The 144,179-nt window shown below is 39.3% G+C and overlaps 2 protein-coding genes across 11 annotated transcripts; one reads left to right on the forward strand and one right to left on the reverse strand.

The window, feature by feature from the left end:
- Positions 1-4,884: 4,884 nt before the first annotated feature.
- Positions 4,885-34,462, reverse strand: ACTR3 (actin related protein 3). Its single transcript, XM_032693536.1, has 12 exons — positions 34,294-34,462; positions 18,916-18,971; positions 14,565-14,689; positions 13,933-14,043; positions 12,874-12,969; positions 12,240-12,347; positions 9,974-10,117; positions 9,082-9,255; positions 8,613-8,705; positions 8,039-8,164; positions 6,201-6,284; positions 4,885-5,807 (listed from the first exon to the last, which is right to left on the reverse strand). Exons 1-12 carry the CDS (start codon positions 34,335-34,337, stop codon positions 5,712-5,714), a joined length of 1,257 nt encoding a protein of 418 aa, XP_032549427.1. The 5' UTR covers positions 34,338-34,462; the 3' UTR covers positions 4,885-5,711.
- A 13,428-nt stretch (positions 34,463-47,890) lies between these two features.
- SLC35F5 (solute carrier family 35 member F5) lies at positions 47,891-80,773 on the forward strand. 10 transcript variants are annotated; one of them, XM_032693038.1, is made up of 17 exons: positions 47,891-47,975; positions 51,064-51,134; positions 52,678-52,757; positions 55,165-55,306; positions 56,460-56,603; positions 58,851-58,913; positions 60,367-60,448; positions 61,778-61,968; positions 63,134-63,215; positions 63,865-63,952; positions 64,529-64,593; positions 64,948-65,052; positions 65,519-65,678; positions 67,160-67,250; positions 71,287-71,441; positions 71,889-71,977; positions 72,878-80,773. In XM_032693038.1, exons 4-16 carry the CDS (start codon positions 55,172-55,174, stop codon positions 71,968-71,970), a joined length of 1,443 nt encoding a protein of 480 aa, XP_032548929.1. In that variant the 5' UTR covers positions 47,891-47,975; positions 51,064-51,134; positions 52,678-52,757; positions 55,165-55,171; the 3' UTR covers positions 71,971-71,977; positions 72,878-80,773. The 10 variants fall into 10 exon arrangements, with proteins under 10 accessions (XP_032548929.1, XP_032548930.1, XP_032548931.1 ...); XM_032693037.1 differs by having other exon boundaries at positions 47,954-47,975; positions 51,067-51,134; XM_032693035.1 differs by having other exon boundaries at positions 47,956-48,068.
- The last annotated feature ends 63,406 nt before the right edge of the window (positions 80,774-144,179 follow it).

Raw genomic sequence — 144,179 nt, forward strand, 5'->3', positions numbered from 1 at the left:
TGTCCATTTAAATTTATTCAAAAATTGAAACAACTTCAACTAGATATTAAAAGAGATTTGTCCTGGATGCTCAAGAAGCAGGTTGACTTCTGGGCTTTGGAGAAGTGAAAATGCCTTCTCTGCTTTTGTCTGTCTTTGGAACAATACATCTTTTCTGATCTTTCTTTTAATTCATTAAAAGAAGAAGAAAAAAACACACTTGTCTCAGCCGTATCAGTGTTACACGTTCCATATCAAGCACTACACCTTCATCTACAAACTCATTGCTGTTGTATTCTCTGGGTCTCTCTCCAGTAGTAAATGCATTTACACTGAAAACACCACAACCTCGGGGAAAAAACCCTACAGCCACTCTGTGTGCTACTGTGAACCAGAGCAGACAAGGTAGCTTTCCAAACCACTGTGGTAAAACAGAAGTCTCAGAAAGCATCTTGAGTCTTCTTCCAAAACATGACTCACAAGTCTCCCTCTAGTCCAGCTTCAGGGAAGATGCAGAAGGGCATTTTCCAGCTGGAGTAACACCACTGATGAAACAGCTACGAGTAACATGCACTACAATTACCAGAAAACGTAGACAACCTATATAATATTAGAAAAAGCAGCTGGGGTAGTGAGAGCAAAATTCCAGAAACTGCCATCTATGTGCTGGTATGGGGATTCCAAGGGAGCAATACATCCAAACACACAGGGCATCGCTTCTCCTGGGGGTAAGGCACAGCTGCAGCTGACACAGGTCAGGCTGTGCCTTCCCTCTGGCAGCCAAGTTTTTGATAAAAATGTTAAGAGAGGAAAGAGACATCTGCAGTATCCACATGGGAGCTGGGATCTCTGCTGCTTAAAATAGGAAACTTCAAGGTTTATACTAGAACGGGGTGACTGGCACTTGGAGTTTATTAGTCCACCACTGCTTTTCTGAGGGAAATCAAAAAAGAAAAAAAAACAACCAAAACAAACAAACAAACAAAAAACCACAAAACAAAACAAAAACAAAACAAAAAAACAAACAAACCAAAACCAAACAAACAAACAACAACAAAAAAAAAACACCAAAGTGATGCTAACAACATATTTCTATTACTTTTACTGCCATGTAAGTTTGTCCTGCACAGAAAAGGCCATGGATCTCTTGCACAGACCTACCCCGCCAGCTGGCAGCAGGAGCACATTCAGCTCAGCCTGCCCAGCAGTTGCCTCCAGGCAGCTTTTCAAGTAATAACTCATTCATCCCAATAATACCTCAATGTTTGGTCACAATGTTTTCACAAAATGAAGAGATGAGCCTAAACCGACTTGGCTGCATGAAAATACAAGCTTTTAAGCACATTGAGCCAGTTAAACCTGGAGCCCTACATCAACTAGTGGAATAAAATCAAACTCCTGGAGAACAGTAAAGTGATCCAAGTTTGGGCAGGCCAGTCGGCCACTTTTTAGTGCTCCTTGCAATTTTCCATGCAAAAACAGCACTGTTCCAAGTCACTGGGCAGGCACAGGACAACAAAAGTGTAGGTCTCCTTTACAGAGTTATAGAATCATTTAGGCTGGAAAAGGCCTTTAAGATTACCTCATCTTTCAGCACATGGGGACAGCCTGCTTCTGCATCTAAGACTTCCTTCTCGAAGGATTTCCAGCCTTCCTGGACTCCTTTGCCCTTCAGGACTGTTTCCCAAGGGGCTCTGTCAACCAGTCTCATGAACAGGCCACAAAGCTGCTCTGTGACATCAGTCGCATTAAATCTTCCATTACACAATAAGCACAGTCACTTTGTGGAATATTTAATAGCAAAAAAACTATGTTGTTGTTTCTTATCTCAGATTTCTGCATGTCTATTTCATGTACTCCAAGCTTAATTTAAATTACAGGGGGGTAAGTCATAATTGCCTTCTTCATGTAACGTCCCCAATGACAAGCCTTCGGAGAAGAAAAATATAATTTCCCTTTTTATTTTTCCTTAAGTACCTGCCTTTGCAATTAACCTTTTGGGTGCTTTAAGCCCAACCCAGCACAGAACAACAATGGGAGGTGCAAGTTTCAGGAGAGCAGAGGGTTTTTCTGACATTACCTGTGCTTCATGTTGTACAGTGTGTGGTTTATATGATGCCTGGGATGACCTACCCACAGGCTGCTCAGCTCCTCCACCTCACCGGCAGCAGATCAGATTCAAACGTGGTGTTACAGGTGCAGAACACTCATGTGAACCATTTCCAGAGAGTTATTCCCAGTGTACAAGACCATAATTGAGTATTATGTCCGGTGTGTATAAGTATTAATGACTCTTCGTGCAGTCCAAGTTATTACTAGGAGCTGCTCATAGATTTTTTTAGCTCCTTAATGCACCAGAAGTCAGTTGTGGCTGTGTAACTTCTCTGAAATGATCTCTACAGTATAAAAAAAATAGAAAACATATTGCAAAACACTGCTACTTCATTCTATGAGAAAGTTCAGATGATTTTAGTTTACAGCTATAACAAATTAACTTCTGTGTAAGGGTATTTCTGCTTTCCCCTCCATTTTCTTCCACACAAATGACTAACAGAAGTTCAAAGCAACTTCCTTGGAGCCTCAGGAAGATGAACACATATTAGAACAAGTATAACAAAAGACTGAACTCCTACATCCCTGATTCATGTGCAGGTAGCTAGACAAAATTGCTCACCTGAGCAAGTCAGGCAACACGTGGGCTGCTCCTCAGCACTTGGGGAACCTCTTCCAAGAGCTGAGGTCCATCAGAGAGACAACACAGACACAGTTTCTCTCTGGAGCAGATTTCTAGTTCTGGGTACAGGATCAAGAGTTCGGTGCTAAAGGTGTCAAAAATCACACAGTTGTGGGCTGTTTCGTCATATTTATTAATTTATTTTTATTTTGGCAGCAAGGATCCCTTAACATAGGAAAAAACTCCGAGCCTTCCTCCTGAACATATGGCATTCATGATGAAAACCCCAGTAGTACCTGCACTGTTTGTACTTGAGTACAGCTGGAATGCAAAAACCATCTTATTTTACACTTGGCAGCAGGTCCTGCTCTCAGCCTGACACGTCAACTCTCCCTCCCATCATGGAGCTCACATGACCTGGCTCCATCCCTTGACATACCAGCCATTTGCTCATGCAGCTATGGCTGTGCCAGATGCACAGTCCAGCTCTGGAGGGCTCCTCAGCTCTAGGGAAGGCATTTCCGTAAAATCCCACCCTAACAGACCTGCGTCAGAAACTGCTCCCTCCTGGTGCAGACTGTCTTTCCCTATTCCTCCCCTATCCTGCAAGAGCCCAGCTGACACACAGCCCATGAGAACAGCCCACCTCCTCCTTACCCACCACAGCCAAATTCTGAATGTTTGGATGCCACCACTCTAATCCTGGCAGCTGTTCGCAAAGCACATTCACCCAGCACCCAAGCCCAGGGCATCTGGAATCCTTACAGCCTGTAAAGGTTCTGTAGAAAACCACATTTGCTTTAAGAGTCTCACCCAGAGCACCTCCCAGAGCCTCCCCAAGCCATCTGTGACCACTCAATCATCTGCACCACAACTCCCACCCCTGCACATCAACTCAGTTCTGCTGGAGCCTCTTCATCAACTGTCTCAGCTCATCCCATATACAGCAAGAGAGGCCCAAATATGACAGGAAAACCACACCTGATCTGTATTCCAAAAGATCCACAGAGCTGTGATTACATCTAGGGCTGCCTGCTTACAGCTTTCAGCTAATACACACTAGGCCCATCCTTCAGCTAAGAGTGTACTTATCTTCAGCTAAGATACACATTCTGTGCATCTTTGCACATAATCCTAGCAACCTACATACAGCTGGGTGTGACAGGAATAGGTATGCACTCTTTTTCTTTAAAATTCCTTACTCTTATGTATCTGCTTGTCAGGAACTTGAGCTTCTCAAGTGAACTTTTAAGGCTCTACTTTCTAGAGAGAGAAAAAAAAAATTGCCCTATCCTCAAGTCACTGTAGCATATCGAAAAACCCAGTCACTAGAGCATGATACAGTTGCAGACCCAGGACCGCTGGAAAAGCACAGCTTAAATTAACTTCTTTATTTTACACATATTTGACTATTGGTGTTTCTTACCACATGAATCAGTCAATAGTTATGATTCAAATAGTGAATTTTTAAAAAACTCTAAAAAACTGTAACACTGATAGAAAGATGTTAATCATAAAGTCTCATAATACAATTATTTAACAATTTCTTGTTTGGATCGTGTTCTGTTTGACTCCAGCATGTAAATTTTTACAGTGCTTTCTGTAAAAAACAATTTCCTATATTTATCCTTGTTTTGGAGTCACATTTACCAAGCTTTGAAGCGACCAGAAACTCTGGCAATTGATAAGCTTCCCTGAAAAAATCTGCGGCATCTTTGCAATTCAGAAGAAACCAGATCTCCCTCTTGTGGTCTTCTATGTAAATAGCCTTAACTACACCTGTGTGCTCAGAAGTGTCAAGAGTTTTCTTTCATGAAATATCAACAGAAATTCACTATATAAAGCGTTCTTCCTAGAAAGAATGAGAAGGAGATTGTTTTCACTTTATTTTTATCTACATGGTATTTTCTTGCAGAAAAACCACAGAGATTGAAAACGCAGTGCTGACTCCTGTATGCCACCACCTGAAAGAAAGTGGTGGGGAAAAAAAGTTACAGAACAAAGTAGATGAACAAACCTAACAGTGGAGGAGCCATTAGGTTTCTATAGGTAAGTGCTATCTAGCTGAACACACAAACTGCAGTTCTAAAATGCTCACACTTCAGTTACACAAAGCACATGACAATCTCTACCTCACAGACCAATCTTACTCCTCAAAAGCCACAGTGGATATGTAGGAACCCATGCTCAGAACTTCCCACTTTGTGAGATTAACAAGTCTGACACCAACATAAAAAGAAATTTTGTGCCTTTATTGGAATGGTGTTAGGCTTTAAATACACCAATTTTGATAACCTGATTATTTGGTTTAATTAGAAATGACACTACAGAACTGCAATACTGGTCCAACAGTCTTGTCTTTACTTTTTTTTTTCTTTTTTTAAAGCAAGAGATAGTATGAAAATGCACCAAGTAATCAGAAAGCACTAGCAGGCATCGGTTAATCCAAGATACTAGCTTCTTAGTTCCAAAAGCACTCGCATTGTATGGAACCCAGGATTTAGACTGGTCATGATTTGCAAGAGCTAGTTGCATGAGTCATGACTTTTTCCTCTTTTTTTTTCTTTTTTTAATTTACTTTCAAGTTGGTCACTGGTAAAATTTTTCCTCAAATATTACAGTTTCTTTAAGTCATATTTTTTTCCTCAAAGTATAAAAAAGTATGAAATATAAACAAGCTCCTGTATTGCACCCGTGAAAGGGTACAATGGAAGCATTAGAGAGCTGACTATCTACACACCATCAAATCCCATCAAATCTTGGATACTTCATTAATATACAAAATATCAGGGCACAGAAAGAACTAAAATCCACTTTTTTGTTTTGTTACGCACAGGTTCAAATAATCAATCTAAAGAAAAAAATGTGATCATTTTGGCTTTCCACTACATCCGCATGTTGATACACTTATTAAAATAATCCTGCTTAATTGTGTTTGGTCTTTTTCTTACTGTCAAGTCATGTTTGTTATCTTAATACCAGCCATCAGACAAACAAGTAATCAGAAAGACTCTTCCTCCTCCCCACTTCCCTATCCCTGACCCCTCCAGGGTCAGCTTTAAGACATGACTCCAAACACAGGGTTGTGACGACAGATGCTAGGACCAATCTCTTCATAATCTTTTTTGGTATGGCATACTTGGTAGAATTCAGGCTGCAAAAAGAAAGAAAAAAAGTTAGTCTATGATATATACACCTTGTTTGAACAATATTAACTTTTACGTAGCCATTGGAAAAAAAAGAAAATACAGATAGTATTAAGAAGTCCTGAAATCAATAAACATTATGCGTGGCTAAACACCAATGAAAACGTGTTCTGCCACAAAACTAAAATGTACTATTTAACAACTCATATAAAGCTGTACTTTGGCTTTAATCTGCTCTTTCAAACTCTAAAGTCTAACACAAAAACTTCAGAGAGTGTATTTGCTACCCGAGGCCTATCAGAAATCCCCCAACTGCATTTAATATGAAATGCAGGGGAGATGAGAACTCCAAAAGCTTAGTCAGAATGGCTCGAACATGCTCAGCTTTACAGGTAACTTACTGTGGAAGCCAGCATTGATCCTCCAAACCAAACTGCATATCTCTGCATATGGTGTGTGATGACTTGCACATCAATGGGCTTAGGCTACAGAAAGTAAGAGAGGAGAAAAGAAAGATTAAAAGTCACTTTTGCTGGTAAAAACTAGATCTATTTTTAAAGAAGTGTATCTACCAAGCTTACTTTCCACAAATTAGTATTTTCTTAAATGCTGTCTGTGTAAATTTACAATTATAGCATCAAATTTTCTCCTGTACAACCCAGATTAAGAAGCAGCTGTTGCTTACAGATCACCAGTTACCTCTTTTATCAGACATAAAGAGATACTTGCACTCACATCAATTTTTTTTCACACTCTATTTTCTGCTGAATTTCTTGATGGATATTTATGTAGTTGTAAGCATATATCCATATTACCAAGCCCATTCAAAAAAACACACCTCAGAAAGATAGTTTTTAAGTTTCACATTATTATTCTAACAAAGCATCAGTTGCAGACTGGAAGTTTACCTAGGACCAGCGCAGTGGTAGTCACACTTTTCTAAACTAAAACACTCATTCCAGTCAGCCATTCTCTTTCCCTCCATATTCACATAAACCTTCATTCCTTACTTGTGTTTATCAAAAATGGCAGTGAATGTAACAGTTTCAGAATTTGTTTCAGAACAACCTGCTGGAATTTGAAACCATATCTAAAAATGGCCTGCAACACATTTGCAAAATTCAAGGCAGTGAGTAACTGCTTGCCATGCCTGGCACTCTGAAGAATAATGACATCAGATTTCCTTATTCATGCCCTACTTTCTTACTGAGTGGCACAAGTCTAGTAAGGAGAACCGAGAATAAACAAGGTTACTTGGACTAGACAACCATGTGTAACTGAAATTTCAGAGTTGTCTACATGGCATATTAAGAAGCTTAGTGGGGGTTTAAGGGATTGTTTGAGTTCATCTAGCCAGATTACTACTAAAAAATAAGTCAGGAAATCACTTCAATTTTGCTTTAAAAGCACAATTTTTTTTTCTCTCCTGGTATACAGAATCAACAGAAAAATGTAAAAATTAGATCAGAGGTCTGAAGGGAAAAGAACACGAATTAAGGATTATGCAGTTTAGTGAAAACATGAAGTCACGGGATCATAAGATAACTTAGGTGGGAAGGGACCTCAGAATGTCTCTAGTTTGTCCTCCTGCTCAAAGGAGGGTCAACTACAAGGTCAGAGGAAGGTATTCACAGTTTTATCCAGCTGAACCTCAAAAACCTCCAAGGATGGAGACTGCACAACCTCTCTGGGAAGGCTGTTCCAGTGTCCAATTTCCCCGCAATGGAAAAGTTTTTCCTTTTATCTGGGTAGAATATCTTGTTTCTATTCATCTGTTGCCTCTCATACACCCACCACTCAGCATTGTCAAGGACCTGGTCCCACTTGATCAATAATCTTCCCACATGTACCGAGGTGCTGCTAATTAGGAGTCCCAAAGCCTTCGTTTCTCTAAACAAGGCTCCCTCAGCCTTTCCTCATAGGACAAGGGCTCCTGACTACCCTGGTGGCTCAACAATGAGCTTGTTTCATCTCCCTTATGTTTAAGTTCGAAAGACTGAGGATGATTTGTAACTAATCATCTTACTTCGTGCAGTAAGCACAAAGAAAGCTGGGGAGTGATCAACTGCCAATATGTAACAGGTGTAATACACAAATCTCTGAAGAGGTTCTGTAAGAACTTCATTTGAAGATAAAGACATTTCAAAGAACATCATCACTGCAATATGTCATCTGCATGTTTTCCAGGTAACAGGGGACCGACAGATGCTTGTTAAATGCATTGGCTGCACCAACTAACCTTCAGTCTGCCACCACTAAGTTCTTCACTAAGTTTCAGTCTGGCATCAACAGTCCTTTTCAAGTCTCGCTGTAAACGGCGACCGAAGTCCCTGAACATGGTTGAGCCTCCAGAGAGGACAATATTCTGTTTTGAGTAACAAAAATTGTTAATCACTTCTGAAAATGTGAGTCTCCAATTTTATCCAGTTGCTGAATTCTAAACATCTAAATATATTTTTTAAAGCTCCAGTTAGGAGGTATGCTTTTACTGTAAGATTTAAATTATTTACCACTTAAGTATGACAGAATACGAATTCACAAAGAGTTTGTCACATTAAAACTAGCTGTGCTTTAAAATCCATTTATGTCTTTTTACATCTCACCACTTTTGCTCATATTTGTGTTTCCCTAATGAAACACCACATTCTGAAAAAATGTAAGTGAACAACTTACTGAACTGCATATTGGATTACTTTCTACAGAAATGGTTAATTCTATTGTTTGGTGTGTGTCAGAGTTTCAAATACGTATTTCTATATAAAGCACAATTAATCTAAAACAAGCATTAAAAAAAATGCATTATAGCTACTGACCTTATATAGAGGACGTCTAACATCAATGGGACAATTTTGAATAACTTCATCTACTACTTCTGAGATTGGTTGTGTAAAGTCGGGATTAGCAAACTACAAACAAGAATAAAATTAAGGCACATCAATGTGGAGGACCACATATTGCAAAAGAAAGGAAAAGAAAAAAAGAGAAGAAAAGAATCATACTTTCATACTAGATGTCATGAAAACTAACAATGGAAATAGTTATGTTACATATTTTTGCTGCCATTTTTAAGTGTTTTATGTATCAACCTAAAGTAGTATAAAGATGAGTAGCAATCAAGAATCAAAGTCATGCTGACTTATAATAAATATATTTCTTCTTATTTGTAAATTTATTTCTATAAGCCAGGACAACAACTTCTTTACAAAGCTGCAAATAGAATTTATATGCTATCATCCAAAATGCACTTAAAACAGAAAGTGTAGACAATTCAAACAGACTTACCTCAGGATGAAAGAAAATCTCTGGCCCCAGGAATCTCTCATAGCCAACATCAATGGTAAACTCTTTCTTTGAGATAGCATTAATTCCAGTATACTGTTTAATCCACTTTGTACCATCTGTGTCATACTTGTTAAATTCTTTTACTAAGTCAGGGCAAACGTAACTAAAGCGCTCCTGAAAAATGAATATGTACAGTTAGAAGTACCCAAAGTATAGCAGAGAACCTGCTGTGAAATTTTTAGAAGCGTAGCAATTCAAACTTTTAAGAATAAGTATTAAATTGGCAGATAAAGAACAGGCCTCAAAACAGCTGGACTGACATTTCCTGTACACAGGTAGATAATGGTTCTGCTAGTACAGATCACTTCTGTGCAGCACTGAAAGCTCTTGCTGAGCTAAATTACTTTTCTTCTGCTTTTCCTCTGAACTTCTACGACTGTGAGAAATTAATTCTCAAGTACTTTGAAGAACTGCTATAGAAACAAAGTTTAAGTGTACTTTAAGCTGCATGTCTTTCAGAAGAGCTTTGTACTACAAAAAGAACATATCAAAGTTCAGAAAAACAGTAATTAGTTCTTTGCATTACACATCCCACCAAGAGCAATTGCTATGGAATATCACAATAACAACAGTAACAAGAATAATAACAACAGTAATAATGATAATGGAGGGGAGGAGAAAGGGGAGACTACAAGCCAAGAGTGAAATTCTAGGCCTAACTAAGTATAACCCAACTACATACCTTAAGTTTAAGCTATTTCATGTTATTACATTTAGACATTTTTATATCATTTAAAAACAGAAAGATAATAATTGAGATTATATTGCATTTTCAAAACAGATATCAGGCTCTGATCTAAAATAACCTTAATGTCTGCAATGTTTATATTACCTTCACTGCTTTAGCTGTTTCCAAGGATTGTTCAGGAGGAATTCCTACTTCTCGCTCCCTCAGCAGCTGCTGAATGAAGTATGTTATATCTCGCCCTGCAATTGGAATGTGTTTGATACAGCTGCCAATCACGTATCCTTCAGCCTGTGAATAAAATTAATGGGAGAAACACACTGATAAGAACTCCTGTCAATAAAGCTAAGGAGGGAGAGAGAAAGACATGGAGTCTAAACTCCCATTCACTACCTGTGATTGTGAGGCTGAAGCCCTTTAAGACTGGCTCATTTAATTACCACAAGACCAATTCTTCACAATATAGCCTTATTTTACTTTGCATTGCATTGGTTCACAATTCTTACAAGGTTAGGAGGAACAGAAAGGTCACTACAGTACATAAGGCAGACAAATGGCTATACTCACTATTCCTTGGCCTTTATTTCCTCTTCAAAATGAGGTTACTCTTACCAAAAAGGTCAAGGAACCTTTTTCATGAAATATTATTTTAGAATAAATGATGTGGCCCTGCAGTCACAGCCACTGATGTAAGGCGTTACAATCCACATGAACCAAAATTAATTTTCTGAAAGCAGGGAGAAAATGCATCATTTCAGCACAGCAATTGAGACTGCTTAGAACATCAGACTGGCCCATACTCATCCATCAGCCTACCCTTGCAAGTCACACTTGTCCTGAGGACCAGTATCAAGGCATTAAAATTATCTGTTCTAAACATAGAAACCAAGTCTTAAAGACTGACCTTCAATCTTACCAGACCTGCTATATCCAAACAGATGAATCAAGGTATCATACTGATATTAAATGCTTAAGTTTTCCTACATACACACCCCTTACATTCATATAAAAAATTCTTACTAACCTAAAAAATAATAAAGTCATAAAAACATGTACCACTATTGTTAGCTTCAGTACAGAGAAGTATTTGCTAATTCCTCTTTATCTATTTATGATAAAAGTGATAGACCACTGTTGACAATTTGTTCAACATGCTTAAAAATTCCAGAAATCATCAAGCAAATGGCATTCTGCAAAGGAGCTTAATGCTTCCAAGGGAGATGGAATACCTACTCTTATTTTAATTGGAAAAAAAAAACCCTAAACTCAAAAATCAAGAAAAGTTCAACTCTTTTAAGCAGAAATTTAAAATATAATTTTAAAAGTTTACCTGTAGAAGGTCTGAAGTGTCAGTTGACTCCTAAGTCTTATTAAAAATATGCCATCTTGGATGAACAGTCTGACCAAAGATTTAGTCACTATATTCCCCCAAAATTAATAAGAAATTGCTACGACAGCATACGTTTGATCACCACCAGTGCTACTATTTGTTATAACAAAGAATTTTTAAAAATTGATGTTACTGTGGCATGATAAAGCTTTGTATAGATTTTTGTCTTAAAAACTACAACCTAACCTCATTTTGAAAATACAAATGAATTTGGTATGTAGGCATGAATTTACTTCCCAAGTAAAGATGGGCAGAAATCTATAACCAGCCACTTGAAACAAAGCTCACTATTAAATATTCCAATTATAAAATTTCAAATATGTAGCTTTGTAAAAGGAAATCCATACCTGCAGTAAAAGCAGTAATTTGACAGTGAAGAAACTGCAGCTGTAAGTGTTCAATATTTAATAAAACATTACACAGTTGTATAAGTTTTTGCTTTTAGCAAACTTTATGTATTGGAACAGATATTTAACATTAATTAACCTTGAGGGTTGCTTTTTTTCAGTCAGGCAGGAACTTTTTTTTTGCTGATGTATCACAGCATATGACAAAACACTGGGCAGCAGATGGAGAAAAACTGTAAACAATACTACATCTACCCTCAAATACTTCCCCTTATTTCTATTTTATAAAAAATCGACTGAGTCAAATGAAAAAAAAAGTTTCCAAATCTTTGGAACTGACTGTTGTAAAGAGCATATGCACTCTCACCAGCAAAGCAAACTGGAGATGTGCTAAAGCAATATAATTTCATCCATCACTTGGCACGGCCTTGGCAAATCACCTTTTTTAAGGTAAGCCACTGAAAGACAATATGCCTTGACAAATTGAGGGTGTTCTTCAAGAGTTTCTGCACTACAAAATAAACCAAAACTCACACCCACAACCCTGGAAATTATCCCCTGTATATTATTGAAGATTCCTAGCTATACTTTAGTCTGTGTAGGTGTATACTTCCGAGATCTTACAGGACAAACTGTTCTCCAGTTAATTGTTTCTGTAGTTTTGAAGCACACTTACCACAGGAATAACGTGAGTGACACCATCCCCACTGTCTATAACTGTGCCAGTCAGCGTTCGTTCTCCTACTTGTCTTGACGTCCAAGATGCAGCTAAGGCAAGGACAGCCTGGGAAAAAACACACACCAAAGCCAAATCTTAGTAAAACCACTGTATTGCAGATCCCACTTTACATCACCTCTCCCAAGAACATCCAGACTAACACCCCCATGGTAATTCACAGCATGGAAACTGATTTAATAATATTATATATGTTTACACAATAGCTTAGAAAAAAGAGGCTGCAGAAATGTAGCTTTTGAATCCTGTCTGATGCTACGTTAGCCATGCTCAAACATCTTCTTTTGTTACTTTATATAGAGAGGGATTAAAGTCTTGGATTAATACAATTATTATGATGTAGTTTGGTTTTTTATTTATTTATGATGCAACAGATATTATACTCCACTGCTTAGAAGCCTTATAGAAGTAACAGAAGAACAGTACCCAGCTAACTGACCAGAGAATCAATGCATATCAAACATGCAGTGGTGGAACTGCTAACCAGAAAAACATAAAATTATTCCAAACAGGAAATTAATTTTAGCCCAAGGAGAAATACTGTAGCTCTAACTTTCAACAGTCCTGCCCTTACCTGAACAGCAATATATAGCCCTGGAACGTTGAAAGACTCAAACATGATTTCAGCAGTATATTCTCTATTTTCTGGAGTATTTAATGGAGGCTCAGTCTGTGAGACAAAAAAATACCCCAAGTTTTTACTTACATTCAAACCAAACACTTGACTTTGAAAAAAAACAACCATCAAATCGTAAGTTTTGAAAGATGAGTCATTCAACAACAATAGAATGTAAAAATAGTAATGTGCAGAGCGTGCTTAAGAATTTATGCAAATTGCATTAAAATAAAGAAACACAGAAGTGCAATAAAAACATTACTGTAATTATTGCTTAAGAATTTATATAGCAGGCCCCCTTTGTGAGTTGCTTAGCTCATTACAACTTTTGATTTCATTTGAAAGAATCAAGGACTATCAATCAAACTATGTCAAAAGATGCAGTTTACCACATTTTAAAAATGACAATTTTTAAACTTTCTCAGTGAAAAGCGCTATTTTCCTTCGGAAGGCAATCACTATAAAGCAAGTTGATATGCTCAGCTGTAGAAAAGTACTCAAGTGAGAGAAGCTGGCAACAACATACAAATATGCCATGAAGATTTGAACATTGACCTTAATTTAGATCAAATCTGCCCAAGTATGACAGTCATTCCAATTTCACGGAAAAAAAATCCCAAAATTCACTCTCTAGATATGTCATCCAAATGGCAGCACTGTAAAAACAAAGTAATTGCAGCTGTGTAAAGTCTAAACAGACAATTTTTTTTTTTTTTTGCCTCAAAAATGTAGACTTGAGATCATTGAACTCAGTGTAGAAGTAAAAGAAAAAAACTGGTGAATCAGACACAATTTGGAGGGAAACAAAGAGAACAGAAAAATGTTTGCAGTTCAGACACACTGACTTTTTTAGAAAAATTAAAGAACCTGGATGGGATAAGCCAGGTCAAGAAAGTTCCAGGTAATTGATTTACTTCACTTTTCACAGTATGCATATTTATATTTAAGAATTTACAGAAGTCAGCGCATTCTTATTAGTCATATACCATGTCTTATGTAGGACATAATTTTACTTACCAAAAGAAAATAATGATCCTCGGGTTCTGCCCTTAGATATTTAAAGATTACTTGCTCCATAAACCTCTCCATCAAGTCCCAGTCTTCAACTATACCATGGCGGATAGGCCACTGTTGCAGAAAAATATCAAATTATAATTGAAATCATTTATCAACAGTTTTCAACTGCAGTATGATCTACACATGCAAGAAACCTTGCTTTAAGTTCTCCCTAATGTGACACCAATGAAAAATTCTGATTCCAACCATGAACAGCAGAGACAACACATTGCATTTTTCTCAGTACAACAGAATGGTGGCACAGGATAAACCAAAGGTTCCGCCCAGCCCAGCATCGCAACTCTGATGCTGCTGACAGAAGTTGTTAAGGAATATGAAAGAATGAAGTATTTCTGCTTAACATCCTCCCAGCCTCCCTTCACTTCAAAAGAAATATATATTCACATACTGTCTTGCAAATTCCCACAGGCTTCTGAAGGTCACCAAAACTAATACCATTTAATTACCATTTAAACAGAGTTGATAAAAAAGTATTTAAGTTACCAAAAAAGTATTCTCAAGATGATGTTTACTGTTACAGGCAATGATTTCCAAATGTGTTAGAAAGTGGTTTTAAACATTTCTCTTAATACCTTGGTTGCATAAGTTGGTTTTTCTATTGCTTCGTCCCCAATAAAGAAGTCTAAATCATCAACACCTTTCAAAACCCTCCTTTGTGCTTGATCGACCACTTTTGCCGACTCTTTGATAGCAATACCTTTAACAGAGAACACAGACAGTATTGCAGATCATAAATCTTGAACTAAAGAAAGAAAACCAGCATTGAAACATAGACATACTAATTGCATTTATCCTTTGTTTCAAATATAAGCACAGAAAAGCTAAATAAAACACAAATAACTTGAATTCCAAACACAGATGAACATAATTTATAAAGATAACATAATTCAGATCTAAATGCAAATTGTTAGACACCAACATGCAATCAGGGAATAAAATAAAATATAAAAAGAATCTCTAAAATATGGTATCCCTACAGATCTCATTTTAATCAACAAGTTGTGGGAGCGTGCAGAAAATTAGCACACAATTATTATTATTATTATTATTGTCATTGTTATTCTTTAAAAAGGAATGCTGTTACAGAAGCTGCATAAAAAAAAAAGAAAACCTATTGCCTTATATAAATGAATGTTTTATTTCACTTGCACCAATTTGATTTCTGGATGTACTATGAAAGTGAGATATGGCACGAGAAAGGGACCGAATGGGAACTAAACCAAAAAAACATACAAAGAATGCAGGAAGGAAGAAGCAGGAGAAAATGTAAGGCATACAGAAAAATAAAATTGGACAGAAATAAAAGCGGCATTTTTAAAAGGACAGAAATTTGTATGACCACATAATGCATCTTTAGATGCTTTAAAACAAATTTTCACTAAGTCTGTGTAAAATGTCTCCCTTTAAATCCTACTCTTATCTTATTTTTAAGAATGAGATGGAAAATTTCACTTAAGAAAGACTATAAATCTCTCTGTCACTTTAAGGAACAACTGGCAAAAGTTAAGAGCTTCTTTCTTGACAATTCATTCCTTCTAGGATAACAAATATAGTTTTTATGGCTAAGGCTAAATACAGTATCCTGGAACAAGGGATCAGTGATTAGATATCACAGGAACACAGATGTTCCTCTCCTTCACCTTTCGCATCACCTCGCCCCCAGCTACCAGGTTTGCAGAACCAGCAATATCTGCTGTATTTTTTTAAATCTTACTAATTGCCTTTAAACACAATCCTTTACACAAATCAGGAAATTCATATATACATATATACACACACACATATATATACATATGAGAAGCATTAATATCAGCCTCAACTAGTCAAAGGCTGTGCTCCAAGCTCCAAGCCCTTTCAATGGTAGAAGCATTTTTCTAATTCTCACCTTTGGTAAGAAGGTATGTTTACTCTCAATAAAAATCTCAAGTTATGAAATCAGCTGCTGCAGCCTCCAGCCCACCAGACAGGGCAGCACAGCTACATCAGCCTGCTAGGATCCAAAGCACCCTGACTTCACTGATGCTCCCCATCCTCCTCCCTTCTCTTCCCAGAGAGAGCAACACAAGCTGAGCTGTGCAGCCAGAGAAACTAAGAAGTGGAACGTTGTGAAAGATTGAACAGGATGAAACAGAAGTCATTATTTTGGGCTCTTCAGGAAGAAAACTGAATCATACTGCAACTTCTGTAGCTGCTTACAGGAGAGCAGAGAGGAAGCAGAAGGCTGGAGGAAGCCAAACAACATGGGGGGACAGATAGGAAGCAGAAGCTAAAAACTGGGGGAAGATGTTGCAAGGCCAGGGCTTGCTGCAAGTGAAAAAACAACCTTGACAAATACTTTTCAGTTCATCATTACAGATTTCACACATCTGGGGAAATTTTTCTCTCCAGATGTGTGCTATCTTCAAGAATTTTCAAGTTAAATCTACCACTTGCCACAGGATTATATTCACTCTCAAGTCCAAGTGGTTTCACTCTGTTAACAAGCCTAACATGAGAGGTCTCAATATTTTGCTGCCCTTGAGCTCAGCCTGTTCACCCTGAGTCTGAAAGGCAGAAGTTTCAAGCAAACAACCTGAATCAAGAATCATATCCTGAAAATACAAACAGGAAAATAAACCTTGCTGACACCAGAGCTGGGGTTACTGCAGTGTCTAAGACCAGGTAGCACTCCAGGGGTACCCAGAGCCATTGCTTTTGGTTTGCTTGGCATAAGAATTAAGAGCTTTTAGGAAAAAAAAAAAAAGAGAACATACTTGCGTCAAATCAATTTTTGTGCTGAAACACTACTCAAGCCAGTTTTTCCTTTTAAAGGTAAAGAAAAGGCCATCAACTATCACAGATAAACTAAAACAGATGACAAATCAAGGGAACTACTTGGTAATGGAAAGATGCTGACTCCTATTTTAACATACAGCAGGAAAAACCTGATTAACTGAATAAAAATCAAGTAAAATCAATGATATAAGATCCAAAAATCAGCCAGGGAAGAAAGCAGTGAACCCAAGTCTCTTTTAAAAAATCAGCCCAATATATCCTCGTTTACTTCACTTTCCATGCAAGCACTTATCATCTCTACAGAAGCATATTCAGATTTAAATAAAGAACACAGCATAAGGAGATAAAAATTTTTTAAGAGCAGGAGTAAATAAGATAAGCTGCAAGGAAACAAAGCAGAAGGAATGCTGCTCCAACCTGTTTAACAGCAAACATTAATTTTAGAGAATCAAAGTGATAAAAAGCAACCGCCACTGCTGGAAGCCGAAGGAGAAACCAAACCATTTTTCCACTGGGGATAATATTAAGGAAATTAAAGACACCAATGTGCTTTGAAGAGATCCACAATATTTGGAACATTTCACTTTGAAACTAGGAACTGCTGTACTCTATTTTCATTTCTCTAATGTGGATTACACCAGTGCTCTTCTATTTCGTTCGAGGCAGAGGATTAACACAAACTCACGCAGTCAGTGTAATTATCTAACTTGGGTTGCAGTACACATGAGAAAAAGGCCTTTTTTACTAACAGAATTACAGTCAAGGACCATTTCAGCTCTAGGAGCATCTAAACTGAGCATCCTTTTTTAAATACACCACACTAGATCAAAAAAAAAAACCCTCTCATTTCCCCCCTTTCTCTTCTACTTTTAACAGCATTACTGTTGTATAAATTTCTCTGCTTAACGATCTGACAGGTCATTTCATTCCCAAATTTGTTTAAAATGTCATGATATTTCTTCTCCATTTTTGGAACAAGAAAGTGATATTAAAATTAAATAAGCCAAATCTGAAGATGCAGAAAAAGTATGAAAACTCTATTTATCTCAAATTAAATAATCATTTTGCCATTTACAACTTAATGACTGCTAAGAAGTTTAAAGAGCAATATAAGAGGGTTTCAGTAAACTTTTTAATCTAATGTTAGAATTTTTGTGTGAAGACCAAAACTGTAGCATGTTTTATACATCACTGAGATAAACCAAATGAAGTTAATGTAGAAAACCAAAACAAACTAAGAACTACATATTAAAAGCCAAAGCAGAAGACATTTAAAAGATTCTGTTAATGCATTCTCCTGTTCTCATACAAGTACATGAATTAGCCTTAGCTTTCCATGAAAATTGCTTTTTGAAGTATGTTTCCTAGAAAAATTAACACAGAGCCAGAACTACCAAGTTCTATTTTACAGTGGCTGTGCTAAAGTAGTATTAGTCCCAGGTCTCTTCCTGTTGTATTTACAAGGAAACTGGGTGTGCTAATTATTCCTTTTTTACCAGGATGTAATACGTGATTACTTTGGCACGATGAACAATGACTAACTGCCAAGTGGTGTAGGGGGTCAAAAGGTGAAGCATTTCTAAAGGAGGCTGAGTGAGCTCCACTCTCTAGAGTAGAACTGTATCACTTCAAGTGGGAGAAACAGTTTAGAAAATAGGGAGTGAATAAATAAGCTGTTCCACATGGGGAAAAAATGGAAACGTTTTCTTGTTCTATTTGCAAAACACAGTAAATTAACATCACTGTAATACTGACAAACACCTGGAAGTATAACATTTTAAACCCTAAAAATATTAAACCATATAATTTTGAATTTTTTCTATATTTACAATCAGCTGAAGTTTTACCAGATAAATCACTAACAGGGGAAGATCCTTCTAAAAAGTAAATATAGCCATGCTACTGGACTTTAACATGACTTCAATTTCCAACAAGTTACATTCACTAAAAAAGGATACTAACACATGAAGTTATCTTTCTAAACTGAGTATCCATAACAAAACAGAACAGAGCCACACTATTACTCTGTGTCATCTCTCAGATGTCTTCTCAAGTTGCTTGTTTTTATGTTTTGGGTTTTTTTACATAGCATGTTATAGAAACTCCAAGAGTAACTTCAACATTCATACACAAGTAACAAATACTTACATGAAGGAATAATGAACTGGGGTTCAGTATTACCCGCATATCCAAGCTTTGTATACCTGTTGAGGCAAAAAAAGGATTAGGTTATAATATTCAATAACACAAACACCAAGGATACTTCCCTTTTTAATGAAGAGACCCCTCTTCCCTTATCAGAAAGACCCACCGATTCTCCTTTAAAAACAAACAAACAAAAAAACCCCAGGCAAAATAATAACTCTTTTTTTTTTTTAAGTGTAAAACAATGTTCCCTACCACAGATCAAGCATCGCTGCCAAATTCTACTGTAGTAAAATTTTACTAAAGAATACAAAGTATGTAATTCAATTTATCACTGCTTAGGAGTATAACTTTGTCAGAGCAGTTCCTTGCTGCTCAGCAGTTAGCATTTCTATGGAAATATTTTCATACTATAAATATTAGTGGTAGAAGTGTTTTTTAACTGCTAACTATGGGGGAAAAAAGCTCCTCTGTCCATGGACTGCCAGCTGGGCATGTGGCAGGGCTGGCCATCATCATCACATCACATGCATTTCCCAAGATGTGCTACTGTAGGTGGCAAGTACTGACAGCTGAAAATGACAAGTAGTAGCAAAAGACATTCCATTTAACAAATGAGAAAGTGTTAAAATGTGTTTAATAAGTTAAGAAAACAAGAGGAAAATAACTATATGCCTTCATCCACCCAATCTCCAGAACGAGCTATGGATATATACATCATCTTCCTTGTCATGATATAAGAAAACTGAAGAAATTAACAAAGTATTCATGAAAGTAACTACAAAACTCAGGGTACTAAACAATCCAGCTGCTAAAATTTTTCCAAAGAGTTACCAATAGCATAAGCAAACTCTAAAACATGCAGACCAAATTGCACTGCTTTAACTTCAGAGTTAGAGTCTACCCACATGTTTTTAACCAACACAGACATGACAAGTTCTCATTTTCTGTGTACAGTCAGACAGCTGCACTAACTAAATTAGCACCATCAGCAAAAGCACAGAGCACTGTAGTAGCACCTCTACAGTTTTCAGCACTCTGACATAAAACTGGAATATGTTAGGAGGTGTAGGGCAGGACTAACTTTAACAAGCCATAAATTCCTGGCAATAACACAGCAAAATGCCTCCCAACAAATACAGCAAGAAGTTGGGTTTCCCAGGCTGGAAGAGGGGTGCTGCTGCAGAAGGTTCTGCTGTGATGCCACTCACGAAGTCGTGATCAACTTGTGCACGTGCCCACACACAACACCCACACAAATTTCTATCACTGACGCTAATGGCACTCATCAGTGCTGGGCCAAAAGACACATATCCTCAGCAGGAAGGTGTATTTCTTTCCAAATAGCAAAATGATTAACACAGGACCCCATCTGACACCAAAAATGCTTAGCAAGAGATGTATTTTTGAAACTGTGAACCTGATCTTGTGTGGAACACAAGATAACAGCTGGGAGTAACCATGCAAAAAACCTGACATTATCAACAGGAACATTTATTGGAAAAAAAAAAAAACCAATAAAAACTTCACAGGCAAAAGAAAATAAATAACAGGAAAGAAAAAAAAAAAACACCTAAGTACCAGAAAGAACTTCAGACCTCATGAAGTCATCAACATTAGGCACTGTATGTGCCTCAACTCAGGACACACAACTCAGATTTTGCACACAAGTTTGGTTTTAATTTTCTTCTTAAATATCTTGTTCCCCAAAGAAATGTCAAGAATTCCACCAACTGATGCATCAAACCTATAATGCAGAGTAAAACTGATCACTGTATCTAGAGCGTTTTAAGAGGTTTTTAGTGCCACAATTAAGAAAACCAGTAAATACTGACTCACTCCCTCTACCTTCTCCTGCAAACCAAAACTGTGGCATGTAGATTTTAAAGCTAAATCTACACAAGAACTTTGGAACCTGATGACTACATAAACCTACAACTAGATTAGAAGTGCCTTAACAAGCAAAAGAAGTTAAAACTGTTTGATCATTAAACTCACTATTTCAAAGAAAGCAAAAGCTAAACTGCTGCAGGTAACAGGCAGCTTAGTTGCTTGTGGGTAGCAATCTGCCCAGCACAAACACAGCCAGCAGACTGAAAAAAAAAAACAGTCACACGAAAGATGCATTTTACATAAAAAGACTATTCAGACATAAAATCAGCATATATAAAAATGCTATGGCCTACTCAGCAAGAAGTGTACTACTGACTCATGAAAAAAAAAAAAAAAGTAGTGCATTTTTAGACTTCCAAAAAAAAGAAAAAAGAGGGGAAAGTCTGCATGACTTCTGGTCTCTGAATATCAAAGCATTTTATCAGCAAGTCTCCACTGTAGTCTCCAACACAATGTTTCACACCCCCAGCGTGCCAAGACTTCCTTGCCACAACTCCCTTCCGCATCCCGAACGCCACCACTGCTTGCCCAGGGTCAGGGAAGGACCCACTGCTCCCTCAGACTCCTCAGGCCTGAGGGTACATCCAGTCTGCTGCCGTGCTCCCATGGAGACTGAGAACTCAGAGCTTTGGACAGTGGTACAATAAAGACTAAGCCTGATTTTCATAACTAAACATATACAGAGATACTCTTGAGTCAAAATGGAGTCTAAACATGTGATAGGTCAGACAAAAGGTAACTTAAAACTGATTAACAGCTGATAAAAACTTTCAGTTCTCCAAATGCACAATCTAGTAACAAGGGGTTCTTTACAAATTAACTTGCAAAGATGAGGCTTTATTCAGACTAATCAGATCAATTCTATCACTGGAAGTACATATCTAAATCACATGAAAAAAAATACCATAGGCAATCCAGATTCCACAAAGTACACAGTTTCCACAGACAGTTCATACATGGCAACGTGTGTCTGACTAAAGTATGATTCACAAGGGAACGAGGCACACCCTGTCTTCTTCAGAGCTGCAATCACTGCCAGTACAGAAAAAAATCCTGATATTTAAGATATGATAAGGCAGTGCCAATATTAGATCACAGTTTTCCAGTAAATCCTGGCTTCTCTTGCTTGCAGCATAGCACTGAAGAGTGGTAGGAGGGACTTCCATAGAGATAGGAAGGTACATTTCATTTAAGAAACCTCAGATTCAGCTTTCCCACACTGAATTTGGGGCACTCAGCAGTAAGTGTAAGGCATTGCACACGTGAGTATAAAGGTATAAGCAGATTTCTATTAAAATCTGTAACACAGAACTGATTTACAAAATCCCAGAGGTGAAAACCTGAATTTAACCTCAATTGTTCAGATGGTTTCCTTTATTTCTCCACTACCTGGAGTGTGTTTCTGTGGCCTATCAGCTCACTTAAAAAAAAAAAAAAAAGGAAGAAAAAACTCTTAAAAACAAATATGGCAAAAAATTTGTTGGATAATCGTGACCTTCAGATTTACTTCAGAAGATTGGCTACAGAGTATCCAAGAACATTCCACAAAGTCTCCATACATATGTGCCAGTATATAGAGCACCGTACACATACACACCCCTTCCATAGTATCTATTAATTTACACATACATGGCGCTAATATTGCCCAGTGACTTCCCTGCAACACCTTCTCCAAAAGGAAATGGGGTCTCACACACCACCCTCTGACCTACACAGATGTAATGATGTGACAAACAAAACATGATTTTTTGTAAGGGACATTCATAGCACAAACAGGTTGTGGGTAGCAACCAATGAAGGTTCTGAGTTAACTCCACTAACCCATATCTCAGCTGCCAGTGGAGAAACATCTCTAGTGTCACATCAAATTCACACCCCGAAACTGCACCTCAAGTCTGTGCTGATCTGCCTGGGAGCTCTCTGGAAGGACAGCCAAAGGGCTTTCCAACAATGTTCTCAACTGCACTAATGGGATTTCTTACATGTGCTCTCTCACCTAGAATAGATGTTTCCGAGGCCAGGACATGAAAGCAATGTCACTTGAAGGTTACTTACGTATTAGTCACAGACAATTTTAAAGCCAAAAGGAAATAGCACTGAGGGTAAGAACTTCTAATGAGGCTGTCATTAACAGAACCTCCTTCTGCAAACCACAAACTGACCATGTGCCTTTGCTCCATTTCTGTCCTGCCCACAACAGAGGTCATACACTCTCCCAAGTTATACGCCCTGGCTCTAGCACAACTGCAATGGTAACAAAGGAGAGGAACAGGGGGACAACTGTTTTGTGGGTAATTACTTTGTTCAGCTGCTCCGAGTACAATAGAAATGGGGGGCCCAACACGAGTTGTGTGTCATTTTACTGACAGCTTAACACAAAGACACCAATTAGCCAAGCACAAGCAGAGAAGAGCACCTGAGGACAAATGTCACCTGACCTTCAACTCCTGTAGAGCAAATCCAGGTTACAGCCTTCCCCTCAACTACTCCTAATGACCTAACTAAAAGCCATTTCATGCACAGGACACTCTTAGATGCACAAACACGAATAAGACACACTTTAAATGCTGGTCCCACTGGAAAGATGCAATGCAACTTGAAAAACAAAAAAACCCAAAAATGCTTTTCTGTGAGAAGGGAGGAGTAATGCAAGCGGGAGTAACAAACCCAAAACAGTCTGGAAGGAAAGTTAGGATTAGGCTAAAATCAAAATGATCTCCTTCTTGTTTACCTTCAAGGTGCATAAAGTTAGAAAAACAAGTATATATAAGGATATTGTTTTCAGAGGGCTTTTTTTTGTTCGCCAAATTGCTCTCTTCATGATGGCTCTGAATTACTGTCCACCATCTGAGCCACAACCCTTCTCTGCAAGCTCTAACTCAAAATGCAACATATCCTTTGATTGTATCTCAGCCTGCATGATGCAACAGCCTTCCCAAGCAGAGTAACCTGTACAGCACACATGTTGGCCTGCACGTGTAAGTTCTAAAATTCCACTCTGGTGTGTACCACAGCCTGCACATCAAGCGCAGCAAAGTTTTTTTAACTAAACACACCTCAAGTCCTGTGCACAACCTGTCCAGGGGGTCTTGCTCCAAGCAAGTTTAACATTCAGTGATGGGATTAGGCTTTACACAGAGTTAAATGCATTTACTCTTAAACATAAGCTGATACTGCCTTGTAAGGTGTCATTCTTGCTCAGGCAGCAGGAGATCTGTACTCCACATCCTCTTCCATGCAAATGGGTTTAGAGCCAATCTCCCATTTCCCATGACAGCCTCTTGCCATCCCCTTATGAACTCTCCTGAGGCAGGAGCGCTTTGCATTTCTTTCCTGAAAGTACGAGGAAAAGACACCCAGAAAGGAGGGCCAAGGACAGAAAGTGAGATGATTGCAACACGCATCATGCAACATACATTCATTGCTGGTTAAATTACTTTTAACTCTAAAAGAACTGTAATTAAGTAAGCAGGTTATAGAAGGCACTACAGAAAAGCTCAGAGTGGGGATAGTCTGAGGAGGACATACATGTGGTAAATATATTCAAAAAAGTATGAAATAAGTCATATGGCAAAAACTTGAAGTTTTAAACAGAATAGAAAGGGATTCTGCTTTTCAATACTAGCTCTTTACAGATGGTCTGTCCATCAAAGACTTCATCAAAAAGGGCTTAATATCCCTTCCTGTTTTAACTGAATAAATTCTACACAGACAATTATAAGTTAGATACTACGTTTATACTGTCTGATGTCTTCTGATAACAGCTGCTTTAAAAAAGAAGTGGAAAATTTCTCAAACATGGATGAATCCCTAGTCTCCATACACAGAGCCTCATGTGACTGAAAAGCCTGAACAAGACTTTATTTTTTATATTTGTTGCCTTTCTTTTATCACTCTTCTTGTACACCACATGAGACTGAAAAGCCTAGGAAGTATTTGCTTTTCAAATCCCTGCAAGGAGAAATAATGAGAAAATTACAGTGAAAGAGGAAAGCCACTTTGCCCCTTTAAAAAAAAGGTCCCAGCTCTGGTATCAGGTGTAAATTGGTTAAGCAGCAGATCAGAAGTCCCCGAAGAACTGATTATATTAGGAAAATGGGACTTGTATTAATAAATTAGTTTACTCTTTTCAAATGTCCTTGATAAAACACAAGACAGTTAAAGACTTTAAAGTGAGTCATGCTTTTTATATTTTATATCTTTACTTAATATATATTACCTTTTACACATTACTAGTTTACAATTTTAAATAACAACTGCTTTTTTAAAATATTTTTGATCAACAAGTGTTTCAAGTAATCAATAGTGAAAGCCAGAGAAATAGTTCTATAAATGAAAAAAGCACACAAGATTGGAAGTGCTCTCAGATGAAGAATCTTGTTAAACTGTAGCTGAGATGCATGAAGGGATGGTAAAAGGGAGTACAATATTTCAACAACACAGAAGACCCCACCTGGACAGCAGAGATGTTACAAATCTGGCAGTCTACAACCTTGGCCTTGGAATTAACTGCATTACTGCATGTCTGAAACTATTATTTTACAATATTTCCCCTGAAAAATATCAGCCCACTTGAGCAAGAACTGTCACCTTGACAAATACTACTTTGCCACACATCTAAAGTGTCACTGTAAAACAAACCATAAGTAGACTAAAGGAGTGTGCAACTTAGTAAATGAGTTCAAAATCAGCTTGAAAGCGAAGTGCTTCTAACACATTTATTTCCTAAATACAAAAAAATCATGCCTTTAAAAAAGGTTAACTTATCTTTAAAAGTATCTATATTTTTATATAGAAATTTATCCTGTGCTGCTTTTTATCAGCAGCTACATCTACAACTCAAAGCACAGACACGACTATAATGTTTGCTAGTAAAATCCAGCTGAAGTGGGCAGTGAAAACCACAAAGTCACAGCCACACACAGCCGAACTAGAGCCCTCCACGTTCAAGTCCAAGAGCAAAATGAGGCAAAAGCAGCCTGTGCTACACAGCATTCAGAACCAATTCACATGCAATGTAGTAAGAGGCTCCAGGTGACAGTTTTTATACCAGTCTGGAGAACAGAGGAAGCTACTGCATTGTGCTGCTTCTGGTTTTACTAACATCTGGATGGAGTATAAGAAAACAACTTTCCAATTTGCTCTATATTTACTTGCATCACAACTTAAAAAGAAAACTCAAAAAAAACCCCACACAACTAGGAAAGTTCTCTTCTCCTAAAAGTAAACAGGAAGATGTATTTATTACCAAAAGACCCTGGCTTACGACGGAGCCTTGAAACCAGCCAGTATTTAAGTGTTTTCAACTGAAAAAAATCCCAGTTCTGGCATTCTAATGTTTGTAGTCTTTGTCAATTTTATTTATATTTGTAAATCCCCTTTCTAGTATTTAAAGCTGGCACATACTAACACAGAAAACGTTTGCTTTCCTTTTCCTCAAAGTAAGAAGAGCAAACTGCTTTGGATACTATCTTTGTATAATGAGAGTAGAGTAGTTTGTGTTGGCAAAAGCAGAATGCTCTCTTTCTACTTACTGCTTCCTTTGAGACTTCTAGAGTAATTCATTTTAACAAGTGTCTTAACAGTGCCTCTGTGTTACACCACACCCACACAATACTCACCTATACTGGTAGGGTTTTTAATTAACTTATATGTCATTTTTTGCAAATCTTCTGAGCATTTTGCCCAGCCTGCCTACTCCATGCAATATTTCCAAATAATGAGGAAAGAATGTCCCAAAAGTTTGGAAGTCTGAATGACTAATTACTTAATAATATAAATTACTTATGAGGGAGAGATTTATTTGGCAACTTTCTACATCATTTACCCAAAATAAGCTGAACATCAGGAGTTGGATGATCCTTGTGGGTCCCTCCCAACCATATTCTATGATTGCACAGACATTTATCAGGAAATAAAAAACCAAGAGAATAAATTAATTATACACACTTTTCAACAGATACAGCAAGCAGGGATCAAGTGAATGGACAAATAACTTGAAAGTAAACAGAATTTTGCACTCAAAGAAATTAGACAGGTAAAATCTAAGTCATGACGCAGAAAGAGCCTCAGCTGATATAAACCTGACTTGGACGTTTTTCCAAGCAAATGCAATACAGTGGCTAAACCTTTCAAGTTATTCCACATTTAAAAAAAAAAAAAAAAAAAAAAGTTGAGCTTTTGTGCTTGCTATTTGTACAGTTTCAGCACTTGAGAGCTCCAGCTTTGAACCAGCAGTCACTTCTATCATCCCAATCACACCAATCTGAGCAGAGAGTAAGATGAAACCAATTGGATTGGGAGCGCAGGGACTGGAGAGCAGGAGAACCCAGTAAGCACTGCAGGACATTGGAAGTGTGTTGAGACAATCTTCTTTGGACACCAGTTACCACTTCAGCATTCCAGTAGGTAAGCAAATGTTTTCCATCAAGAACAGGCCTGCACTAAACCACCATATTACATATTTATCATGTTACACCACGCTTCTAATAAAAGGCGGCTTCCGATTAGAAACAGTTGGCTTGTAGAAAAAAATGCCCCACTAAGCTGTGGACAAAACCACACCACTGGATCTTGTTTAATATAAAAAGCAGGTCTTGTTTAACAGGATCACAGAGATTCTGAAGTCTGACTGTAAATATGCAAGCAGTCCTATTGTGAAAGCTCTTGCAGATGATAAACAGCATTCTACATCTAAGGCAAGTCACGACAAAATACTAATACTGAAAAACTGGATAAGAGACACTGCATCAAGTAAAGAATTAAAATTTGGATTCATTCACCAATAGCAGGGTACAATCAAAATAAAGTATCAACAGACAACCTCCTGTCTGCATCTTGCTCTCCACAAACTGAGCATGCCAAAACACATCCTGTGCACAGCTGCAAACATTTGCAATGACCACAAGAGAATAATAAAGAGAAAAAGGAAACCTCAGGAAAAATAAAAAACTTATATTTATCTAGAGTTTTTCCATCTACTCTTAAAAATGCAAACTCATGATCAGACCAAAAAGAAAAAAATATTCAATCATATTATACTCTAGATTAAGTCAGTGGATGGAGCAATGACTTTTTCAATTTTGTATATAATCCTCCTCGATAACTGAATAAACAAAACCCCAGCAATACATCACTTGTGCTTGGAAAGGAATGATACTTCATTTTGATGGTTAAAGTAATCCTGCTATGGACACTAACGAGTTTACAATCCAATTGGTTTTTTAAGCATCTACCCAAGGATGATTTTTGTTAGATTGGTACACCTAAATATATTTTAGTTCAGTGACCAAAACCAAAAATTAAAAATTATAGCAATAGAGATTCTTTTTCCTACACAGAGCACAAAAGAACTTGGAATTTCCTTGGGGAAAAAAATGAAGCATATCTTTAGTTATTTCACCTTTGAACTTAACATCATCTCCTTAAAGTCTTTTAATTTTGGACAAACATTCATTAAAGTTTTTTTAAAAAGTTTGTTTGAAATTGTCAAAGCCTTTTAGCACTTCCCAAAGAAAGTCTGCAATGATGAAACTAAATGTTGAAACATTATGTTGAAACTTTTCAATTGTATGAACCAAATGACCAACTGCAAAGTTTCTTATTTGTGTCTATGAAATAATACAGATTACTACTCAGGAACTTGTGCAGTATTTCTGAGCTGCTAAAAACTGTATTTTCAACTATTTTAGACAAGTAAATGTCCATAGGACTCAGGCAATCAACATACTTTCTGGGTAGAAAGTCCAAGCCAGGTACTAAACACACCAAGGAACAAGAACGGAACCTGCCCTGTCCCAGGCACACCTACAACCCTGCCCTCCCTCAAACCTTTCCCCCCAGCCAGGAGCTCTTTAACACAGAAGGAGGTTCATTTACAATTAACTTTACAGATCCAGCCCATGGATGCGAGTGGGTTTGTGCTCTACCCTGAAATGCCACCACCCATTTACTCTGTATCAAGCATTAAGTGGGACACATGAAAAGCAAAGCAGAAACAAGTCTGGAAAGTGCCATGCATCTTGAATGGCTTCTGAAATGCACTCAAATAAGATATAAACTGATTCCTGCAATGGCATTACAAAAGAAATATATATGTGTGTGTGTATAGGAATATATATATATTCCTAACTGAATTCCTATCATTCTTAACTATACTGCATACTCAGAACATCTAGTGTTGCAACATGAACTGTGATGTATTAGAATCATTTAAGAGAACACCATAAGTCATCATCAGTCTTTAGAATCTCTTTGCAAATTTTTTTCTAAATCACAATTCTTAATCTAGCACAGGTCCTTTTTGCACTTTAAGGATGAGGCATTTTCCCCTCCCTCCCTAACCACTTCAGCCACTGGCAAGCAAAAGATATCCTTAAAACCCTGGAAGAGTATTTTTTCCATATGCCATTAAGGAAATATTTTGTCCATGCTTTCCATGTTGAAAAATTACTTCTGGGATGACACAACACACAGAAAATTCATCACAAAAAAGAATGTTTTCATGAAGACTGGAACTCACAGAAAGTCATGACAAGATATACAGCTTAACTGCAAAAATATCACAGTGTTGAAACTTTATATTAAACAGAAGTTATGCTTTGAAAAACCTGTGGAAATAATCCATGTCTGGAACATTAGGAAAGAAAAATAATTTCAAGGTCCAGTGTAAGATACTAAAAAAGTTGGAAAGCACAAAAAATAAAGGCTGTAACTTCCCCCACCCTGCTTTTATAGTACTGGATTGCACCTCACAGATCTTTGCTGTCTATTGAAGATTATTGCCTTTCATGGGTCTTGTTCTCATTTGCACTATCAGGCAAAAACCAGACAAGAAACAGGAAGGCATAATCCTTTCATAACCTTTCACATCAGAAGACACTCAACCCATAAACAGTTTGCTCTACTCAAGAGTATGAACCTACAGAAGTGTTGCATGAAGATTAACTAGAGCAGTAGGGTTTGTAGGGAAATGCCCCAAAGCACAGCTCACTGCACTACACTCCACCTGAGCACCACTCAGCCTCCACTTCTAGGAGTTTCCATGTACCCAAAAGTTAATCCTTCCTTTATTCACAGCAAAACCAGTTATAGAGACTGAACAGCCAAGAAACTCTCAGATAAATGTGATTCATTCCAAAGAACAGCTTGCAACGTTACGTCAAGAAATCCTGGAAATCCTGAGAAGCCTCAATTTTCCTTGCTCTCACCTCAGAGGGAACCCAGACTGCCATGAGGTACCACGGGAACCTTGTGCTCCTGTCAAGAACAGGAAATCTTTCTCCAGTCAACCCCAAAACCTTTAATTCTTCCCTAGTATTCAAGACAGAAGTAGTTAAAAAACCACACCCATTTCTGTGACCTGCATATGGGAAGTGAAAACAGGGCCCTAGGCTAGCATAGTAGAGGAAGCAGAAGAAAGCAAGATCCACGACAACAGGTTGAGTTTTTTCCACACAATCACATAACCAACTGACTCAAGAGGATAACCAACACACACAACCCTCCCAACAAAAGACTCCTGGGTACACTGAAGAAGCTGGTCACCAGTGACACTCAAGTATCAAATGGATCCCCCAACAGCCACAGAAAAATTGCACACAAGCCTAGAGAAAATGGAAAGTTCAGGTATAGAAAATACAAGTAATTTCCTTCATATCCCTTTCATTGCTAAAATTAAGTTCTCATTTTGGAACTGCAGTAGTTACACAGCCACTTACTTCAGCTCAGCTGAAGAGCCATTAATTTGAACACTTGCAATTATCTGCCATCCCGAAAGAGCTAATTCAGTGTTATATAAGTTAGACTAAAGGAAAAAAGTGCATTCACACAGAAAGACACAGTTAAAATCTACTTGTCAACCTAATCAAGCTAAATTCTAAAGTGGCGTAGGAAGAGCTTTTAATCATGACTTGCAGGCAGTGCTGTGTTTGCCTGTACAACAGACAGCAAGAACTATTCAAATACCCAAAAGGCACAGAGTAAAAGACTGCAGCCTACTGTGATTAAAAATGAGTAAGAGCTTTTTTCCTTCTTTGGTATGTTGCTCATCTACTTTATGGAAATAACTTCATTTTATTTTTCTATTTCCTATTTTTTTACTTTAAAATGCATCTAATCCTTAGATACACCACAATATGAAGTAAGCCCATTCACAGCACACCTACTAACTTAGAGAAAATCATTAAAAATCTACTGTTTGAAGGATATGAAGAGAACACCACACAGGTGCTACTTCACAGCCCATGCTCAAGGACAGGGTGTTCATCTATTGTGCAAAGAAGGGAAAGAAAGGAGCTCTCAGCAGCCAAGTGAAGTCAAATTCAGTACTAACATGGACAAATACTTCCCGACAATAAGGTCCACAATGTTGTTCTATAGATTACCCAACAAAACTATAATATGTTTAGAACTAAATCAGACAAGGCTACTGATTATAGAAAGAATTAATACCGGTTTTAACAGTTATGTTAAACTAACTGGGCTCTTCAGATTTTTCATTTCATGTCTATAAGTTTACTGTATAATTAAGAGGACACTGCGGCAGACAAGCAGCTTTTTAAAACCACAGTTAAGTATTTACCTGCTCTTACTAGGTATCAATTACCTTATTTTCTAGGTATCAAGTTTGCTTAAGCAAAGAATGCAAATTTCAAGGTAACAAATGTAACACTGGAAGAACTTTTGCTGCACCCATAATCTGATTGCCATGTCTCTGACTTCGCCCAATTCCCAGCTCCAGCTGTATGACACTTACTTAGATGACTCCTAAAAAGTTTGACTAACCTGTTAAAACCTCAAGTGACAGGGATTGCATGATCTCCCCAACCTCTTCTGTGTTTTGGTCTCTTTATGCTTTGAAAGAGGTTCTTATCATTTGTATAATCTGCACAGGCCGATGCTGAAAAGCACAACTCTGTCACCTTCCTTATGCCTCTGTCTTAGGTGGCAAAAATGCACCTACACATAAAAAACCCCCAAACTAAACACTCAGATCAACAGGCACAAGATAGGAAGACACCCTTAATATCGCTTCTACATCTACCCTTTTGCTGAGTAAGGTAAATACTGCTTGGATTGTAAATTAATAATCAACCTCCACCTCTAAAAAAAGCCTACTTATTGGAAAACCGGTGAACATTTAACACCTTACTTGTTCTAAACAGGGTAGTTCCTTTCACCCTTTCTTCTTTGGTTGCATTTTCAAAACATCTTTTCCTATTTTCAGGGGCTATCTTTCATTTGTCTGCTTCCTTTCATTTTGACAGATGGGACAGTACCCTGGGTGAGACCTCAACTGATCTGCACTGAGCACACGGCTGATATAATTTACGTGTTGTGTTCTCACTCTCACTTATACACACAAAATGACATGGACAGGGAGGGCTGCAACAATTAAAAACTAAAAGCTAAGAGCATGATTATGCTATCACATCCTACTGCACTACTACCCACCTGTTTGCTCTTTACCTTAACTATTAGATCTTTCCTTTGTAAATTCACCACTTTATACCTCTGTCTACTGAACTCAATGAATTCAAACCACTCCAACACTCTGTAATGATTCCAATGCTACAAATCTTTGTCCCCACTGTACTGAAGAAGAACTTCAAGGCTGAACAACCTTGGTTTAGGAAATGCACCTGAAATGAATGGCCTAAATAAGCAGAATAAGTTAGGCTGTGTTAAAAAATACAAAATACTAGAGCACAATAAAACAGCATCTTAGAGCATTTTGTGAAGACTTGGAGGGAAATAAATAAAACAGAAGCAAGACTTGGTCAACATCATATTCAAGAAGATTAGAGTATGCCCTGTGCACTGAAGTCGATTAATGTTGTACTTACACACACATCCTCCCCAGGATCATTTTTTTTTAACACACGTGTCCCTCGGTACACCTCTCACATTTCTTACACAGCTCTATGCTTGCATGCTGCTCCTGTAGGGCACCACTGAAAGTTTTCAGTGAATCTCTACTCCAGTGGTCACAACCTGTACTTTGCAAATCTATAAAGACATGATTACTGACTTTAACGGGGCTACCTATGATACACATGCATGTGTGATGGGAAAAAACCTCTGGTGGCATGTGGTGGAGTGTGTTATAGAACTTTTGCTTTGAAAGATAAACAGCAATATACACGTTAAACTCGTATATACCTCCATTACACTCAGCTACACACACTCATTCCTGCTGTGCAAACTTTCCTTCATCCCACAAAATTCAAGGTTTTAGTTCTTTAACTACAGGTATGATTTCTGCATACAACGGTTAGACACACACATTAGAGACAGACACATGTGTACCTCCTCTTCTTAAAGACTAATTTATTAGTGTCCTACACCAAACAGATTCCCTTGAGGGGAAGATGAGCACGTGCTTTCAAAAACAAGTTTCAGAAGAACACGCCCTTTCAAATAAGTATTATAATTACCCGTACCTACACTACAGCGCATTCACAGAAAATTCTTTATTTTTGGCAAGATGGACAAGAAGTGAAACAAAACAAAAATTAGTTAAAGAAGCAGCATGCCATCAGTGGTAGCTAAACAGCCATGAAAATATACCAGTGCCTTCCTTTCCAATGAAAAACTGATGCACGATGGCTAAATCGCACCGCAGACGGGAGGTCACGGCGCGGTTTTCACTTCCCGAGTGCGCTCCTGGAAGCGGGACCGCGGAACCCGCCCAGGTCGGCTCCTGCAGACACCTCCAGCCCAAACCTCCGGGAGAAGGGAGCCCGAAACCCGAGGGCCTTCTCCCGAATCATTCCTTACGCTATATACCACTGGCACCGCGTTCTCTGCACAGCCTGGCAGCTGCTGAACGAAAAGAAGCGTTTCCAAAGCGGATTTGGTTCAGGTTTGACACTCAAAACTGCCTTATAAGGTATAAAAGCCTGAAAGCAGGAAGAGGCTTTGACAAAACTAAGGAAGTTCCTCTGCGCCTGCTCGATGGGAGGGGGAGGGGATTTTTTTCCCTTCCATAGAGAGAGAAGTATCACAGAATAAATGACATTATCCGCACGTTAAAAAAAAAAAATAAATAAATACACAAAAGCCCCCCCCCCCCCCGACGGTGCTGGGCAGAGCGGCCGCTCCCCTAAGCCAGCACATCCCGGGGCATCGCCGGAGCCTTGTCCCCGGTGGCCACCCCCAGCCCCGGCAGGCCCACAGGGACCCCAAACCTCGACCGAGGACCGAAGGGGGAAGCTCCGAGAGGCTTCGAGCGGCCCCGGAGAGCAAAGGGAAGGGACACCGATCCCGCCGGGCGGAGAGCGATGGGCGGGGAAGGGAAGGCAGTGAATGCTCCCCCCGGCCCAGCCCAGCCCGGCCCGGCTCAGCCTCCCCCCACCGCCGGCCCCGGGTGCGGTCGGTTCCCCGGCCCGGCAGCGCGACCCCCGCCGCCATCTGCAGCAGCAGCGGCGGCGGAACCCACCCGGCCCCGCCCCGGGCGGCCCCGAGCTGTCAGTGGCCGCGGCTCACCCCGTGCCGCAGTCTACCACGCAGGCCGGGAGCCGCCCTGCCATGCTGGTCGGTAGCGGCGGTGCTGGGGACGGCGGGCGGCCCTGGCGCTCCGGCGGGGCTCGGCGGGCAGCGCTCGGCGGCACCGAGGGACTTCCGCAGGGCGGGCGCTGCCTCCGCCCCCGCCCGCTGCTCGCCCGGCCAGCCCAAGATGGCTGACCCGCCCCGCCCGCCGTGACGCGCGGTGGCGCGGCCGCGCCCCGCTGGGGCGGAGCGGGCGGGAGGGTCCTCAGGGCGGGCGGGAGCGGGGGGTTTAGTGCTGAATCACAGAATATCACAGAGTCAATCGCGTTGGGAAAGACCGCTGGGGTCACTGCGTCCGACCCGTGGCCGAACACCACCATGTCAACCAGACTATGGCACTAAGTGCCACGTCCAGTCTTTCCTGTTACTCCACCACGTCCCTGGGCAGCCCATTCCAACCCAGAATCGTCAGAGTTCGAAGGAACCGCTGGAGATTATCCAACCCCGCGTGCCAAGGAAGGTCACCTGGGCTTGGTGGCACAGAAACGCGTCCAGGTGGGTTTGGAATGCCTCCAGAGAGGGACACTCCACAACCCCTCGGGCAGCTGTTCCAGGGCTCTTCCACCCTCAAAATAAAGTTCTTCCTCATGTTCAGGTGAAACTTCTTGTGCTTTAGTTTATGGCCGTTGCTCCTTGTCCTGTTGCTGGGTGCCACTGAAAAGACTCTGGCACTGTTCTCTTGGCACCCACCTTTGAGATACTTATACGCATTTATGAGATCCCCTCTCAGTCTTCTCTTCTCTAGACAAACCCAGCTCCTGCAGTCTCTGCTCACAAGAGAGATGCTCCAAACTCATCATCATCTTTGTGGCCCTCCACTTGATCATCTCCAGTAGCTCCTTGTCTTTCTCTTACTGAGGAGCCCAGAACTGGTCACAGTGTTCCAATGTTAAATCACCATTTCTGGATTTTTGGTCCCAAATCCACAATCCACTGTTCAGGTTTGGTGTTCAGGTGGACAAAATACAGTCTGTACTCTTCTTTTTCTCTCTCTTTCCACCTTCCCCAACTCTTTAGGCTTCGAAGGACAGGGTGCTGTGCCTACCACATCTGAACCAGTCCTTACCCCATGGTGTGCTGTAGCCACACGCTATTTTTTTGTTTGTTTTCAAAGTATATTTAATGTTTTAATGGGTCTGATATTGGGGTTTTGGGGTATTTTCAATTCTTTGCTTGCTGCTCCTGCCTTGGCAGTGTGAGGATGTGAGCTTCATGGCATAATCTGATGTCATGCTAGGGACAAATTTGATAGTCCATCAAAAGGAGTAATTGCCATTGACAGGGCTCACTGGGCACTAATGGACCTTAATGGCTCTAATCAGCCTTACCAGGAGCCTTCAGCCCACAATCCCTGTCTGAGAGGAGACCCATTTAAGCTCAGCCCTGGGCCCTCAGTTTTTGTCTGAGCTATGCTGTAGGTGTGTGCCGTTCTGACTTGCTTGCTGGCTTGTCCCTGTGGGCCTCCCTAGTCAACACCACTGGCCCCAGTCCTGGTCTGCTGACTGACATCCTGGCTTCACTTTGGACCTGTGTAGCTGAGGTGGCCCCATGTCCCGTAGGGAGCCACTGGCCCTCCAACTATCCTCACAGTGGTCTCACTCCCTTCTTCAAGCATTGGTTCTCCTCACTTAGTTTAAGTTATCTCTAATTAATAGGTTCTTTTCCTGAGTGGAGGGATAGATAAGTCAGTTCCAGAGCAAAGGAAGGACTAAGGACCTGCCCTTCAGGATGAGATAGGAGGGAACAAAACCATCCCTTTTTGTAGCAGCAGCCAGGCCGTTTGGTTGGGAAATTCACGTCACCATCTGGCTTCTGTGGGCTGCCAGATCTTCCTGAGGAACATAATCAAGGAAAGGAGACATTGAGAATATTAACATTTTTATTTTAATGTCAGAGCAAATTATGAATAGAACATTGTGAGGCATTTTACAGATAATGAAAAGGACTTCTGCCGGATATTGTGTAGCTTGTGAGCTATGCTGTGCTGGAATATTAAAGATGAATATCTCTAAAAGCTTTTCAGAGGAAGTGCAAATAGCCCTTTTTTATGTACACGTCTCTGTGTATAGGTGAATATTTATCTACAATAAATACAGTTAGTATATAAAGTAGAACGTGGACTTTTCACTTCCCTCTTGGTTTTATTACCTGGTAGTCAGGGTTATACATGCAGCAGGTTCAGCTGCTGCGTCTGGCAGATGGAGCCCTGGAATGAGAGAGCAGCTTAGGGCTCCAGCTGCAGGAGTTCAAGTATCCCCCTGGAGGAGCATGAGCCAAGGGCCAAAAACCTGAGGCAGGCAGAAAGGATGGAGCTGACAGGTCCTGCCCTGGCTATACAGCTCATGGAGCCAGCACAGAGGGGATCAGCACCACCGAGGTAGTTTGCCCAGCTGCAGTGAGATTTAAACAGAGCAGTCATTAGTGTCCCATAGCTGACTGGTCTGTGTTACCTAATATTTCCAAATAATGCTCCTGATTAGTCTAGCTAAGCCTCAATAGCAAAGCCAAAAGACAGATACTAGAACTATTGGCTATAAAAGTATGCTGATGACTTTTTGCTAACAGAAGCATCATTTCACTATAAAACATTAAATCACACCCAAACACACTTAATGTAATGCACTCTGCAGAAAATATCCCATGGTTGTATGTATTTTTTTGTCCTTGTGAGTACAGGTTTTTTTCTGTGAAATAGTAGGACACTGAGCAGAAAAAAAAATACTACAGTTCATATGGAAAGTGAAACAACTCTGTTAAGCAATTCCATTGCAATCTTTTGCTATCAGTTTCTGTTCTTCCTGAGTCTGCACGAAATAAAACAGCAGTGCTGGTCCTTTTTGTTTTACTGAATTACAGTGGAATTTACATTTGAGGACCAAAAAGCATAGGATTTCTCTCAATATCAAGGTGCCAAGTCAATCACAGTTTTACAAGGGAAGGAGTTGAAAGGCTCAACTCCCTGGCCATGAGAGCTCATGTTTCATTTTATTAGTCTTGCCAGATGCAGTTCTTCAGGTGGCTGTGGACTCAGGCGCCAGTCCAATAAAATAAAGGGGCAAGATTTCTCTTTAAGCAATATTATCTCACATTGTTGAACCATAAACACAAGTTTGGCATATTACTCATCAAAATTCAAATAGATCAATCTAAATTTCAGTATTGCCTCCTGTATAGACCCTTTGTAGTTTTGTACATTGGCATCTAGAATGTCTTGGTGATATTTTTAGCATAGAAGTCTTGTCCTTAAATTACAAAACTGAGCTTATAAAGCTAAAGTTCAACTAGATCCAGCAGGATTGCAGTGCTGACTGGTATATTTCAAAACTTTCTTGCATGGAAATGTTTTCCAACCCTTACTTATTTCTTTAGTACAGGAGCAGTAGTAGCCTACAGTCTGTTTTCATAATGTAATTATCTGAATCTTTTCATCCTTATTTGGCCAGAAGTCAGTTCCAAACTTATGCAAAGCTTTTCACCATTTCAGGGTGTACCAGAAATCAAATTTTTAATGTCTGAGTATGTTCTCAATCTTACCAATGGAATGGGAGTGAATAAAACCCTGAATTGCCTTTACCTGGTACCATCCCTGGAAGTGTTCAAAAGGCATGTGGCTGTGGCACTTGGGGGATATGGTTTAGTGGTAGCACGGTGGTGCTGGACTAACAGTTGAACTCGATGATCTCAGAGGTCTTTTCCAACCTGAATGATTCTGTGAAATCCCATACAGCACACATAAACCAGCAATAGCATCAGTCTGTGATACATCAAGTCCAGCTTTTATAAGCAGGATTGGGTTGCAGGTGATCTTTTCCTACATATCCATGATAACAGAAGTAATTACCATTGCAGAGCTCTGTTGCCATATGCCTCCAGGCAGTTTACCTCCTAAACACGAAACAAGGGAGTGCAGATGAATACAAATGAGTAAGGAATGAGAGGATAAAAGTCAGAAAGGAAGTATTTGTATTAGTCAACAGGTAAACACAGAAGCAGTCTAACAATTTGATTCAGATGGAGGGAATTTGCAGATAATTTTACTCAGTTTTTATACAAAATCTTGGACCTCCAAAGTTTCCCAAGGTGCAGGTATGATTTACTAGCTCTGGCAATACTAACTATTAAAATTTAACAAGTCCTTTAGCCTGATGAAGTGAGTACCTAGACAAAAGCATTTCAAATCCCTTGCTAAGCTACGTGGGAAGCTTTTCAGCATCCTGCTCATTCTGGATCGTTTTCATGCAGTTAATGGCCTGCCCTTGAGCATGCAGAAAGAACAACGCTGTGAATCCATATATAGATCTAGGCCTGGGAAGCACAGTAAAGTGCAAGGAACAAGAGAGAAAAAGAAAAGAAAAAACAAACAAACAAAACCAAAAGGAAGTAAAAGTTGCAGGGGCGGGCGAAAGGATTTTGGAAATGCTCAGGAGGGCTTAGAATCTGATCTTGCCCAGGACAGCACATTGCCATTTAGATTGGTATAAACTGAATTTCAAAGGCATGTTAATATCCAGTACATCACACTGAACAGCCCTTGAGCCCAGGTAAAGCTGACAATAAAAGCCAGAGAAACGGCCAAGGAAAATTAGATCTAGCTTATCCATTACACAATATTTCTTTACTGTAAGTTTTTATTATAAAGTACATTGCTTAATCACTTAGCCATCGTCTTCTGAGTATTTTAATATAAAAAAGTTTTCCAATTGTTGGTAGGATACTACAGAGGCCTAAACAAAAAAACACGCTTTATCTACCCAGATATAAGATGTGTGTAGATTTCTTCTAGGAAGGGCCACAAGCAAAATTACAGTGTTAGTGGTTGATTTTGGCATAGCTATAGCAACAGCCATATGGGAGGCATGTAATTTCATGGAGCTGCACATGGTGAAGTCATGGCAAATTACCAGGAACTCATTTGATGTGGCTGCTCTCCAAGAGTTCTGACTTAGATCAACTAAAACCATTAACCTTCAAAATATAATTAGTCCAACCATAATTTTTTTCTACATAACGGATGGGAAATAAAACCAACTATGATTCTTTGTACACTGAAACAAGGTGTTCAAGGAGAGAGAAACTTATAAACTGGGTCTTGTTTATATCCTTGGACTATTATACGATAACACCACTATAGCCTGTTATAATTGATGGGAATAACAGCAAAACATGTCAAAAGATAAACCTAGAAAAAGACTTTGACTGAAAATATGATGGCTTAAATAGTAACTTGATATTCTGGGCTGAGACAAAATCTGCAAAAGTCCTGCAGTCGAGTGAAACTCTGGATTCCTATTTACAGTTTGCTTTTCCATTCAAAATTGGTTATCTTTATGCTGCTGTTCTGTGCTTTCTCATAACCAATACATCTTATTCCTTTAAAAAGCTTCTGTAAGGGAATTAGCAGAACAACGGCAGCAGGATTCCTACAACAGCAAAGCAGGATACAAACCTCTGCCCTGGAGTTGTATCTGTACTGCACAAGCTCCACACAGTCATACCTGGTATCCAAGTAATAGTAGTACACAGCTTGACCATGGTTGGAAAATGCTTTTGCACATAATAGAAATATTATTATATGTTCTCAGTTTTATCTATTTACTTTCTTGGCTGGAACAAATGTCTATTGCTACCATTTTCATATGACTTACACATTTCAACAGAACTGAGAACCTAAATCAGTAACAGCTGTAAGTACCTGACCTGCCTTAGTGGTTGTACTTCAGGCATCAATGTGCATGTTCACCATGTCATGAACCATTAACTTGAGTAAACCCCATGAAAACTTGCAAATTTATGTAAATCCACCGTTTTTAATTTAGTGATTTTTATTTTTTATTCAAAGATGTCATTCATGTGCTAAATCAAACCTGTATGTTGCTAGTTTGCAGTTTAGCAGCTGTTGCATTTATCTGTAACCAATGAGTTTTCCAGCAGAGCACAGAAGCTCACCGGGGTAAAGCCAAGCCTCAAAACAGTGGCAAGTATAAGAGCAAGAAAAGCACCTGATCTTCGATACTTGGAAGAGAGGATCCAGATAATCCAAGAGGGTCATTTCACAAAAGAAGTACCGTGAAGAGTCACAGAACTTTCAATGGCATCATGGTTTATTTTAGCTATCCAACCATTTGAAACTGCAAGCAATTGAATGTGTGACAGGTAAACAAATGAGTTTCTCTTCTGAGACACTTGTTCAGGCTTTAACAGATGTTTACCAATTTTTGAGAGGGTTTGGCTGTTAATGTTGGACTTCTCATGCTAAACTGCTTTTCATAAGAGGATTGTTTAGAAACACTAGTATTATGCGTATTTGGGTTTCTCCTCAGCTGTGACTTTGGAAAAAAATATATTCTCTTCAGTTGATCCAAACTTTGACTGCTCAGATTAACTTTTGGAAGACAACAGATGATATAAAGTTATTATATCACAGCTGTGGTCACTGTGCCGTGTTGTTCTTAAGATAATGCAGGGAGGAGAGAAGAACTAGGAGGAGAATTTGGAACTCACCTAGACAACTCTCCTTCTCTGGAGGCAGCAGAGTGCTGCTTGAAAATGGTACCAACCTTTCCAGTCAGCTGGATATTACAGCACCAACAGTTCCATTGCAGAAGCACAAATAAGCACTCCCTAATTGTCTCTAGACAAAATGAGACATAATTAAAAATATCCCCTCTGATGGGTTAAATAATTTGGCTGCCTTCTTTCTATCAGGATGGGGAATGTTCTCTCTCACAGAATAAGGAATGTTCTCTCTGGCAGAGCTGTGGGAAGGCGATGAACAGCTCGTGCAGTATCTTTTTCAATTATCACAGCTATCTGGAGTCCAAGTTTCTTATTAAGATGCATGATTTATTTAGAAACAATGAACAATACTAGTCAAGTTAGTCAGTGGAACACTTTAAAATGCTGCTTTCTTTGATAAATAAATAACTCTATCTATTTCTAGTGACAATGCTGCATGCATAAAAAATGGAAACAATTTCAAAGCACTATTTCTGAGTGCTGGGTAGCTTCACACTGGGCTTATTCAACCTGTTTGGTAATATACAGAGAAAGAAACCATTAACTCATTTCTGTAAAGCTGGGGTTTCTTGCTGTCCTGATGAAAGACTGTAGGAAATTGTCCTGAAATAATACTTCTAATGGATCACCAAAAAGTGTAAAAGCTGATTTGCAGCTCTACAGTGCTGTGTCAGCCACTATAAAGATTGCATGGATGTCTTTGAAGAAGATCACATTTAATGATGTGGTCTTCACATGTGCAATATCAAAAATATATCAAAACTAACATAAACATTGTATCCAAGTGTTTAGCTCACTCTACTGCTTTGAAAAACAATACTAAAAGCAAACACTGTGGTAAATTATGCTGATGAATATGTAAGTTGGGCAAATTGGCAGATTACATGAACTAATTTACTGTAAGAATAGGGGCATTAAAATCCCTATTTGGAGCACTGCGCACCTTTTCAAGTTGTTGTACCATCCTAACAAGCCAATCAACTTGACCTTTTAGGATGATATATTTTGAAACCCTTCTATCTAAAAATAATGCACTGGCAAAGCCCCAAATCAGTAGCTCTGTCTGTGCAATTTCTCATCTGATAAAATTTCATTTTCGGTGCATTTTAAGAGTACCTGCACTGAAAAGGCCAGAGGGACATATTAAAATTATAAGATGTGAAAAACAAAACTTTCCCTCCTGTATTTCCCTACAGAATGGCTTCCAGGTTAATCCATTTGAGTGCTCTCTATACAGAACCTGTATATACACAGTTAGTCTCCCTTGCTAATGCTGTAAGAATTAATATGGGACATTCATTCCTTTGCTTTGGGCCCTCCTTAGGAGAATACCTGCCTTATCTGGAACATTATGCATGCCCAGCAAGGGATCAGTTAACTATTACCATATTGGGCAATACTTCAATTCCCTTTGAATAGCACCTTATGTTGCAATGAGCCCCAGTGAATCATTGTGATTATTCACCGAGGAATGTGCAAAAGCACAAATACGAAAAACTGTTCTGTGTTCTGAACATACAGGGTCAAATTACAGGCAATTCCAGCTGATTAACCTTGTGCTGGGAAAACTGCCTGACTCGACCTTTAGAAAAGTTGCTTTAATGGGGATATTTGATGTGAGTAAAAATCACACTTGACTTTGATAAGGCCTGTTTGTTTTTTGGATCACATCTCCAGGCAGCACAGGTATTCATGCTCTTCATGCATTTCAGCTCTGGTCTTCAAATGACTTCCTAATTTTCAACCCACATGAAGGTTACACATGCAGTCCCCTCTTGTGTATGATTTTTCTCAATGGCATGGTAATTTTCTCATTCAGAACAATTCTGAAAGGTTTACTTTCCATTTACTTTTTGGCTTGCTTGAATAGGCTTCCAAATGGTTTTTGAAATTGTCTTTTTTTTTTTTTTAACAAATTATGATCACAACTCATCTACTGAAAATAATTGAGTGATAGCAATTCAGTAATTTTCAGTCTGGGAAATCCCATTGCCAATTAAGCTTCCTGTTTTCTTTCGTATTATAAATCAGCAGAGTAAAGAGACTGAAATAAGTGATGACAAGTTCCCCAAACGAGTTGTTTTACTAGTATGTAATTTTATTACTAGCTAATATTTGCAAGGAATGTTCAATAGGAAGCAGAAAAAGCTCTCAATTTCCATTAATTTTCAACAGGTATTAAAAGTAACAGTTGATAAAAAGCACATTACAAAAATATTTGTGGTTTTTGCTTCTATTACATTTGCAGTGTAACATTTTTCCAGTTAAGTACTGGTAGTTTTCATAGTAATCACCATAAATTTTATTCAAAATAAAACATTTTTAAGCTCTGAGGTTTCTTAGAGCCTTGTCATCAGATAAAACAGTTAAGAAAACAGCCATGTAATAGGCTCAGCAAGGGTCAAAAATACAAAATGTTGTAAATACATCAAAAAAAGGACTGAAAACAAAATCAAAATTGTAACTGTAACAGTCTAACTATATTTCATATATTCATATGAACATTTTCATTTCAGCATCTCAAGAATTGGACTGGGAGGAGGGGAAGGGAGCAATAGAATCATTCCCTTGGTCACAAGTGGCCTCATGCAGAGAAGGACATAGGATGTGAGGACATCTCAAGGGCAGTAGAGGACAAATATAAGACATGTTAAAACTCAAATAATGCAAATAAGGTGAAATGGAACACGGATTATGAGTTATGTGACAAGATTATTAACCAGTGGCCTAAACCCAATGAAACAAAACACTTTCTTTTACACCACAAGACTCTACCTAAATAAATCCTTAAGAGCTCATGTTTTATGGTATAACTGGGTTCACAGAAGGGATTGGCCAAAACCATAGGTCCATCAAGAGCTATTAAATACAGTGGCTGAATTACAGACTTCCAGATAAGGATGCTGTTAACCATTTATTTCTAAAAACTAGAAGGGTGTGCCATGGAAATAACTATTCCCCTGTTTCTAACACCATTTTTCCCACGCATCCATTATGAGTCATGTGGAGACACGATGATTCTCAGCTAAATGCACTTTTGATCTAACCCAACAGAACAGGGGAAAACTCTGCTGTCATACATCCTACACCAAGTCTAGTCCTCAACACTCAGACTACATCCTTTCCCTAAGGAGAACAGAAGTTGATGAAAACTGACTTTGTCAGTTTAAATTTTATTACAGTTTCTTCTGCTGCTTTGCCTTGTTCATCAACATGAATATCTTGTTCATCAAAGATCTGTTCCAAATCCTTTTGAAGGAAGCATTTCTCTAAAGTAAGTAGATTCAATTCATTTGTGGAGACCTATTAAGAGACCTACAGAGTATTAAATTTGCTTCTGGGGATCACATCTATTTTATCCAAATCAGCTGTTATGTTCTTTTAAGTAGAACATATATGAGCAGAAACTAAATTCAAATACTCTTGATAAGTGCAATTTATCAGGTCTGTAAAAAATAGCAGATGTTTTATCTCATGAAAATATTACAGTGCTCCTGGGAAGTAAATGTAATTTTGCTTTGCCTATAAGAAGTGCTATTTATGTAACTAAAATATGCACAGCAAGAAAAATAAATATGCAGTATGCGTATATTTGCAAGATACATATAGTTTTATGACGTGTATTTACCGAAATCTAATTCCTAAAAAAGGAACAGTAAAAAAAAAAAAAAGGAAATCATTCTTATAATAGTTTCTTTCAGAGAAGACACAAGATCATCATGTGAACTTTTACAATAGGAAGAAAATTACTTAATCAAGAGCTAAAAATACAGAAGTCCTGTAATATTTCTAAGTGCAATAAGTACAAATTTCTGGGCTTCTGACAATGTTGACCTGTTTTTCTTCAAATGCTTCAGGAACCACAGCATAAGTGCCTCATCCTGTGATGAACAGAATCTTGGCACTCCACTTTAAGGACTGCAGTTCTCTCCTGTTTGCCTGCCCCAGTCAAAATGTTTAAAATCAAAACATTGACAAGGTAGATTTAACTGTGTTGCAATGTTGAGATGCAAACTGTGTAGCCTCCTAAAGAAGAAAACTCACATACAGGAGAGGACACATGGAGTTACACCCAGAAAGCTTGTTTTAATTCAGTTGGGATTTCATGTGCTTTCCACTGTCAAAGGAGACTAAAGGAAGAAAAGACAGAAAATGTGCATATCAGTTATTTTGCTATCCCTAGCACCAGCTACTGCCACTCACTGTGGGACAACACTTTCCAGGGGCAGCAAACCAAGCCAAGTTCTATTATGCTTGTTCTTAAAGATGAATTCCCCTTTTCCAGATCTTTTCTATCAACACCATTAACAAGTAAGACAGAGAATCTCAACTGTCCCTGTTGCCTTATTTATCTCCCTGTTCACAAGAACAAACACAGCATTTTTCTTTTTTTTCTAATACAAAACATTCACCCTATTTTAATATAAATTATGCATAATATTCTTCAATATATTATTTAGTAAAAGCACTATTAGCTATAAAGAAGTCTTACGTGTAGTTTTTCTGTCAGTACTGTAGTCATAACTCTTTGGTTGTCTTCTCAGGTTTCGCCGCTTAATAACTGGCTGACCTTGGATAAGCCATGTAAGTTTACTGAGTCTCACTATAAATACTTAAAGCAAAGATCTGCGAGACCCAACAAAATTAGATGCTGTCAGATGCACACACATTTTTGCAATTGCATTTTGTGTAATTTTCAGCTCCTCCAAATCCCACAGAATTCACTACTTCAAGAGCAGTGTTTTTCCTGCAGCTTTGTCTAAGAAATTCATTTTTCCCAAAATCTCTTTCTGAAGCTGTAAAGTCAAAATTTCGTATAAAAGCACCATACTGCACATTTTGGCAATATTGGCTTAAAGGTAGAAGTTAGTGAGGACAGAAGTGCAACAAATCAATACACTATCATTTATAATGTATACACTCGAGAGTACATCAAAAAAGGACAGTTTGAACCAAAAGCGTAATTCACGATATTTCCTTGTGTCATTTATGGTATAAATGCTTCAGGGTAGGGATTGTATCTTACTACTTTTAACAACCAGTTTTATGAGGCATCAAGCTTGTTAGAAGTCTCTTAGGGATATTATATGCAAATTAAAATACAGCTATATTAAGAAATTAAGTCTCACATAAAAAGCCTAAAGCAGTTTGAGACTAAGAGTGCTTAAAAGTTTTTTCTTTTCTTCTTAAGAAGTAACTTTTGTTTATATATAGGAAACAATTCAAGCCCAACAGTAATACCCAGACAGATGATGATAAGACATAACATTTTTATATGAGAGATAATGGATTTTTTCAATCACTAACTTGTAGGAAGGGTGAAATATCATGTTTGACTTCAACACTTAAGTATGAATAGCACTTAATAAGTTCACAACTATACAATATGTATCACATAATTACAATTTAACATCATTTACCTTTCTACTCATATGTATACATTGCTTACTATTATTTCCTAGCAGTTTTTACTGTAAAATTCCCAAAATATGTAGTAGTTACATTTAAAAAAAAAAGCTTTATTTCTGTTAGCAGGTGAATACCGAATAATCTGGAACACATGACGTGCACCATTGGTTATCTTTAGGTTGATATTATGAGCTCAGTTCCTAAATACGAATCAGCACTGACTACGAGGAGGTAACATGGACTACAAACCCAACAGAAACAAGACCAGAACCTGATTTTGCAATTTCACCTAAGCCTATGATAGTTCTTTTTATTCACTATTTTTGGTGCATTTTGTCTAGTATTTCCTTTTACAGCTTGTTAGTCACTACCTTACACATCTCAAATTTAAGGGAAGTCTGCTTTAATATAGCTTATACATCTACACAATTTCACTTTTTTATACTATTAAAAGTGTGTTATGAAGCAGACATTTTGAGAATTTAATAAGTTGACACTATTTCCCAGTCCCATGAGATTTTGTACCACAGAGTGTAAAGATTATGGTAACTATGAAATAAAGGTTCCACCATTTCACTGCATTGTAGGACATTTCTCAAGGGTCTTGCACGTTGGATTTTCTTTCTTCCCTTTTTTTTTTGACAGACTAGTTTCAAGCTGCATCCCACTTCTCCATCTCTAGTTCTTCAGTCCGTGCTCTCTTCCTCTGCCTTCTCTATTCCTTCATATTTTAGTTTCTTTTCCTTTTTTTTTTTTTTTGACCTGCTTATCTCAGTGCTTTGGGAAAGCCCGTATAAATACTAGATAACTGCCCCTCTATAGAGGGAGTTCTCCTCTATCAGAGCAGTTCTACCCATTCCCATGGGTTCATCTCGACAGAACAGCCAGTTCTGCTCCCAGGAGCCGAGGAAGAGCTGCCCAGGAGCCGCAGGGGATGTCCCACGCCTGGTGGAACCAGAATAAATCCGGATTTACCACCCGCTGTGGCTCTTCCCGCTATCCCCCAGCTCCCGCCGGGCCAGAGAGGACTCCGGGAGAGGAGCCGGAGCCCAGCGCGGCATTCCCCGCAGCGGAGCGGGGTTTCCAAGCGGGACATGGAGCGAAGCTGCTCCCGCCCGCCCCCGGCCACGCCCGGGGACACCGCGGTGCGGGCACCGGGACCTCAGCCTTTGGCACAGCACCAAAGGACAGAGAGAATGGGAACGGGGATAGGGATGGAGCTGGGGTTGGTCACGGGGATGAGGGTGGGGACGGGCATGGGCATGGGGAGGAGGACGGGGATGGGACTGGGATGCGGATGACGAAGGGTTTGGGGACGGGGATACAGATGGGGAAGGGGATGAGGACTACGATGGAACGGGGATAAGGACGACGAAGGGGATAGGGACGGAGACAGAGATGGGGATGGGAACGGCGATGGGAATGGGGACAGGGATAGGGATGGAGACGGGGATGGGGATGCGACCGGAGTGCGGCCGGGGATGGGAACACAACCGGCTCCATCCCCGCCCATCTCCTCCCGCAGCCAGGGCAGGGGCGGCGAGCTGCCAGCCGAGCGGCTCGATGGGGCCGTCCCGAGGGCGGGGAGGGGCGGTCGCTCGCGGTCTCGGCGATGGATTGGGGGTGTCCGGCGCGGGCGGGCGGTGCCGCCGCCGGACGGAGCGCGGGGTGTGCCGGGCCCGGCGCGGCCTCAGGTACCGTCGGGAGGGACCGGCCGAGGGGAGAGAGAAGCCGGGGGGCTGCGGGCAGCGAGGCCGGGAGGGAGCTCTGCTCTCCGCCTGGGCCGGGTGTGTGCGTGTGGGTGTGTGGGGGTGTGTGTGTGACTCGGTGCCGCCGCCCCTCGGCCCCGTCCGCCCGTGACAGCGGCGCGGGGAAGGCGCTCTGCGCTCCCTTCCCGGGGCAGCCCCTGCCCGGGATAGAGGGGGTGCGTACGGAGGGGTCCCACTCAGCCCAGAGCCAGCGTGTGGCAGGAATAGTGTGGCAGGAGCAGGGAAGTGATTCCGCCCTGAACTCGGCACTGGAGAGGCCGCACCTCGAGTGCTGTGCCCAGCCCCGTCACCTCTCACTGCAGGAAAGGCACTGAGGAGCTGGAGAGAGTCCAGAGAAAGGCAACGGAGCTGGTGAAGGGTCTGGAGCACAAGTCCTGTGAGGAGCAGCTGAGGGAGCTGAGCGGAGGATCAGCCTGGATAAGAGGAGGCTCAGGGGCGACCTTATTGCTCCCTGCAATTCCCTGTCGGGAGGTTTTAGCCGGCTGGGGGTCGGGCTCTTCTAGGCAGCCAATGACAGGACGAGAGAACACAGTCTTAAGTTGTGCCATGGGAGGTTTAAGTTGGACATTTGGAAGAAATTCTTCACAGAAAGGATGATTAAACACTGGAATGGGCTGCCCAGGGAGGTGGTGGAGTCACCGTCCCTGGAAGTGTTTAAGGAAAGATTGGATGTGGCGCTCAGAGCCATGTTCTGGTTGACACGGTGGTGTTTGATCATAGGTTGGATTGGATGATCTCAGAGGTGTTTTCCAGCCTGATGGATTCATTGATTCTGAGCTGGCACCGCTGTCCTGCCTCTCCTGGGGTGTGTGTGTGGGGGGGCATCTATGCACCCCCTGCTTGGGCTGCAGCTCCTTTTGCTCCACTGGTCTCTAGTATTTTAGCTGCAAGTGCAGGATACTTATCTTTACTCTTCCAAGATCCCAAGGGCTTGATCCACATTTCTTTCTCCTCAGGCATCCACTTTTCTCTGAGTGCATTAAGGAGACTTACTCATTTCCTTCCCTCCTTCCAGCTACTTTCCCCCAAAGATACCAGTGACAGGAAGGAAGGAGGAGACCCCCCCCTTAACTCTGAGTGTGGTGATTGTGCCGATTTCTTCTGTGCCTGGAGGGCTCAGCTTTCAGCTGCCAGTGTCCCATTGAAAGCTGCCCTGCTGGTCCTTATCAGGGATACGTGGCTGTATATCCTGTGACAAAGCAGATATGTTTAGTCCTTGCCCTAGACAAGATTAGATCTGCAGCATGTGAAAGGGATGTCATATGTAATCCTCAGCTGATGTTAAATATATAGCTACTGGTGGCTCGAGATTGCCTTGTACGTGGTAACACCTTGGCAGCTTGACATGGGGTTTTTTCTTCTGATGTTCCTGGACAAGCAGGAGAAGGAGGTCAGTGTCAGTTCCATTGTCAGCTTTCACTCTGCAGACCTGAAACTTGGGTGTTTCTAACTCAGTGCGGTCCGAGTTGTTCGTGTCCAGCAGGGTCACAGCCTTGCTGGGGTGACATGAGAACGAACTGAGAACTGTGTGCTTGGCTACTCTGGTAGCTGGTAAAGACTCTGAAGTATGCAATAGGTTAATTGTGTTACTAGTTCTATGTAAGAAACGTTGTTTCATGAATTTTGGGTAAGTGCTGGATAGGAAGCTTGAATTTCAGGTGTTCTTTTTATTCCTTAGATACCGGGATCCAGCTGTGCCATGACAGTTTGACAGTATAACTGTTACATTGTGTAGTGCCAGATTCCTAAAATGTCTCTTTATGTTAAGCTAAATTCTCTTATTTTGGTAGTACAGCTAACGTCCTTTCTGTTCAAACTTTGGTGTTGTATAACTTTTTATTTAGCTAGGAACAGTGATCTCTTGTTGCAGTACTCAATACTGGCATGGAAAACTTGGCTTCTTGTTTTCTGGATCTTTTGGTTCACTATATTTTAAAGATCCTACAGGAAACTTTCTTTGAGTACAAATGACAGTGAATGTAATAGTCTTGTTGCATAAGGCTCAGCTTTCCACCTCTCCTGGAGATTCTTGCCTTTTTTCTCATCTCGTGACACCCTTTTTAGTGGAGGTCAGGGCTGTGTTAGATTAACATTGATTTAACGTACATTTCCTATAGGTGTAAAATGAGTTTACTTTCAGATTTTTTCTAGTTAGAGTGAAAGCAGTGTCTCTGTTTATCTTATCTCAAAAGTAATCAAATGTGAAACAAGAGTCACCTGATGACAGCACATGTCAAAGGGTGGAGGAGGTTGTATCCTAGAACTGGTATTATTGGAGCAGCCGGTATAACTGGAAAAACTAAACCCATTTCTTCTGTGTGCAAGCCTTATCTTGGTATGTTGTCTTTCAAATTGTATATGAAATAATCTTGAGTAAATACAAGGAAGAATTTCAAGTTGACTTGCTTGCACCATGGTTTGTGACTGAGCTGCTGTTCTCGGTCTGTTTTCATTCTTGTTATGTACTCTTTGATTTTTCTTTTTTTCTTTTGGGGCAGGAGGGGCTGTATTTTCCTCATAGAACAGCCAGATGCAATACTTCTGTTTTGCAATTATTTAACAGTTCTCTGGCTTATAATGTTCTCTTCCCTAACTGTCAATGCAATAGAAGTGATTTCATAGTTTGCGAGTTTCATGTGATTTTTCTTTTTTTTTGGGTGGAACTTTTAATGTGTAAAAGTGATAATCTGCACAAAGAAATATTTAATGCTCTTAATATAAGATTACACATGAAGTGTCAATGATGCAGTTATTCATTCTGCCCTCAGAGGTTGCTTGTTGCATGTTTGGAACAGCAGAGTTTGACAGGCTGCTGAGCCTGGTGGCTTTAGTGCAATCATCTATGTGAACATACATTGTACACTACATAGTGAGACCATCTTTGTGTTTTTTTTGGTATCATAAATTAAAGCAGTGACTCTGCTTACATGATCTAAAATACTGCAACATTTTAAAACCGAAGTAGTGTATCATGACAAGAAATGTTAAGTATATTTTTAATTTTTTTTTTCAGAAGATCTTCATGTAACTGGCTTAAAAATGGTTCCACAAGATGACAGCACCAAATCTAAGACTGTGGAGATGGTAAATAAATGAATAAAAAAAACCACTTTACAAGATCTCTGTGCTATTTGCTGAAAATGATAACGATATTAAGAAATGCCTTTTAAATGAATATTCTTTTAAATGTCAAATTTTGAGTGGTATATTTAAAGTTACACCATGTGGAAAGCATATTTATTTCCTAATAATGGAAACAAAAGGTGAACATGCTGAAGTTTCTGCTGTATTTAATACTTTTAAACCGTCATTTCTATTTCAGCCTATGTGTCTTCTGGTGGCTTAAATTTATCATAACTTGTGCACCTTTGTAAGGGTAAAGCCATGTTCTTAGGGAGAAATGTCTTGAACAGTTCTTGGTTTAGGTGTCAGATGTTATGTCAATATGCTAAACCTTTGTCCTTATCCTGAAATGGGCTAGTTATTGGTAATAAACGGTGAACAGGGTTCTGTGTGATCAGCTCCAGTGAGAACAGCCCACAGTAGATTGTGCATGCTGATAAAGGGTCGGGTATGTGTCTGGCATAACAACTGAATTTAGGTGCAAGTTCTGCACCTGGTCACTTGAATGTAACTAAAACATGGATTAAGTAGGGGCGAGAAGTAAGCAACTGAATGGTATCTTTCTCTTAGTGATCTTTGTGTTAGTGTACGTGGAGGGAAGAATTTCTTTTGTTTTTGTTATTGTTATATTTGGTTCTTTTGGGTGCCTAAATTGGGCATGTTCAAACTGTTTGAGCTTTGTATGAATAAAAGTCTTCTGGTTTAAGTCTTGGTTATCTGAGATACCGATCTTAATCTCTAATTGGGTTGGTAGTGTAAGAAGAAAAACATGACTAGCAGCTACTCTTTGTATGTGAGGGCACTGAACTAAACAGGTGTTCAGGATCTACAGTGAGCTTAGGCTTTGTGGAATAGGAGATGGATAATCAGATGCTTGTGTCTTGTGCAAAATACATCTTCCAGTTTGTTTATTGGTTTTTGTTGGCTTTTTTTTTTTTTTTAATCAGCTATAGTGATTTGGTAAACTGTGTGGAAAAGGTTTGAACTTGGTGGTTGTTGAGCAGTGTGTAAATGTTGAGTTCAGTGGGTTTCCACAAAACATAACATGGAGATGCCTTACGTTTCTAGAGTATATTAAGGGCAAAAAGCCTATACACTCTTCCACTACCTTCCTAACTCTAACGTTTAGATTCTTTGCTTAGGAATGTGGGCTTAACAATAGGGCCTTTCTCTGCATAGCTTAAAAAAAATCAGAATTTAACGTCATCAGACTCTTGTTTCTCATGTGAACCTCTTTAATTAATAAGGAAGGGATCATGTTCTTTGAAATATCAAAAGTAGTAAAGTTAAAAAAGCTGTTTTCTTGTGATTCAGTACTGTCCTAGCATTTTTTATGAAGGTCAGTTCTTAAGGTTGTAGACCTGTCTGTCCTCAACACTTAGGACTTGAGCTGCAACAGAACTTATGGAACTCAACATTTTAGAAAATGTTTTGCGAAGAGACGTGCAATATACACATCTACACAATGGTTTAAACTTTGCTTTTTTTTTTTTTTTCATTTTAGGAGACTGTCTTCACTTTGACATGATGTGTGAAGCTTTTTAGTCAGCAATTTTTCTTTCTCTTTTACTGTTATTGTGAAAGGTATGTATGAGAAAAGTAAATCTTATTCATTTTTGTCAGACCATATTGCCCTCAATGTACAGAAGCCAAACATAAAGAAATGTGTGGAGATGTATGTCATTGCAAGTTCATCAGTACTGGTACTTTGTTAATTGGTAGGACAATGTATCTGTCTAAAACATCTCAAAATAGTAGTTTCTATCTGTCTGTGCATTTTGTGTGATGTTTTACAGGGTTTTAATCCTGTCCTAAAACTTAGTGTATCAGTTTCCGTAGGGTTCTCTTTTTCTACTGAGCATTATGGGTGTTTTAAGTATTGCCTATAGCTTGAAGGTGCTTCATGCTGCACAATGAGGACTTTGTACTCACCCTTTCTCCACAAGCTTTTTGCCTTGTTATGGAAGAATCAAGCAAAGGGCTATATTAGGCACACAGAAATGTTAAACAGACCCTTTGTAGTCAGATGAGAAAGTAATAGCTGTTCTTACTGTAACATACAAAAAATTTCGACTTCAAGACATAATTATGGGCTCTTTATTTAGAATTTTAGAATCTACTTATCGTGAGTACAAAATAAATGGTGCAGTATGTAGTTAGACTGTGAATAACTTTATATGTAACTTCTTCTCTAAGAAGTAGTGGATATTCTATCATTCTTTATTTCCTTCCTGCTGAGGGACCTTAGAGCAAGGGATTTGTACAAGCCTGATGTAGACAAGCTGAGTACAATACTGAGCAACTACAGACTGTGCACAATATCTTTGCATGGTCTCTGTTCACAGTGTTTATGTGCTATATCCTTTGAAGTAGTTTGTGGTGAGAACAGAAAAGCTGCAGATGTGAGCATCTGATGTAGAGACATCCAGTTTATCAGGCTACTGCTGCTCCTTCCTGTCTCCAGCTGTATCTCCCCCTCCTTCCTGCAGCACGTAACTGGTGGGAGACAGGAGTGGGTTCCGTTTCTAGTACACCTTAATAGTGTTCATGAATTGTGCTGTAGCCTGACATGGTATGAGATTTCTTCCTTCCAGCTCATTTGAACCCTTTCATGCCCACCTTCCATTTTTGCTTCCTATTATGCAACCACATGAGCAATTTTTTAGGCTGTATATAACTTAATATAATGGTTCATAGGCTATTAGTCATAATAAAATGAAGGCAAAGTTTGTAGAGTATAATATGTAGCATCTATTAGATCAATTCATAGAACCTGAAAAAACCTTTATAAGCTTTCAAGCATGAAAACCTTTCTGTTAGTTTGCTCGAGTTTAATACACCGATTTATTCTCTCTTTGAGAACAAATGTTTCTCCTTTATTCCTTATCAAGTAAAAACTGTAATTCCTTGCTGAGCCTTTCATAACTTTGCCCCTCCCTACTTACAGACTTCTGCTTTCTTTTGTCAATCCTGCCATTCTGTCAGGAAAGGAGAGTAATTACCCAGAACTGATGCCCACACATAGAATATATCAGCATAGATCTAGTGGTATAATTACACTTCAGGAACTCTGCCTGTTCATTTTTCTTTGGAAAGAAGCCCTTTGAGAAATGAAGGAAAAAGTGTCAAGATTTGAACGTGGCAGAAACTATATTGTAAAGGAGAGGCATGAGTCAAACCAGGAAACAAAGCCATTATCTCCAATATACTTGTGCATATCTGGGCATTTGAATCATTAATCTGAGGAACAGGCTACTCTGGAAAAAAGAAATGGAACTTCCTTACTGAAGACATTGTGACACTGTCTTTTTCATAAATAATTTTTAAATAATGAAGAGATAGGAAGTATTTGTAAGTTGACACGTGGAAAAAACAACGTTTAATTTAAATTCATCAAACTGTGTTAGCAAAGTAGATCACCTCTTTTTACTGGGAAAATCAGGAGCTGCTCTGTAAAGGTGACTTTTTTAAGTTTACAATCAATTTTTCTTCTTTTTTTTTAAACTCTTCATGGTTTGAGGGATCATAATTTGCCCAAATGTCCTGCTATGACTTTGGAAATGTTTGTTGAATCCTTAAGTTTAAACATGTTTCTGACTACCGTTAGCAGAATTATATTTGACCCAAGACATCAAACTTATTTGTACTGTCAGGTATCTGAATTTACCAAAATATAGTAGTTTCAAATTTAGCAGAACTTGTAACCTAGAAATTACAAAAAGGCATTGTATGTGTTACCTACTTGTGCTGACTTTCAGTGCTAGAGCAGTTGATCAATTCTCTAAAAGTCAAGATTTACTTTCTGATTGCCCCAATGAAAATTTCATGCCATATCTGTCAAAGATCTGCTTTTTAGCAAGCACAAGCATATGCATCCTTACATATGGGCCCAGTTCACGTATGTGAAACACTTGTCCTGCTGTTTATTGGGGTTTTTTTGTGTCACTGTTTGTAATCTTTTGGTGTTTGTTTCTTTGTTGACCTTAACCAGGTTACAAATGGTGTGGGTTTTTATCATGAACCGAATGAGCTCCCAGAGCAGTTCATCCACTCAGCGTCGGCGACTGGCTCTGGGAATCGTCATCCTCCTCCTCGTTGATGTGATATGGGTTGCCTCTTCAGAACTCACTTCTGTAAGTACTGCTCCACACATCTTAAAGGGAATATAGAAGCCTGTTGAAGAGAAAGATGCAGCACAAACATAGTCACTCAAACACTCAGTGGGTGGTGTTATGTAATGTTTAACCTTTTCAGTAAGGGGAAGGTGATACCCTTTGCGTTAGTGAACCAGCCTGTATCCACTAAAAGTTACAAGTAAGATCAACTCAGTGACTGCTGCTTTTGAGACAGAAGGTGTTACTGATGACTTTAAAATAGAACAGCATAAGCTCATAACTACGTACTGTAAATAGGGAGTTTGTTTTGTTTATTACCATAATGATTAAAATAATGCCCATATGTTTCCCAAAAAGTAGTAAACATGGCAGGCTGGTGGTGGATTGTAGATCAGGGCATATATAAGTCCAGGATGAAAGGACTCAGGTCATGGAGTTTAAGCCTTGTAATTGCATCTAGTTCAGATGTTCACCATATTGAAACTGTTGTGGTATTTACTTCCTGTTAAGTTTTAGGACTTAAAATAGAGCTTTAGCAATGGAAATTGAGTTTTTAATAAATTCTGATCAAATTCAGGTTTCTGAACTGTCTTTAAGTTGTTATGTTTTATATCAGTCTTGAAATTAAACATATACAAATGTTTGTGCTTAACATGTTGTATTATTAATAAAACATTTTTTCCAATGAACCAATGGAATCGCTGTTGATACTGAAATGTTACTTAATCAAAGTAATCTTCTCTAATTTTTGATTACTATATTATTGCTTACAAAAGGAGTCTTTAATTTAGGAAATATTTTTATATAAATGTGTTTTCAGGCCTATTTGAGTTCAGTGGCATGTAAATATATTACTCGGTTAGATACAAGTAATAAATAATTTTTTTCTGGTGGCATTATGTTCTACAAAATGGCTCAGTGCCTTCTTGTTGGCAGTAGAAATAGCTTGGAAGGGGGTACCCCCAGAACAAGTAGGGCATGTGGTTGTTTTGGTCATCCCTGCCAATGTTCATAGTGCTGTCTTTTTGGGAAGCAAAATATGTATATATATATATTTGTATTATCTAACAAATATACCGTTCTGGAGTATATTCTCACACCTGTTCATTCATTTTTGTGAATTCTCACCTATTTGGTAATTTTGGATACTACAATTATTTTCTTTCCACAGTATGTTTTTACAAAGTACAACAAACCTTTTTTCAGTACGTTTGCAAAAACATCCATGTTTGTTCTATACCTCTTGGGATTTATTGTTTGGAAACCATGGAGGCAACAGTGTACTCGTGGGTTTCGTGGAAGGCATGCAGCCTTTGTAAGTATCATAACTCTGTAAATGTTGTGGTATTTGTTTAAGTTTGTATGGAAAAAAGCTTAAAATAGGGACTAGAGATGAACAAAGTTTACATATTTATGAAATAGTACTTTCGGAAAAGTAATTATAAACTGAATCCTAGCACAGGAGGACATGGCAGTCATAGTTGTCTTGTGAAAGAATGAAAGGAAAGGAAAAAGCAATATGAGATGTGCCAGGAGTCATAAGAAATGCTTTACTGGGCCAGACCATTGGCCTGTCTAACCTGGTATTTAATTGTGGACAGTTGCAGAATATAATTCCTTTTAAGAAGAGCTAATGAGCCTCACCACTGCTGGCTGTTGCTTCTCTTTTATTTCCCCTACAACTGTAACCAATGGAATCAGAATTTGGACTCTGTACTTGATTTTTAGTACTGACTCTTTTTGTCTCTGGCACAACTATGAACTTTTTGCTAAGAAGTTTTGAGGGTTTTGAAGTTATATTTAGTAAGGGTGATAGAATTATGCTTTTGTTGTTGTTAATACTGGTTTTTTATAGCCTTTATGCATGAGTGACCTTCCTTTACCCATTCTAGAGCTAGGCATACTTTGTGCTAGAGTCTAAAATTATTGTTATATGACAGAAATATTTTTTTTTTTTTTTTGCAAGGAAATTAAGAGATGCTGGGAAGGGCACTTGTTCTGTGCCAGTGTTTCAGAATGCTGAACAGCAGGACTCAGGAAGCAGTGAGGCATTTGGCCTGATATTAATCTTGCATTAAAAGAACAGAAAATGTGATCCAAGAACATGCTGTTAATCAACATGTTGTTATAGAAATGAGCTTATATGAAAGGAACAGACTTCAGATCTTCTGGATATATTAAACTTCACTGATAGTGACACTATCATAATTAAATATAAGTGTTACATGACTTTTAGCCAAATTATTTTTATTTAAAAAACCCCAGACCATAAAGAACAAAAATAGCCCCAGAAAAATAAACATTTTGGTTTTTTTGTTTCAAATTTTGAGTTAAACACAAAGAACATTTTACAGATGGCTGATATCTTGACATAATCTTTGCTAGATCAATGCCAAGTGTCTGTGCATAGTATGGCACATGTTAGACTTGACATTGTTCAGGATCTTCATAAGATAATCAGGACATAAACAGAGCTTACAGTTTCTTTATTGGCAGTAATGTCAAATTAGGGTGATGTGCAGAACAATTATACTGACCAAATTTATTAATCTGAGCACATAAGTAGAATAATAAGATGCTGCCTAGTGTGAGTTGTAGTGGTTACATTGACCAGCTGAATCTTGTGCACTGCTCTCTCTAAGAGAGATAGTATGATCTCATGAACTGGACAGCTATGAGTAAGAGTACTCAGTCTGTCACGTGTGTGGCACTCATGGCACTGGTACTGAAATCCCACTATTTTTCCTTTCTAATCCTATAAAAAAATAATATTAAAATAATTTGTAGGAAATAGCCATTACTTTGATGTTAGTCTATTTCAAAAGAACAGTGCAGACAGGACTGTAGTGTGAAGTTAGACTCCCTCCCTCCCAAGGAGTGTAGTTAAATATTCAACTGTATAATCATTATAAGTGCCTTTAAAATGCCTTGTGTTTATTAATCTGGAACAAAAATACATTTATAGGGTTTTGTTTCAATAGTGATTGCTTGGGTAAACACTCACACCTTACATTTAAGTCCTCTTCCACATTAGAGGCTTTGTTTAATAGATTGCTACCTTTGTTTAATAGATAATGGTAGAACAGCAACCTGCAGGTCAGGAAACAGGGGTTGGTATGGTGCAGAAAGAAAGGGAGAAAGTGGTACTTGACCTCATGGTAATTTAAGTGTTGTTAAAACTGAGGCAGAGTCCCACATTTTTATGCAAAGGAACTCTGTCTCAGTAAAATGAAGAAAGAAGCAGCTTGTTGTTAATTCCTGCACATGTGAAGCATGTCTTGCTAAGACTAAACTTAACAGGTTTTGGCTTTCTTAACAGCCTCATCCTGCATTCATACCTGAGTAGTTGAATTCAGTGGGGATCTCCAAGAGATACAAGGAAATACCAAAATTATTTACTGAACTTGTAAGCCCTCTTGGTATTGGGGAGGAGGGCTGAGGGGAGAGAGGGAATTGTGACAGAAATATGGAAAAAGTAATTAAAAAACTTATTCTGAAAACAATTCAGTTGTTAATAACGCTACCTTTATAGTTTTTATTACATTTAAAGTTCTGTAATTAGTTTGCAGATGCTGAAGGTTATTTTGCTGCTTGTACAACAGATAACACTGTAAACAGTTCTCTGGTAAGTGCCTGAATTTGTGAAGATCAATGCTTTACAATAACATGGCACCACTAACCTGAATTACTGATTTTAAAATATGGTAGTCTTAAACGTTAAAGTTTTTGGCAAAGGGGATTGGTAACTTATATGTTACTAATAAGTGCTGCAAATGATGACATGGCTTATTATAAGAAATACAGGTTTCTCAGCTCAATAAAACACTTCTGAATGTTTCTATAGCAGTTTGTCAAAGAAATACTATGTCATACAAAGGAAACCTTTAAATATTCAGCTCAGTACCTGCCAAAACCACATATGTAGAGCTGGTGGTAAAGCCAAACAGTTTTCAAGTCTAAAATATACAACAGAATCATTCAATCAATGGAGTATTTTGTACACTGTGATCCTGCATTGCATTTTGAGAGAGAATCAGACTCAGTTTCAGAGTCAGTTCTGAGAAACTGCACTGCCAGGCAGTATTTTTGGGGTGATTTTCATCATCCAAAGATGACAGTTTGTTATGCCCCTGTTGATTGCAGATTACTGCTTAATCAGTGTACCTGAATCAGAGGACCACATGCAGAAATGTATCCAAACCACAAAACTTTTAAAGTTTGCACCATCTCTGTAACAGAGTAGGGGGATGCAATTGAGTTGAAGAATTATTTTCAGACGTATTCTTCGTTTAATTTTTGGTTGGGTTTTTTTTCCCAACTTTATCTATCTACATTTAAGAATAAAATCTTAGTCTGCCCAATTTGTTCAGATCACCACACTCTAGAATCTTGGACAATTTTGCATTAAACATCCACAAAAATTCTGGTCCTTAACAAGGAGCCTAATGAATATGCAACTATCAGATCTTTTTCATTACTTCACTCTTTGTGATGGTTTGAACAGCACGACTCTTACAGTTTATTAATTCAATCTAAACAAGCAGTTTAAAACTTGTCTTGTTAGCAGAAGTTTTAATTGCTTAAAATACTTCTAAGTATCTTATATGTTGGAGTTCCTTTCCCGAAGTTTTTTGACGTTTAGTTCTAGTTTGTGAGAAAATGAGAACATAGTAATTTTTGTATATTCTGTATTTTCTAGTTTGTGTTTCTAATTTAAAATTTGGACAGAAACTGTAGTTCTAATAAACATCTGTGATATTGATCAGTTATTTTGTCATATTAAATCAGTAGGTTTGAATTTGCTGGTCATAATTTTTGTGTTCATGACAATATACAGAGAAGTGCACTGTTCTCTCTGAATACTGCATTTTACCAACATGTGCAAATACATTATATACATTATGCATGCACATTTTTGACAAGTCTATGCACTGTGTTCAAACCCACTTTTTGTGGGTTTCTGTTACTATTCACCAAGCTTTTCTTTATTTAGTTTTCAAATTCGCTAGATTAGTTCTATTGCTTATAATTTAAATATCCCTCTTAACTGTATTTTTACTTATACTGATTCATTGCAGAGTGAACCTTTATATGTTCCTGTAAAGTTTCATGACTTGCCAACTGAAAAAAATGGCAGTAATAATAGTGATGCAGAGAAAAGTGAGTAAAGACTTTTGGAATGCTGAAATGTTAGTTCTTTGGTGAAGGAAGTACTTTCCTCTTTAGTATAACTGCTGTCATGTTGCAGGTCTCACCTCCCCCTTTCCCTTCCCTCCCCCCTTTTTTTTTTTCCCCCTTTCCTTAAATCTCTTATTGCATGAATTGCAGTCTTATATATTTACTTTCAGGTAGAGAAAACATAGGCCTGTCGTTCAGTTTACCTTTCTTGGTCACTACAGATCCAGCCTATGTTTATCTCAAGGGACCAACTGGGTTCAATACTTGTGATTCTTTCCTTCTGGGCTTGTATGACCAGCAGCAGTGAGTCAGCCTCTGGAAAAACAAGCTATTGTCCTTTTTAGAGCAGGAGCAAAGCAGTCAAAGTAAGAATTTTAACAGTCTATGTGCATTCTGATTTTATTTAAGCCTCACTATCATCTTGTGATAGTATCTGAAACAGGCCTAATTGTCCCAGACAGTTGTAGAAAAGTTAACTGTCAAAGAAGGCAATTATCTGATCCTCAGCAAAAGAGTCCCTGCTTATAAAAGGCAAACCCTCTTCTTTAATTTCTAGATGTTAAGAACCACTTTGGTAGCCCCTGCTGTCCTGTGACAAGGTGCTCCAATCACTTTAGAGTTGTTTAAGCCATAGCTTTTTCCTTCACATTTTTTAGGAAATAAGGTATTTTTTCATATTGAACTAGGATAACATTTACATGTAGTGTGTAGTGTAATGTTTTCTTTACACAGAAAACTATTGATACTTACAATACACTTATGAATAAGAGCTGATCCTGGTTAGCAAGATTAGTTAGAGGGTGGTTTTCAAAAGGGCAAGTGACTTTATGATCTCTGCTAAGCTTTGAGGTCTCTTGGGCTCTCATCTTCTGAATGAAACATTATCCTTACAGTTAGGTGTAGTTGTGTGCAAGTTTGGGCTGTTTTGCTACTAAACAATTAAAGAAAATCTTATGTGTAATATTTTATCAATATGGAATAATTCCTGTCTAAAAATTTGTTGTTACCTTATGTTGGGTTTTTTGACAGGGAGCAGAGATGATGCTTTTCAGTGAGGTTTTCGTGGGTGGACAACTGTACTGATTGCAAACAGTAATTGTACTTTGTCTTATTAGTAGCTTCTTGAATAGCAAAATACTAGCATTTAGTAAAAAATAATGGCATGTCTTCTATTTGGATAAGAACCTGTTGTTTGTGTAACATTGTAATCAATGCTGTGTTGGAACATGATGGTTTTGTTTGCATGTTGTGTCTGCTCAAGAAGTTTAATGATAATATGAAGCTTTTTTCTTTCTTTTTTTCCTTCTCCAGCTCCCAAAAAGCCTCGTGTAAGGTTCAGTAATATTATGGAGATCCGACAGCTCCCATCAAGCCATGCATTGGAAGCCAAGTTGTCTCGCATGTCATATCCAACAGTTAAGGAGCAGGAATCAATATTAAAAACTGTAGGAAAGCTCACTGCAACTCAAGTAGCAAAAATTAGCTTTTTCTTTTGCTTTGTGGTATGTTCTCCATTCTTTCAGAAACTTACACATAAATATAATGAAAACTTGTATAATATTAGTGAAAAAGTATTGAGGTGACTTGTATTCTTAAAGCCTTGTTTCATAAATGTAGTATAGGAAGTAACACTTTCCTGGTACTGGACATGAAGGTGCAAGATTTCCTTATGAATCTGTTGGTTGCTGATGTTTCTGCATCATGCCTCAGTTCTGGGGGGAGAGAGAGGTAACAGTGGCATGATTTTTGAGACAGTAAAAATGTAGAGAGCAGATCAGTGACACCTGTTCCAGAATCAGCTTCACTGATACTGCCAAATAGGTTCTTTGTAATGTGGACCCACCACAGCTTTTGCTCAGGAAGTACTGCTCTTTAAACATTATTATTATTATTATTATTATTACTGTCATCATCAATAATAATAGCACTGATGGAAAATGGTGATTTAATTTTTTCTAAGGTAGTGTTTTCATATTCAAAACAAATCCTGTTTATGCTGTTCAAACTGTTACTGGCACGTATATGTATTTCCTCTTGGGCTGTATGAATATTTCCACATAAGACTAGAGAGTGGTTACTTCCCTCAGAATATATCTGATATCTCATTAATGAGATCTCAGTCAATAAATGAGTAAACACTTGCCATTTTATTCCTTTATGAGAGAATTAACAAATATTTTTTAGATATTGAATATAAGTGATGCTTGCTTTTTACAGCAGAGATGTGTCCAGGGTTTTAAGTACTCTAAAAATTTAAACTCATTAGGCTGACTAATGTTCCGTGCATTCCTGAAATTTCTTTGCAGCCCTTGTGCAGTTATCATCTGGAAGCACTTCCAAAACAAGTTAAAAGTACCTTTAGTTACTACAGAATGGCTATTATAATGTCATTTTAATTATTTTTAGGTTCTGAAGTATGTTATTTCATTATTAAACATGTACTTTTATATGGTTGGTTTGGGCCAGTTTTAAGTGTGCTGCTATCTTTTAATGTACTTTCCCCTTTAATAGAAGTTAAAAATCACTTTAAGGTAAAAATCATGTTCTGATTTTATTTTTGGATGACCAGTTGGGGTTTTTTTTGCTTTAAGTAGAGTTTTATTGCGCTGAGCAACTTAAGCTCTGTTGCTGCTACTCTATAGCACAATTATTTTTCTTTTTCCCCAGTGGTTCTTGGCAAATTTCTCTTACCAAGAAGCTCTGTCAGATACCCAAGTTGCCATAGTTAATATCTTGTCATCAACCTCTGGTAAGATTTATTTACACCACCAGATGTGCCTTCTAAGGCTGTTTATAACATAAAAATCTATTTTGCTACAATGGACTTGTGTAATGTTTTACCTGTGGTTTTGGCTTAAAGCCTTTGAATATGTGCATTTAAGAAAGTCATTATATATTTGCAGAGGTTTACGGTACCTTCATGTTCTCCTGCTTTTTGAGTTCATGTGTGTATTTCTGCAGTTATGTCTGTGTATTAAAAAGATATTTTGGGATATTATGCATATCATTTGCTTTACAGGTTTTATGCAAGGCTCTAATACAAGCTTTAGAGTATTTAAACTATGTGACAGTACATATTTGGAGAATTAACTTTTTTTGTTTTTTAAAGTCAGTTTTAAAAACAGAATTATACAATCTTTCACTGACTTTTCTGGCTTATTGCAGTTTATTTTGTTACTATGGTTGGCCTTTTTCAGAGCTGAGCATGTATTTGCTCATCTGAGGATTCACATCACAAGGTGTTAGTTTTCATAATAGTTCTGACTAAAATGAAGGATGTTAAGAACACGTAGTTAAAACAAGTACATGAAATATAAAGAAGAAAATGTCTGTGCAGTTTTCTGAACAAACTGGTGGCAAAACATGATTTTATAAACTTCTCTTAATTTCTCTTGCAGGGCTTTTTACATTAATCTTAGCTGCAGTCTTTCCCAGTAACAGTGGAGATCGGTTTACCCTGTCCAAATTATTAGCTGTTATTTTAAGGTAAGATAATGGGATAGAACATTTGGTCAAAAATTCTCTGATACAGTGAGAGGACAGCTGTACCTTACTATATTTGTGGTGTCTGTGACCATAAATTCTACACATCACTTTCTTAAAAATGCTCGTTTCATAGATAAATTGAGCAAGTTGAATTAAATCTTTTTAAATACTTCATGTCATGAACAGTTACCAAATCTCATTCTACTGTAGGAAATTAAATTAACCAGGTTATTCTTGGAAATAAGTGAACTTATTTTCTTCTTGTTTAATTATTTTATTTTTGTGTAAATCGGGAAAAAGGAAGTGGTTTGACATTCAGTGTTGTCAGCCTGTTTCATTAAATGCCTGGTGTATTGTTCTGGATTTTAAAAGTGGGGTTGGTTGGTTTGATTTTAGCTTAGGATCAGGCCTTAGCAATAGAGAACTCCTTTTGGCTTTCCAGAAGTGGGTTTTGATTAAATAAAAATGCCTAAAGATAGAACTGTATTTTTATGTTTATCTTTCTCTTTTTTTTTCTGTATTTGTCAAAAAGTTCCTGGGTTTAAGAAGCCTTTTGCATTTCTTTTCTTTTGCTAGCATTGGTGGTGTGGTACTTGTTAACCTTTCTGGATCTGAAAAATCTGCTGGAAAAGATACAATAGGTATTTACTTATGGTTTTTAGTCCTGGAACATGCAGTGATGAGTACCATCTTCTGACAGTACTAAGTAGTCATATAGCAAGCTCCATATTTCTTACTCATGTAACCTTCTACAATCTGGCTTTTTAGTTTGAACTTCTGAAACTTGTAATTTATGGTAATTTTCCACCCTATGTATATAGCTTAATTGGGAAAGTATTTACATTTTTGAGCTCTACATTTTTCCATGCTTTTCATATATTAAGGGATTCTGTAATAAGCAGTTTCTGAGTGATGGTTTTGTAATAGATGTGTGTTTAGGGGAGTTGATCCTACTGTGCATAACGTGCTTAGCATGTCTTTTTCCATCTTTCCAGGTTCCCTGTGGTCTCTTGTAGGAGCAATGCTATATGCTGTGTACATAGTAATGATAAAAAGGAAAGTAGATAGAGAAGATAAACTTGACATACCAATGTTCTTTGGTAAGACTAAAAATAACTCTATTCAACGTTTTAATTCAGTGTGTAATTAAATTGTTTGCTCTCAGGCACTGAACTGTGTATCAGGGGCTTAGAAAAGCCAGGAAAGTAGAGAAAGCCTGTTATTCCTGTTAGGAGTACTTTAGATACCGGTTATGTGGATTGTTTCTTGCTTAAAGCCTTAACAATGAGTGGTAACATTACCTGTGGGAATGCAGACAGCCCCTTTGACTTAAAAAAATTCTAAAATTTTATTTTATTTTCAATTAAAAACCTGTAAATATCTGATGCAATTTTTGTTTGTGAATTTCAGGTAAAGTTTCTTGTATTCATTTCATTTGAAAGATTTAAAATACTGTTTCGTTGCTTGTTTTTTTTTTTTGTATGCATGTTGTCAGAGTTTAGATGAGATTTTGGTTATGTTGAAGGATATTCTGTGCGATTTACTTAAAACTGTTTTTATACTCAGGTTTTGTAGGGCTGTTCAATCTGTTGCTGCTGTGGCCAGGGTTCTTCCTGCTTCACTATACCGGGTTTGAAGCATTTGAGTTTCCCAACAAACTGATATGGATGTGCATTGTCATTAATGGCCTTATTGGAACAGTTCTGTCAGAGTTCCTCTGGCTGTGGTATGTACTACATACATTGACTATGATTCACATAAATTACCTTACCTGTGTTCTCACATGTCAAGATGTCAGATTGTCTGGGTAGGCGGTTTTGCTTTGTTTTTAAATTTTTTTCTGTCCATATATGCAGCTTAAGTTAGAGGATGTCACCCATCATGTCACAGTGACCTACAGCTAACTTTAAAAAGCAAGTGATGTGGTCTTGTAGCATTTATTAAAATCCTGTGTGCATAGCTCATTTTAGAATTGACATTTTGAGACAAAAACACTTTGTGGTACAGAGTTGCTGTAGCAATAGGAGAGCATGAATTTCTCTTGTAACGGTTCTGTGACAATACTACAAGAAAAATGTAGGTGGAGTTCCATGAAAACCGTTTTGTTTGGGGGTGTGGGGTCTTTTTTTGTGTCTGTTTTTGATTTTTGGGGGTTTTTTTTCAGATTGAGTTTAAAGTTATTTAGGAAATCTAATCATGATAATTTTTGTTTATTGGCAAACTCTTACACCAGTCCTAATTATAAATGCATTGTTCCTTTGAATTAAACTTGTTTATTGATGGAATATTTTTGTGATGTTAATGCCATCCTGTAAGATTACACTGCAGCTCAGTATCTAGTAAAAAGGTTAAGTGCAATATTTTAATATAGGCGAAATAACAAACAAACAAAATTTCCCAAAACCCCAAACATTGGCTCTGGTCCCAGAATCAAGTATTAGGATGGGTTAAGTACATGGGTGTGCATAGTCTTTTTTTTGTGCACTTACTCAGAATGGTAATCCAGTCAATCAAAGCGTTGGCTTTATTTCCAGTTCCTTTTTCCTAGAGTTTTGGACTGGAACTAATTTCAGAGCTTGTGCTGACATCCTCCTTTTATCTGTCCAGTGTGCCACTAGTATGGTCCTCTTCACTTTCTTTGGAAGTAAATAATGCCATTTAACCTACTTGTTTACTCCACCCAGCCACATACTGCCAACTGTAGGGATAGATATGACTCAATTTCAAGGGTTTTTTTAACCTGATGATAAGTTTTTATAGGTTTCTGTACCATTTATTCATTTAGAGTTTTCTGGTGGACAGGTTGGTTCTAACTCAGAAGCAGACAGTGCAGAGATACAGGAGTATTCTCTTGTGCTATAGAGAACCATGGTATAGAAGCAAAATGCAGATTTTTCTAGATGAAGTTAAAGAATGTGAAGTAGGAAATTTTCCATCATCTCAAAAGGTTTATATGGGAATTAAACCTCACCCCAGAAGACATCAATTGTCTAGTTAGGAACTCTAAGCAGTTTCACAGATGGAGTGTGGGCGTGTGAGCTCTAATTTTTGATTATTAAAACAAACAATGACTGTTAAGCTTGATCAAATGCCTTCCTCATTTGATGTGTTAATTTGTCTTTTAACTTTTAAATAAGACCTTTGTGTTATAATTATTATTTATTATCATTATTATTTTATAACTGTTATTATTTCATTGTCTTTCAGGGGATGCTTTCTTACCTCATCACTGATCGGCACACTTGCTCTAAGCCTTACAATACCTCTGTCCATCATAGCTGACATGTGCATGCAGAAGGTAATGTAATTCTACATTTTGAGCATTATTTCTTCAAATGAAATGGCAGTATTATCTTTACTGATGTATGCAACGAGCAGTATTTTACTTCTGTCACCTGTTAATACTTGTTGAACTGCATTGTGATTGATACTCTCTTGATATTGACAGTTACAGTAATTTTGCACTTGAGAGTATGCTCTTGCACAAAATTGATTAAAGTGCAGCTTGTATGAAAAGTACCCAAAGTCATCAGCAGTACATTGCCAGATACATTACCTTGAACAGGCACTTTTCAGAATTAAAGAACATCTGCAAATACAGCACACCTTAAATTCATACCTTTACAATTACAAAATTGTATGGATTGCTTATCTTGAAAATGCTCAATTAGTGACAAACCCAAAAACCTATAGGTTTACCACAAAGGAATAAAGCAGCTACAAGAAGTTTTTTACTGAGATGATAAATTTCTATGTGAATTGGGGAGCAGTTTAGTCGGGTAATAGTTTAGCTAAAAATTCTGTCAATAAAAATGGGCAAAACTGACCAAATGTAGAACTAACTATACAATACTACTGAAATTTTGAGTAGACTGGTGGCCTTGCTCTGCCAGCTGCTGCTTGATTACACTGCTTTGATGCTCATGACTCTTGTAGCAAGTGCAATTGCTGTTTATTTTTAAGGTCTGTGTAAATAGAATTGTGAAAGTATGAGAAGAGAAAATTGCTTCCTGTGCCTGGAACATGGCTTAGCTTGAGCATTCTCTGAGTAGGGTCTTCCCCAGAGCAAGTGGAGTTTGTGCATTGTCTGTGGTGGTTCAATTTGTGACTTGATTTCAATCATCACATTTGAGGTTTTCCTTTTGAGGCTTGTACTTGTTTGCATGATGCAAGAAATTAATCAAGTCTTGAACTTGGAATGTTTCCAGTGAAAAGGAAGCTTTACTGTTCAATGTTTTCACAACCAAAGTGTAAATTGTAATGAGAATCTTTTGACTTCTGAAATTTTCTGCATTTAAAAATGGGGTTAAAAAAAACCCACAAGTTGTGTTTTACTTTTACTTAATGTCAGTGTGGATTTTGGAAAGTAAATCAGAAAAAATAAAAGGATAAATATAAGAAAAGTCAAATTGGAAAATAAAAGGAGAATCAGACCCTGAATAAATACTTTTGTAATGAACATGTGAAAGACAGTATGTTTTGCATTAGTATTACCTGAATATTCCAGCATGGAAACAGAGCAAATACTGCAGTGATTGCAACAATAATAAAACATTTGTTGGTAAGATAACTTTATTTGTGTTGCTCTTAAAGCATCTTCATATAGACTTGAGACATAAATTGTAACAGAATAGGAAATAACTCATGAAAGCTATTAAGGAAACAAGGAACAAAATATCTGTAGACTTCTCCCCCAAAATTCACTTCTGTGAGGTTCAATTAGGTTTATGTGAGCTAAGTCTGGTAGCAAAAAATAAGAATTTTATATGTAGATGTGTGTGTATCAGTACATATTTTAGATATATTTTAGATATATACACATATCATGTGCAAATACATTTTTAGAGATGTGTATATATATAGTTACATATATCAATATATGAAAATTTTAGGTTGTCTTCTGAAGTGATTCATCTAAACTTTCTTGTGGGATACACTGCAAATAGAGTATGCTTTTCTAATTCTCAGTAAACAACTTAATCTCTAGGCTATTTATTCTGAGTAAACACGGAGTCCAGGTCTTTTAAAATTAATTTATTCTTCATGTATTCATGCAATATCAGAGCACTTCAAATAGCAGAAACTTCTTGAGCGTTCTGTTGGATGATTTTCAGTTTATGTTGATAAACAAGGGCAAATTACCTTTTTAACTAATTTTAATGGTTTATCACTGTTAAGAGTTGCTCACATTTTTATTTGTATTATTAGTATTTAAACAAGCCCCACAAATGTAGCTAACTACCAGTCTAACTTCCTGTACACCCTCCATTGCTCTTTTCCTATTTCCTATCTTAAATCTTCACCTTTCTCTGTGTTGTCTCAGGTTATTTGCTGGCAACATCTTTTGTTATTTGAATCTTCTTGCTTCTTCCATTTCATCCACAATTCTTTTCATTTGCCAGCAGTTGGTTCCTTCTGAGTTTGTGGTCCCTGTACTTGCTACCTTCTGTTCCTTCTCATTTTTCTTTCTCTGTTTGAAAAGCCTGTTTTGCCTTTCTGTGACAGATACAGAGCCTGACTAGTTTTAAGCAGCTGGTTGGGGTTTCCTTCTCTTATTTTTTGTTCCTTTTCCTGTTCACATATGCAATCTGCTTTACTGTTCTTCCTTCTTCCCCTGACTGTACTTACTGTCCCAGCTTCTACTTTCCTGCTTGTTTGATGCTTTAGCTTGGGGTTGCTGCTTGTATGTTTGAGGGTATGTAAGTCTTTACCACCTTCTGGTACTGACCTGTTCAGCATGACATCACTGGGGAGGCATTAAGTCTTGTCTTTGACAGCAGAGTAAACTTCCTGCTGTATCTTCTCCTGCTGTTGGAGGTAAATCCTTTGTGGCTTACATTTTAGGAGATAAATTACTCGTATTAGAAGCACAAATGAGTGACCATAATTAAAGGCAAACTTCTGTAGACTTTGAGGTTTTTTGTAGAAATGCATTTGTGCAAGTGTGTCTCTGTTATACGAACATCAAAATATCCCAAGCCAAGCCCTACACTTGCTGAAGTCTCAGGTGTCCAAATTGGGCTCATAGAAGTTTAAGCTTCGAGCTGCTCCCTTAGTGCCTCTGGCCAGCCTTGTCTTTACTTAAAAGGAATCTACACAAGAATGCCACTATCATGGCTAATAATGTAAAGATTGAAATAGTAATATATGCAGTCTTCGTATGACTGTCAAATGGCGTGGTAGTTATACAGTGTGCATAATTGCTGACTTTCTGGATGTTATTCTGTAATAATCTAGCATAAATCTGAATCTTAAGAAATTACAACCAAATTTTTGATGACTAATTAAATATTCCTGTTGGTAATTTACATGTTTCTGAATTTCTGTTAGAAATAACTGAGAAAACACAAGGCTTAACACTTGCAGTTTGTTAGATTTTTGAGAGTGGCCATCAATGTTGGGTACCAAATTTTCTCCAAATTCTTCAATTTTGGATATTTTCTCCACACGAGGGTGCTGTGCCCACAGTTTACGGCTCTGTCATCCTGAAAGGCAGGTCCCAGGCCGATTGTGCTCTTCGTTTGGAATCGTAGAACCATGCAATGGTTTGGGTTGGAAGGGATCTGAAAGATCATCTAGTTCCAGCCCCTGCCATGGGCAGGGACACCTTCCACTAGACCAGGTTGCTCAGAGCCCAGTCCAACTTTGCCTTGGACACTTCTAGGAATGGGGCAGCCACAACTTCTCTGGGCAACCTGTGCCAGAGCCTCACCATGCTGTAACCTCCTATAATTTTAAGTTTTAAACAGTATCAGAAGGCTGCTACTGAGTGTAGTAATAGATAGATAAAAGTAACAGTATAGATACAAGTGGAATTTAGTTTAAATTGGGCAGATAATATGCCCTGCCTTTTTTTTTTTTTAATTAAAAAGAAAATTACTGTAAATTTCAAGTAGCAGAGTCTTTTTATGTGCATTGAATTCAGCAGTTACTGGTCAGTGCCAGTATATTCATAGTGAATAAACAGGTGCACAAATCTTGTAGGTGAGATCTCTTATTCAGGATTTCTGGAGTATCTAGGGGACTTTCTCCTTGGTACCAGAGAAACAGCTAAAATCCTAAAAGTTAGGCTATTTGGAAATAGGAGTTTGCATTCACCTCACAATGCAAACAACAATGTTCCATTGTAAAGAATGGATCAGTGGAAAAAGATATTAGCAGCAGCAGTGGCTATAGAAATTGTACCAAATAACTCACCCAGTGTAAAATAACTCAAACTGCATCTCAAACTTAAAATAATAATCTCAAACTTGCAATAATAATTATCCTAAATATACAGCATGTCTTTTTTTTTTTAAACTGTTGAGTGAACGATGTTTGTGTTTTAATTCCAGGTGCAGTTTTCCTGGTTATTTTTTGCAGGGGCAGTACCTGTATTTTTTTCTTTTTTCATTGCAACTCTCTTATGTCACTATAACAACTGGGATCCAGTGATGGTGGGAATCAGAAGAGTTTTTGCCTTTATCTGTAGAAAACATCGAATTCAGAGGTAGGACAGTCACAAAGTATTATCCTATCTCTTCTCCAGCCTTTCCATTAACCTCTATTTTTTATAAGCTGCGGTACTCATACTCTATTTGTTTTCAGCTGATTTTATATTCAGTAGTACTGATTTCTTAATAGTAGTAGTTGCCAATCCATTTATTAACCTCTGCAATGCTCAGAAAATGGAAAGATATGAAGTCTTTTTATCTTTTAAAAGAAATTTCCTAGTGGCTATCACAGTTTTTCCCCTTAATGCCTCTATGTTAATTGCTGTACCCAGAACATGCAGTGAAAATTGTGCAAACTTAAGTGTACTTGATGAACTTAAGGGGTCTTTGCATGTTTTTAATGGCTGCAGTTCAAACAACTAGTGTATTAATTACTTTTGCTTCATAACAACCAATTTAATATTTCTGTGTTACTTTAAATAAATAAATTTGTTTCTTTTAAGAATGCCAGAAGAAAGTGAGCAGTGTGAAAGCCTCATTCCTATGCATAGTGTTTCACAAGATGGAGAGAGTTGCTGTTCATAGACAAAAGGTATGCTTAAAAACCTCAAACAATACACAGAAAGGTGAGGATTGGTTTCCATGGTGGCATTTGTGTTATGCAAGGACACATTTTTAAAAAGCATACAGTTAGTCTTGTCCTGTATTGATGGGCAGAGTTTTGAAGTGTATTGTCAAAATTATTATTCATTGCCAAGCATTATTCTTGCATTGATACAGTTTTTGGTTAATGGTTTTGAAATGTGAAGTAGTTTTTAATTAAAATGTTCATATAAAATTGGACATGAGTCAACAAACCAGAAGAAGCACACAACTTCTTGACATGGATTATATGTGTGGAAGAGAGCTGAAGTAATTATTTCACTCCTTAATGCTGTTGGGGTCTCCGTTTGAGTTACTGCAATTCACGAAAAACACCAACCGTTTAAGGAAGTTCAGAGAACATCACCAGACTTTATCATTATGGGTCCAGAAAATGGAAGGGAGCCCTTGTGTTTGTAGTTGACGAGAATTAAGTTGTTAAATTTCATTAAATATTAGGGCAAATATTTCTCATGATAACCATAGGGAAACTGGACTAGAAAAGCTAAAGAGTTTGCAAAATATCCCTCTCTAAGAGGGGGTTACACAAACATCTAAAAGGAGCATTACATGGTCAGTACAGACATAGTTTAGGACTCTCCTAGCCTTGTGCTACAGGGCTTTAGTTTTCAAATAATGCATGCAGAATTACATGAGAAGTATATTTTTATGCTTATATCGAATAAAGAAATTGAAAACATTCTAACCAAAACAGTAATTGTAATGTCTTAAGCTTAAGACATGGAGTTATTTCTTTTATTAGTAAGATGGAAACAAATATACACGGTGATTCTTTTTTTGAAATCCTGACTTATGTACCCCGATAATTTTTTCTTTTTCTTCTTCTTAGTTTAAAAATGGAATGATGCCCAGCGAAGAGACAATCTTCTGGAAAAGTCCCTAAGGAGTCATGTTTCAGTGCCTATTCTGAATCTGTAGTAAAAATAAGAAGTTTCAGTTCTTTTGAAACTCTAAACTTTTCCTCTTTCTTGCTTTCATCTGATTTTATAAATGAACAAAGTTACTCTATGCCTATCACCATAGGGAGTCTTAGTCCATCTGAGCAACCAACCTGCCTTATAACACTTGAGCTGGTGACATTACTTGACAAAATCAAGAAAGCAAATGCTGTTAAGTGATTTCTTTCTTTTTTTAACTCATGATTTTGTTAAATGCTGGACAATATTGTTTTTAAAAGATACTTTCAAGTGAGTTATGTAAATAAGTTTGCAGGTCATCAAATCTTACAGGCTTTCAGAGGAAAAGCTTAATAGATACATTACCTGTAGTAGGTACAAATTAAATTTTTTTATGTTGTATAAACTATTTGCATATTAATAGGGGAAAACAGAAAAAATAATTTATTAAGTGCATTCTTATGATTATTGAGGCAGGATCTTTGTACGGTCCTGGAACACTACAAACATGTTGTCTTAGGCCATTTTGAGAAGCCTTGTAATGGCAGTGGGTGCCAATGTTTAAAAATCTTGCTGCCCAACAATCTGGAATGCTTGAAATTTCAGTGAATGGGGAAATATTTCTATTTACAATACGTTTGGGTGTCCATTCTCAAAATCAATGTTTGTTTTAAGCAGACTGATTCTGTAACACGTTCTTACTCCCAGTTATCTCACAGACATGTGAAAATTTTCATGTGTGTAGCTGCCAAGTTGGAAAAGAGGTCAAATTAATTGAGGAAAGTTTTCAGTCAGTGGGTTGGCACTACAGTAATCTACTAAGCAATCTGAAAGGTAAAGGTGTTTGCATTGATTCTTCTTTTCCCCTAGTTGTGTTAATAAATTTATTCTAAAACTGGTAATTTTCCTTATAACCTATATCTTCCTTCCACTGCAGTGTTTCTATCCTCTTTAATTCTGAGAAGCTATTATAATTATATTCGGGAATATTTGAAATTAATCAATGCCATTTTCCAACTTCTGGCCTATAAGACAGTTAGATCAAAGTTAATTTTGGCTTTTGATGGATTTTATTTTTGTATAATGAATGTCAGACGGATTTTTAGCCAGCAGTATTCTCTTCCACATAACAAGGTAGGGTAATGTGGGGTATTTCTACTGTCCTTCCACACAAATACAGAAGGATGATATAGCAGAAATGCCTTTTCATGTTTTGGCACTCAGTAATGATCATTCCAAAAGAAATTTTGGTCTTTTGGTGATAAAACTACTATATGAGAGAGAATGCAGGAAAGCAATATGCTTAGCTGTACATTTATAGAAGAATTCTAGCCAGCAGCTAGAATTTAATAGAGAAAGAAGAAAAAATGGACCTGGGTGCTATTCTGTTCAAATATTTCACCTTTATCAATTTTTTCCTTCCCATTTTTAATACTGGATTGCACTAAAAGTTTTCGTGATCTGAAGCATCTCTTTAAGGTGAGATTGTAAGTCTTTCTTCGGACACTAAAATAGGAATTAAAAAAACCTCCAAACCAACCAAAACAAAATCACAAACCCAAAACAGACAAAATGTTTATTCAATTTATGTAGACATTTTGAAAAATTCCACATTGAAATTTCCAAATCCCAGAAGTTGGGGGGTTGAAAGTACAGTATATTGAAGTAATTTTTCTTCGGTAGTATTTTCAGGGGTTTCTTGGTAAGTGGAGTTTCCTTAGGTTTTTTGATTTTTTTTTTTTGTTTGTTTCTTTGTTTGTTTGTTTTGGGGTTTTTTTTAAATTATGACAAGTTACAGGATGTTAGCTTCAACTTTTTTCCTAGAAGTAATGTTAATGCCTACTCACAATAAAAAGATAATGTCTGTTTTCAATTAATGAAATGTTTCAATAAGATCCTGACAAATATGTAATGCCAGGAATTAACTCTAAATTTGGATCAATTGGCACTTGTGGAATCAGTGAACTAAGCCTGGGAAAACTGAGTTTGCTTTCAGATGGGCAATGACAGTATTTTTAGCAAAATTTTCTATTACTGTTCTTTGAAATTGGCCATAGCAATAGAATTGGAGCTGCAATGTAAAATGGGCAGTTGCTGTTCATATTTGCCCTTATGTTCATGGTTTAAAGTGAAAGATCATCATAATCCCCCACGTATATGACTGCTGTTAACTTGCATTATTCATGAGGTTGAGAGGTTAAAAAAATAAGTACTAAGAGAATATTATTCTGTCTCTGAGCCCAGGAATGTTGAAGAGCATTCAGTAAACTCAGTCAGGGCCTTCCCGCTGTTCTTGTTTTTAACAAAAATGTGCTAATTTTTTTTGTAAGATACGAGGTATTTTTATCTCATGGCACTAAGTAGCTTAAGCAGTGTTTTTGCATTACATTACAGTTCTTTAAAGAGTAAGAACAAAGCAAACTGTCCTTCCTGAAAGGATTTTTAAACAGTGGTGCCCCTGTAGTTACAAGAAACGTGTTACGGTTTTAATTACGGAAGCTATGACATATAACATTGTTCCTGCATTTAATAGAATGTGATGATGTTTTTTCTATAAAATCTTGTGATTTTTAGTACAATAATATTTTATAAATATACTGTCTAATTTGAAATGTAAATTGCTTGACTCTCTAATGGGTGCTTGGTAAATGCACAAGAGATTTAGCTTTGACTCTCAGGTACCTCTGACGAAATGGAGACGTGCTGGGTTTTCTTCCTCATCACAGAACTGGAATGTGAAGGAGCTCTCTCATCAATGCTTTACGTCTCTGTGCTGGTGTAAATTGTCATTGCTCTTACTGTTTCAATTTGGGAATGTCTTTATCCTGACATATTTCTTGTAGGAACCACATACACTTTAAAAAAATAACAATTTTTTCTATGTCTAGCATTTCTTTGATTCCCATTAGATGCTTAGGGAACAGTGATTTCCCATATCTGCAAGATGGAAAATGAATACCATGTGTTGCTCTGTCAAACAGTTTAACTAATTCCTGTAATCATTTGAGATAACCAACAGTTTTTCTGTGTGTGCAGTTTAAGGTTTTGGAGCTGTTTGTTTTTTATATATGAAGGAAATGCTGATAATTTGCCAAATGCTACAGAGCATGCCTTTGGTTTTAGGGTTTTGATGAGTCTGTTTGATACACAGTGTGCTGCAGTTCAGGACAAAGGAGAAAAAGAATTTCAGTTTCTCTGGCCACTTTGTGTTAGGTTTCAGTCATGCTGAAAATGTGTTCCCTACAAGCTGTAGATGTAATGTTAATTCAGCAGTGGACTGAGAGAGATGCCACATTGGTACTTAGCAATTACTTGCAAAGTCTGGGGCACATGAATGCTGCTGGAGGCACCAAGGGCCTGATGTTCCCATTTCCCAGTGTTCACTGCATCCTGCTTGTTTGCTTTTGGCCTATAGGAAGTCCCTGTATGAGGGCAGGGGCTGTACTGTGTGACTGGCCTGGCTTACCATGGAGTTGGGCTGGAGTGGACTGCACACAAACTCAGAAGCAGGGTGGCTGAGGCACTCCTGGGTATCTCAGTGAGGTGTGGCAGATGCTGAAGTATTTTGTGGAAATAAGATGTTAATCAGGGGTGTTGTTTGAACTGTGGGGCTGCAGCTGATACTTGACCCAGTGTGCTGGTCTGTGTGTGTCAAACCTTCTTGCAACATACTAACAAAAATAGGGGATACTGCAAATCACTTTCCTTGGTGTGTGCTGCTGTAATTGTCATTCTTTCCCCAATGCTCCTCCTGCCTAGATACTGCTATTCACAGCTATGATGGCTTTAAATAAGGTGGCAAAACAATTTCTTTGTAATTCTTGTTTCCATTTCTCTTGGTGTTGAATGTTATCATTCCTATTCTCTCTTGAAAGATCTTACTATCTTAGGGAAATTAAGTTACTGAGCTACACTAAGCTATCAGAGGAGGGAGAAAACCAGTTAAATTTTGTTCATAGAGTGAGTTTATGGACACACATTCAAATTTCATATGCAAACAGGCCTCGATAAGGCAGAGTGTTTGTAAATTAAGTTAAGAAGTGGCATGCTCAAAAAATCAAGAAACAAACTAATGTTATTATCATAATGTTGAGTTATATGGCTAACTGTAGGATGGTGCTTCTAATCAGCTTTCTTATCTGGAACAAGTTTTGAGTTAGTTACCATTTCTGTTATGGCTGTCATGTGTAGTGCCTGCAATTTAATAGTTACGACTCCAGTAGCATTTCTGTGTTCACTCAAAAACAGTTGTTATGCATTATTTCCCCATCTAATCCATGATTTCATTAATGCTGTATTTTGTTTTACATGATTATTGCAGGGCATGATTTCTCAGGGAAATATGGGTGATACCATACGTTGTGAGAGCCAATAACTAATTCCTGCTTTTAAAATTGCTACAAACATTTCCAAGTTTCACTCAAAACATTTCACATTGTTTAGCTTTCATGTTGAACTTCCTTTAGACTTATCAGGTAAATCATGATGAGAATGTTAAGAACATTTAAAGGTGTCAATAAAATACACTCTGCCCAACATTTGTTACTGTTTGGAGAAACATCCATTCTAATCTGATGTTGCAACATGTGTGGTTTTACTTTGTTGTCCTCTGCGCCGTACAAATGAATAGTTACTCTGCTGATTTTGAAGATGCACTTCTGGCATGACAGTGACATTAACTTTCAGGGTTAGGCAATGCCATAATAATAATCTGATTATGGAGTAGATCACCGGTATAAATCTCTAATATAAATATATTCATTTATATCATCAAATTTTTACTAAGTCTGTTCACTTTGGGGATTTTTTTGTTTGTTTTTCCAGTAAAGATACTTTGTCTAGACTGGGATTTGATCCAAAGCCCAAGAGAGTCATAGACAGCATTAATAAAGTAAAACTATTGAAAAGGAACTCTGCAGTCAGGCTGACCTTTATGCCTTTGCAGTATTTCTGTCTGCAGCATATATTTGGAGTGGTTTGCTTTAAGACCTCGGTAATATAAATGGAGGGATTTTAGTGATGGTAAAAATGGTAAACACACTACTGTAACTGGTCACAAAAGATATATTCTGTATAGCCAGCAAACAGCCTAATTATTTAGAAGGTGAATTTGTCTTACTACATGACTTTTGTTTAAAATCATCAGTGTGAGAAATGTTAACCTCTACACTTTGTTGTATACTTGAAGGAGAATTTTCTTGTCCGTAGTGAGAACGTGTGATCATAGTCATCAGCCTTGAGCATCACCTTCCTCTTGATGATTTCTGCTTTGACATTTCCATTTACATGCCCTGTTGCATTCATTGCAAAGTGAATTTCCTCTCTAGGTAAAGCCAGTGTAATTACATTTTGACTATCCTAGTTCTCCGTGGTGTTAGAAATCTAACATAAAACATAAATCCGACATATAAATGCGACTACTCAGATATATGTGTTCTCACTCTGCTCTGAGGTGAAGTGTTGCATCATTACATCTGGTATTAGGAGGTAACCAGACCTTTTCTGGATATACCTGCCATGATGTGGAACACATCCAGAATTTCATCTGGCTTTCGCTTCCTACTTCTAAAAAGCATAAAAGGCTTTTCTCTGAGGATTTTTGTAGAAAGCAACTGTTTAGTTCTACAAGTGCAGAGTCCTTTAGCTGCATCTCTTTCTAAAGTTGCATCCAATGTTCCTTTTCTTTTATTAATGAACTTCTGTTTTTTCAGGGAGGGTGCACAAATTTTCTTTATATCCCACAGAATAAATATAACTGGCTACTGGAATTGCCTCAGACATAATAGTTCAGGGCTGTTTCTACAGTTCTGCACATATGCTCCTGATTTTTTTTCCACGATTTTTTTTATAAAACCCCAAACAAAACTTCACATTTATGAAGCTGGGGGAATTAGCCATTTGGCATAAAACTAATTTTATCATATGCAAATGACTGTCTTTTCATTGATGATATCCTTTGATATATTACAGCCCACGAATCTTCCTTGTCTGTGTAATAGGAGATGATGCTTTTCTTCTACCTAAATCTGACCTTTTGCATACCGATTAAGTTAGTTCCTCTACAAGAATGAGTAATTTCTCAAATATTTTAGAATCTTCTTTTTCTTCTAGGTTGGGAAACAGGGGGGGCTTTCCAGCCAAACAGTATCACTTTCCTGTTGGGTAAGGAAAAAAAAACCCACTAAAATTAAAACAAAAATCTTAATTGAAAATTAGAGAATCTTAGTAGGAAGCATATGGGATCAGCTGTAATATCATTGAGGTAATTTCCTGCATAGGAAGTGCTTAGGCAGTGGTTTATTGGATTGATCTCTGGTTGATCTTGACCTAATATAAAAAGTCGATATTTTGAATAATCATTTCATATGAAGCTAAATGCTTAAATTAAGCCCTGTGATTGTAACAAAACAAAACAAAACAAAAAAAAAGGGAGAAAAATTATATTTGGAGACTTAGGAGTTTCTTTTGTTTTTCTTTTTCTTGAAGTACATCCAAGCAGTTACAAAGGAATGCTCTGCTAATTGAAAGTCACGAGGCTGTTTACACAAAGCTATATGGAAAGCATAGCCAGTTGTTGGAGTTGACATTTTCTGAATGGGATTAGAGAAACGTAATAAGTATGAGATACAACCTCAGCATTGTACAGCTGAAGGGGTTCTTGTAATGATTTAAAGTCTATGTGAGGTCTCTTTGGAGTAGATATTAGTGAAGCAAAATTGTTTGTGAACCTTGATTTATGAAACTCCTGAAACTTATTGCGTTAAAAGATGCACAAAACCAGTAGCAGTTTTAATGTTTGTTTTGGCATTACATTTTGTACCAAGTTTCAGGGAATTCTCAATAACACTTTTAAAGCAGATGCTGCTTTAACTGAAGAACTTTCACCTGAAGAAAACTTTTGTTTGCCTGAAGTCTGTACAGTTTCTTGATAATTCAGATGTTCAGAGAGCACAGAAAGTTCCAGTATATATCCTTTATGAAACGTCTTTATGCATCATCTTTTAACCATTTTCCTTAGCGAGACCAGAACGTGAATTACTGATGTATTGCATTTGCACTTAAAAAACTGATTTCAGAGTATGTTAAAAACCTTGATCTATTTTTGATAAAAGAAGAAATGTAGCATTTTAATCTGATTTCCATTTAATGGTAAGGATATTCATGCAGAGAAAAACATATAATGGAGGTTTGATGCAGTGATTTTTTAAGCCAAGAAAACAGCAGGATGGCAGTGGTAAATCTGAAATGAAGATGCATGTCTGCTCAGAAACTGGTTTCCTTCTGCCTGCTTTATACCAAATTGGTGTCTCCATTATTCCAGGATAGTACAGGTGAAGCAAGGACCAGAACTTTACCCTTTATTCTTTAAAAGTGAACACTGGCTTTTGCTTGGAGTGTCTTTGTCCTGTCACTTCATTTTCTGAGGGGAAGTCAGTTAAATGAGAAATATAGAATAAGTATTTTTAATTAAAATCAGATTTAAGCTATTCATTATTTTGAAATCCTCTATATTAATAGAGATCTAGTGAATGGAAATTAAAGTCCTATATTGCAAATACTGAACAGTGCTTATATATTTTTAACAAGACCAATATATATCTGAGTATTTAAAACGTGTGAAGGTAAAAATTGGACGATTTTTCTTGTGTTTATAGGTTTATAAATTGAAATTCTTAATACCCAGTACCAAAACCCTATAAAAGGGCTAATGAAAAGAAAATGTAATGTATTCTGATTAACAGCCTGTGTAATACAATCAATGTGTGTGATGTTTTTGTTCTGTATTATATTTATTATATGTAAGTAAACAATAAAGATTATAAATCTTATTTTCTTAACAGGAATTGGTATTTGGTTGGGGTTAATGCTGAATGTGTTTTATTTAATCAGTTAAGAAAAAATGAATGGTCACTAAGGGTGGGCTTAAACGTGGGTTTGGGAATGTCTCATTTTACCTGAAGTCAGCCAGGATGCCAGAGGTTATAGTCTGGTCTCATACCGGTCTGTGTGCTGGCTTTGACTGGGGTAGGGTTAGTTTTCTTCCCAGTCTGCTATGTTTTGTGTCTGTGCTGAACACAGTGATGTCAACAGATGTTTTTGGGGCTGAGCAGGGCTTGCACAGAGCCAAGGCCTTTTCTGCTTCTTGTACTGCCACAGTGGTGAGGGGGCGGGGGGTGTACGGGAGTCTGGGAGGAGACACAGCTGGGACAGGTGACCCCAACTGACCACAGGGATATTCCAGACCACATGACGTGTTCAGTGTATAAAGTGGGGGGAAGAAGGAGGAAGAGGGGAATGTTAGAAGCAATGACATTTGTCTTCCCAAGTAATCGTCGTGTGTGATGGGGCCCTGCTCTCCTGGCGATGGCTGAACCTGCCCATGGGAAGCAGTGAATTCCTTGTTTTGCTTTACTTGCATGCACAGCTTTTGCTTTCCCTATTAAATTTGTCTTTATCTCAACCCACGAGTTTTCTTGCTTTTGCCCTTCCCAGTTCTCTCCCCGACCCTGCTGGTGGGGGAGTGAGCGAGTGGCTTCGTGGGATTTCGTTGCTGGCTGGGGTTAAACCACAGCAGTCTGGTAATTTAAGTAGTAAAACAGCAATTTTTTAATCCATTTAGCGTTTGCAGGTGATTTTTGTTTGCGAATACCTGAGTTATAACTCAGTGTGACCAGCAGGAGGAGCTACTGCAGTGCCCATCCAGCTATCCCGTCGCTCAGCTCCCGTGTGAGAAGTTATTACATAAGCGGTAAAAAGACGATTAATTTACCTGTTTATCATTCTTGATTCCTGGAGTTAACCAGGGCTAGATACTGACCTTTCTTCATGCAGCTGAACTTTCAGTGTCTTTAATAATTAAAATCTCGGGGATCATAGGCATTTATCTAAATACCGAATAGAAAAAAATTTTCTACCACAGGCTTTTCTGAGTTTTCTTGACTACCTACCGCTGAATTCTTTTTACTGATACCGTCAATATTATTACACACCTTTAGAAAAAAAGCAGCTTTTTACACTAAAACAAGGGGATACTTGATTGGCCATACCTAAAATATGCAAAAATGCAATAGGATGTTACCAAATGGATGAAAGTTAAGTTTTACATAGAGTTTCTTAAAAAAATGTCAAGTATATGCATAAAGACATCATGCCAAATATAAATCACAATATGGAGAAGCAAGAATGTGCATGAAACAAAGGGAGTTTAGCTAAGAACTTGGAATGGTGTAATTGCAGGAGGGATTCCTGTCTGAGCCAACTTCAGCTGCACAAATCCACTGGGAAGAGCCATGGTTTTACTTGCCCCTGCTCTGTCCTGTCTAAAATGAAAGCTTGTAATGAGCAAGGGTGATGTAATCAAAAGTTATTTCATAGAAGTAGTTCATAAAGTGTCCTGTCTTTTGAGTGTTCTGCCCTTGAAACATAAAAACTTTAAATGTATCACTTCCTTAGGCTGTGTCAGTACCTGATGAGTTGTGCTGTGCATGAATGGCCAGGGCAGGTGGTCACAGAATCACAGGAGCAGGTTTTGCAGTGGAAGTTTGTAAAGATGTGTGGAGGCCCATAAGGAGATCGGGGAGTTGGCAATGATGTGCCATCGCTCACTAGCCCCGAGGGCGGGGGAGCTACTGCATAAATGACTGAGGTCAGAAGCTGTTTTGTGCTTTATTCTTTTGGCTTGTGGGGATTTGTTTGTTTGTTTTTCCTTATCCAAAATGTGAATCGATGTATTGTTATTCTGTTAGGCTAGTAAGATCTAAACTCTTTTCCGTGAAATCTTGACACCTAGTACTTTTCTGTATACAAAGGGATAAGTCAGTGCAGGCTGGCTAGATTGCTTTCAATCTTTAGGATGTAATTTGTTGACACATTATCCTATTCTATCCCGTATACTCTTCAGTTTTAGGAGACACATTTCATACATGAAACTGCCACTTGCCAGAAGCTCAGTGTCACTTGCTAGAAGGTGAGGTTTAAAGCTTCTGAAAAGGATGATTTAAACCCTATTTCCAAACTTCTCTTTTTACCAACAGTATGTATGTGGGAGACATTCTTGGATTTTATTTATATCTGCAACCCAAGTATATTCCATTTATATTGATTTTAAAAAACTTGGACAAAGCTTAAGGTTTCCAAAGAAACAGTAGCGTATTACCTCAGTGTTAACTCCTCTTCCTTTCTTACCCTAATTTTCCCCCCTCTGCTCCCAGCCCCTGCTTCAAGCTTATGCAAAAGAAAAGCCAGTTGTTCTAGTTTATGGCTTTACAAGCTTTCAGGACTGTTTTTTGGTAGTGTTACCTATTATGTTATAATTTGCTGTGACATGATGTTCATATCATAAAGTTTCCTTAATTATTTAACTAGGCTTTTCTTTGTGGGAACCTTCCAGTGTTGGACCATTTCCTAGGCTGCTTTCATTTTACTTCTAGGATCCTGCTGCTAATGATGATGGAAAACTCATGATTACACTGTGAGTGTGCATTTACACAATGCAAAGGAAGATTCATAAACATAAAAGAACATTCTGTCTGTCTGTAACAGTGTTCCCATTTAGAAAAAAGCTTATCTGCCAGTAAATGTAATTTTTTTTTAATCCCATTGGAAGGAAAAAATACATAAAATTTTTTTAAAAAATCAAATAACAGGCAAACAGGCAAGTGAGAGATTTCTGACCATGGGGCATGTGGTAATCTCAGAGAAATGGGAGATGAGGAGGAAATCTGACATAAGGACCACGATGAGTGGAGTTTGGTCTCATGCATACGTTTCCCCAAGTCCTCCTTGCCTTTTTATGTATTTCCTTCCTCTTTTCACTAATTGAGAGGACATCATTATTTCATAGTATAAATATTTTAAAATATTATGGAAATGTGTCAGTAATTTAACAAGTGTCTTTTATTAAAAACAGATTTTGACAGAAGTGCCAACACTGACTTCTACCTCCCCTCTTCACTGTTAGGTAAAAGCTGATACATCTCCATCTGTCACTCTTTTGCATGTGATGTTTTCCCCAGTGCTTAAAATTGAAGTTGGATTCACTACCATCCATACAGGAATGTGTTGGCCATACTGAATTTCAAGTGTAGGAAGAGAAGCTCCTGAAAAATGTGTTCCTAGAATAGGGTAAAAAAACTCTTACCAAAATGTTTTTCTCAAGGAAATGGTTATGGACTAAGCCAGCATCCTCTCTCAGATATAAAGGGGCAATCAGGACCAGCCTAACCTAGACAAGAGAAAGAACAAAGTGATGATCTGGCAGGAGCTGATGGAGAACCATGGTAAGGGAATGAACAGCCCTTTGGAACTAGATGTGTAATGGATTTTCAGTAAATGAGGGGCACCTGAGCTCCTGCAAAAGGAGTCAGCCTGAGCTGAAATGATTCCTGTCCTTGTCTGTTCCTTTTATACTTGAGGGAAGGGTAAGAGGTTGAGTTCTCAATAAAGCTTTGAGACAGAACAATTTTGTGAGATCAGATTCTCACAGTTTAAAAGTTTCAAAACATACAAAAAACTTAAATGGTGGAAGTGTTTTATTATTTTAAAAACACTAATTCACTTTCAGGGTCTAACTGATATAAAAGTTTGATGACACATAGAGTCTGTCATGAAATAATCCTACTGTTGCCTTGGCACTCTGCCAGAGTAATTCCTCAAAACACCTAGTGATACAGGAGGTTAGCCCCAAAAGAGTTAACTAAGAAATTTGGGCCTGCAAACAAGTTACCAGCATCTAAAACGATCTGTACCCGTTCTGTTCTACTTACTGGGCCAAAAGCTTAAGAGAATAGTACAAGAACATGTAATAGGCCTAGAGGCAATAAATTAGAAATACAGCAGGATCAGGTAGACATTTGAATAGGAGAAATAGGCCTGGAGCCAGGGCCTTTTCCGAGCTTCAGTGAGCGGGTCAAGAACAATGGAAAGAAAGAAAGGTCAAGCTGAGGAAGATGAATTAAAGCCCCCTGCCCCATGGAGGAAGATGAGAACGACCCCTCGAAATGGGGTGCCAAGAGAAGCACCGCCCCAAGCTCCGCCTATTCTCCACCTATTTTTAATATGTATTGATAGATGTTGTAATCGTTTGAATATGCATTCAATCACATCTAAAAATTGTATAAAAGTGCTGATTTTCTGAAGAGCCGGTGAGCAAGTTTGTCCAGCGCGAGCTGGCTTGCTCCCAGCGCTGTTAACAAACACCTTTGCTGCTCAAAAGATCAAAGTCTCTGAGCAGTTTCTTAGACTGATTTTTTGGATTCGCTAGTTAATGCTTTTAATGATGTATTTCTGCTTTCTGGCTCTGGTCTACCATTATACCTGCCAATCTACCTCCTTCCTTTGCAGATGATTTCCAAAATCGACACATTTATGTGTCCCTTTATAAGTTCTTCATTTCTCTCTTCTTTTCTTTTTCCCTTTCTCACAGGTTTAGAAAAAGACTGTTCAATTCTAAATTGTTTGAAAAATTGGCAACAGTCACCCTAACGGTATAGCAAAGAGGCACAAGTACAGAGGAGTTGTGAATACTGGCTTTGCATATTTCTCCTCACATACCAGACTATTTAAATCTGAAGTTTATGTTGGCCTTGAAATGTGTCTTGAAGAGAACTCCTTAACAAAGCTTCTTGTTCCACATAACAATATTTTATTATATGTTTAGAGAACACTATACTTCCTGCTTAGTTTGGTTTTCAGGAGAGGATAATAGTTTCAAGGTAAAGGTTGCTTGAATGTAAACTCAACACAAAATGGCCTCTTAGAGAAACTCTACAGTGTTACAGTCAATTCCATAGTGTCCTTCTGAATTTGACCTGTTCCAAGGACCCAGTCTTTTATGTGATGCTTTGAATGTCACAAGTAGACACAATACTACCTCTTCCCCTTCCTTATCATTACTGATTATACTTGGGGAAGTTCCTTCACCTTTCAGTGGTTTGAGTTTTCCCCTTCCTAAAATTATGCTAGTGATTGCAATTTTATTCTTTTATGAGCTGAAAACAGGATAACAAAGTGTTGGCACAGTTGCTGCAGGGCTTGGGCAGAAAACTGTACTTCATGTGTCCTTAAGAACACCTCAGTTCTTAAGGAAGCAATAACTACAGCTCTCAGCCCAGGCCCTGCAGCAATATTGCCATCTTGTCTCTCATAGTCCCTTAAATCTCCCTAATTCCTTCTGCCCTGTCTGACCTTTGCTACTTGGGCAGTCAGTTTGCTTCCCAAAGTCCTTAATCAGTCTTCACTAGAGATGCCAGCACTAAGAGATCAGTGCTATTGCCAGTGCTGGGCCAGGACCTTTAATACAAATGTCACAAGAGAGACACCAAGGAAGATTAACTGCTATTTGCTAGATTTTTAAAGGAAGTCTTTCAGCTGTTTAAAAAGAGAGTAGGGATTTCTCCAAACAGCTCAAAGACTTATTTCTTCAGTGTAACAGATGTCAGTTTGCCTCGATTGCTGCTACTACAGAAGCTGTGCCTGTACCAAAGGGTACAGAGCCATGGTAATGGAGATGTGGAAGTGTTAGAAACTATGGCTGAGATCCACAGTGCTTGAGGAACTGGCCTAGGATCCCCCAAACTCACATCTGTAGGAGACCAGGAAAAGAAATGAGCTAAGAAGCACAGATATAAATAGGGTGGCACACATTCAAAAGGAGTCCTCTCCCTCTGGCCATCTCTAATTCTGCCCCTTAAGGTAGTTACCAGTAAATCCCAAAGCTGGAAGATGAAATATTTTCCATGTTTATCTACTCTATAAGCTATTCCTTTTTAAAGCAATGAAATAATTTTTATGTTCTGTGTCCCCTTAGCCCAGACACACCTTGCAGCATCAAAATACCCAAGAGATGTTTGCATATTTATTTTTCTGTCTTAGAAAAATCTGCATATAGTAAAAAAACATTTGGAAAACATCCTGCTAGCAATAATATTTCATCACTCTCCACCCACAATCTACTGAAACTGAATGTTTGCTTCCTCTGAGCCACCTTGTTGCCTCTAAACCTATTCATGGATCTCTAAAAATGCTTTTCCTGCATTCTGCAAATCACCAAGCTCAGGTTAGGTAGGAGAAATTCCTCTACTGGTAAATGGACTCTGCTGGTTAGTGGTACCCTGGTGTGTTTTTTGTCTGTTTTTTAATCATCTGGTAGTCCCACAAACCTACTGGGTTTTTCTTTTTCCCATCTTTGTATGCACCAAGTTACTCCTTGGAAACAGTCTGGCTTCCAAAAGTTGGGAGTCTGAAATGTGTGTCTTTTACGGAAGGGATAATTACTTATATGTAAATTGTAGCTCTCTGAAGGTATATCTAAAAAATTACCCCTCACCCACACGCTCACTGTCCTGCTGAGCTGAGATTTCTCTGTGCTTTATGGGCTTTAAATATAGAATGTCCCTTTCCCCCTTCTTAATTTGCTGCTGTATTGGGAGGGGTTTTCACCTTCCTTTGCAGACAAAGCAGACTTTTGGAGAATTCAGGATAGCTGAAACATCTCAGCAGGTGTGGTGTGAAACTGGGCTTGCTGTGAACGCTGACTTACAACTTTTTGCACAGAGGCATCCCACTGAGTCTCTGTTTAGGTGAACAAAATTCCACTTCTTCTGAGAATGTTACAGGCTGGATCAACTGGGCATCAAAGGCATGGCCCCATTTATTTGAATGGAGCTGTGCTATCAATAAAAGAATCTAACTTTATTGGATAATCTGCAGTTAATCTCTACAATGGGTAAATAACTCTCTCTAAATGCGACCTTTAGGGTGCTTATTTTCTGTTAATTTGATTTTGTAGCTTTTCTGTAGATTTTTCTGGTAGCAAATTAAAATCTGTATGACTAGAAGGAAGAAATATACCTGAGGCTTGTTACAGTAAAAGTGAGAGAGTAGAAGGAATGGAGATTTTTCAATCTCTGTCAATCCAATATGGATCATATGAATTAATTCTTTATACTTAACATGACTTCTTTATTGTCCACCACCTCACGAGTAATGCAGAGTTTTAAACTTTATCTTTCCATTTCTATTCTAATTACTGCTTCAGCTCTTCCCTGCACTGTACTTGGAATGGTGTTTTTAATATTACTTCCCAAAACAATTTTGTTTTAGAATGATATTCACGTTAACAATGTTATTACTAATAGTAACTAAAGTGCATAGCTTCTTGGGTTTAGTAATTTCATGTCTACATGCTGGCTATAAATTTCTGGATAGGGTTCAACAAAACATGCCAGAAGAACAGAAGGACAGACTGTCCTTGACCCTTATTAATGTTGTTTTTCCTGAAGAAAGTTTTTATGTCGCTAGTCTTGATCCTTTTGCAAAGTAAGTAGGTGCTTGCCACTATTTTCTGTCTGCAGAACATCCTTTTAAGAATTGGTTATGTACACTGCAAAAATTATTTACTCTTAATTAGCATGATAATTTTATTCACAGCTTCCTTTACTGGTCATCTGTTCTTTGATTTCAAATCCAGGTCTGGCAAAATTTCTTTGCCTGCAGTTGCCTGAGAGGAAGGTTATACAACTAATTGAACTGCTTGGATCTAGTTGATGGCCTGTAAATGTCCATCTTTCTCAAACAGCAGTGTATAGAATTTTCCAGGCTAATAGCTGGTCTGATATGCAGAGTCAAGCTTTATTCACCCAGTACAATTATCATTTATTTAGTGATAGGAAGGTGAAGACACCTTCTAGTGAAGTATGAGTCGAGAATTAGGAAAGTGATTCACTCTTTAGGTGTTTAGTTATCCACCAATTATCAAAATACAATGTATGAGTTGGTTTATCTAAATAGTAATATCATATTATGCACAATTATTAAAATATCCAGAAAATTATAAGATAAAGGCAGGAAGCTAAGCCTGATAGCTGACACAATACCAAGGATTCCTCCTTGGCTTTACAGGCAGCTAAACTGAACCAGTGAGAAAGGGAGAAGATCCACATGTTGCGTTAATAGATCATCAAACTGAAGTGTGTCATTCAAATTCACTTTAGGAAAGAGGTCCAGGTATGTAAGGTGCAACATGAAGCAATCACATGTAATATTTACTGATGTTGAAAGACTTAAATGCATAGAATTTGCAACTCTACATGGCATTATAGAAATTAAGCAAAAATACTATGACAAAGACAGACCCAAGTGGGTGTATTTGTATAGTTATCCCATACAGCCTTTAGCTGTTGAACTCTGTCATCCTTTCTAATCACTTTGGGCACTTAGTTCAGGGAGTGTCTTGCTATATTCACATAACCTTAGTCCCATGTTCATATCCTGGCTGATTTTTATTGTGTCCTTGGAGATGGCAAGGCAGCATGCACACAGCAACAAGCCAGGGTGTTCCAGAGAGTTGGGAAGGCAGGATCTCAATGGCTGTGCTTGGCCTCCCAGGTTTAAACATCAGAGGCAGACGAGCAGCTGCAGGTCATTGCCAGCCACCTGTGTGGGTGGAGAGGCTTCTGGGGGTGCATGGCTGTTGTTTTGAGTCCTGCCCAATTGAAGGAACAGTTTGCTGTTTGTATGTAAAAGTAAAGCCAGAGGTGTCTCTGTGCAGCACAGGCAAGTGTAGACCTGGCTTGGGTGCCCACCCAGCTGCCCTCTTGCTCCCCCTGACCAACAGGACCTGGAGGACAAAACACGAGGGAATAGCTTGGGGGTCAGGATAAAGACAAGAAGATTTCTCACCATTTAGTCTAATGGACAAAATTGACTCAGCTGAAAGGAAAATTATTTCATTTATTGCTTGGGCACTGTGACCACCTCTTCACCCCCCTCCCCAGCCCTGGACACTCTCCAGGTTGTCTCTCACACGGGTCGCCTCACCCCTCAGTGCCCTTTGGCCCATTTTTAAGTGGCACAGGTGTCACTGATGGGCTCAGCTGTGCTGACTGGAACTGTCTGTGTCCAGAACAGAGGAGCCCCCACAGCCAGTGCCCAGCCTTAACACCCAGGCAGCAGGATTTCTGGATTGTGGTCTGGAGTCTGATTCATTTCTGGAGTCGCCAGCTGTGGAGAGGGAGCCTCATTGGCAGTGCTGCAGCTTCCTGAGGACCAGAGGATCAGGTAGGAAACAGGAATCCTGTCATGGACCTACAGGTGTGAGTGGGTACAAGGAGTTCCTAGTGCAGCATGGAGAGAAGAGGTGGGTAGCTGGCTGTGTTTGTTTATTCTTTCCCCATGAAGGAATGTCTTATCCAGTGTCTTTCTATAACCTTGTCCTTTGGTGGCCTTGTGGATACGGTGTTCTGCTGTTGCCTAAATGATATAAAGTGGCTCTCAGGGACCTGCCAAAATATGGCCTTGAAGTCATAATCTTACTAACATAAGCTTATATTGGTTCTGTTTCATGCTGATCTGCTTATGTGGACTCCACAGATTCCCTTTAACATTGACTTGGGTTCATCTGAATATTACAGTGTGACCTCCATGGATCCCTACTAAATTTATTTTACCCCTGGCTTTAGCAGGATGCCACCCCACACAGCTGACACTCCGTGCTCATCAATGTGATCATGTAAATAAGGTCAGAAAAACACTACAGAGATTACTAGTTTGGTTATTGGCACATGTGTGCTTTCACAGTCTGGGAGCTATTCTGTTCCCGTACCCCTCTGGTGTCTTAGGCTTGGAGAAGGTTGATTGCATGTTGAGTTGGCCAGGTATGTGTGTTCTTTTTGAAGCCTGAGAATTCACTCCCAGCACTTATTGCTGTGCTGGCAACAGCAGCATGACTTTGTTTGGCTTGGTAAGGTGTTTAGTGGGCTTACTTGAGCTTGACCCTGCACTGGAAAGATTTCAAGGCTGAGGCTGAAAGTTGCAGGTACAGATATTGCCTCTGTCCCTAAACATGCAAGCCTAAATCTGGGTTTGGTCAACAGCACTTCACTAGGTTAAGCTGTGCATGGATCTAAGAGGAAAGGCATTCACTGGAAAAGATGTGCCCTGTCCACTCCCTCATAGCAATCCAGCCTGAGGCTCAAAAAGCAGAGGCAAATGGATTACAGATCTCTCTCTGCCCTGTGTAGCTGCTCCTGCTTCTGCTCTCTGGCTATCTGGGTACAGTTCCGCGTCCCAGAGGATTCCTTTTGGTAACAGCAACAAGGTATTTTAGTCTCCTGTGTTCTCTGATTTGAAATTTAATGTACAAATGTGAATTGAATTTTAAAATTCAAACACTTCATCATCCTTTCTTGCAGGACATTGTGTTGTCTTGCAAGCCAGGCTTGAGGTGATTGAACGTGATAACATATGGTAATTTTTGATTGAGTAAGTACACTCTGAAATTAAAACAAACCTGATGGCTCCAGTGGAAGGAGTCCATGATCTCTGCATCATGATTTTCTGAGGAAGAAACTTTGACTTCTTTCTCCAAACATAGCAACTTTTTACTCGAGTAAGAATTTTTGAAGATGTAAAGAGGGGGGAGCTAAAGAACCTGAAATATAAAGTATTAAATACAAAATAATTTAACAATAACTTACATCTTTGTGTAGTTTTTTTCTACCAAAGAAGAACATGTCCATCACATATCCTAGTGTTTCAGATATTGCTAGCAGCAGTGTAAACTGCTCTCCTGCATAAAAAAGGAAGTGAATTCAAATGGCCAGAGTTACTGTTTCTCCAAAAATTATCTTTCTTGAAAACTAAATAAAACAAATGTACAGAACAGCAAAATAAAAATTCCTTGTCTAGAGGTAATTCTTGCTTGCAGCCTGACAGCTGACAAATTACAGTGACAGCAGATTGTCTGAGCCACTCGGGGACTGCAAGTTTGCATGAGAGCCAGGCTGCTTTAAATTGCTGCTTTCAGAGCTTTTCTCCTGCCCCTCAGCTGAAAAAGCCACTGGCTTAGCAGCTAAGCCAGATTCTCTTTGGAGAAAAGGGATAACATTAAGAAGAGTGGTTTACAGAAGGAAAAGGATACCTATCAGGGAGAGGACGCTATCAGGAATTAAAAATCTGCTTACCTGGTGGTATGTAGGTTGTTCAAGTTGATGGAAATAGTATTTCAGATTATTTTATCTTTACTTCTGTGTCTGGTTGTGACTTCTTCAAGTATCAGGTTGATGAGATCTGGGTAATGTCCCACTATCTCAGGAGCTCTTGAGAAGGACAAGTCAGGAGAAGCAGCAAATTGTTTTGTGTTCATCTTTATATGGATACCTAACAAAAATCTTACATAGCTATGCCAAAGGGATTGGGAAAAAACTAAGTACCACCTCTGCATTTTTTTAAAGGATCTATTTTTAATCTTCGCATATCATCTTTGTTTCACTGATTTTTCTGGTTCATTCTCCTTTTGTTTTCTACTCATGATCAGCACACGTATTTCATATTTAGCATCACACATATTTCTTGGTAATATTAGCTATATTTATTTGGATAAATTTAGACCTAATAATACTTTTTTAGTAAAAATTTGACAACATTTATCATCACTGGAAACTGACCTTTTATGAGTTTTTATCTGTGCAAGAGCAGTGTTGTTCAGGATCCCTTGAGCCCCAGTTATGAAACTGTACAAAGAATGAAATTATAACCTTACTGAAACCAGTGGGAAAACACATTTTTCAACAATAGGGATAAAAGAACACTTTTTGGGGAAATGCTGGACATCAACAAATATAAGTGGATATATTATATCCCTTTTCTACATCACCTTTAGATCTAAACTGCTCTCTACTGAAAGAGACTAAAATACCTGTTATGTTATCATGGGATTTCTCCCTCTCCAGCTCACATCATAGTGCCTTTTTGGAATCTGTGTAAATTTCTGACTCTTAGGAGTACTTTTACTTTTAATTTAAGACTAAGTCTTAAATTTCTTACTTTTTGCAATATATTCTGCAAAGGAACGATATTCAGCTGATGTGTGTAGTACTCCAAGTAAATGCGTGGGTGAAATGCATTGTCCAGCATCAAATAACAAACATAAGCCTGCACTTAAACACTGTGGATTTCATACAAATAAATGTACATACACTATTCATTCTCATACAGTGTGAGCACAGCTTTCCTATATTTCTAAGATATTTTTGCAAAATTTCGTGATGGTCTTAATTATTCAATACCTGCTATGAGCCTCCAAGACTGGAACTAGAAGCGTGTTTCCTAGAAATGAAACATGGACGTGTTCTCTAAGCTATTTTAATGCAAATTCTTGTTCAATTCTTCAGCGTCTAAGCTTTAAACACCACATCTGTGAAAAGATCAGACCAAACTGAGAAATGTATTTTGGTCATAGAGATGAAATTGTGAATTGACATTTAATTGTGGGAAGTGATTCTGTAGTAGGTCGTTTTAGATCTTTCAATTGGTGTGAGTCAGTGAGCTTTTATGGAAACAAAATTGCACAGTAGGCTTTAATTGTGCATAATTATTGCACTGCATGGTGCAGAGTACTATACTGTAGGCACTCAGCTGCATTCTGTTAAGTTTTTATTGAACTCTGTGAAGAAGTTTACCTGATGGTATTTGATATCTGCTTGTTTAATCCGCTCATGCTTTTTTTGTCTTAGGAAAATGAAAATAATTATAATAGAATATTTTTTCCTTCACCTCAGTTTCCAGATGACTAATTATACTGTATGGGATACCTGTGGGCATCTGCTAAATTTAACTGGAGTCTTAATTCTGATTTCAGCTGCAAGAATCTTACAAAAGGTCTTTGGGTTTAAGAGCGTAACTTTAAATAGTACAGAATAAGACAGGGTTCAGGCTTTTCTACGTCCATCTGTACATTCTAAAGGCTGAATGATACTTGGTAGACTTTCATCTTGTTACTTCAGTAATCTGTAGCTGTTTCCAATTTGATTATTTTTCTTTCCTGGGTATTTTATGTCGGTTGGATCTGACTACTGCATCCAGCTAGAACACAGCTTCTGATTCAGGATTAGAAAAATTTTATTTCCTCCTCTCCAAGTAAGTAAAACATTTTTATCACTATGGACCTAGTGATTTGTGAAATCCTGTTGTACTTTCTTATTTCTCCTGCTAGGCTTTCAAGTTGTCAGCAGTGATCTGATTGTTTCCCATCTTTTCACCAATAATGGAACCCAGGCCAGTACTCTGTTGCTCTCATGAATTCAGTATCACAGCTCTCAGTCATCAAAAGGGCTTTATGATGTTTTTGGGAAAAACAGCTTTGGGTTCAGGGCTTGGGTTTTGGGGGAAGATGAAAAATAGAGTCTGATATTATTGTCATTACTCTACCACAAGACTCCATAGTTCTCGTGCCCTGCCAGGGATGAAAGTACTGTATAACTTTCATATAGTAGCTCTGGCAGATCTTTTTCCTATCTGTATTGATGAGCTTGCCATTGTTGTAATGTAGATAACAAACCTCAAAATAGTCCTCTTTCTTGTTAACATCTTCCAGCACAGTGACTTCAGTAGCTGGCCTCAAAAAAAACCCAAAAAAACACCAGAAAGAATGAATTTTGAATGCACCTCTGCAAAGCCTTTTATTGTTCTTGTTTATATAGTAAAAATAAAGCAGCAGGAAGAAGCTTCATTTTTTTTTTTTTAATAACTATTCTGTATTATTTCAAGACAGTCTGAAGAATATTGTTACGGGTGGGGTTAAGCCAGACAGGGATTTTTTCTTTCTTCCAGACTATTTACCTACACTTATACCTGGTGATCTATATAATTCAAAAGGAACACGTGGAAACTTCTCTAACAGCTTTACAGCTCTTTTCATAAGAGTGTGGGCAATTGGGAACAATGCAGGATCGTTGGCATCCCACCTTACTCTGAATTTTTACAGGGAGGTGAACTTTTATCATTTCTGTTTCACTACTTGTATCATGGGAAGTAACTCTATAAACACTGTGTCCTGTCTGACACCTGCCTCCTATGGTGCTCTCAACCCAGAGTGCAGAGAACAGACACCTCTGCGGGAGACTGAGGGGTAACTGTTGATAGGAACTGTGAAAGGAAACATTTAAACACTTTTTAAGTGTTAAGACCCTTCTCTTCTTTATAAGCGCTAGTTGTTAAGTGGGGTCTGATCCTCAGTTACATAAGGTCATTAAGGTCATTTTACAACATGGCAGGTTTAAATGTTTGTTTACTTCAAAAACCATTGCACTTCCAGACATAATCAAGTCTTTGATAATGTGACACAGAACTGGATCAACTGTGATGCTTCAGTCTGGGGGTTTTTTGTTTAGTTTTGTTCTGGTTTTTGTTTGGCTATTTTTTTTTTAAAGGTTGTTACTATTTTCTCCTTTTTCTGTGCTTTAGTTTTTGAGGGACAGGAGCAAGAATGAGCAACAATAAAAAGCAAGAAATTCTTACTGATTATCTTACTGCCTTAGAAGACAATTTGGATGTAGTCCCAGATTATACATCTGCCCCTCTAATGTACCTCTGAAATGATATTAATACCAAATCAGACATCTGTGTGTTATTGTGTTCAGCTGCTTGGGAGCATGCTGCTGCTGCTGCATCTGCAGAGAACAGCCTGAGCTTCCTCCTGTGCTTAGCAAGGAATGGCAAGGGGAAGGAGCAGCCTTTGTGCCCTGGCTCACCACCCAATTCAGAAAGCTCTGTTTAGCATTTCACACTTTAGGTTTCATCCTGCTTTCTCTAACACTCATACTGTTCTCTAGCTCACATTAGAGTCAGGTTATGCTTCAGAATTACAGGAGGAATTAAGGTAAAAATATTCTCTCAACGTAATGTTAACTGGACAGATGCTAGTGCTGAGGTCCTGATCGGATGGGTGAGGGCAATATTTCATTCAGGATTGAAGCCTGAAATGGGGAAATTGCAGTGCCCTGGCTGCACCAGTTGCCCAAGCACACTCCTCTGACTGTTCCTATGGTTAAATTAATTATGTTAAACACTTGCAGCCTTTCTAAGAGAGCTGAAGCTTCTTTGCAGCTCAGGTCAAATTACACCTGCCAGGGCAGGATAATGGAAAGGTCAGGATAGGGAAAAGGTTTACCATCTTTACTTATTCATATAAACATATCTACATTTTTGTATTTTGCTAATACTTCTGACTAGAAACTAGTCCCAGAGTGGAAAGACCCATTTATATTTGACATCTTTTGTGAGATACCTTCATTTACAATGTAGAAAGACGACTGATATTCAATAGGTCCCTCCTTTCAGGTTCTTTTTCCAAAGACTTCATTTATAGGTTGCCAGGTAACCAGAAGTCTTTGACTTTTAAATAGTGCTTCATAGAGGTACAAAAAGTGAGCTTTTCCCAGAGCTGAAATGGCAAGAACTATCTGAAATGAGCACTAGTCTTAGCAAATGCCTAAGGAGCTGACCACTGATATGCACCCACACAAACATGAAAGAAGACAATTGCTAAACTCTTCAATGGCTAGATGGGTCCAATTTCAAGCACGGGCAGTGTGTATTTTCCTAGCTGGTTATTACACTGAATCTGCATATTCTTACTTAAGGTCATAGGTAAATAATATTCTTCATCTCTTCCAGGAAAAGCAGAAAAACTGCTCCCAATCTGCTTCTGTTTCTCCACTGAGCTGGCTACGGTTTCTGCAGTATGGGAGAGAGGGATAAAAAAGATAAGGGTAATTAAAATTGTCAGCATTAACATACCAAGTCAAATGTCCCTAGAGGACAGTGCCAGCTCTTCCCTCCTACTTCTTCTACCTTAATCTCAGAAGAAGCAGCTGAGTGCTGTGGAATACCCAGGATCACTCATGGAGCTGCAAGAAAGAGCTTAGACATGGGTCTGCTAGTTTTTAAGCCATCTACAAGACTATGGCTCGGTTACCATTTAGGTAGTAGCTACCTTATTCTAAGGATTTAATCCAATATAAACCACAGTTAAACACGTGCTTGTTACTGTCCTGTGCTAACTGGCATCAGGGAGAGGATGCAGTGATTTTAGTTGTAATCCCATGTAACTAAAGCACCCCAGTCCTGACTGTGGAGCAGGAGAGCCCAGATTGGAGCCTGGGGAATGGAGTGGATCTCAAAAGTTGTTGGTGCTGCCAAAGGCAGAATTAACTTTCACAGCACTTAAAGGAAGCTGTGCCAGTCTGGAGCCAGCCTCAACAGCAAGAAGCTCATGCAGTGGGATTGTTTCAACACTCCTGCTCCAGCTGGCTTTGTGGGGAATCTTGCACAAGAGCAGCTTTGGTCGGTATCTTGCTGCAGGGAGTTCAAGGGGCAATTTGGCTGCCTCAGGTGATTGCCTCTAGTTCTCACCTCTCTCTGATGTTTAGCAACAGGGCAGGAGTTCCAGTGCAGCCCTGTTGGCAGGGAGCTGCCTTGAGGCCAGTACCTTGTGACACACTCGCTCTTTGTCCCAATGTGGCAATGAATTTCAGTTCTTACTTGCCTAGCTTCGAGTTTAAGCTCTCCACACAACCACATCCTTCATTCCTCTTCGAAGGCGGGTTTTGAAAGTTGGTTTGTTTCTTTGTTTATTTTTCACAGTATTTTTACTTTGGAGATATTTCTGAAGTCATTGTGAAATATCTTACTCAAACATTCAAGCCAAATCAATTGTACTTCCAGAGCTTCATCATGGCAGCAGTGCATTAGAACAACTTAATAAAATGTTTATAACAATGTCTGAAGTTCACAGTAATCTGAGAGTGTGCAATGACATCTGTAGGATAAATCATACAGCTCAGCACTGAAACATGACCACAGTACAAAGTATATTGTTTGGAAATCTACTGTTGGACATGAAATCCAGCTTTGCAATTGTTGCTTCAGAATTTACACTGACACTTCTTTATCATAAATGAGAGATACTTACATGACACCCTTTGGGGCATTCCAGAGTACTTCAGGATCAAAACTGGTGCTGAAAATGCAGCCTGTGTACCGCTAAAACCAGCCAGACTTTTCCTAGCAGCATGCTTGTGTTAGCTATTCTGATAAGGTAAAATTGATAGCATATTTATTGTTTTGCTAAGTCTGTCCCTCTGATGAAGCGCTCTGAAATTGCAGCATAAAGACTGCAGGCTTATTTCAGCAGAACCTAAAAGTCTTAATCCTTTATTGATGCAAAAGCAAGCAACTATTCTTATTAGCAGCCTAAAACAGAGCAACAGAGCACAGAGAAGAGTCCTTCCACACAGTTACTGCAGTTCTTGGGTAACAGGTAAACTTGTACCTCAGTATATGTTTATTTATACTTGTCAAATTAGGAGTAGTTTGGTAACATAAAGTAGAAATTTGGCATCTGCACCCTGCATTCCTCTGTTTGTACTCAGTAAAAAAACTCACAGATTCACACCTCCCAAGGTACCAAAATTCCTCTATCACAGCTAATATATCAGTTTGCTAAAATTGTAAATGGAAGTGATTCATCTTTTCCAGATACTGGCTTCCTACTGTTAGTTCAGGAATAGTAAGGAGATGTGGGGGAGCTGAAAAGTTCATTTCAACAGCTTTTTTCATTCATAATTCAATTGTGGTTGGACCCAAACCTGTTGAAGAACTATTGCAGTTGATTGCAGTAGGATTGTAGTATCCAGCCCTCTACTACACAGACAGAGAAAAGAAGAGCGCAGAAATTAAATACAGCCATATGCTGCAGTGGAATATTCCAGTCAAATCAGAGCCCAATCCTTCAGACAATAATCAAGTGTTAGGCTGTTTCCAGGTGAAGACAAAAAAATTATCTGTAATGATTCAGAAGTGTTCAATGAAGTTTCTCGGTTGATATCAAAGGAGGAAGACGTAAGTTTTAATCAGCAGACTCTACAAATCTGAAAAAAGGCTATTTAAAAGGGCATCTCTGGCTTTGTGATTCTTTTTCAAAATCCTGACATGTGGGGTAAAATAGCTAATCTAATAACATTTTCTGAAGACTTAAAAAACTTAATGTGGGTAAGAAACTATACTCTTAATCTTATGTCAGTCCTGGGCAAAATAATGGAAAAGTTAATAAGGGACTTAAATTATAGAGATTCAAGGGACAGAAATGTAATAAATGCTAATCAGCACAATTTTTCTGAAAAATATAGCTGATGCAGCAAAACTGATTTGAATGAGATTACGAATGTGTTGATAATGGCAGTTGTGTGGATTTTGATAATATTTCCCTTATATTCAGATGAAAAATTTTGCCTTCTACGGCTTCAGTGAAACATGCATTAAAAATGAGCTAACAGATCTCAAAAATGAGATATCACTGGCAATTATTACAGAACTCTTAAAGTGCTCTAGGGAGGTTGGTTCGGGGAACATTAAACAAAATGTGGCAGATAGACTGATCAGCTAGGGCTAATCAAGGGCTGGAGCCAGGCATCCCCTCTGGGAATCAGAAAAAGTTGCATGTATTTCAAACAACATCTGCAACTACTGGACATTTTCATCAATGATTCAGCTGCAAATACATGGATTAAAGCCTGGGGCAGAGGAGGAGCATGAGGGCAGGGTATCCCGATTTGCTCCATAGGTTATGTGATCATCTGAGCCCATTGCAACAAATAGATAACTAAAAAGGATACTTCTGCAGAAGGGAGAATTCCCTGGAAAACAGCAACTTTAAAGACGTTTTAGGAGATTAATCCAATACAACCGGCCAATGTGATACTGTAGCAGAAAGCAGGAGGATGAGTTTGAAAGAAGCACTAGCTGAGAAACAGTTGATAGGACTGAGAAGGTACCTCCCAGGTGTACCATCCTGGTGAGACTAAACGCAGTAATGCTTTTTGATGTGACTTGGAAGATATAAAAATCTAGGTTCCATGTAGAAAAACAAATATTACTAGAGGGCCAGAGTCAGCATCTCTTCATAAGGAAAAAGTAATCGGGAAGATCACACATAGGTGACAATACATAGGTGACCGGGATAGACTATAAGCCCTTTTTCAAGGGCTGTTTAACCTAAATTAGAGTCACAAGCATTAGCATCTGGAGGCAGAAATCAAACAAGCAGAAACAAGAAACTGTACTCACATTTTTAAGGAACTACAAAGAGAAATGATGATGCCTTCATCTGTTGAGGTCTCCAGATTACAAAGAGCACAGATATCTTAGCCAAACAGAAGCTAATGTACACGCTGCAGAGGGACCAGGTGATTGTCATGGGATCTGAGTAGCCTGTTCATTTCTGATCTTCAATGTAATGAACCCACGAATGAAAAAGCAGAGCTTTCATTGAAGGCAGTTAAATTTTGCCTAGAGAAGTTCTGCAGCATAATTCCAGGTTTTTGAAAATTGAACAAAGTTCTTGGTTCTGAATACAAATTTTGCCTTACAGTGTTGCTCTATGCACACATCACAGAATTCTTGAGCTATTTAATCCTCATTAGTGAAGCATTATTAATCCACAACACTGAAGGACAGGAGGTATAATTTAGAGAAATCCTTATGGGAAGGATCTCATAGGAGATAAAAAGGAATTAAAGTGTTTCCATGGACTAGTAACACAAATCATGGCATTCTAATGCAGTTATTTTATTAACGTTGCAAATTTAAAATTCTGCAGAAGAGTTTTGGTTTCCTATGGGTGCTATAAGGTTAGGGAGTAATTTGGGTTTTTAACCTATGTTATGTCTAGCCTTGGTCTGTGGGATTCCTGTCTCTTGAGCTCCTTAAAGCTTTCCAGTAGCACAATGTGTTAGAGAATCACTGAACTGTTCAGCTCACTATCTTGGGATTATTTTCTTTTATACTCACTAGCAGTTTAACCTGTCAAAAACAATTATTGAGCAATTTGTAACATAGTAGAGATGTAAACGGTCTCAAAAAGCCTATGACTGGAAAGAAAGAGCAAGGACTTGCCAGAGCTTGTATATTTGTAGAAATCCATACTAACTTGTTTCCCAAAGATTAGAATACTTGAAAACATTTTGGAAGGTTAGAATATTCAGAAATTATCCATCTGGACTTTTGATAACCTCTCTAATGAGATAAACATTGCCACCTTGTGTAGGAGAAAGAGCACTATGGCCACCTGCTTAGAGAGAGAGAGAAATCACTCTGCTCATGGGATTTGCTTCCTACATTTCTGTAGGGATTGCAGAGAGGAGCATTTCTCAGGGGCACATCCCAAGTTCCCTGGGAAAGATGTGCCTCCCCTCAGTTTGAGAAGCTGGATCTGTCATTTCTCACAGCTTAGAAGTGAGATACAATGCCTGGAAAAAGCAGTCTCCACGAGCGATGCTGCAATCAAAGTGGGAATGAAACAATGGTGCTTTACATGGCACAGTCACAGTAAGGGTACAGGCACGATACTGTATTCCAAAATGTTTCAGCGTGGGAGGCAAATCATCTCTGTCAATAACAGCAAAGTGAGCAAATAAAATAGCTTGTATTTTCAGTTAACAAAAGGAAATGGTAGTTTTGACCATATTTAGTGCTTCCTCAGCTCCGTCTCTCTGGATTCACCACATAGTGGTGTTTAAGATGTAAAGTACTTACATTTAATACTGACATTTGTTTTTACGACAGCACTATATAACTTCCAGAGGAGCAGTCTTCAGTTTGGGGCTTTCTCACCCTCTGACCTCAGTGTTGGTAGTATGAGACTGCTATTTCAGGACTAAAAGAGAAGAGAGAAAAACCTTAGTATGCAGGAGTCTCTCACTGCAAGTCTGTTGAGCCTGGTCTAAATGGAAAAAAACTATTATCCTTTGGCACCCACCAAGCCTCAAGCCTGTCTCTTGATTTGCTCATTTCTTTTTTCCTTTCCTTTACCAAACTGTGTGTACATAAACCCCACCTAGGAGAGGAGAATGCTCGTGGAACTGCACTGCTCTGTCTCTCTAAGCATGTTCTTGGGTACAGATCCTCTACCAAGAATTTATTTTGGAGATGGGTGCTGAAATTGGAGGGGGATCTGTTCTAAGTCCTGCACAGCCTCCAGAGCTGCAGAGCAGCAGCAGAGTCCCTGAGTCAGTCATTCACCTGCAGTGTCTTGTACAAATCTCACACAGAGTTTGCAAATGCATATTTAAACTTAGCTCACATGTAGACAAAATCCAAGACCAACTCTAAACTTCTAAAACCACACAAAATATTTTCTAGGAGACCTTCCCAATTTATCATCCTTTTAGGATTTTGATTGATGTTCTGCAGCTCCAGGTCTCTTTTTTTTTCCCAGAGAGCCTTTTCTTGCTGTAGGTAGTACACAAGTCTGAGTTAAGACTTTGTGTTTTTATGAATGCCAGTTCCTTCTTTCTGGGTAGTATCTGGAAAGACTGTCTTTCTAGGATAGTTACTCCAGATAATTTCTACTCCTTATCAAATGTTTGTTTAGGAGCAAACCAGGCAAACTCCATCCTCGAAGAATTATTTCCTTTAGCCTAGATCCAAGTCTTTTATTCATCTGAAGGGATGTCCTGTGAAACTAATGACTCTTGAGCAGTCTGTATTGCTAGCTAGTTTTTGCATGCAGTGATTCTTCCTATAGCTCTTGAGTCAAAGTTAAGACTGGAAGCTACAATAACAAAGAAAAGGCACCCAACAGTTGGGCAATCAAAGTAACATTCACAATACAGGTGGGATATATCAGCTGATCTATATACAAAGATTGGATTTGTCTCACATCCCTTTATGTGCTGTCTCTACACTGTATTTTTGCTAGGAGCTCCTTTAGTCAACAGAGAGAAAGTGGTATTCCTGGGGCAGTAGGAATGTTTTACATGTCTTCTTTAGGATGGCATTAATCAGGACTTGGTTCCACTGAGGAGGATCTTCCCTGCTAGCAGGCAATCCTGGGGTGACAGTGTTAGATGTCAGAGCAGGCCTTGTGGCAGCAGGTTGTCACTTCCAGCTGTTTAAAGCATGTGTTTTCTTAGCAGGCATAGTATGCTGTGGAACAAAGATAGAAACTATTGTCAAGAGGGGTGGGAATGAGGAGGAGAGAATTAGAGATTCAGAGAGAAAAGATAAAAAAGAGATAACTAAAATATTTTCACATGCACTTTATATAATTCATGCTTCAAAAATTATATAAAAGCAGTTGGTTCTCTACAGACAAAGGAGTTGCTGTGTTTTTCCAAAACAGAAGAGCTCTACTTACTTGTTATGTGAAGTTGTAACAATTTATTGGTCGATGTATGTACTGATAGGTAGTCCTGTTGTACTTAAACAACCACTTGGACAGAATATGGTACCACATAAACATAGGTGAAAGCACTGATGGGGAAAAAACCATTTTGGGATCCATTTCCTATTTATTTCCCTGTTCAGTTTCAGGATTTGTATCTGTAGGACAGTGACCAGCCACTTCCTATGTCACTGTTTAGCAGAAGAATTTCAGAAACAAAGGAAGTCACACAGATAAAGTAAGCATAAGTGCATGCCCAAAACAAATGAGGAAACCCTCCTCCCCCCACACACTGTGCAGGGCCATCAGAAATAAGCATCACAAGCAATGCAAACGTCAGAGGTAAAGTGTATGCTCTAAATTTAGATCAACTCACTTTCACATTTGTTTGTTTTATATTTTCCTTGCTTGACTTACATTTATCAATATAGTACTAAATTGCCAAATAGTCCCATTACACTGTTAATATTTACCTCTGCATTTCAATGACAGCTAAAACGCAGTGAAGAAAAAATGCAATCCTCCCATGAGTAAATCCCGAGCTGGTGGGGAAGTCAGCCACTGGCACAGAGGAAATGCACTGCCCATGGTAACAGGAGGGCGGGAGGCACATAGAGCTGAGCCCACACTGTGCCCACAGGGCCCTGACTTGAGGCACTTAGCCTTGTGAGAGGCTTTACTCCTTGTCATGTTCCAGCCAGGGTTTTCTTCCTGCCATCTCCTCTGTCCTCAGGCTCTCATTCAAGGCTCTCTAGGCTCGCTTCCCTCCTTGCCCATATGGCATTGTTCTTTCTGTGACTGGTGTGCATGGGACTTTGCCTCAGACCCTGTGTGCTGCTACTAGCTCAAGACGGTTTGCAGCACACCTGGAGCAAGGCTGCAACCTAAATCATCCCAGCCCAGATTGACCTCCTTCTGGGTGCTGTGTGGAGAAACAAGGTTCCGAGATACATTTATACAGAAGCTTTTTCTATCTTGTCACTTTAAGCAATTAGCTGCATTCAAACAAAGAAATCTCAAGTTTTTTCTAGGGCAATAGCATAACAGGTCCAAAACTGTGAGCCTCTGTTAAAAAGTACATTGCATAGAAGAGTTTTACAAGACAGCTTTAAAATATTGCATAAAGAACTGAGTATGCTCTTAAACAGGAGCTTTGAATTGTATTTTGCAGCCATTAACATCTGTTTGGATAAGGTGGCAGCCCAGAAGTTACACAGAGAAAAATGATATTTGATTCAGTGTGTTGAGGATTGTGTCCCAAGATTCACAGTAGTGATTTCTTGAACCAAATGTTGTGCTTTGTTGCTACTGTGCTTCAGACAAAGGGGAGTCTGGTGGGTATTTCAGGATATGTGTTCAATGCGGTCAATTTGTGACTATTGAGACTTGGGCTTAGTGTATGTGTTAATTTTGGTTACAGCTCCTTTGTCAGGCATGAGATAAAAATAAACTCATTTCCTTTGGTGCCTCATTCCTAAAGGATGCAAAAAGGACCATCTCATTCCAGGATAAGACTTGCTTTATTTGCATTTCCCAGCCTGTCTAGTCAGCTTCTCTCCACTTGTGGCCATAGTTAGTGGCCTCTCCTTGCCCTCCTCACACCTACTGCAGTGTGAGGGGACAGATAAGTGCATCTCTTTCCTTACTCCAAGAGTGGAAAATTAACTGTTTCACTTCCTTGCCAGTCAAAGTGCACTCCCATCTAATCACAGCGATCCACACACCTCCTAGTTTACTTCAGACAGAGCTGCAATTGAGTGAAGGCTTTGAGGAGCTTTAATGAGTTTAATTTACCAAGGTGATCAGAGAGCAGGAGATGTATTGTTCAACACCTCCAGATACGACTATGAACAATAATTATATGTTTTGGTTTTGTAAATGGGTTTTAATTTTTATGAATTAACATCAGTTAAAAGCACCAGAGCAACCAGAGAAGAGCTGTGTAAATGCATTTATTGCTCGGCAGTCTGCGTGCTGCAGTTTATGTGAGGAAGTTAGCAGGAATCCAGTGTATTGATGAGGAGGCTCATGTGTTGCACAGATTTTTCTGTGTCTTGGATAAACCATTTAGTTCTCCCTGTCCCCAGTTTCTTCTCATATTGCTTTCCAATTTGTAAAATACACTGGAGTAGTGAAGTGCTTTGATCTATTTATTTAGACGGAATGATTTGGAGCAGAGATCTTTTTCACTGTGTATCCTGGAAGCACATTTGAAATCCCTTCTCTATCCTCCAAATAAGCAAGCATGCACAACATGATATTCCAAGAGGATGCATTACAGCAGGTAGCACTGCACACTGCTGAATAAAAGATGGCAGCTTTCCATATGCCACCTTTGAAGAGGTAATCTAATCCATTAGAATTCATTATGGATGCTCAGGTTACACAGCAGACCCACTGCCCAGATTGCATAACCCAGTCTCTCGTGTTGCCAGAAGAAAGTGAGCCAAGCAGTTAACAGTACGATGGTGCTTAGACTGTTTTGCCCAAAACCAAACTCTTGGGGAAATTAAGAAGATATAAACTTCACAAACGACTTGTATTTATTTATATTATTAACTATCATCATAATCTTCCATAGAAGAAAAATATAATTCAAGAATAACTCACCAGAAGAATACAAATGGATCTTAACAGTAAAGAAGAGGCTTGTTAGATTCCAGAAAACAGAAAGAAACCTTAAGTTATTTGACTGCAGTCTTTAATTGTTTAAATTTTTAATGAAAAATAATTTTAAAAGCCAACATGAGCTGTCTCAGGCAAATCGATTTCTTAAAACATTTAAAATCATTTGGACACTTCACTTTTGTCTGTGTTACTTCTTCCTTTTATTCCCACTGCACTTTCCCCTCTGCCTGTGAAGATCAGGGTAGCTGCCTCTGCAGAACAGCAATCTCATTTTGTTTACCTCGTGTTTCAAAGAGAATTGAACAAGCCCAGGATTCGCTTTGTCTAAACAAATATTGGCAAGACAAAGGTATCACAGCTATTCTACGGACAAGAGGTTTGTTGAGATGGAGAATGGTAAAGACTGCCAAGAAAAAAAAAAGTCAATGTGTTTTTATCTGAAAAAAAAAGTTAATCCTTTTCACAGCCTCATTTTCTTCGCTTTTGAGACAGCTCTCCTTTTTCATTTAGGTTTTAAGAGTTTTTAAGCTAAGAGAAGCAAGAAACTGAGATATTTTCTTTGTTCCTGTCAAGTAGCTTGAACAGTCTGAGAACAGAAACCAGTCAGAGCAGTGCGATTAGCGTAGCCAATTAAGGTGGATTTGCATATTCACAACACAGCTATCGAGAGATAATTCTGCAGTGATAACGCAAGTGTGGTAGTGCCTGTCTGCCTATCAGAGCACCCTGGCATCCATGCTGTATGGTAATTGAGAAATAACCACAGAGTTATTCTGCAGATTGGGCACCCCGAGCCAACCCACGTGCTGGCACTGCACAGCTGGGGAAGAAAGGGTGTTTGTAAGGAGGGAGCAGAATGATCCCCCCGCACACCGGAAAAGGTTAATCTACAATCCATTTACCGAAATGCAATGGCATCTGTCAAATGAGTTTGCTTTTCCAAGATTCATTGGAATACAACTTGCGCTAACTGCCAGTTTTGGGGGACCAACCTCATCAGGAGTTTGGGGGACCTGGCTTTTAATGAGACAGCAGCTGGCCAACCCAGCCTGGTCCCCAGGCACTGTGAGTTGCTAGATGGTGTGCTACACAAGGTGCAGAAGGTGAGCTTAATGCAGATGATAAAGCTCTGCTTTCTTCTGCCCCCAAAAGGCCTTTCACCAGAGTGCTATCCAAGGACCAGGCAAGAAAGCAAACCACCCCTCAGGAAACTTTGTACACTCTGTTGGATAACAAATTGGGGCGGGTGATCACAGCAGCTTTATTATCTCTGAAGGTGAAAAATCACCTTATATACTACAGCGACAACAATCTGCTCCATCTCAGTGTTCCTCTGGCTCCCACCACTCGTCATCTCTTCCCAACAACTGCATCACCACAGGCTTTTGGGTGGACGTGACTGGCCGAGCAAGTGGCACACAGAGCCAGCTGCACACTGTGCCCATGTGATCTGCATCTTCAGGAGGCTCTGTTTGCTTACCAAGGATGCTGACAAGTGATTGGCAGTGTGCAGCATCCGTGTGTGCTGATTTTAGAAAGAAATATGGTGATTTCTACCCTTAATGCTCTTGCCTCCTCTTCTGTGCTGGCACCTGAAGTCGTGGTGTGCAATTGCAACAAATTGGGTCAGGAGGAACTCTCTAGTGTGCTCTCCCAGGTGCAACTACAGAGGCCACAGTTCACTTTTGAAACTGCTAAGGGAAAGGCAACAACACACAAATTAACTCATGGTATTTACTGTTACAAGGTATCAAGGAAAACTTAAGGAAATCCCTAAAATGAGACTGTGACACAAATCATATGTTTATAAACTGGTATCATGTTCATCAGGCTAAAGATTATGATCTCCCAACCTCCATGCCACAAAGATCACATTCAGTTGTCAGAAATTTCTTCCTCCAAAAAGATATATTTTTTTTTTATAATCACTCATGATAGGGATTTTATACCTATCTCTGGAATATCCACTCCTGGTTTATCTAGTCCAGTAACCTGTGTAATATTTTTTTATATTTAATGATTTCAGTCTATGAGCATCCACAATTGTCTCTTTCCTTCCTATCCCCTTTGTGGCACAAGCTCTTTATTAGAAACTTAATAAACTTTGTGTATGTTCTAAAGATAATATTGAAAATGCAAAATTGTGTTCTGCATTTTATAATTGGTGTGGAAAAAAGGGGGAGATCTAATCCTATTGGGCCTTCTCTCTCTTTTGCTCTCTCTCTCTCACTTTTCCCTTTTGATGGTAAGCAGCAAATTTTAATTAGCTTCATTTCCACAATTCAGTCATGCATATGTAATCTTTGTTCACTCTTTTATAAAGTAAAATTAAGTGAAAGAAATGGGGTAATAATAGAAAGCTTGTCTGAGCAGAACAAATGTGAATTATCAAACATAAGGAAAGATGACTGGCACTACACAGCTTGAAGTTGTGCAAGGTTTGAGGTGATTTTTCTGAAACAGAAATGCATAAATAATGCATAGAAACAGGTGCTGATTATCCTGGTTTGGGCATCTTTTGTTCATTATATACTTGGGCTGCTGAGGTACAGTGATAACCACTGAATGTGAGGAGACTGCTTAACAGCAACTTCCTAATGTTTTTCTTTTATCATGAGCTGCAAGTGTCACATGAGCTTGTCTAGTTAATAAAAATCACTTTGTGAACCCACTGTTCTTAGATTTGGTATTGGAGCAGATCACAGTACTGGGCCTCTCTCTATTATAGCTGCAAAAGCTGTATGGCCATTTTGCATTGTAATTTACAGGTTTCCTAATCCATATACACACCCTCTAATTAAATGTTTCCAGGGGTTACCTTGGGAGCCTTCAGTGCTATGGTTTGAAACTAAAACTAAAGAGCGCGTTAAATTCATTCCCCTTGGGGTGAGACACAGTAGGGGGAAGTACATTTTCATCCCCTGCTACTCCAGATTATTTGAAAGCATGAGCATGACTGGGTTACTGACTTCATTATTGCTCTTATCTAACATGAGAAGATGAAAATTTGAAGGGAAACAATTGATGTGTCTAAATCTAGAGTTCAGCTTACTTCATAACTTCTGAGAAGGCTCTTTGGAGTCTAGCCAGTTATTTTAAGAAGCTACCAGTTCAGCAGCAGCAACTGAAAACCAGAATGTCCTGTTGATGTAAATCAGTCCATGGCTGCACATAACCAACACTGCTGCTGCAGATGCCGAGGTCTTGATAAAAGGAAATGTAAAGTAGTGAAGCTTGTGGCATTAGCACACGTAGTAATGAAGTCTGAAGCCCAGTTAATGTTAAACTCACGAGGAGATACTTTCTCTTTAGCATGGGTCCATTCACACATTCAGCCTGACCCCACCAAACTAACAGCTTTAGGTGAAACACCTCTTTTCGTCCTTGCAAAGCACCTCCTGCTACAGGAAGTGAATTTCAGACATGGGTGGCTCACCCTTTTCTTTTTTTTCTCTCCTCTAAGCCCGCTGTTCTGTCAGTGACTAGAGAACTAGGGATAGCCAAGATTTAAGTTAATGGTTAACAGAGTAGCTGTAACCACACAGAAACTCTGACTTCCTCCTGGGGCGGGGAACAAAAGCTGCTTTGCTTGCAGAGGAAGAGGCAAGCGCTGAAAGTAGAGCAGTTCATACCGTGAAGGGCTGGAAAACAGCAGCTTCAGTCCATAGAGAAAGGAGGAGGAAAATCCAAAAGGAGAAAGAGGTGTTTGCCATAAAGATAGGTAAGAGCCGAAACACTTTCCTATTCGACTTACTGACTCAGAGGGTTGCTAACAAACCCCACAGGTGTGGCCAGGTGACACACATTATACCTGACTGCTCGGACATGTGCGTCTCCGTGAGAGGGGTAAAGCAAGAAAGGATCTGTTTACTGTGAATTTGAACATCAGAGAAGGCAGGAGGGCACTTTGTCCCTCCTCTCCACCAGGGGCTGCTCATGGCAGGACAGACATCCAATTCAGACTGCTCTCATCTCATTGACCACAGCCATGTTCAGGAGTTTGAGGTGGCTCTGTGGATCAAGATCACTTTGGCCTTAGTCTACATCTGCATCTTTGTTGCGGGCATCTTGGGCAACAGCATCACCATCAAGGCCACCAGGACCCTGCAGAAGAAAGGCTACTTGCAGAAGGAGGTCACCGACCACATGGTGAGCCTGGCCTGCTCTGACCTACTAGTCATCCTGCTGGGCATGCCCATGGAGTTCTTCAGTGCCATCTGGAGCCCCTTTTCTACCCCCAATGGCAACATTGCCTGCAAGCTCTACTACTTCCTCTTTGAAGCCTGCAGTTATGCCACTGTGCTGCACGTTGCCACCCTCAGCTTTGAGAGGTACATCGCTATCTGCCACCCCTTCAAGTTCAAGTCTCTCTCTGGACCCCGCAAGGTGAAGCTGCTCATCGCCTTTGTCTGGGGGACATCTGTCTTGGTGGCTCTGCCCCTGCTCTTTGCCATGGGCACAGAATATCCCCTGGAAATTGTCGAGGGCTACCAAAGTACGACGGCCTGTGTCAGACCTACTCCCAGGCACCTCATACCTGAGCTGAAGTACAACATGACCATCTGTACTAGCCTCTCTTCCAAGTTTCCTCTCTTTCAAGCCAGCATCTTCGGTGCCTTTGCTGTGTACATCATAGTGCTGGGATCTGTCACCTTCATGTGCCACAGCATGATGAAAGCCCTGATGATCCACAAGGAAGGAACTGTGGCAGTGAAGGGAGGACAAAAGCACCAGAAGTATCTAAGAAAAAGTGAGAGCTCAGAGGGCAAGAGCTCCAGGAGACAGATCATTATTTTCCTGGGTAAGAATCCTGTCCTACTCTGCCTCCCCTCTGTCCTCTGCCCCCTTTCTACATGGGAAGGAAGCACAGAAGCCTCCATTTTATCTCACCAAATTCCCCCGAATGGGGAATATATGGTTGGAGACCGGTACAAAATGAGGGATAGGCAATACTTTTAGTTGTGAGGATACATTTTAAAAAAACTGATGTCTCTATATGTTTTTGACACACTCTTTTTGTCATTAGAACAGGTGTGACGGAAAAAGAAGGAAAAATCCATTCACTGTTTGCTATTTCTGTTGTCTGATTATCCTGCATGCCTACGTGCAGCAGTATGGGTGATAGGCTGTTGCAGCTTGACCTTTGGGGTAGCAATAGGCAACGGTTGCCTGGATATAAAGTAGCTCTACTTGCATGTTTTCCCAATAAATTACAAATATGAGCATACTTAGTAAGGCTCCTGATGGGAAGGAAGACTGTCTTGCAAGATCTGAAGCTTGTCCCTCTCTAAAGGCATTTCCCTATTAATTCAGGATGCTCCTTGGAGAGTTCTTATTTAACCTCAGTAGTTATGGTTGTGTTGCATCTGAGCATCAGAGAAGCTGGGCTGGAGAGTTTATTTGATATTTGGTTGCCCTCTTTGAATTTTTTTCTCTGGTTTTATTTGAAGGCCTGTAACCTCGAAATTATGTTTGATTCTGATCTCTGTTGCCACATTTGTCAGACAAAAACTAATCAAGCTGTCATTTCGCCAACTTGGAATCTTTCCGGGCTGTGATCCATGTAGTCTCCACATTTGTTGATGTTCTTAGAGGTGCCCTTAATCATGCCCTGGCTGCATTAGTACTAGTTCCTGCTTTATTGGGTTGCTTAATATGATACTGGATATAATAAATGAATCACCTAGGGTAAGAATATGCAGTAGACCCAGTACTTGTGCATTGCTTTTTAGTGCTCTGATTGATATTGAAGAGAGGGAATTGAAACTTGTGGGTCTGTCCACTTCTGCAACTTTAGGTAGATTAGCTCTTTTATTATTTTTTTCCTCTTTTTAAATTATTTTTGCTTTCTGAGGATTCTCTGATTCCTCCGCTAGTCCTGCTTTTGCCATGGTCTATGGCTAGGACATGAATGCAGGGTAAGGAGCCCATGGTGCAGCCAGCCCCTTTCCTGCTGCAGCTGTGTGAGAGCATGGCGAAAACCTGTCATTCAGACAAGGCATATGACTTGGGTTTGGGACAGGGTGGAGCTGCACACTCCACCAGCAGAGAGCATGACAAGGGCTTCAAATGGGAGATGTGACACTCCAGGCTGTACAGAGCCCTTCCTCATGCTAAGAGTGTACATCTAATGAAGAAATCATCTCCTTTCACAAGGAGTCTGTTAGTCTAGGGCAAGAGGCCCTGTATGTGGGTGATTGAAAGGGCTCTCAGTATCCTCCTTCCACTTGACAGTACTGATTTCTGGGGTAGAGGCACAGCAGTGCAGCTAAATATACCTGTTGCACAAAGCAGAAAACCAGATCTGCTCTTGAAGTGTTACTTGTGGGTTCCTTAAATGTCTGTGGCTCTGTAACCTGTTGTAAGTTACCATTACCACAGCTACATTAAAGCCCAGTCTGAGATCCAAATCCTGGCTAGGTTGAGGGGGAAAGGTAAATTGCCATGACTTTTTTTTCCCTTCTTGATTATTGTTCTTCTAGCATGGAATAGGCAGATGTGCTGCTTGCAGGAGTACTGGAAAGCTAAATGAAAGCAACTAGTTTGCCCTTTATCATGAGGGAATTTGCCAGCAGTATCTGACACTTCCTCCGTACTCTCAGCTTTTTGGAGGCAGTAGATACTTCCACAAATTCCCCCAAATTATTTCAGTGGTAAGACTTTGATACGAGTCTTGCTAATTTACTTGGCTTTGGGAATAAATTAATAAACTGAGCAGGAAGAAACTCTGGCCTGCAAAGCAATTTAATTTGGAGATTTCATAATAGTGATGCTTTAGGGCAGTTTTAACCCAGAAGAAATGAACATATAAATTGTTTACAAATCGCTGAATTTAAATATTGTGATTTAGAAGTCCTCTTTGTTTTTCATTTAACAGATGGGTCAAATTAAAACAAATACTTGCACATTCTCAACATATTTCACTTTTAATGTGAAATGTAAATGGCAATATACAGCATCATGTCTTTGAACATCTAGCAGCAATAAAAACAATTTAGCATTTTCCTCTAGTTGTTAAAAGTGATAAGTTCTATAAAACGGAGATTAAATTCATAAATCTCCTGATGATGAGAAAAAGCTAATCAGGGGATGGCACAGGAAGGATCTAATGCTTTTTTAGCGTCACGTTATTGTGCGGCACTTGAGAATAGTCATGAAAATTAATTGTAAATGTTGAAAGGGAAAGACCACTTGCCATAAGCAGTATTGACGCTTACAGGATGGGCTCCAGGTAGAGTGACAGGGGAGGAGGAAGGTGGCAGGGGGACAAGCACCATGGTGCTGGACAGGCTGGGCTCACGTGGGGAAGAGCTTTTGTGTTCAGGGAAGGTGTCTGCAAGGGTCAAATCTTTCAGCTTAAAGCCCAGGTGGCCTGATTTGGGATTTGAAGTCTTTGATGTAGAGAGATCAGTTCCTTCTCTTTCTGCTACCTTGCTGTGCTCAGGGTGGAAAGCAGGGATTGCCCAAATGGCTGCACTAACAACTCTGCCAGCTGTTGGGGAGGGGGTATTTAAAGGGGCTCTTCAGCTCAAATTTGGTATGCCTCAGTGGTGGAATGCAAATTTGTCCCAGTATTTTGGAGAAAATCAATTCTGTTTTTATAAAGTAGGCTGTGCAATGCTATTCCTTCCAATTTCCTTCTCACTATTGCAGTTGGCTCCACGAAAAATGTGATAGCACATGTAAGTCTCTGCATAATGCTCCTACTCCAGAAATTAGGCATTTTGTGCTTTTGGATAGACTGGGTCATACTACCTGCAATGTCTGTGTGTGATTTATTTAATAATTTTCAGAGTCATGTGGTAAAACCCCAGTGCCTCCAGTGGATCAGTCCATCCATATGAGCAACACAGGTCACACTGCTTGACATTGTTTGGGTTACCTATGTTTGATGTTAAGGCAGTTTTGCTCATAGTGGGACAGCAGATCTTTCTTCTACATATATCTGTATGAGTGTGGCTGAATATCAGGGAAAATATAGCTGAACTTAATTTTTGGTTGGTCCACAGCAACATTTGTTAATAAAAGTTTCTCCACCCTGAGCACCAGAAACTGGATAGCTGCAGTAGTTACAAAAACACTTCGCTGATGGCTTTATGATTAAATGCAAGCTTTTAACAGTATTTAAAACCTCCTAATGCCTGACTCACCCTGACAGGGATTGATTTCATCTTTGTGGCTACTTGATCTTGTCTTTCTCCTTTGGCCCTAAAAGGCAGGGCAGTAATCACCTAAATTGTCACAAAGTGCTAGTGGGGACCTCTTGCTTCTCTAATACCTGAGCTGAGACCCCTGCACTGTAGCAGAGAGCTCTTAAGAAAGGAGGAGTATGGAGACATATATATATTATAAATATTATAAGTAGGTTGTAGCAAACAAAGGAGGAGAATGTAAAGGAAGGATTCCATAAAAGAGAGCTCCAGCTAGTGCAATAATTATAAATATTACAAAAGGAAGGCCCTTCCATAGCTGCAAGTAAGTTAAAAGTCTTTAGGAAATGTTAACAGGTGGGCATTGGGAAAGAGGAGCAGTATGGGGCAAGCCTCCACACAAGGTGCTGGTGGGAAAGACCTTGGCACCAATGGCTCCACGCCAGCAGTGCCTGCTCACTGGTCATGGCTACATCCTTCTTAATCTGGTCATTGTATAAATGTACATTTATACTAAAGCAGCTGTATGGTTTGTCATCAGACTAGATCTGACTCACCTGGGCTTGTACTCAACAACTAAGTGGGTTTTGACTCTCCCAGCTGAAAAAAGTATTGCTTCTAAAGCTTCTCTGATATCTCCCTTGGCAGCTTCAGTTTGTGCTTCTGCTAAAAGCCTTAATCATTTTGCATAAAGCAGCCTCAAGCCTACCACAGTAAAGACATCGAAGTGAGAGTCCTTTAGTGTTGCTACCCCCTCTTTCTTTGCCTTTTGGAGCAACACTCCTCTGTTTCCACAGTAGAGGGGTCCTGCTGCATGGGGCTGGTATCTGGGCAGTTCTTTTCTGTCTTCTGACCATGATGAAGCATCCATCCATCCTGAGCTCTCCCATCCAGAAATGAAAAGTATCACAATAATCTGGCTGTTATGGAAGTGTTGATGAAGATGCATTAAAGAACTGCTACAGCAGTCAGCAGGAGCCAGAGCTGATGCTGGACCTCCCTAAATGGAGAATCTGCTGGTACCAGCCCAGCTCTGTCAGCTCCTCTGTGAGTGAGGCCAAGTAAGGCAGATAATTCCCACTGTTCTCTCTTTTCCATCACTACAGAAATTCAACTGTTCTCCTTTGGGACCATCTGATGTAGGATGAATTTTGCCTACATGCCTGGACAGCCAATATCCTACAGCTTCTTTAATAACCAGGCAAGGGAATTGTTTATCATAATCAATGACAGTGCCTCCATCTGAGAAAGGCAGTGTGATGGTGGTGGTTTTTGTTTGTTTGTTTCTGGGTTTTCTTTTTTTAAAAAAAATTTTTTTTATTTTATTTTTTATTTTTTCCAACACTTAAGTATGTCAAACACACTGACAGGGCAGCAGTAACTAAAGGCTTTACTGAGACTCTAGTGAGTGCCAGAGAAGGAAAGAGAGTCCCTGCCTCTGAATCAAAAAAACAATGGACAAAAAGGAAGGACTGGAAAGGAAGAAGTCAGTGCCCTGATCAAGGCCACAAATGCAATAGAGAGTCACAAATGCATCTGCTGAATCTTGCAGTAGTGACCTGCCTGCTCGGCTGCCTGGCCTCTCTCCTGCCACTTTTTTGGTGGCTATTGTTAAAACAATGCCAGGCTATTCTATAGCAATACCAAAGCCACTGTAAACACCATAAACAGCTGTACCTAGCCATAAGCAAAATCTAGATAAAACCTTGAGTCAGAAATTGAAAAGATCTCTTAGAACTTGGAGCACCATTTTCTTCCCACATACTAGTGATGGCAAATTAATGTTTTGCTCAGAATAATGGTATTGTGCGTAGAAATAGCCTTTCCAAAGACCACTAAGGAAGTGTATTTTGTAAGGCACTTGGCAAATGGGTTTTCAGGAGGCAAATTACTTCAAGTAGTTGTGAAAAATACATGGTTGTCATCTGGATATGACTCAGACACAGTGTAACTTGACAATGGTAGGACTTCTGTTACAGGAAAATTAGATGTTTCTTCATAAGCTGGAACCCAGATGGGTTTTTTCCTTGCTGAAAAAAAGTAAAGCATAGGGATAGAACAAAAATGGAAAGAATAACCCAATAGATTATATTCCAGAACACAGCTCCAGCCCATGTTCTTTAAACTCAGCTTCATTGGCTCCTCTTGATTCATTTCTTTAATCGTTCCATTCAGCTGCCTTTCTTCAGAGACTTTTTTGGAGACATGTCTGAAGATAAATATGCTATAGGCTGGATATGATTTTAATCCCTGTGTTTTATACGGTGTTTCTATCCATATATTTCCCTGAGCAGGGCTTTGAATTACACAAGACAAGTAGGGGAGTTAATGCCCTGAAATGGGTAGCAGGGGGTGAGAAGGGAACGTGAAACCAGCAGACCTGGGTCTGGCCGCTCAGCGGTATGGGACATCCACCCTCTGTAACTAGTAAGTTTTTTCTTCTTTTGCTGCCTTCTGGAAAAGAGATAGAAGCACAAGATTTACCTGCTGGTGTTCAGGAAAATTTGCTTTCCTCTTCTCTGCAAAGATATTAACCTGGTGTCAATGGCAAAACTGATCAATGCTACTGAATGCTGGTAGCACAAAACTGAAGCTCAGCTATTCAACAGGTGACAATGGAAAGGCTGCATTGAGGGATGATGGCTTCTCAGGGCAATTGTTACAAACAATCCCCTCTGAAGAGCTGGGGGACTTCCTATGGTTTAAAAAAACCCCAACATTGCCACAGTAAAAGAGATTCAAAGCAAACTTCCAAAATCTGTATGTTCAGGTTTCCCACACTGTAATTTAAAAAGGAACATAAGGAGAACCCAGCATAATTTCCCTCCTTATTGTACAGAAAGCAATTTTCTACTCCTGCTTTTAACTGGACTCATAGAATAGAAGACTGTGCTTTCAGCTTAAGCAAACAGTCTTCCTTTCCTCCTACACCAAAGGGTGGCAAAACACTACCAAGAGAAATAGGATGGAAGAATAGGGACTAATAGAGGCCAGCACCCCCAAGGTATTTAAGACTTTTGTAGTTTTAATGGAAAAATCAATGTGTGATTACACTTTGCATAAGAGCACTTAAAAATCGCTTCAACATGAAAAGTCTGCAGCTTTAAAAATAAGCTAACCCTGCAAATAGTGTAGTCAGAGGACTAAATTCACCACTAGTGTACTCCACATAATTCTCTATATACTATATCTTGGTAGATATTGTCTCTGTGAACACAGGACTACTCTCTTTGCATGAGAAGCCCATGAGCACAATGAGTGCTTTGCTGGTGCTTAGTTAAAGTCATGGCCGTGATTCTGTTTTTTGCCTCATGCCTACAAGGAAACTGGTATTTCGCCAGGTCTGTAGTGAGCTATAGGTGTTGGTGTGCTGATTCATTCACTCAGCTCATCCTGTGGCACATACAGCACAAGTATATTTTAACTTCTTTTTACTCTACCATCTGTGCTGTCCAGAGACTGAGTGCACAGCTGAGATTTCTTAAGTACTTCTGCCCTTCTGCCTCTGCCCAAAGTCTTTAAGCCTCATTAAAGACCATTACCCATGTTGGCCTTAAACCTGATATTATTAATCTCTCTCTCTCTTACAAGCTGTAGAAAATAAAATTAGTGGCCCTTGGTTCTTCTGGCACACGTAGGTATGTGCTAAGAGAAGGAATGAGGGAAGTGCAGGCAACATCTCTCACTGTGGCAACAAAGACCCAAGGAACGGCAGGGGCCTGCAGGCTTTGTGGAGCTGAGGTCTGGTTGTGCCATCTCAGCTTCTGAAAAATACACTCTGTAGCAGGCAAGTCCTCTCTAGGACATGTTTTTTACAAATAGAAGCCTTGGAAGCTGTCTCTTTCTTCACAGTGGATAAGAAAGCAGGAAGATTTATTTCCATTAAAGTGGAGAAACACAGATGTTGCTACAGGTAGGAAATTGATTGAGGGAGATAGCCCTCAGACAGAATACAGCAACCCTACATTAGGGAACTCTGTTCCATCAATTTTGGTCTAGTGCCCTCGTTCTTTGTTCAAGAGACTCTTGTCTTAAGCATTAATTTTCCAATTTCTCTCTGTTTTCTTGCTATCTCTTCTGAGCCTGACACCATCTCAAACGCAGACTGCTCTTGAAACTCCCCAGTTTCAGTAGATAGGAGTCATTTGTGGCAAGTTCACAGATGATTTATTGGAATCTTCACCTGTGAAAATTAAATGCATTATCTAATCCCCTATTGTTTCGTATTCAAATTATACTACATTTCCTATAATTAAATCTTTTGTTTTCCTATCTGATGTTGGGACCATTATCTTTAAACAATGATTGCAAGCCTGTGAATTTTAATGGAAAAGAACTTTAATATCTGAGCATTTGTTAGTAATGTGAAGCTTCCAATTTTGTTATTTAGTATCTTCATTAATGACACAGGTAAAGGGGTTGGGTGGGCCCTCAGCACATTTGCAGGTGACACCAAGCTGAGTGGTGCAGTTGACCCTCCTCAAGGACAGGATGCCATCCAGAGGGATTTGGGCAAGCTTGAGGAATGGGCCCAGGGGAATCTCATTAGGTTTAACAAAGCCAAGTGTAGGTGCTGCACCTGAGTCAGGGCAACCCCTGGTATCAACAGAGGCTGGGCGGTGAACAGACTGAGAGCAGCCCTGGGAAGGAGGACTTTGGCGGTGCTGACAGGTGAGAGGCTGGACTTGAGCCTATAGTGTGCACTTGCAGCCCAGAAAGCCAATTGTATCCGAGGCTTCATCCAAAGCAGCATGGCCAGCAGGGCAAGGGAGGGGATTCTGCCCCTCTGTCCTACTCTGGTGAGACCCACCTGCAGTGCTGCATCCAGTTCTGGGGTCCCCACCACAGGAAGGGCATGGAGCTGTTGGAGCAAGTCCAGAGGAGGCCATCAAGATGATTAGAGGGCTACAGAACCTCTCCTGTGAGGAAAGGCCGAGAGAATTGGGATTATTCAGCCTGGAAAAGAGAAAGCTCTGGAGTGACCTAATTGACGCCTTCCATTACCTGAAGAGAACCCAGAAGAAGGGTGGAGAGAGATTACTTACAAGGGCCTGGAGCGACACGATAAGGGGGAATGGCTTCAAACTGAAAGGGAGTAGGTTTAGATTAGATCTTAGGAAGAAATTCTTTACTGTGAGAATGGTGAGGCCCTGGAACAGGTTGCCCAGAGAAGCTGTGGATGCGTCATCCCTGGAAGTGTTCAAGGCTGGGTTGTGTGGGGCTTTGAGCAACCTGGTCTAGCAGATGTTGTCCCTGCCCATGGCAGGGGAGTTGGAGTTAGATGAGTTTTATGGTCCCTTCCAACCCAAACCATTCTATGATTATCCTATATAATGTCTTGGTTAACTAAAGGCAACATTTGTGTAAGAAACTGAAACCAATCAACTGCCAACCAACATGGCAAAGACTATTTTCTTCCCTTTCATTGTTGTGAGTTACTAAAACATTGAAAATAAACAGTTAAGATTTCAAGTTATATTTGGCACAGTGTGCTGTAGCAGTTTTTTAGCCTCTTTTGAGAGCATCATAAGCATGTTTATGCTGCTTAGGTTAGAAAGCAGTTATCCTTCTGGTCTCTGTTATGCATGGATGAGTAATATCAAGGTCAAAATATTATGGATTAAATGAGTCTGCCAAGAACCTTTTAATCATATAAATTGTGATTTAAAAAGAAAGGTGAAACTGAGAAAGAAGTCTGGTAGTGTTATGAGCAAACTTTTTTGTTTCCCCTTAAGTCATTTAAAAGCCTCTAGTTGTTGCATTTATTTCTCTCTTAAAACTCTTAGTATTTTTGTTCTTATCAATTTTTAGGTGAGGAATTTAAGTTGAAAATGCAGCTTATAGGGTTAGAGTTGGGGATCTCTCTGTCAGCAAGCATGTGCTTGTTATGGATACGTGCAGGGAGTTCTGTGATCACTCAAAAATGCTTGACAATCACAGGCAAACAGGTGCACATATGCAATAATTACCAGGAAACTAAACTTCAGGCATGAGTATAAAAAAACCCAGACATGCATTAGAGAAGACAGCATTTCTTAGCTATCCATCCTTGTCCTCAGCATAAATGGCTTTCTTTTCCCATGTTTGATTAGGTAGTATCTGCATAGATATTCAAGAAGCCGTTTTGCTCCAGTCTCTAGCTGAACCCTGCAAAAGAGCTCAGCCCCTTTCAGAGGGTAGTGTAAATATTTTGTCCCTGTTCATACAGCATTTCTGCAAATCCACTTTGATTTGCTCCCCCATATAATATTGCCAGTTTGCTTTTTGTTGAATGTAATGATTGTCTTACACATCTAAAAGAGAAGCCACCTCATGCTCAGTCTTTTGTTTTAGTGGTATGCCTAGCATGGTGCTGCTGAAGGCGATTTTTATTTGGAGAAATATTAGAAGACTGTCTTGATTGCTCCTTCATAACAAAACCCCTGGAGTTCAGTATATATGCATGCCTTCTATTAAATTCCAGTAACTGCAATTATTCTAGTCCTTTTTTCCATAAAGCATAAAATTTAAACTCTGGAACTCATTGTTCTGGAGGCCAAAAGTAAAAATGGGCTCCTAAAGAGATTATATATAAGCTTGAAGGATAATGCTGTTAAGAATAAGATATAATCTCCACTTTAGAAAGTCCTGATATTGCTGGGTGCCAAAATTTCTGTGTGGGTAGTACAGGAAAATCCCTCTATGCTTGTTTCTTTTTCTGCAGATGTCTATGTGGGATCATCACAGAGAGAAATGAATGGATAGATGAGTCCTAGGTCTATCCCAGTATGTCTGCTCTTAATCTGAAACTTTCTGTAAATGCCAGTATAGGCAAGTGGACAGTCTGCCTTCAGTCAAGTACAGAAACAGGAGCTTTTTAGGATGGCAGAACAAAACGTTTGACTAGACAAGAAAAGGAAATGGATTGAAATGTTGTTCTTCAAATTTTGGTTATTTTTTCCCATGCCCCTCTGCCCCAGAACATAAACTTTTCAAGGAAAAAGGTGTTAATTTCTGTGTGTGTGTGAGCCAAAATGTGTGTTGTTTGATAAGCTCTAATACTTGTTGATTTTTCAATTCCTGTGCCTCACATTCTTTCTCTCCAATAAAGACAACTTTTGAGCTCTCTGATTTTGACAATAGAGCTGAACTTACATTTCTCCCTTAAAGGCATCAAGAATGAAGGTCCTCTCCAGCTGAATCTCTTAATAATGCTTAAGGATATCTATAAAGAGAAGTTCTTGGAACCGCTAAAAATGAACCAAGAGTCAGAATTAAACTTTTAAGGTAACTAAAGATTGCAGTACGTCAGCAATAGGGTACACAGAGATTCAAACAGTCCTTCTTGTGGGCATGACGTTAACATGAAAGGTTTTTAACCATTAGATAAGAGCTAACATTGTATGGTGAAGGACAAACAGAAGTCAAAAGCAGGCACGCTGGTGCTTGTCCTTGCCCTTCAGACAGTGAAATTCCTAAAAGCCTTCTGACTTTCTGTCACAGGTTTATTCAACAGATCTTTCTGATCGGTTGAAAGAAATGCAGGTTTAAAATGAATGAAATGGGTTCAGGTGTTCAAAAGATGGTATTTAAGGGATCTTTTTGTCTTGAAAGCCAAAAATACCTAAACTCTACTGCTAGTAATGATGACATCAACTTCTGACAACATGTATAAAAGCATGTGTTGGTATTAGCAGACATACACATACCTTGAGAATCTTGGACAATAATTCTATGGGGGCAACTTAGCTAATGAAGTTTAGTGGTTTAAAATATATCTCTTTTTAAACTTGAATTTTTTAAAAAATGCAATGTCTAACTACCCATGCTGAGGTCAGAGAAAAAGGCTACTAAGATGACTGGAGGATGGGGAGATAAACTTTTAACAGAAGCTAAAATGAGGTTGTATATTTTAAGAAAGAAAAATTAAGAATATGGCTGGCTCTGTAAGCACACTGTGGCAGTAAGTGCCAAAGAAGAAGGTCTGGTTTGTACCCTGGTTTGAAAGCCTTGCAAAATGGGTACAGTAACAGCTGTATGCAGAGTGAGTCCAGGTATAATCAATCTGATCTCATTGTGCAATGAATTAAACCTGGAAGTCTTGCTGTGCATGTTCAGACACTGCCCAGGGAGCCCAGCCTGTTTAGGTTAAGCCTTATGTCAAGAATGTCAAGAAATTTGCAGTTGCCTACAGCTGTAGGGCAAGGGCATTCCCTCCAGCATGCACAAACCTTCCTCTTCAGCTTAGAGACGTGAGTCTGAAAGTTGTAGTACCCTTGATTAATTTTGAATTTACAGAGCTTTAAATCCATATTTGCTATAAAAAAACCCCCAGTAACAGAAGAGCAAAATGAGAGAGTTCACCTGAAACTGCTCTCTGCTGGTCTGGTGGGCACGAAGGGCCATCACCCCTCAGCTGGAGCAATCTCTGTACCTGGAGAGATTTGTGAGCATATACGTCTTCTTCTTCCAGTGCTTCTCTCGTGCCCCTTGTTGGAAGATTTTCCCTACCTAGTGTACTTGGAGGTAGCCTTGGGAGTTCCTTGTTAAAAGTTAATGTCTGGAGATTGAAACTTTCCATTGGCTTGATTCCCTTCCCTTTTCCTACTCCTGTTCCTATACGTGTCTACTGAATTCTAAAAAGGTTTTTGACAGCGGCTTGAAATTCAAATGTCCCCTTTCTATTTGTCTTCTAGTCCGAGCCAACATTTAAATGTATTCTTTTCTATTATAAAGAACATATTGACAATTTAGGAAACATTGTCCTACAGTGCAAATGCTCTGATATTACGAAATATTGCCATGTTCTCTGCATTGATCTAAATGATGGCATTGGCACAAGAACTAATGGGTCTATAGGGGCCATCAATGAGTACAGACAGAAATGAGAAAATTTCTGATCGTGAGAAGGACATGTTCAGGGACAACCTTTCAAGCAGAGAGCTGGACCAAACTAGTTCAGTTTCTGGGGTACAGAACGTGACCCTTTCTGCAAATCCATGATGTGGTTTCCTGTGCTGGGAGTGGAGGAAGGTCTCTAGCCATAAAGCCAAGGTTTCCACTGGGTTGGAAGGAAAAGGTTATGTTTATCGCTCCTTAGTGTGGCCTGTGTCACTCTGCATCCTCCTTTGGGAGGGTGCTGAACTTGCAAAGAGGGTCCAGCAAGCTTGGGCAAGCTGAATGTTTTCCGGGCAAATACCTTTTGCCAAAAGGAAACTTTGAGAAAGCTGACCTGGGACCACACAGCTTGGTATACATATGGATTCCTGCCTGTAAGTGAAGGATCCATTTCCTGAGTGTTATGGCTCCTCTGTGCTGCTCTTCCTCTTGTTGCCTCAGATCCCCTCTGCCAGCCTGCCCTGATGCCTCCTCCACAGCCCACGTGGCCATCACTCTCCCTGTGCCCCATGACTAGCATTCAAAAGCCTGCCTCTGAGTCTCTATCTCTAAGAGGGAATTGCTTTAACCTTATCAAATGGAGGTGAAATTTAAAATGATTTAATGTTTATTTGCTGACAGGCAGGAATGTCCTCTAAATTGACTGTCAGAGCTTGAACACAATGCTGTAGGACCAAATCATGATATCTTGTTGGTCTTCAATGAAACAATGTTAAGTTTGGGATGTGGGGATATTATTTTGGCCTCCCTGGATATATGGATGGCATTCTCATTTTGAAGTTTTATACAATGAAGCTATATTTGATATTTGCATAATTCAAATAGATGAAATCCTCAAACAGGCATAGAAGACTTGATTTCATTAACTTGGGATGCAGCCATCCCCATCTCTCATGCAAATGGCAAATACCTTTCCTGTAAGTATACTTTAAAGATTCATTTCTTTCTCTAATCAAGTGGTGAAATCCTACACATGGGAAGCAGAATTGATTTCTTTTCCCTTCATACTGGATATCACGGACCTTATTTGGGGTAACTTCTGTCACAGAATGTAAGGTTAACCCTTCTGTGTGCTGCGAATCAGCAACGTGTTCCTGTTTGCTGCTCTAACACACTGAGAATGCACATGGTGTAGTCATCCTGCAGATGCAGCCGTCAGCTCAGGGGAAGCTCCTACTTCTTGTCAGCAAGGATCTATTTCCACCGAAACCATGACCTTGAGAGCTCGTTTCTAAATTTCCTCCTGGGCCTCGAATGCTACAATTGATTATAGTTGTTTTGGTTTTAGTCTTTAACAATCCAGGTGAAGAATTGCTCCCAAATTTGTTAAGATGTCGGGAGAAAGGCAGCCTCCCCCCACTCCATGGACAGTGTCAAGGAGCCACAATGGGATCTCACAAGCCTTCTATGAAGCACTGATATTTCTGGTTGGAAATGGAAATCAGACAGAAAATGCTCTGCTCTTGGAGCTTACACTTGTGCCAGGGACCTCTTGGGGCATGAGAAAACTCCACTGCATTAATTCAATTTAATAGGCATCAGTGGAGAATTAAAGGTGTCTGATGTTGGTCCAAGCAGTCTTAGGGAATAGTCCTTCACATTACGTAGTCTGAGCCCGTGGCTGCAACTCCTGTCCATGGCAATGCTTAGGTGAATTTCCCTCTCTCCTTTCTACTGAATTTTCTGCATATCTTTGTATGCTATTTTCTGGTTCACCTTCTTGGTAATAAAGCTCTGCATTTTATTTTCTATCTTTTAGATATATCACTTTTACCTTGAATTGCCTTATATTAGTTTAAACTGATAGCTTGACCCTTTGGCCACTGTGCTTCATCAAAAGCAGGGTGCTCTGATACATTCTAATGAAGAACTGCTTTAAAAACAACAACAAAAAAACCCCAAATGAAACCAAAACAAACAAACCAAGCAACCAACCAAAAAAAACCCAAATTAAAAACCACAAAGAAAGGAGGAAAATATGTAATTTTCTTGGATGTCTGGGATGTTTAGTTTTCTGGGTCTCTTTGCCTTAGAACACAAAGTAGTCATTGGCAAGGATTTTTTCCTCACTCTGAAAGTGAATTTATGGTGTGCTCTCTGCCACTTCTGCCCACTAACCTGCAGAAGAAAGCTATAGGAGGCCAGCTGCATTGAACTGCTCAAGAAAAGCCAAGATGTCCTGAGTTTTCCTCTTGTATTAAAGGAAAATTTTACTCTCTAGTTGTCACTGATTAGTAAACCCTCCCTTAAGTGTATACACATTGTGGTATTTGATCTCTAAATGTCCTGGTGTGGGGATGCACACTGGGTAGCAAGCACTCAGCTTGCCCTGGTGTCAGCCCTACATCAGGTGTCAGCTGCCTTTCACCACTGGATTTAAAATGTGGTTCACAAAAAAAGCAGCCAACTGAGAGGTACCCCACCTCTCCTTTTCTGGGAGTTCTTGTGACACCAAAAAATGTGGCTTTTTGACACCAGGGAACGTTGAATTAGTCTGTATCTAAATACACCCACAGATGTGGGTGTATATAAACATACATATATAGGAGTATCAAATAATTAGGAGTAGCCATTCTCACTAATCCACTTGTCATATCTCAAGGCTTGTTGCTCACACTGAGCAGCAGCAGGGTGGAATTTTAGTTTGTTTCTTTCAGTCTACAAGCAGACTCAGCTCAGGGGGCCACAGCTCCCACCCTGAGCAGACACATTTTGGAAAAAGACTTGTTCAGCAAAAGCCCCAAAAGCCTAGAGAGTGAGGCAAATGCCCTGCTTGTCGGTGTGCACTGGAGATCAATGCACTGAATTCGGCAGGAGCTAGAAGCATTTCAGACTTTCAGTGACAAAAATCTTGCTGACTGAACTCTGCTGAACTCTACTTTCAAGTCATTTCAGGTCAGAAATAATTGCCACCCTTACATCGTCATTTTCAAACTCTTTATCCCTTGAAGCAGCACTGAGAAAGCCAAGCATCCCTAAGGTTCAAATCGTCTTTATTTAATTTTCCTACTATTTTAATATATCGATGGTTCTGATCATTACTGCTCAGTGTGGTTTTGAGGAGAAAATTCTGAGGCATGAAAAAATCTGTTTAAAGTGAAACATCACGCTTTTGATCCAAGGACTGATGTTCTATGGGAGGAATAGAAACAAAAATCTCATGATAACCCCTCTGCTTTTCTAAAATAGAAAACCTGTCTAGTTAATGAATATAAATGAATGTACATTCAATTCCTTTTTTTGAGGTTACTAAAGCTGATTAGCATTAGGTACCACAATTTGTTTAAAGCAGTTGAGTAATTATTCTGCTTCCTATCCCATGAACATGCAACTTATTTATTACTAAAGGTTTGAGTTTGGGGTTTTTTTAAAAACTTATCCTTGAAATAACATTGGGGACATATCTTTGTCACCATCTGCATTTTAAAATAAGTATTTTACAATAAACAATTCTGGTATATAGGCAAAGAAGAAAAATTGGGCAATGCTATAGAAATTCAATAAACTGTGATGCATTGTCTTACAGGAAAGGACCTAAAATCCTTAGGCGCAAAATAATGTATTGACAATTTGGGTTTACACAAGTAGAATTCAATATTCAGCATAATTAAATTAGAAATTGATAGCTTCAGCAAAACAAAACAGTTTTTCATATAAAATTTAAAACAGGTGAAGCTATTTTGCTTTATTGTGACACCAGGTGGATCAGGGTGCTTTGGCTGAGAGTTATCTTCCAGCAGATCATCATAAAGTGACTTGTATGTGTTGGCCTTTCCTGTTATGTTAGGCTAATGAGAATTTATTCTCCACTTGCCTGTAGAGACTGCCATAGCTCCTGCCGTGTTGTTAGTAATGCCAAGTAGGTTAAGTTACTCTCTCTAGGTTCATTTTTCCTAAAACTGAATTCTCTTTTCTCTCCACACACCCATCCTCAGGACTGAGAAAGACAGGCAGAAAAGTGAGTGGACTGGCTGCAGCTGGAGGTTGCCAGGAGCTGTGCAGGTGTGGAGATTTTGTTCCTAGTTGTCCTTTTCTTAAACTTTAATAAGCTGGCTGTTGGACAGAAATATCTTTAATCTGGTTAAAAGTTATTCTCTAAGTTTACATAATTTGAGGTATAATCAGAGTCTTCTTTGGGCTGGGAGCACTTTAATTCCTCATGCCTGGTAATCTTCTGTGAGGGCATGTAAAATTGTATGTGAAGGAAAAGAAACAATGAGATTCTTAAACTCAATATTATTATTTTAAATGTAGTAACACCATTTTACATTAACTATCATTTCAGTATGAAAATTCTATTTCAGGATTAATGACTAAATCATGGACACCTCTAGCCAAAACAAATGAAATTGTTGACGTGAACACCACAGCAGAGCAGAGAGTTTCAGTATTAGGTCTGCCTTCCCACAGGAACACAAGCATCATTCTCCTTAGTATTTGCAAGTTCTGTGCATGTGCCTGGGGAGGAACATACACCACTTAAAACCTGGGGGAAAATAAAAAAGAATCTGCCCTGGAAGTTTCCTTGCCAAAGCACTTAAACCTCATATAAGGAGTATTATAGGACAGAAAAAAAAGTTTTGCAGCTGGTGAACTTTATGGCAAAGTTGCATTTCATCCTCAGATCAGTTGTAAAAAGACAAGTTAAAATAAATCTCCTACATTCTGCAGATGTGCAGACAATCCATGAATAAAATTTAAATCTGCAAGCAACCTATTATGCTATAATAACAAGTTAAAAAAAATTCAAAGCAGCTGGATGCTGCTTATTTAGAATCACCAGCTTCTGAAAACAATGACATTGGGCAGCCCCTCCTGACTTGGCAGAAGCAGTACTGATTCAAATAAACGCAAGTACTTCAGTGACATATCTTGTAATTTATCTATTACATGGTAGTGTTTTGGAGCCAAATCTGAGACCAGGGGCTTACTGTATATGCACTGTACAGACAAGAACAAATAATTTCTGTTAAAACATATACAATCTACATAGAACCAGAAAGAATGGTGAAAAGGAAATTTGACATATAGAGCTGATATCTAGCTTTTATTAACAGACCTGTTACATATTAAGTGTATGTAATAAATATTTTGAAACCAGATAAGAAATGTTTATTTACAGAAGAAAAGTAGCTTAGCTACTTCTGAGAGCCACAGGCTCTGAGACAACTTTGTAGCAAGTTTTAAATAAATCAGTTTTGCATTTTCTGAAAATGCACATGCAAGAATCTTCATTGTAAAACCAATTATTTATCTTTGCAGAGTTCATCATTACCAGGACCTCTAACATGTGTTGCATTTTTTAAGATATTCATCATGGGTTAGTAGATGAAAATGAGCTGCAGTAAGCTGTCAAAGTAAGATGAATTTGAGTAGCAAGAAATGCCTCTAGTAGACATTAATTGTCAGCCACCTCTGATGCTGGTGTTGGAAGATGAAGAGGATTATTTGCACCAGCTTGTAGCTGCTCAGAGGAAAAATAACTTCTGTGTATTTGCAGATTACACTAGACAAAGGCTTTGCTTTCTGAAGAAAACTCCTTAGTATGACTTGTGCTGAGGCTCAGAAATGCAGCCTGTTTGTATTTCTCCCTTGGCAGTGTTAGAAAACCTCATCTCTCCCTGATCTGCATTTGAACAGTCTTCATTTTTATCTCTTTTAGTTAAGGGACTTTTCCGCTTTAAGCACTAACTCTCTTTCATTTGAGCATGGAGATGTTGGAGGGGTTTTTTTTCCATCTTGAGCCCCAGTAATAGTCCAGCTATTTGCTTTACAGTGTCCCTGGTTTGTCATTGATGGGCAGTCCCATTTCCAAATGGACTAACTGCAGCTCTCCTGGGTGAGTCTGTTTTGTCTGATTGTGTCTTGGAGTAACAAAGGGACAGCCTGCAGCTTTGTTTGTTCAAAATCCTGCACATTCAGGCACCCTGGTGCATTAAACAACTGGGCTTTATGTGTTTAGGATGGTATCACATAGGGTGTAGGCTTATGGAATCATAGAATCATAGAATATCCTGAGTTGGAAGGGACCCACTAGGATAATTTCTGATATGCAGTTTCATGTGCAATAGAAATATTTGGAGTGTGAAAAAATTAAGGGAGCAGTGAAACTGTCTGGTTTAATTCAGGCACACATCACTCCACAGGAACAGCCATTTCTGTGAGTGATGTGAGTGTCACTTTAATGCTTGCTGCACAACCAAATATTTTGGACTTTTGAAAAGACCATCATCTGATGCTAATAGCACAGGTTTTCTAAGCCCATGATATCGAGATGTGAAAAATTTAAGCTGAAACCTCCCCTATCTTTCCTCTTCTTTCTCTACATCTCCCTTCAATATACCAGTTCTAGGTCAATCAGCTATGAACAAACATGTGGGATCTCTAAATTGGATAAATGCATACAGCTTACTACTGGCACTTGATTTGAGTCCAAAAATGAGTAATTAAACAGTTTTTGGAGACTGATCTTCCTTTTTGCCCTACCTTCAATCTCTTTGTCTTCAGCTGACTGAACAGCAGTGTGTATGTACCTGCAGATAAGACAGGAAATTGCTTTGAAGCTTCTCTTCACTGCCTTTAATTGGGTAGTTTATTTGTGGAGAATAAGATTATATAGGCTGTGATTTCATAGGATCATGGAATGTTTTCAGTTGGAATGGACCTTAAAGACAATTTCTTTCCAAGTCCCTGCTGTGGGTAGGGACACCTTCCACTAGACCAGGTTTTCTTTGTGGCATTCCTCTGGAATCATTACAACAAGTCCAAGTCTTTCTTATGCTGGGGCTTCAGAGGATGCAGTGCTCCAGGTTGGGTCTCATGAGGGCAGAGCAGAGGGGCAGAATCACCTCCCTCGGCCTGCTGGTCATGTTTCTTTTGATGCAGCACAGTGTGCATTTGGCTTTTTGGGCTGCAAGAGCACATTGTTGGGTCATTTTGAGCTTCTCTTCAGCCAATTGACAACCAACTCAATTTGACAGAGGGTGTTTTCCCCTTGAATGCTCATAAGACCAGAAGTGATTGCAAAGTGTCCACCACTTTATGCTTCAAAGACAACATTCTCCTTGTAGCTTATAAAATCCTATATGGCAGGAAGGTATTATGTGCATAAAATCTATGGCTCTGTCTTACATCCTAGCCATAATAGTTTTTTTTATGGCTCTTGTGGTCTTCCTCAAGTGGGCAGGACAGTCACCTGAAAACAGCACCAAGTCAGTTGACCAGAGGTATGTGCATAGTCTGATGGAAGAAAAGCTAAAATTGTCAGCTCTCTTGTTTTGGAGCTAAGCCTAAGAGGACGTTTTAATTCTTTGGTTAGAGAAAGAGGTGCCAGCTTCATAAAGCCATTTTACTTGTTAACTGTTACAGATGAAGATTATCTGAAACAGAGTAAGTATTGATAACAGAAAGTACTGGACAGGAGAAGATTTTTTCTATGGGAAATTGCCCATCCACAGCATAGTAAAGATTTTATTCCTTCCATAAGTCACGATTCTGAGTTTAGCTAAGGCTTTTACAACTTCAAATTTTTATCCTACTGTCCAGCTGCCTCTTTCTCTTTAGGAGAATCAGTGAAGGCTTTTCTGTTTAAAACACTTTTTCCATGCTTCAGCAGCACACACCAAAATGTATGCATGTATTTTGCTTACAGTATGGCCAGGGTTATTTATTATTTAACTTGGTTGTATTAAGGCCTAAAACAATAGCTAGTTTTACCCCTTTGCAGTAACAGAGCAAATACCAATTTTCTCAGCGCTTAGTAGTAGCAAACTCTTTCCTTCCTTCCCTCCTTCTTCCTCCAAATCAAAAGTAAATAGGATTTAATTTCATTTTTCCAGCCCCTTTTTTCAGTTGTTCTGTCTCAATAGCACCATCACTATGGTTTTATTTAACAAGTTTCATTCTTTACACCTTTTGAAATAAACATGTTTACTAGCAATAACTTTGCTAAATTTGTAACTCTTACACTCAGGGACTATGCCCTCAGGTTCTCTGTGGTTTTGCTACAGAAAAATTGGACAAGAACTTCAAATGGTGCGGCTGGAAGAAGAAGTACCTTCCTAGCATCTTTTTCTTTTCTCTTCAAAAGCGGCAGAAATTATTTCAGTGACACACAAAAAGATTTGTGTTGCAGAATAGCTGGAAAGTGGGTTTCCCTCCATTTGTATTCATGACAGCTTCCACATATTCAACTATCAAAACCTATTATGAAGAGCTGTATTGTAGTGTAGATAGATTTTTATGCTTGTCATAATACAGATCTATAGGTAAATTTGTCAATGATACATCCACTGTCATATTGCCATATTTCTTACATTTTCTTATCCTAATGATAACTACCAAGTTATATATCCTCACCGTGTAAGACTGAGTTTATTTGGTTGCTCAGTTTGAAGAAGAATGTCTTAAATTATCAGGGGTTTTTCAGTTTGGAGCAAATTTAGAAACACAACATTTAAACCAAAAGTAATTTGCTGGGCTAGTTATTTTCTACATCCTGGTTTTTAATAAGATATGCACAGTTGAACAAGCTTCTTTCTATGACTTCTAGCGCTAGATTTTTCCTTCTTCCCATTTATACGTGACTTGTCCAGCCTCTCTTAGAAGCTTATTCTGGAATGAATTTTAACAGGTTGATGAAAAAACATCCCTTCTTGATTCCCATTTGAAGCTAGGGTTTGTTTGAGCTCTAGGCCTGTCTTTAAAACCTAACAAAGAGAAGAATCGCTGTGTGGTTTTGTTAGAAAATCTGCTGATGAAAAGAGTAACTTCTTTCATTTCTTTGGTGGTTTAGTTCTCATCCTGTCCTCCCTCCCATGTTTCTCCATTCCCTATTATTAACTGAAATGGGGCTGAGTGTGGGGTGACAATGCAGTTATAAGGAAGGAGCATGAAAGAAAGGAATAGGGGATGGGCGGTGGAGGGGGAGGTCACTAATTTTTTTCAGAACTGGCACTCAGGTTTTTTTCCTCATGAAACAGGAGATATTTATAAGAACAATTTTGGTTTTTAATTTTTTTTTCCTTTGGTCACAGAGATTAAAATTAAAATTCTTGGTCTCTTTAGTGCAGCATTTGGGAATATGAAGCCTTAAGTATAGCAAGAAGATAAAGCCAAAAGGTATCTTCTCATCTACAAAATCAACAGTTGATATGTCCCCATAAATAGCAAACCCATCTGCAGCAGGGAGAAGGAAGAACTGAGGGCACAGCCTAGTTTTGGGGCTCTCCAGGTTGTATCACATCTGTGGTGATACCTCCTAACTCCCACTAATACACAATAATATCACTTCTCACATGTACAAGTCTAGAGGCCAACACCTTCAGTGGTTCCAGAAACCACTGCTGTTATCCTTGAACTCTGACTAATTTCCTTCCAAACATGAAAATGACATCAACGACTGACTGAAAGATAAACTGTGTGATGTCAAGAGGAAAAACAATTCCAAGTTGAAAGATGTTCCTTCTTCCCAAGGAAAAGTCTGTGAGAGTGCTGGGCGAGGTGGGAGTGCCCTATTACAGGTGGCCTGGGGAGGTGACAGGTCCCAGCCACAGCAGGAAAACTCATTATGTGGGACAGCTCAGCCAGCACACCCCAGTTACTGAGTGTTGACTTGTCCCATGGGCGGTTGGGGAGCCACCCAAAAAGTGCCTCTGTGTGAGACGTGAGACAGAGGGAAACAGCTGTTCCCATCATATGGGGCTTTCCCAGAGTCAGGACCCAAACAGTGTGACCTTCCTCTGCAGTGATCTGTAAGACCTGGTGTTCAAACTGACACTTATTTGTCCACTTGAACCCAAAGCTTAATGTATGGGCAGGAACAAAGCCAGGGAGGGACCTACACAGTGTGGTTTGGCAGTATTGAGTTGGAACTGCCCACAGCTATAAGCCTGCTGCATGTGAGATTTCTGTGAGATCTCTGAATCTGTTTCTGGGTTCATTCACCTTTCCCAGTCACTCTCTGCCTTTGCATCCTCCGCCATTGTTTCTAGTCCAAGTTACGAGCACAAGCAAAAAACCTGCAAATTAGCTAATTTCTGAGACACAATGTAGTTTCCCTGGTGAAGGTCTTGTGCTCTGAAGAGAAAGGTACCAACCTAGTCAGAGAAACCTTTCTGATTCCATTTTACTGGGATTATTCTGTGTTTCTTTTCTGAAATTGCCCTGCAGGTTAAACAAGTACTCCATGTCCTCTGTTGTTCAGCTCTAAGTACAGTGCACACTCTGGCAATAGTGTTCAAGATGAACCCAAATTAGGTCTGTGTCTGCAAGGGAGACAAAATAAAAAGAGCTAACTAGTTTAATTACTCCCCATTCAGATGTAATTCGGTTGCATTGCACTAAGAAAAATAAATGCTGCTGGGATGTTATGAGACAATTAGTAAGATAATGGAAAATAGTTAATATCCCTCATGTTTGTGAAAGAATGCTCTCCCCTCTGCTTCAGAGTAGTCTTGAAGGGTTTTCTGAATTGTATTTTCAAGCAAGAATATCTTTTCTCTTTGGGAATACTAACAAAATCCTGTCACAGCACAAAATGGTTATTTACAATTTGGAAATCATAGAGTTTGAAGAAATCACCTTGGTCCCGGGCCAGCCACAGGGTGCAGATCCAGGCACTGTGAGAATACTCCTCCACTGGGAATGAGAAGTGATTGGTGCACTTTCTCGATGGGCAGTTCTGATTGTGCCCTGTGTTTCCTTGCAGGCACATTTAAATGCATCCTTCGGCCTTTCACATCAGCCGTTCAAAACATCTCACTAAAAACGTGTCACAAGTGTCTTCCTTTATTATGTTCAAGGTTGAGGACTTTTTCCTCTTCCACTGTCACAGCAAAGTTAGAACAGCAAGTTTGCCAGTAACTTGCCAGGTTATCTTCCCAGCACCCGCCAGCCATAAATCATTTGCCCCTTTGCTGTGGGGTCTGAGACTCAGGCTCTGATCCCAGCTCCTCTGTGGCTGCTCTGAATGACCTTCAAGCTGTACACTCTCCCTGTTCCTCAGACACTTGTGCGCTGTAAGGATAATGATTTCTGACTCCTTTGGAAGTGTGTTTTGTTTGCTACAGCAGAGTCAATTATCCAGGCTTTTGCCACTGTGTGAATTACCGGCTACCAGCACCCATGGGCACAGCAGGGTGAGCTTGAGCACATGTGTAGGCATTAATGTTGATTTCCTCATTTCTGACGTTTTGAAGTTCTTCCCTTGAGGTAAGGAGTTTGGGGATTTTTTTCCTTTCATCTATGCAACTCCTATTAAAAGTTACCCTACGCAACGTGACCAAAAAAAAAAAAATCCCGTTTAATGTGAGATTAGTTTAGGCTTTTGTACTTGGTTTCCTTGGGACTCTAATGGCAGTCTGAAAAAGAAAATCACCCCTGAGAACGTCTAGCACTTTTGGTTTCACATAGATGTAATCCAATTACCCCAGTCTAGGCCGTGCAGAACTATTTGGTCTGAGGTATACATCCATCTAGGAGAAGTACAATACACTGAACTGAAAAGAAGGTAGATTGGGCATATTTCTTAATAGCATAACACAATGCAATTGCCAAAGGAAAGGCATATGCTTCTGTCCCGCATTACGCAGAGCCTGAACTGAGTAATTTGGGGGGGGGGGAGGGGTGGGGAGAGGGAGTGAAGTCCTTGCAGAAAGGGATTTTAGAGGTATCTTCCCTGGAGGCCAGTTTTGTAAAGGCATACCATCTGGTGCATTCAAAATGCAAAAAGATTTGTTCTTCAGAAGTCTGAGCCAGAGATAAAAGTCCATCCCTGCCAGGGATGGCTTAGCAGTATCCAGAGAGAGGGATGAGTTTTATCACAAACAACGAGATTCTCCTTTTCCTCCGCCCTTAACCTCTAATTCAAACATCAGATAGACTGATCTTACTGTTGCTGCTGGTTTCTATAATGAAAGTTTCTGATGTCCTTGCTTACTGTGAACTGAGCAATGAACTGTTTCATTACTATTTCTGCTTTGCTTCCAGGCACCTTCATTTTACACAGAGGTCAGAAAGGGGTTAAACACAAATGCTGACATTATCCCAGGCAAAGCCTGCACTGGGACTCAAACTGCCTGCTTCTCCCTCTCATGCCTTCAGCAGCAGTCAGACTGACTGCTGTGGTGCAGAAGCTTATGGCTGCTCTCAGCATCAGCCTCAGTATTGGCACCTCTCAGGCCTGAGCTGTAATGATCGAGTCTCTTTGCAGAATTAAGCAGTTTTTGCCCTGTGCCTTGCAGGGTAGATTTCAAATTGCCTGTTAGGGGAACAGGTGGATGTTTAGCTTGCCTTGGAGACACTGCTGGCTGTGGTGGCAGAAGCCCTCAGTGCATCACTGTCACAACTCTGCAGAGACTGGGGGCCTTCAGGAGGCAGCTGCTGGCTCACCCCTTTTCCAAGCACAAGCTATTTGGGGGTTACAGCATGCTTAATGCTCCTATCGGGTGGGCTCAGGCTGGGCACAAACTGACCAGAATGTGCTGTCTAAGTAGAAGTTGGGATTTTACAACAAAAAGTGGTGTAATCACTGAATAAGAAGAATTACTGCTCCATGCCTGAATACTGGGAATTTGATCACAGTCCACAGCTTCTGGCATAGCTCATGGCTGCAGGGTGAGTTTCCCTCTGGAAGCTGTGTCTGGGAGCCATAAGACTGGAATCTTGAAATACTGAGAAATTATGCTAATCTCTAGCTGTTAGTGCCGTGTATATCTTTGTCTGCACAAAAGCAGCTAAAAAAGCGCTATGGGCTGTGCCTGCTTTGGCTCAGTGAAGCCTGATGCTCCTGGGGCTTTCCAGGTCTCATGTATGCTGTGTGCACAGTGATGTGATCCCCATGGACTAGTCGCCCATAGCTGGTGTTCTGGCACCTGGTGTTCTGCTCCCTGTTGTTCATGTCTGCAGAGCTTCAAACTTGTCTATTTTGTTAAATTGAACTTCTCTTTAACATGCAGCAAATCAATGGGTTAGTGAGATCCAAGTGCTGTCAAACCTCTTTCAGATGTGGTTTTTGGTCTAATGAGATGTAAAAGAAAAGCTGACCTTAATCAATTACTTTATTTAAAAACACATCTTTTATTGGCTTTTCTCCTTCTAGGGGAAAAATTCTGTCTGCCAAGTAGAAGAAGCCTGTACAACCTTATCTTCCACAAGTACTTCTACAAGTGAGAAACTCAGAGAACATAACTTGTAGTCTATTCTTTTCAATTTCTTCTGCTCTTCCTCTAGATTTGCGGGTAGACTTCCCTGTGTCTTTGAAGCTTAATAGCTTTAATCTCATTCCATTCCTCCTTTAATTTGGGCACCTAATGTATAATATCATGGACCTCAGAAAGCAGTAACTCACCAAAAAGTTACCAGGCATCTTCCTGATGCCCCGTGGTTAATGGATGCTTCAGCCTTGAAGAAGCAAGTGGAGTTATAGTGGCAATGCTTTGCTTTGTGTTCCCGTTATTTGTTCATTATTGATCTCTGAAATGCATTTGCTGCACTAGTATTGAGTTCTAACAACTCCCACATGAAATGTGCTTTTTGTCACTAATTTGGTGATGTTTTCTTGGTTAAGAGCTTACCTGAGTATAACTACGCATTTTAACATTAGCCACAGCTTCTGCCCTGCCTGACTTATTCCTGTCAATGGAAGGAGAAGAGACAGCACAAGAGCAAATTCTGTTTTCTTACTATGATAACTTTTGAGATCAAGCAAATTCATGCAAAATAAATGTGTTACAGAGGAGCAGCAATAGCAGAGCCCTTGCACTGTCCTTTGCATGCCATGGTAGGTCTGGCTGTTATGAATAAATAAAATTATTTAAACTGGAACTTTTTCCTGGCAAGTCTTCATTTCCTACATTCTCTGTTCTTTCTCTTGCTTGGAGGATCTGTGTGGACTTAAAAGAGTTCAAAAGCTGTGGAAAGCTGTGTAAGTTGTGTGATCAGGTTAAACAGTGCTCTTTGCTCTCCCTATGTATATGTTCCCCTTCACACCTGCCTCAGTTGATAGAGCACCACATCAGTGAGGCCAAAGGAGTGTAGTCACTACCAAACTTGGAAAAATGTATTAAAGCCCTCTGAAAACCTATTAAAGGTCAGGTTAGAAGCAGTGTTATTCTTCACCTACCTATTCCTTTCAAGCTCTTTTCTAACCATCCATGTTGTAAATATCTCTGACCCAGAGGAGTGCTTCAGGTGGAAGCCAGAGCAAAACAAAAAATGTGGCTTAATTTAAAAGTCTTCCTGTGAAAAAATATGTTGACCCTAATAGCAAAATGCCAAAGCATCATTAAGTGCTGTAAATATCCTATTAATAAAACAGGGTTATTTAGAATGGTTAGCCCTCATTTGCCTTGCCGCGCGAAGGGCATGTGATTTAAAACTTTCTTTTCCCTCTGTCATGTTGAGTAAGGAAGACCTTGTGGATTAATGGTGAGATGGTGAAGGGGAGAACTGGCGAGAGAGGCTGCTGCTAGAATAAATTATCCTGAACTTCCCACTTTAGAAATCAGCACTGCTGTTCTTCACCTTCCTTTTGTGGCACCCTTTCCTCCTCAGCACTAAGAAAACCTCCAGAGGGTTGCTGAGGGCTCAGCAGAAGGGTAAGCTGCTTTTTGCTCTTTATCTCCCTGGGCTCCTTTTGAGTGGTACGGGGGCCTTGAGTAATTTCAGCTGTGAGGGTAAAATTTCCCTTCTGTCTCTGGGGGTATAGCACTTCCAGAAGTCACTGAACTGTTGTTGGCAATGAGCAGGAAAGGTGTATGATGTTGATGTGAGTAAATGCCAAGGCTGTAATGATAAAGCTTTCCTTCTGTCTTGTTCCTCCCTGGAAATGCTCGAGACAGGCAGGACATTTCAAGTGTCTGTAATTGAAGGCATTAAGGTTTTACTCGGTTCTGCTTAAATTGGTAGTCTCAGGCATATAGTCTACTGCAATTATATATTGCTCCATGCTTGATTTTATGGTTCTGCTACCATAAACTTCTGCTGGAGCTTTTTCAGGCATAAGAAAATCTGAAATGTACAGATCATTAGAGGAAGTATTGAACCATTTACTGGTAGAATAGACATAGATTAACTGGGAATGGATCAGTGCGCTTTTATCACACCGCATCAATAGTAAGACTGAACATTTCTTTGGGATAAAGAAAAAAAATATTGTTTGCAGTTGCAAGGAGAGGAGGGACAGCTTGAGAGAGCACGGTGGGAGATGTATGGCAGCCTGCATCCTCTACATGGAAGTAAATATTTGTAAGCAGACAAATTTTTATGTGAACTTTCAGAAGTGGAAAAAAACCTACTGAGCAGGTGCATACAGAAAAGGTACTAAGTTGCACTTTCCCCCTTCACCTGCCCAGGTTCTGGTAACTTGCTCTCTGTCACCAAGTCTCTGTGCTCTGGTTTGGTGCAGGGGAGGAGTTGCCCTCCCCTCCTTTCTCCATGCTGCAATGGCAGCAGGGATCAATTCAGGGGGAGAGTTCTACAGTCTGTGTTTACTGAGCAGGTCAGACTAGGAGATTGTAGTGGTTCATTCTGCCTTTCTAATCTAATAACCTGCTTTTATCCAGTTACCCTCTGGACTTTAATTTGAGCTACTATTCGATCAGAGTACAAATAAATGATAGAAACTCTAAATGACAGCATGCCAGAGGAAATGCTACAAAACCAGAATTAATTGAAAATATATACTCCAAGAGTGAGATATGGACCTTTTTTCTAATAGACTTAGACTTGGATATTATTACTGAAATACTGGCAAATTCACACATCAGTGTAAATTTTCTTGCTGCATCTGTCAACAGGCACCTAAAGCAGTAATAAAGGCAGAATAGCTCCTCATAAATATCCAATATCCTAATTATCAGAGCTTGACTTAACCAATGGCAGGGTAATAAAAAATGAGATTTTTTTGATCTTCTGCCATGACAAATGCATACTTTATTCTTTGAAGACTGACTGCAGTGTCACAACTTTTGTGGCAAATAGAGCATGAAGCATATTGTCAAAAATATGGTTAGGGAATATGAAGCCACTAAATATTTTATCTTACTGGCAGTGTACTAGGACAAAAGTATAAACATTAAATCTATCAGGGTCCTCCTTCCACCTCCCAAACTGTTTTAATAATATAGAAATTCAAGTTCCCAGAGAAAAGAAACACATCCATTTTCCAGCATGCTTTGATATAGTGAGTATCATGAATTTTGTAGTGTTTGCATTGGGGTTTAAAATGTCATCAGCGTATATCTCAAAGAATTGTTTAGCAGTTGCACATTATGAATGACCATTTTTTTCCTTTTTACTGATCAGTCAAGATGTGCTGGTTGGATTCAAACCTCTTCTGACTGGGTGTCCCAGAGGTGCTGAGAGGGGCAGGACCATGAGGGATCCCAGAGAGGGACAGGCGGTCACATCTGCTATCAGAGAGTGACATCCCTCATGGCAGGGTGAGGCCTCTGCACTCTGTCCTTCTCACACAGCTGCTTTGTCACTGAATCTCCTTTCTGAAATCCTGGCAGGACATCCTGCCTGGCTGGCTGTAGCAGAGACAGTGCTGGCCCAGTGGGATGGATGCAGCAGCTCCACAGCACACCAGCCTCCAGGTCAGGTAACCCCCACAGTGTGACACTGGCTTGCAGTGCCCCTCCTGGTTTTGTCACATGGTGCTACGCCTGTGTGTCAAGTTGATTTTAGCCATGAAATTAAATCCATGGCAAGTAACAAGCCACATCTTTCTCTGTAACTTGCATCTCTCAAAAAGTAAGTGTGGCTGAAGTGGCCTTCCCCCATCCTTATCACTCTTACGAAAATCAAAGCTCTTTGATGTAGGATTGTTGGCTTTGTGGCATGGGGTGAGACTCTTAAGAGACCCTGTCTTTGCCTGCCAGCATGGCTTTTGACATTGCAAGAGCAAGGAGATGATCTGCTCTGCCTCATTCCTCACTAGCAACCCTGTCTTTCCTTGCACTGGCTCCCAACTTTGTCATTAATATTTCTCTGTAAGTTCTGTTAGGGAAAGGGTAGGAGCTGTGACACTGGTGAATGGTGAAAGCAGTAGTCCTCTGGATGTTTGATCAAAGATCTCTCCAGCAAAACAGAACTACACTTAGAAGGGATATAGATGGAGGGATGGAGGGATTCCAGGAGTAACAGGATCCATCCCATTTTTTACCTCATATGGCCATTGCTGTGATTGGGAACACATGACTTGCTGAGTGATTTGGTGAAAATAAGTACTAAAACACTGAATCCATACTGAGCACTTGGATATACACTGTAGTTCACATTTTGATTTATTAAAACAAAGCGCCTTATTACAGCGTAATCAGGATGTATTACCTACATGGCAAGGAAACACAGGGCCTTGACTGCTGACACTGTGACACTTGTGAAAAAGTTGTGATGATGAGGAAGTGGTTGGGTCATAAAATAGTTTTCTGCTGTTCATTACTATGTAAAGGGAAAAGGGCATGTGTGTGCAGTCGGGTGATGTGAAGGCTCCAGTTAAACAGCTAAAATCTCCAACTTTCTGCTCTCCAAGAGACTGGGTTTTCTGTTACATGGGTGATGTGGGGAGAATTATTTCAGGGTGATAAGTCAATTTCTGCTTTATAAGTAGGAATCTCTAGATGTAAATGCTGCCTTTTCTGTCCTTGGTTTCCTTGAAAGAGCCAAATGGAATTTTCCCAGGCTCACCCCACATGTGACTGCAGTCTCAGCCTGTATCAGTGTGATCAGGGGAGGAGGGCTGGCCTTCCTCCCGAGGAGGACATATGGGGCTCACATTCCACTTGCAGTCTCAGTACAAACTGGTGTTTCACTCAAAGTATCAAAATCCTGTGCATCAATTTATTTCTTGAGGAGACCTGGAAACAGGAAAAGATCTTACTAGTGAACTCTGATCTTCTGGTGTGCTTTGTATGGTGGTGGTGGCATAAAAATACTGTGTTCACTACACTCCACATGGTTTGAAATAAAAGGGACTTGGAGCCATAGTAGTGTTTTGACAACACTGCTTTTTGGGAGGCTTCATAACAGGGAGTGTTGCTTTTCTGATCACAAAAACTTACAGATGAATGTGTGTAAAGTAAGAGAGTCCAATTTTTCACAGCCTAGGGAAAAAACCCCTCCTTTTGGTAACAAATCACTCGCGCTCCAAGTGCATTCACCTCTCTATTTTAAAGCACAAGAATGCATAACAGGCAGGACAGCACTGAGAGTACATCCTTTAGAAAGGATAGTCTATCATCTTGTCTCCGGCTTTATACTCCCTGTTGAACAAATCTGCCAACATGACAGTGGATACTGATGAGCAATTTGTATGGTTATAAAAATATTGGCAGTACTCCATTGTTTTGCTATTTAATTCTTAATTTACATTTTTAATGTGCTGTGTCCTCATTCATATTACAGGTTTTACTCTTCTGTGTACATCTATAACAGAATGATTTTTTTTCCTAAAAATTAATTATGAATACTAAAGAGCTGTTACAATTGCACTGTGTCTGAATTAAGGACTGTGCCTGTCTTTTAAGATATGCTTCCTAAGGAAGAGAGTAAATCTGCAAGGGACAGGGGAAAATAGAGTAGGTATATGGTATAGAATAGGTATATTTTCAAGTGTTCTGCCTGAGCTACAGATTGTCTTCCAGTACTCAGACTGGCAAAAAAATGTAATAAATAATGGGCACTGAAGACTCAACCTCTGAACATCCTGTCTCAATGTATTTATTAGGTTTCCTTCCCTCTCTCCTCCTCATCCCCAGTTTTTGATGAGAAGGATGATGTGGTTTTTTGCCAGCCCAAGGAAATAAAGGGCTAAGCAACAGTGCCTCCACTCTCTGTATCCAAGCAGTGTTTTTAAATTGCTGTGTCCAGTAAAACTTTTTTACTGGACTATGATGTGCGCTAGCACTGAACTGCTGGGAAATTGTTTGGTTTCCGCTCCCAGAACAACTCCCCCACAGAAAGCATCCTAATGAGTGTATTTTTGTGCTGTGTTCACACAGCACGTGAGCTGCTAGGGGAGGCAGGGAAACACCATCTCTGTTGGTTGGAACAGGGGCTGAGCAGTAGGATCTGCAACCATCCAGGCCATGCCCTGTCCTGCCTGAGGGGAGCTGGAATCGAGCGACCCTGCCTCAGGCTCACTACAGCTGTGAGCTGCACAGGTACCACCACCCCGCATGGAAATCCAGAGCTGTAAAGCTGCACAAGGAGAACTGTCTGCGAGCATTTCATTCCATTGAACAGACTGTCATACCCAGTGATTAATGACTTATGGAATAGCAATACAGTGAAAACATTGACAGCAGGTTTAAAGTATAGTTTAAGGACTCTGAGCCCAGAGAAATAACAGCAATCAACTTTACGTGGCTTATAAACCTGCTGCTGCGAGAAGCCAGTGCAAAATAAGGGCAGAGAAAAAGATATGCTCCTGAGGGTATGTACCCCAGTGCTCCTGTACCAGTGCTGTGCTTCCTGTGTCCTGCAAGTGCAGTGGGAAGACTTCTTATTTCCAATGCTTTGCTCCTGCAGAGAGCTTTACAGTTGCCACAAAACCTGGCAGCTTTGGAGCCCCTTGCAGGACTGCACACTTTCCCCCAGTGTGGACCATGTGTGGGCCTGTGCGAGCACAGGCAGCAGCCCGTGAAGGTATAGCAGAAGCAATTTTTGCTGTGTCATCACAAAGGGACTTGCAGGAAGACTTGGAGCAATTCACCAAGAGAAGGAATTAGGCTGGAAACAAGTTTTTACATACTCGTGCAGACCCATGCATTTTTATGAGGACTCATTAAGTTGTGGTTGAGATAAAAGGGCTACCGGGAGTGGGAACCGAGTTTTTCAGTGGAATAAAGACTCTGCCTCCTGGAAAAACTTTGCTTGGATCGCTGGAGATCTGTGAGGTATATGTTGGACCCTCTGTGTTCACTGTATGGATTTATATTCTTAACTAGTATTTAATGCTTTGTTTTCTTTTATGATGAGTAGTCACAATGCTCTAAAAATAAATGTGTGTGTGGTTTATGTCCAGATTTGGACTCTGGTTCAATCTAGTAGCTTTTTGAAGTAATCGGTGGGGAAAGAACTGGAGCATCCTCTACGCTCATAAGTAAGAGGAGTTTTCCATCTTGAGGGCACTGTATTTTTATGGTTTTGTTCCACACACATGCTTACGAAAAGAAAAAAAACATTATCCGAGAGAAATTAGACAAGCCCCAACAGAAGTCTGTTCTCTCCTAAATGACTTCATATAGTCATACTTTCTTCAGAAACATTAACAGATTGGGAATTTTTCAAATGTGTCTCTTTCAGTGGCTTTCCTCTTGGAATCTCTGTAAGCGCACGGCAGTACATGTGGGAATTGCGAGTGGGATACTGGAGAAGAGCCCTCTTCAGACTCGTTGTTTTAGGGTGTTCCCAAGACTATTCGGGGCAGGGGGAGGTCCTTGGCTGGGATGGGGCACTTCCGTCCCGCAACGCAACGCGGGCCTCCCTCCTCGGCGTGAGAGTTTTTCCAAGGTGAGGTAGGTAAAAAAGCAGAGAAAGCACGACCTCTCCAAAGGATGCTGCCAGCTCCCCTCCGCCGGGTGAGGTCCCGGGATGGGGAATTGCCGGCCCGATGCAGGCTCTCTGCCCTGGCGGGCAGGAATTGGCTGCAGCTCCCGGCAGCTCTCAGAGGGACGCGATGCTCCTCCCCAAGCGCCGCCTGGAAGACATCCAGAGTTGAAGCGGGATGCACTTGGAAGGGTTTATACCTGCTGCTTGTGCCTCCTCCAAGAAAATATATTGGAAATGCCACCCTCGGCTCTCTGGACAAACACTCTTTTGCTTCCTCAGAGCTGCATAGGGTGTAATAAACTGTTACTGCAGGGAGTCTACACAGCGCTTTAGTTTTAATTCAAAAGATGTCTTTAATCTTCCTGTTGCTTTGTGTAAGTTGTAAATTACACACGCTTGCAGAAAATTATATGTAAAGTAGGATTATGATTCTCATTTTTATTTTGAAACTGGCTCTGCACGGTAAAAACTGATTCTCACGGTCACTTAATTTTTCATTTACTCTCTGATTTGCATTTTGTGTATTAAATTCCTTAAAATCTGTGTGGATTATTGCAATGTGGATATTCCAAATTTATTTATAAACAAACTAGCTAAACAGATGCTGTAGACATCAACTGTAAATGACCATAACCATTGGGCTGACATGCCAGAGGCTGTTCCTGTGCATGTGGCTGTAGAGAGCAAGAGCTGCTGTGGTGTTGCAGTGGGACCACAGCAAGTGGCATCCCCACAGCCCTCAAGGAGTTGGGACAGGGCTCAGGGAAGTTTAGGAGGCAGATTTTGAAGCATCACTGCAGACTTTTATGGGAAAGCAATACTATGGGTTAAGAGGGCACAGCAACACAAGGAACATCTCAAAAACTTGAAATTGGCTATAATGCCTGTTGTTGGTGGCAGTGCTGGGGTAGGGCAGTGGCTTGATAATGTTTAAACTTTGAGTTCTTACTGAGTTCTGCATTTCTCTGAATCCTCAGCTTTTACTGCTTTGGGGTTTGCAATGGCTCTGATGGGGGAAGGAGG

The sequence above is a fragment of the Chiroxiphia lanceolata genome, chromosome 7 (assembly GCF_009829145.1).
Source record: "Chiroxiphia lanceolata isolate bChiLan1 chromosome 7, bChiLan1.pri, whole genome shotgun sequence".
NCBI classification, from domain to species: Eukaryota; Metazoa; Chordata; class Aves; order Passeriformes; family Pipridae; genus Chiroxiphia; species Chiroxiphia lanceolata.

Coding starts and splice junctions, on each gene's coding strand:
- ACTR3 (XM_032693536.1), bottom strand. CDS start 34,337: ATGGCAGGGCGGCTCCCGGCCTGCGTGGTAGACTGCGGCACGGG. Junction 14,044..14,564: donor AACCAACTTATGCAACCAAG/GTATTAAGAGAA, acceptor TTTCTGCAACAG/TGGCCTATCCGCCATGGTAT. Junction 8,706..9,081: donor AGATTTTCTTTCATCCTGAG/GTAAGTCTGTTT, acceptor TCTTGTTTGTAG/TTTGCTAATCCCGACTTTAC.
- SLC35F5 (XM_032693038.1), top strand. CDS start 55,172: ATGGTGTGGGTTTTTATCATGAACCGAATGAGCTCCCAGAGCAGTTCA. Junction 60,449..61,777: donor TAATAGTGATGCAGAGAAAA/GTGAGTAAAGAC, acceptor TTCCTTCTCCAG/CTCCCAAAAAGCCTCGTGTA. Junction 63,953..64,528: donor TTATTAGCTGTTATTTTAAG/GTAAGATAATGG, acceptor TTCTTTTGCTAG/CATTGGTGGTGTGGTACTTG.